The 133,585-nt window shown below is 44.4% G+C and overlaps 1 protein-coding gene across 1 annotated transcript; it reads left to right on the forward strand.

Moving 5' to 3' along the window:
• Positions 1-51,285: 51,285 nt before the first annotated feature.
• On the forward strand, positions 51,286-120,612 carry LOC144792162 (retinoic acid receptor responder protein 1-like). Its single transcript, XM_078667055.1, has 6 exons — positions 51,286-51,643; positions 94,925-94,987; positions 98,090-98,264; positions 110,264-110,400; positions 118,789-118,851; positions 118,941-120,612. Exons 1-6 carry the CDS (start codon positions 51,422-51,424, stop codon positions 119,094-119,096), a joined length of 816 nt encoding a protein of 271 aa, XP_078523181.1. The 5' UTR covers positions 51,286-51,421; the 3' UTR covers positions 119,097-120,612.
• Positions 120,613-133,585: the final 12,973 nt, after the last annotated feature.

Here is a 133,585-nt window from a genome sequence, read left to right on the forward strand (position 1 = left end):
ACTACGCTCACGAGGGTATCCGTTTACGCCCCCATCTGATAGAGGTCAATCCTGCACGCCGCCAGTTAGCCAAACTCTGTCTCAACTCCTTATGGGGAAAATTTGCACAGCGCACAAACCTTTCAAATACTACCTTAATATCAGATCCTGATGAACTGTTCAAGTACCTGTTTGCCCCATGCTACGAGGTGTCCCGCTGCGACTTTATCGATGACAATACCGCGGCTTTGTGTTGGAAATACGCTCAAGAGTACCCCACATCGAGTAACAACATAAACATTTTCATAGCCTGCTTCACGACAGCCCACGCTCGTCTAGAGCTTTACGGGGTTATGGATAAGCTCCAGGATCACTGCTTGTATCACGATACAGATTCTGTGATTTTTCTGAGCAAGCCGGGGGATGAAGACCCTCCTCTGGGAGATTACCTGGGTAATCTAACCAGTGAGCTAGATAAGGATGAGTTTATAAAAGAATTCACTTCCTCAGGGCCTAAAACATACAGTTACCATACCAACAAGAACAAGGCGTGTATGAAGGTCAAAGGGATAACATTAAATGTCAGCAACACCCTAAAAATCAATTTTGATAGTTTGAAGAATCTGGTGCATGAATACGCTACAGCAGACGATTCTGAGAATGCTAAAACCATAGTCGTGAACCAGCCCTGCATAGTCAGATCCAAAAAGAAGTGGGAAATCACAACCCAGCCTCTACATAAAACATTGCGAGTTGTTTTTGATAAAAGGGTCCTGACCACCGACTATAAAACACTGCCTTATGGTTATTAGACTCATTAGAGAGACAGCCGCCACAGCATGGACACTAGGTTACAACATCCGTTCTCCTGCGTGTTAGCAGGACCCTCAAACTGCGGCAAAAGCTACTTTATAAAAAAGCTCTTAGAAAATGCCGGCTCTGCTTTATCACAAACCCCTAACAACATTGTGTGGCTTTATTCATGCTGGCAGCCTCTTTATACAGACTTGGGCCGCCGGTTCCCACATATCAAATTTATAGAGGGTATACCGGATAACCTCAACGATGATGAGCTACTACCCCCAACCCTTGTAAATATGATAATTGTTGATGATCTGATGCGTGAAGGTGGTGATCATCCCGAGTTAGAGAGAGCTTTTACCCAATATTCCCATCATCGTAATCTAAGCATCTGCTACATTGTGCCGAACTTGTTTTACAAAGGCAAGAACAGTAGGTCTATAGCTCTCAACGCTTCATACCTTGTTTTATTTAAAAACCCTCGTGACAAACAACAAATATCCGTCATAGCTAAACAGATGTACCCCTGAAACACACACTTCTTCATGGAGGCATTTAACGAAGCTACAGCAAAACCCCACGGGTACCTGTTGGTAGACTTAAAAAATGAAACTCTAGAAGACTATAGACTAAGGGCTGATATTTTTCCCCCAGAGCTACCTGTAGTTTACACCCCAAAGCCCAAGACCAGGACCTATAAAAAGCAGCGCTGATGTCTTTTAGAACCATTTACAGCCCCACCCTTATAACGCACAGTGGTGACCATGTCTGCACACCTACGCCGCAATTTAGCCCTCCTGAAAATGCTTGTTAAAGCCAGTCCCCAACATCGAAAGGCCATCCTGGGCACCGCTTCTGACGATTTAGTGGCGGCCATTTCAGAAATAGCCCTAAACACCCTAAAAGGCAACGTCCCTATATCAAAGCGTCAGTTACAGGTTCTAAAGAAGAAGAAGGGGCTTATCAATAAGCTCAGTAATAAAAAGGCCACACTCATCACCAAGAAGAAACTGGTGAAACAGTCTGGGGGCTTTATAGGTAACTTGCTGGGGATAGCTATACCTGTAATTACAAGCCTCCTCGCGGGTCAGTGATGGATTATGCCACAAAAATGTATCTGGTTCCTAGACGGCAAATGGAACAGCTGGGGTCCACCTCGGACAACGCCTGGGATATCCGTAGAAATGAGACTCTACGCCTGGATACTGAAATTAAAGACATTTTGAGCAGGACTGATCTAAACCCCTACGACAAGGCTAACCTATACACCAGCACTCTCAAAAATTTCTTAAATTACTACGGCCAGTGGAATACCGAGAAAAACAAGCTGACTCTATATACCCCAGACTCTGAACAACCAGCTGCTCAGGCCCCCGATCCGCAGCCCCTACAACCGCCTCCCGATGGTGCGACAGCTTCAGATACCTTTGTTGGAGACCTCCTAAAAAATATAGGTCAAAGGCACAGAGGGGCTGCGCAGATGCTAATGAGTAAACTCGCCGCTTCTAAAGACCTAGCCTCCTGGAATGACCGCGGCGAGTTTCTCTACAAGGGCCAACCGGTTGCAGGGTCGCATATGTACGATCTAGTCAAAGGTCTGACACACCCCAAAATCCTAACGCCTCAAAATGCCCCGAGAGGCTGGGAGCAGTTTCTGAAGGCCGCTGCTGAACTCAATATACCCTCCACGCTTGTTGGTAATAATGAACACCGTCGCCTGCTAGACAATTTGAAGAGTCCCCTACTGCCATCGCCTACAGGTTCTGAAGGCCACAGACTATCCCCTAAATGGTCTACACAGCCGACGACATCTCGGAAAAAAAAGACATTGCCCCAGCCACCCTTCGCATGGATTTTTGAATAAGTGTGTGTGTGTGATTTTTTATTCCTAGATTTCTGCAATAAAGTTTTGTCCACTAAATATTTTGTAATAAACACCTTGTTATAACTTTACAAACCGTCTCAGTCGTCTTTCAAAAAACATTTTATGGTGCATGTATATTGAAATAACGAGTCTGAATGCATGTTTTAAAAAAATATAATGTCTTTTATTTTAAACGTTCAACATTAAGCATACAACTGTTATAAACCCTTACAGTTTTGACAGGGTACATATTCTGTTTTCACAGGTCTGACCGACACCCTGGTGTTTTCTTTTACATACTTCGTAACTATACGGTCATTGTTAACAAGATCCCCCGGATATAGATTTAAGAAATTTCGAAACGAAAGACCCTGTGACATTTTACTGATAAAATAAATACAATGTTCCCCGCATGTGATGGACATGAAATCCTGCACCCTTAGTTTGTTATACTCCACCACAGCTGCAGCTTTTTTCACAAACTTGAATATAGGTGTTGTATAGAGTTTGTGCTCAGGGAACTCTGCTGTACTGTCAAACACTGTAACCTTGTCAACATCTATAAACATGGCCGCCCAATGTGTCCCAGCCTGGTCATGCGGGTCTGTGTTAAAGACTAGGGTGCATGGTCTTTCTGCCCCTATTTCGCCTGGTAGCCCATCGCTAGGGAAAACACCCAAAAAGTATTTCCTAGCGTATTTATGTCTGCTTAAGAAGTCACGTATCTGCACCGTATCCATTTCACAAATGTTTTTAAAGATAGTCAAACAAAATCTGCCTTGCGTGGTTGATCTGAATGATGCTGTCGAATAGAGAGAATACGTCCATGTTCACATTAGTCGCCAGTGGAGCTGCGAATCGTATTTCAGCTTTTAGATTCCCATTTTTGACCAGGTTGTAGTGATCGCCATCTTCCATGTCCGGTGTCAGGTCGAATGCGAACAGCGTGTATCCACGGCCATAGCCTTCTCTTGACACTGCTAAACCGCAGTCCCTTTGATGCTTGCCTGTTATCGAAACCAGTCCTTGATATTCCCTGATGTAATGCCCTGCTGCAAAACTGGGGGTGTAGGGTTTTGCAGGAATCACATTGCCCTCATGGACCAGCGCTGCGTAGTTGATGTTGTAGTGTTTAAAATTGAAGGGGTTTGAGGCATAGGTGCCACTAAAAGCTGTATTGTCCACAAACCCTATGATGATGAGCTTTGGTAGCTGTCCCAGAAATAAATTCTGCTGTTGTGTTAAGCGGGTACCTGCAGGGATGCTGAATACCTTCAGAGCTTCTCTTTCCACAGCGTACTTGGCGTTGGATATTTGCAAAGCTTCGGCGTGCGCTAACCTGACGCTCGGGGAAACTTTCACTCTCTTTACAAACAGACTCGCAGACAGTATGTTCAGCTTGTACTGTTCCGCATCCCCGTTGATGAGGCAGAATGAGTCCTTGTTGCGATTGAGCTTGATCTTAAGATCAATTCCGTTGATGAGCAGTTTATCTTGGAAGAAGAGGTCCGAATGTATGCGCCCCAGGAGGTCAAAGGTACGGCTGGCTGCAGCATGCCCCGCTCTTTTTATAAAGCCCTTATTATCACCATCCAGAGCTGTGATTTCAAACTGTCCGTGTGTATCCCTGTGAAAGAGACCAGCTGAAAGTTGTGTGTCAAGGGCGTCGCTACTGTAATTTAGAATGCTTTCTATGTAGGCTCTGTAGGCGTACATGTTATCGTTCTGAGTCGGTCGCCCAGGGTGATGTCCACTTGATTAAACATGGTAGCTAGAGGGTAAGCGATCTGTGCCACTTTAGCGTCGTTGGCAATGTCGGATCCATCCGCTTTTACGATTTTACACATAAGATGCAGCAGAGTGTTGTTGAGATCCAAATACATATCCGTGGCCCCTGACACATAAAACTCTATAGGTGCCAGCGGTGTCAATGCTGCTAAAGGTGACACCTCCATGAAGAAGCTGTTTTCGATGCTTGTCTGCGTGGGTTTTAGACTAAACAAGTCTAACTCTGATTTGGCGCACTCTCCAGAACCACAATGTACGAGAGCCATGGCTGTGTTTACAAGGCTTTAAAAAATATTTACTTTAGAGCCGGTTCGCTTCTTCGCAGCTTTCTTCCGTCTTGGAGCTCTTCTTTTCTGAGGGCGTTTTGAAGCTGTCCAAATTTTTTTATAGGGGGCTGGGGGACCCCTGCGTCTGGAAACACCCCGTTTCCTTTTGACACTAGCGCGTGACTTATACATCAAACCAGCTCCTTCTTGAGGCTGCTTGTTCATGCGCTCTGCAACCGCCGATGTAACAGACCCCACCACCTCCTGGGCAATGTTCGTGGCAGCCGCCTTAACATGAGGTTTTGCAATTTCATAGCCTCTTCTCAGGAAAGGCATAGCTCTTCTAAACAGACTCCTAAAGAATCCTCCTAATCCAGCCCCGTACATAACGGGTGAACCTTGAAAGTACGGGGGTCCTCCATAACCGGCTTGACTTCTGTAATAGTCTCTGTACATAGACGGATCTCCGTAGATTTTCATAACCACCATGATGGCTGCTTAATACCCTCTGTCGTGTCTAGGCCTTAAATGAAGCTTGACAATAACTTTCCCGTATTTAAAGGCCACCGGCTCAGACTGATCATCGTAGATCATAATTGAAATAGTGTCAAAATGGTTTTTAGAAACTGCGACGTAGTCAGGTTTGTTAAATTGTATGTTGACCATGGTATTATTATCACCCTGTACATGCACCCACCTTAACAACGGCGAGTAACTATCACCTATCCTCTGAGACTCTACAATATCACTGTACACGTAGAGCGTGTAGAACCCACCATTAATATCGGGGCACGTGAGTTCTTGTTCCACAGGGCTTTTCACATGTTGTACTGTCCCTAAAATCCTTTTGTAATTTACCTGAGCAGTTAAACAGGGTGTTTCGATTTATGGATTTATGAAACACCTTCCTTCTCACATTATCTAGCACCAGATGAATATTCGGATGTGGTTCTATACCGGCTATGGATTTGTTGATGGCTTCGATAATGCTTGAAACGTGTGGGTAGTAGCCAGGCGGGAAGGATGTGTATATGCCCGTGGGGTCCTGTTCCCTCTTGATGTGAAACTTGGTTTCGACCGCGGTAAATGTATTCCATGTCCTAGGGTATTGTATTTCTGTTAGGGCTACCTCCCAGTCACCCTTCAGGTCCACAGCCTTAGCCAATTTGACGGTGTAATTAGAAATCTGATTGTTGGGGAACATGTCCTTAGAAGCGTTGGATGGTAAGGTTATATAAAAGGGTGTAGGCTCCATCGTGGCAGCGGCTTTTAGCTTACACACCCTTCAGGGAGCTGGCCAACACCCAACTATTAAATTTCTCAGGCCAGCCGCGCCATTTGACATATGCCTGTCTCTTAGTACCTGTACCTTTCCTTTTCAGAACCTTTTCAACCCTATACACACGGTTTCGATCATAGAGCACATTTTGTAACTCCTCCTTGTAAAAGGATCCCGACACCGTTTCCCCATCATAGTCCTTTAACCTGTAAATATACAGCCCTTCCTTAAGCTCCACACTTTCCACTATAAATATTTCATCACTAAAGGTCTGTTGGTAACCCTTTGTGAAGACTCCTTTCAGTTTTGAAATCCTTACGTGATCACCATTTTTAAAAACAGACTTCTTCACCTTTGTCCCGAAGTTAGGACCATACACATTTCTCCAAGCAGTTAACGAATTACTAGGTGTTACCTCTTCAGGGGCCATTTTGATGGTCCTATGATAACTGGCATTATATACAGCTAAAAAAGCCTGTAGAACATCCACGTATCTGTATGTATTGTTGGCCGTAAAATACCGCCACATCTTAGACTTTAAAGTTCTGTTAAACCTTTCTACAACCGCTGCTTTTACCTCCGTGTGTGTTACAAAATGTTGAACATTGTGCTGCTTTAATAATTTCTGAAAGGACTTGTTTAAGAATTCTTTTCCTGCGTCTGTTTGTAGTTTTTGAGGAATACGCCCCTTATCGAAGATGGCTTTAAAAGAGGCCGTGACGCTAGCTCCACTTTTATTACGCAGCGCCTCTGCGTAAGCGTACTTGGACAACACATCTATGACTGTTAATATATAACAGGCGCCGTCGTTATGTTTTGTTATATCTTGAAGGCTGATTATGTCCGCTTGCCACTGATAATCTATACACGCATTGACGATTGTAGGACGCCTCTTAAAACGTCTTCTGGCTGGTTTATGTAGTGAATACGCCTCCTCTCCTGATAACCATGTCTTCACAGCATCTCTGCTCACCGACTCCTTTTCAGCCACAGCCCTTCTATATAGAGCTGCGCCGCTTCCAAAGCTACCAACCCCTCTTGTATCATAATAAAGTTTTCTTAACAGGCCCTCCGACATGTTAGCAGTCATTACAGTACAGGAAATGAAAGACGCTTGTTTTGTGTAAGAACATTTTATTAAAAATAATGAGTATTACCAAAATCACAGACAAAGGGGTTTCATATCTTTTCACAGTATGCGTAGTAAGTACGGTTTAACACATATACGTTTTTTTTGGGTGTAACATTCTACTACTTTACTTTAAATACACGCTAGCACGTAACAATGCATCAGGTCTTATCTATTATAAAACAACCTTTGTGGTGCAAGGGCCACTACTTTTCTGCTTTTTAGATACAGATTACACATGCGCCTTTCTATAAGTCTTTGTGCCAACTTTTTGTCACAGCTCACACGTGTGCACGGCATACTTCTTAGTTTTGCGCAGGGGTCATTGGCATAGCGTATCTCCTTTACTGTCGCCGTTATAATCTTCACCATGTTCGGGTGGACAAAATTATTTTCATCGCTCATGCCGTGCACCACCCTTAGCAGCTTATACATCTTGTACGGATCAAGCAAACTACATATGTACCGGACTACCCGGTCTCTGTATGATCCGGCTAGACACTCGTGCGCCCCCTTGTTGAGGGTCTCTAATACGATGGCCGAAACACATGCTGTAATAGTCCCTTTTGACGCATGTGTGTACAACCACAGCTACGAAACCTTTAACACTTGATATGGGGGTCTCTGTTGAACCCTGTCGTTGCTTTTTCAGAGGCGTTGTTCTTAGAACCATCTTCACACTCCATAGGAACAGGTGAACTCGAATTTGTGGAACTTCCAGTCTGGTTTGCACAGCATATACAGGACAGATTCAAGCTGCGACCTTTTACAGTCTGCCCCTGGGCCTCAGTTCTTTTCGGCGTTTCATCCTAGGTTCAAAAGATAAATATTGACAACCCATTAGCCGTAGAAAGACAACAAACTTTCATGTAAAGGGTCTACGCCTAACATTTTTAACATTTTTCTTTTTTAACTTACCACCACATTTTCACCGCCCTCTGCAGCGGCTCTGAAATCTTGAGAGTCGGTAATATCCATCGGCGATCCCTCATCTTCCGCGCTTGTATCAGGCTGTTGCACAACTACCTTCGTAGGACTCATAGCCTTATGAACATCCATGGTTTCATAGATGTGCGTGTTAGGAGCTGGTATCTTTTGATTTTCTTGGGGTGTTTTGAAGTAGGCGTATCCCAGCGGTGTTGCTCTCTAGAGGTCCAAAAACAAAAAAAAAGAAATATTAGCGTTTGCTAGTTGTAGAAATAAAAAAAATCCTTATGTAAATGGCTGCTCATAACATTTTGACTCGCCACCACATTTTCACCACCCTCGGCGGCGGCTTTGCCGTCTTGAGAGTTGTTAATATCCTGCGAGGCCCCATCAGCCGCGGTTCTGACATTTTGAGAGGCGATAATAACATCCGAGGCCCCCTCATCTTCCACGGTTGTATCAGGCTTTTGAACAGGAACATTCTCGGGAACAACACCCTCGTGAAAACCCAAGTCTTCATAGACGGGTGTATTAGGCGGAACTATGGATTCTTCCTCATCCTCCAACTCCAAGAGCATGCTTCGCTCAGACGCCAAGTCGCCACTCGAACCCTCGCTAGAGCCGCTGTCGCTCTTAATCGGGGACACCGGGCACCGCCAATTCTTGAGACCGGGGGCGCTAAAGCGCTTAGCAAACCCACAGCCATTAGCAGTAACGTCGCAACCCATATCCTTAGGTTCTTCTGGTTGAGCATTCTCGTCCATGACCAAAGGGCTTATGGTTCTGTAATAGCTACTGACGGGGATCTGTGAGCCACCAAACCAGTGTTTTCTCGCAAATGGGGTGTAGCTCTTCTTTTCTGCCATGGCGACCCTTCACGTAGTCCAGCGGCTGCTTGGTATACCAGGCTCCTGATACAGGCTTATATGTATTCTAAGAAACCACAACCCCTAAAAGAGGCGTACACCTCTACACCAGAACAGGGACACATGGCCTCAGGGCTGTTCCGCCACGCCTATGTCTCCAAAAACAACCCGCCCCTATGACTCATTCGCCCCCTTCCGGGACAGCTGCGCACCCTTGTCAACACTCGTGCCACCTGTTGTTGCCAACAGTTTAAGGCCAGGACTGTTTAAGGCCTGGCCTGTCCATTTTAAAACCAGGCATGTCAAATTTAAGACCAGGGTTTCCCGCCAGAGCTGTCAAATTTCCTGACAGAAGTTTAAGACTAGGGTTTTGCTGCCAGACTTGTCAAAATTTTTAAGACTAACCTGTCAAATCTAAGACTAGGATTTTCCTGCCAGAGCTGTCACTTTTGCGACCAGCTTGAAGTGAAGGTATCACTATGCACTACTGTGGTCCTTTAGGATTGCACTAGTATTCACTGCACTCTCTGCTGCCCCTATAAAACATGTGCATGTCAGTTTCATTGCATCCAAGTAGGGCTGTGAGGGGCAGTCAGAAGCCAGGGTGGTAAATGATGCCCCCCCGCCCCCCCAGCATCCTACACTTAGCATGAGGGCTGGACTGGGTATTTGCACTATGTGGCATCTCCCTGTAGGTTGTAGGAATGGGGGATGTGTTTAGGTTTAGGACTTGCTGCCTGAACAGCCTTGATACTGCCTATGGTGCCAGAGACCTGCCTCCCGAGGGGCCCAGATGCTCCCCTGGCTCAAACCAGCTCCCCATTATGCGTGGCTTCTCTGGGTCGAAATAACAAATAAACTATAAATTTGAGATTTCAGCTAATGTTTATGGAGGTGTTCATAGAAAGTGTATATACTATGACAAAGAGGAGACAAGAGGGGAGGTGTCCATAGAAATTTTCTAACACCTGGAGCCTGCACCTGAGGTAGCACTGTCTCGATGAAGGAGTAGATGCAGAAGCACCAATAGAGGGAAAGGGAAACACAGGCTCCTGCCTGTGCTCACGGCATGCTGAGCAGCCGCTGTACACTTGGCCGCTGTTACCCGGTATACAGTCAAAATATTGAGTAAAAAATATAGAATTGCATTAATATCGAATTAAAAATATAGAATGGACAAAATACCGAATGGACAGAATATAGACAACAAAAATATTTAATGTAATGGACAAAATATCGAATGGACAGAATATAGACAACAAAAATATCGAATTTGAGGTAAGTAAGTTAATATCGATTTACAAAAATATAGAAAGTCAAAATATCGAAGTATATAATATAGATGTTAAATATATCGATTTTTTAATATTATCAAATTTTTTTAAGTGTTTTTTATGTTAGTATATGTGTGAAAAGTGTATATTTATTTAATCATTTATTTTAAGTAATTAATTTTATGGTATTTAATGTTTGCGTAATTTAATTCTGTAGCGGGTTGTGGGTTTATAGGGGAATAGGGTGGGAAGTAATTTAATTATAATTGATTAAATGTTTTAATTTATTTAGTGGTATTTATCTTGAATAAATTGTTAATTAATTTTTAATTGGTAAAAAAAATACTTTATTTGATTTGGTTTAAATCATACAAAGAGCGGGTTGACTGCAAAAAACACATAAACACTTGTGACTTAAAATTCATGTATAAATACTGGTTAATTAGTAAACTTTCCATTTAAAACATTTTGATCAGTAAAACGAAGGGAAGCAAAGGAAAACTGTACAATTGGTGCCTTTTAGTCTAATGGAGTTGTTCTAGCTTGTGGAATCTGATTCTTGTCCTTATATTTGCTTCGAAGTAAATGTCTAAGCATTTTCTGAATCGAGTTCCGTGACTTTCTTTTCTATCGCTTTTGCAGCAAGACTTAAAAGCTTTAATGATTTACATGTCAATTGCACTGTTGACCCTCCTAAACATTTTATTACTGTGGACCTGCATGTCTTTATCTGTTCTTTTTTCAATAACGGCTGCAGCAGTCTTTTCCGTTCTGATGATAGTGCCGGACAAATACAAAGTAGGTGGAGCACTGATTCGTTACATCGTCCGCAAAGGCGACAGTCCGTTGAAGGCCAGGTGCGTTTCCATTTGGGTGTAAGATCACTTTTCACTTGGTTAATTGTTGCCAGGGCTTCCTGGGAAGGTTGTTGACCATGAGTTCGCAGTTGTCTCAATGCTTTTTACATTTTTTTTTTTTTTTTAGCGCTTTAGTGTACCATTCTGACGCGCTGATCCGGGCCGCTTTTTGGTTTTTGGAGCTGTGTATAAACATTCTGTGCAAGCTGTTAACCAAGGACTCCCAAGCCTCTATCCCCAATGGTTTTGCTCCTGTAGTTGTCAGGAAATCTGTACAAGACTCCATGATTTTATTTACAGTGTTTTCATTCCATGTTAACCGTTTTAAATTGTTCAGTTGAGTAAAATGCGTCAGCGCACTTGATGGCAGAGACTTTTTCCTGAAGTCAATTAATGTGAATGATTGGGGATAGTGGTCGCTTTCTACTCTTTCTATTATCTGAAAGTTTGTAGTGCTGGGGAATAAATCTGGGTCAGCCAAAGTGAAGTAAATGGTTGCTCCTGATTTTGCCGTCACTCTTCGACCGTTTAAAGTGTATAATGCTTCTTTGTCCAACAGTAGGAACTAAACAGGGTCTTGGCTCCTCAGCAGTAAGGCTAAACCAAACTTAACTATAAAGCAATACAACTGCCAGTACTGGAAAAAGATTTTTTCTTGTTTATCTAGGCAGACGCTATGAATTAAACATAGCAGTCTGTTCTTATTTTTAAATCCTTATTTATTATCATCATTTTTTGAACTCAGAAAGATTTATCATTTTTTAAGAAAGGCATTTCTGTGCATCAACACATTTAAATATACAAAATATACAACTTTATACAAAATTAACAAACAGAACAATACAAGACAAATTTTTGAATTAAGGAACACAGCCACACAAAACTTTCGCTCTTCAGTCACTCACTTCGTAATCACAAACACATGAGAAAAAAACTTCAACAAAAAAAACAACAATAAACACAATGGTACAGATGAGGTGTAGGTCAATGTCAACACAAAGTATTTACATTTGAAATGATTTTAGGAAACAAGAAATAAATTCCAAATTCACAAAAGTTCAAATATTTGAAATATTTTAAGTTCAGTCTTAATCCAATTTTTGACCATCTATTACTTCGGTTGACCATTGGCCGTGAATGATCGACGCGTTTCGAACTCCCTAACTTTTGGGGTTCTCCTCAGGATCAGTGCGATTTCTTGAGAAACCTCTCAGAAAACGTCTCACAGGACTGGTGTGATTCACGATAAACATAGACTCTCGTAAACTGATGGAGCCGAGCGAAGAAGTTTTGCTTTGGAGACGCCGCACCGCGGAGAGACTTCCAAGTTTCAGTGCATTGACTGCAGCGGTTAAATAACCAAATCCCTATTGAAACACAGTCGGTCCCTGGGTGAATGCGTGTCTGCGCCCACACCGGATAATCTAAATGATTCCAGAAGCGCCGCAAGTTCAATGCTGTATTACGATGTGGAATGAAACCAGATTGATCCGGATGGATCAGGTCACTGATAACTTTTATCAAGCGGTTTGCCAGCAACTTTGCGAGGATCTTGGGCTCCGCATTTAGAAGCGAAATAGGCCTATAAGATGCACAGCGATCCCGCGGCTTCCCTTCCTTGTGAATCACCACAATGGTCGCAAGTCGCTGATCACGGGGGAGGGAGCCGATGTCTCGCGATTCCAGGAACATGTCACGAAGATACGGCGCCATTTTGTCAGGACGCAGCTTGTAAAGCTCGATGGGGAGACCATTAGGGCCCATAGCTTTTCCCGAACAGACAGAACGAATAGCGAGTGCCACCTTGTCAACCGAAAGTGCTGCGTCTATCAGGCCCCTATCTGAATCCGACAGGCAAGGCAACACAATGTCTCGTAACAGCAGATGTGAGTCTTCCTCTGGTCTATCGGAGACTGGGGAATACACATTTCGAAAATGTTCAGCAAAACACTCAACAATCTCAACAGGGGCAGTCACTCGCACTCCATCAGCTCTCTCAATCACAGGAACCACACGACTCGCCCTCTCCTTTCTGTCTAACCAAGCAATCAGTTTCCCAGCCTTGTCTCCCACATCATATAGCCTTCCCTGCTGCTCTCTACTCCTGACTCTAGCAGCGTCCGGCACCAACGCCCTATAATCAAGTTGTTTGAGACTGTGGACATGAACCCTATCATGAGTAATACCCAACTCCAAATCCCCTTCCAACTCAGCTATTTCAGTCTCGAGGCGGGCCACCGCCTCATTTTTGCTTTTCTTGACACCAGCGATTAACGATAGCGCCTGTCCACGGATGACCGTCTTGAAAGCCTCCCACAGTGAAACAGAAGAGGACACAGACCCCACATTCTCAGCAAAATACAGATCCAGAGACTTGACCAACTCTGCCCGGGTTTTGGGGTTACGGAGATACCAAGGATTAATCGGGGCCACTCGACCCTCAGCCCCCATCCTCGTGTCCATCGAAAGCCACAGTGGGGAGTGATCTGAGATACCCCAAGCCAGGTGTCTAACTTCCCTAACTGACGAGGCCTGTGCTGCTGGCATCAAGACATAGTCAAGTCTAGAGTGACTACCATGAGCACCAGAGTGTACGGTGTATTGCGCCTGTCCCGGATGCAGTAGCCTCCAGCAATCTACCAGTCCCAGCGTCTCCAGAAAGCCACTCAGCCAAGACAGTGATCTCGTAAGGTCCCTGGGGGGTAGCGGTCCTCCCTGCCAGAGAAGACAGAATTGAAAGCTCCACCCATCACCAGAACGCCATCTGGAAGTCCCAGAACTACTCTCCCCAAATCAACAGACCAGGAGGGACGTATACAGAAAGCAGTGAAACAGTCTTCCCCTCCCACCTACCAGTGAGTGCAGCATAGCGCCCCCTGTCGTCGAGGATTATGTTGTCTACCTCCAGGGGGAGGAAGTTCTTAACTAGAATACCCACCCCTCTAGAACCAGTAGTGAATCCGGAGTGTGCAGCAAGACGATATCCTCGCCGATTCATAGCATGGCATGTGTTTCCGATCAGATGTGTCTCTTGCAGTAACACTACAGCAGGGGAGAGACATCTCAGTAGTTGCAACACTACCCCACGTTTTATCCTATCCACCAACCCGTTAACATTCCAACACAGTAACTTCAACCCCCTACCCCCATCCCAGAAGTGAATGCAGAACCCACCCCACAGCGAACACAACACCCAGATCCATAAGTAAAACAATACGTTGCCTTGAGAAAAAATAAAACATACCCAAACCCCCCCGCCCCCCGATAAACACCCGATACAACCCCCCCACCCTGCACCCCTGCGTTAGACTCAAAAGCCACCCCAAATTGCAGTGTGCCTGTCGCCCTAACATTAAACTAGACTACAAAAAGAAACCCGGAGGAGGAAAGAGTCCCACTCCCCCGCCACCCCTGGGTCTCCCACCATAAGTAACGCAAGTGTAAAAGTCATCGAACCACAGCTGCAAGTTATGTACAATGTCCGGAAACCAGGAACCACTGCTCATTCTTGCTCCAACGGGCCACCTTCAGCTCCTCCAGGATGTTCCGAGCGATCACGCTGCGTAGGCAATGTATCAAGCCAGTCACTCACTCTCTCAGGGCGGTCAAAGAAAAACGTCCGATCCTCGTATTCAACACGCAACCGAGTTGGGAAGAGCATCGCGTATTTCATACCCATGTCCCTCAGTCGTCGCTTCACCCCCTGAAACTCCATCCTTTGCTTCTGAACGAACTGGGTGAAGTCTGGGTAGAAGCTCACTGTAGTGTTTTCGAAATTCGTGGGGCCGCCCACCCGCGAGGCCTGCAGGATAGCGTCTCTATCTCTGAAGTTGAAAATTCTGGCGATAATAGGCCGCGGAGGGGCACCCTGCTTCGGCTTCCCACCCAGCACTCTATGTGCACGTTCCACCGCAAAGAAGTTGCTCAGGCCTTTGGGGGCGAGATGATTTAGGACGAGGTCCTCCACATGGAGATCTGCAGCTGGTTCTTCCAATTTTTCAGGGACCCCAATAATACGTATATTATTGCGTCTGGCCCGACTTTCAAAATCCTCCAGCCGACGAGCAAAGAGATCATTGGAGGATCGTAGGTTGCGAACCTCCGTCTGTAAATCGGACACATCAGTCGTAAGGCTGGAGGTCTTCAAATCTAAGGATTTGACCTTTTCGTTAGTCTTTGATAAGTCCACCCTGATCAAATTGATGTCGATTGCCACAGTCTCAAGTTTAAGGGCCAGAGCCTCATATTGCTGGCCAATGGAGGTCTTCATACTAGCAATGGCGCCCATGACATCCTGTAGAGTCAAATCATCCGACTCGGCTGAGCCCGTCACCTGCCTCCACTAGAGTCCTACTCGCACCACCAGGGGACCCCTTAGGATAGGTATAGCGATCCATAACATTCGATTGAATAGTACCCCCCCCGGTGAATGGTCTTGGTCTTTCGCTTCTCGCTATCGGGTTTTCCCGCCATAGTGGGTGTTGCGCCCCAGAGGGGCCTTTGAGACCTGGTACAAATGGCTCCACACAATTCACCCAACGAGATCTCCAAAAGCGAATTTCAGCAGGATATCACCACAACCATAAACACTCAGCAGTTGGCACACGGTAAAGTTGCGGGGCCCGGCTGCACCCCGGGGCTAGAGCGGTCCTGAGATAGGAGGAGGCTGAGGGACCAAAAAGGAAGCCGAAAGTCAACTCCAAGGTTGTGAACAGAGCCCCGCAGGCCGTTGTTGTTCAACTACTGCCTGGGCACCATAATGACTCGAGCCCGGGGTAGCTCCATGGAGCGGGCCACAAAAGTTCAAAGTATCGCAGTTGCGGTTCCCGGAGTCCAAATCAATTTCTGAAAGCAGCTATTATATCAGCTGGGTTGCGTCTTCAATAACCCGTCTTCGTAATCAGGATAGAATTCAGGATAGATGCGGGAGGTGGCGAGGGTCCCGGGAGCCCTGTGCTCACGCGGCCATCTCGGATGCGGCGAAGCTCCTCCTGCCGTTAGAGTTTTGATGGTGGCGGCAAATTGTTGCATGTGTCTCCCCTTATGCTTGTGGGCTGGGTGGATGTAGATGTTCATTATTAACAATGTGCAAGTGATGTTAACTTCGAATTTGATGCATTGCATCCAGCTCGAGTCTAAGTCGATGTTTTCTTCTTCCCATCGGATTTCTGTTGCAATGTATATTGATAAACCACCCTTGGCTCTTCCGTGTGTTGACTCCTTTTTAGCTAGATTTAAATGCTCTTTATATCCTACAATCAGCGTATATGCTGTCTGCCAGGTTTCTTGCAGCCACAACCTTGTGGCCTGCTCGTAGGCAGCCACCAACTGGAGGCTCCCTATCCTCCATTGGATAGCCGTGGGCCTCAGCACTCTGCACCTGGCCACCCTAGTGCCGCTAAGGGTGCTTTGAGAGTGCTTCTTCGACCCTGGGGGAACTTTGGTTCTAACTCCAGAATACCAATTCCCACAAATAACTACTTACCTGTAAACTGATAACTTAATTTCCTTCAGTAGGATTGCAGTGACTGTTTTTACTGACATTTTTTTAAGTGTGGAATTGGTTTTGTGTGAGAACTTGAAGAACTGCAAATATCTAAAAACTGCTTTACTTACCTTTTGTCTAGGAAATGTCCCAGTGTGATATCTAGACATATCACCCTGAGTAGAAAAAGTACTCCATAAATAATCTGAAAAGTAATTAAAAGTAATCTAACAGTAGTTTTCACTGTATTGAAAAGATTTACAAACCTGTAACGAAGCTATTTTGATTCAGCTTGCTTGTATTGTTCAACCTGCCTTGAAAATTACCATTTTCACTTACTTGTACTAGGCTTCTAGAAAATAAATATAACTAAATAATACTTTTATATAAACAAATTGGTCTGAGTTCAGTCTTTGAATGTGTGACATCATTTGCTGCCTGAGTGTGTACAACAAATGCTTAGCACTACCCTCTGATAAAGAATTACTGCTCGCCCACACTACCACAAATAGAGAGTAAGCTACTATCTACTATCCTATGCCTACCTTTGGGGTTCCACTGGACTCTCTGCACACTATACCTCATTTTGGTAGAGTATATACAGACCCAGCTTCCTACAACCATTCTGTAGCTTATTGCTGAGTGTGGGTGTTAAACTGGTGCAAATGAGCTGTAACTAATGCACAAGTTTAAAAATGACAAAATCATGAAATAATACTATTGCAAAATGTGCTGCATAATACCGCGCCTTTTCTTGCTTTGTAATTTACTCATCCCTGCCGCATAATTTGGCTCTCTCCTGCCGCATAATTCCAGTGGCCCTGCCTATACACTACACTGCCCCACGATTGCCCTAAAGGGTATATACACTGTATTTTGAGTGATATCTCTTAACCGCTCTTCATTCTGAACCAATTATTATAAACACTGAGTATAGTTTTCTAACGGCAAATAATTTGCTCTTATTCTTCGAGGAAGAAATTCAATTGAGGATTCCTCTTTCCAAGACGCTACCATATATCATCAGTCCGAGCAGTTCCAGTAATTAATGATTGTCTAAAGAGGCTGAGCCAGCAGGCTTGAACTGTGGAAAAATTCCAATAGGATGTGGTATTTAAAGGAGGAGGCCAAACTAGACTTCAATTAAACAAAACACAAACAAACATGCTGAATAGCCACTCAGATGCAATTCAGTACATGAAATGTATTCTGTTGCCAAAATTTTGCATTGGGCATGTGTATGTTTTTAACAACAGCAATCCTATGCCACATATTGGAACCCATTGCCATTCCTCTCTGAGCATCTCGTATCGTGCATTAAGCCGCTTATTTCGGGGGGGTCACAGATTTCACTCAATAAACCGTGGGATATATCTTCCCCAAAAATTGCAGTCTCATGCTGTTTGGTTTGGATTCCAAGTTCCCCATATTTGAATAGGGAATAACATGCATTTTTTTCTTTTACTGAAGTGCACATCTGTAGGATTTTTTCCTTTTTTTATTAGGTAATCCTCGAGAAAATTCTTCCAGTTTATTCCAGAGAAATGTGTGTGCATAAACAGCAGATCCAAAAACTGTATGCATTGAGTTTAAAAAATGTCAAATCAGTTGCAAATGGCATTTGCAGCCAATTTGGCATTTACCGATGAACTTAGATTGACTCTCTAAGGGTCCTTGCAGAGGACATTCCATGCATAGACGTTAGCATATTTTATAAGAACTTCACTGTGCACATCTTAAAATAATCGCTTGCGAGGATCAAATCCCTCAATTGCAAGAGAGAGCGAGCGAGTGCGCTAAAGCTTCTTTAACACACTTTGAAAGATATGTACAAGGAAGTGGCGGAGCGTGTCGTTAGCCTCTTTGGCTTAACGACACGCTCCGCTACTTCTGAAACGCAAGGATGCACCATATTTACAAGAATGTGGTGCAGCCTTGCGTTTACCCCTGCGATGGCGCTAAGTTTAACAAGTTAGCGCCAACGCAGGCACCCTTGCACCAGAGTGCAAGGGTGCGTGCAAGGGAGGATTGTTTATGTGTAGGAAGGTGTCCCTTCCTGCACATAAGCAATCCTAAAATGCCATTTAGTAACATTCATGTGTGCTGCTTCATGCAGCACACATGAAAGTTACAAAATTGCATTTTTTGAAAAGGTTTTTTTATGTACAGGAAGGGACACCTTCCTGTACATAAACAAACCATGGCATTTTGCTTTTTCCATGTGTGCTGCACAAGGCAGAACACATGGAAAAGGCAAAAAAAAAGAAGAAATAATGCATTTCTCCTTGTTGCGTCAACTTAAGACCAGGTTTTTCCTGGTCTTCATTTTGGCGCTGCCTCCTATGTATGGCACCCTTGTACATGGGGGCAGCGTCAAGTACAATGGGTATTGCGGTGGAACGGCCAACACAACACCCACTGCACGCCCCTTTCATGCTAAACATAGCGTGAAAGGGTGCCTAATGTACAAGGCAGGGTTAAGCCACGTTAAGTGGCTTAACGCTGCCTCGTACATAAGGCAAGATGCCTATAACCATGGGAACACCACAAAAAGTGATGTTCCCATGGCTATAGGGGCTTGTACATATGTTCCTTTGTTGAGCCAACTCCAACGAGTAATAGAGCTTACCATGTTTAGCAAACCTTTCTTAGTGAGTATAAATTATTATATAAAAACTAAACACCTCATCTATAATAATTTTCAGAGGGAAATAGCTTTTACAATGCGGCCCTAACCATGCTTGCCATTTCCACGCAAGCTGAACAACGCTTGCCTTTTAGCTACGCATATTTCTTGACCACGCATGCGCATGGTTAAGGCAGTCGCGTTCTAGCTGTCTTAGTGGATGGGCTGGGAGAGGAACCAAAAGCATGTGGTAGGACTGGGACGCTGCTTGTTAATTGGGTTGGGGCCAGGGGGCGATCGGGGTAGGTTAGGGGTGGGGGCTGGTTTTAGTGCTCCGGGCAGGGGGCTGAGGCCGGAGTAGTTTTTAGGGCAGGGGCCAAATTTTAGGGCTCAGGGCAGGGAGGGAGGGGCAGTTTTCAGGGCACGCAGACTATGTGGAGCTGGCAAGCGTTCCCACCCTGCCCCAATCCACTAAACCCTGTTTGGGAAGTGGTCACACCTCCCTGTGACAGGAAGCCTATTGTTCTGCCTTCCTCTGCTCGAGCTTGGCTCAGCAGCAGGAGGGCAGAATCGTAACTCTGGTCAGCAACAGCCATAGTATGCTGCCCGGGACTAGAAGACTAGTGCCGTGAGTGCTGAGGACCTAATGGAGGGCCTTTACAGTGCGGGGAATAAACCTCCCACACGGAGGTATGATTCCAACATGTTTGAAACCAAACACAACAGGGTTCATTACAGCCAGTTTTGAAATGGTCATCGCGTAATGATGCGGTGCCCCTCTATATGCCATAGCTGTCTCACTTACAACCCGGAAGAATGGACTCCGAAGGCTGTAGGTGTGTCCTGCTCATGCAGGGGCACCCTCACGCTTAGAACCAAGGACCCTGCCTTCAGGATTGAAAAGGCCTGCTGTAGAGGTGACTTATAGGTTTTAAGTTTAGTGACCTTAGATATAGGGAAACCTATATCTTTCATATGTGGTACTAGCACCAGCTTACAAAGGCTGCAAAGGCAGGCCTGTAGAGATAGTTTGAATGGTCTCCCTGGGTGACATAATACATGCTTCAGCCTATGGGAGACCTCTGGGGTACCTATGCCCTGGGTACCTTAGCACCATATAGTAGGGACTGATAAGGGTACCCTAGTATTCAATCTGGGATGTACCTAAGTACTTACCATAACAATTTAAGGGAGAAAGCAGAGAGACTGGGATCCTGATTAGCAGGAACCCAGTCAGACTAGTCAAAAACAGCATAGCACCAGGCAAAAAGTGGGGGTAACCATGCAGAAGGATCATACCTTTCTACATAACCCCCCCAAACAAAAGGAGATAAGGCTAACCTTGCCCAGTTGAGTCTTTATTTCCTAAGTGGTGATATAAGAAAGGTCCTGCACTAGCATGGATACTCCCTATATTATGATTCACTGAGAAGTTCCTCCCTTGTAGGGTCTTGGATCCTTGCAAAAGTTTGGGGTGGCTACCTGTCATCTGTTTGAGCCATAGAAGAGGCTGGTGGGGTGTCTGATTAGGGAAGTGAGGCCCTAACATGGTGGGTCACAACTTCCTCGGATCATTGGCCACCATTGAGGCCTTCCTCTCCATGACTGATATGTACCAATCTCTAGGAGTCAACCTCTGGCTGCTTATAGCTTTTGGTTGGTCCTGTCTGGTTGGAACAATGGAGGGCCAGCGAACATTTGGGACAGCCTTGTCCCATGTTTTACTTTGCCCAATAGAGTCCATCTGGGGGATGCCACTGTCTAAGTGTAAGAGGGATGCCTCAGATTGCTGAGGATTAGCCCCCTGGCTAGTACTACTAGGCTGGGGGTCCCTAATCTGTGGACGAGGGGTTTTCTCTTGGCAGTGGGCCATGTGGGGTCCACTGACATCCCTGCCCTCTGCAGCCCTAGGCTGACCAAGGCCTGGTAGGGAGGGGCAGGGTACCTCCAGACTGGGTACCTCCTTGAAAGGTGCCCATGCCCTCAATCGCTCTGCCAGGACAGGCCTGACCTCCTCTGGGGCAGTTTCTTCACAAGGGGAAGGATCAGTTCCCCGAGGTGGCTGCCCCTCATCTAAAATCTGGAGGGAAAAAAACTTTTCTTCCTCTCCTTTACTCTCTGCTGGAGCAGAGTGGGCCATTCTTTTTATGCTCCACTGCTCCTGAATTTTTCTGGGGTTGGACTGGGGCCCTAAGGGTCACACCAACCTTCTCAGGGAGGCCCAACATTTCTAGATGGGCCTTTAGTTCTACTTCAGCCAAGGTTGAAGTTTCCAAATCATTGCCCAAGAGGCAATCTACAGACAAGTTTAGGGACCTAAAACATTTTAGGGCCAGTGACCTCTCCCCAACTGAGATTGACGATTGTCATTGGGTGATCTGTCCTAACACCATCAGTGTCGGTCACCTGGTACATGTATCCAGGTAAAAGCTGAAGTGGGGACACCAGTTTTCCTGTCACCATTGTGACTCTTGTTCCTGTGTCCCTACAGGCTACAGCTTTCTGACCATTGATCAGAGTCTCCTGTCTTTACTTTCCCAAGGTATTGGGACTTATAGTACAAGTGGCAAACCCCATGCCACCATCACAGACTAAGGTGGCCTGTGTAGGGGATCTGGCTAGGCCAGTATCCACCTCAGTACCCCATGAAAACCCAACTAAATGTTTTGGGGTGTGTTACTACCGCCTGGAGGACTACTACTGGGGGCACTAGGGGTGTTGTCGTAGTAGTATCCATATTTCGTGTGGCATTGCTGTTTGCAAACAAATCAATAAGGTTTCTTTCCAGGCTAAGAAGGAGGTCGGGACCCACCCCCAGATGAAGACTTTTGGGGACCTTCAGGGGACTTCTCTTTAGACTTATCCCCACCTATCTCTTGGGTTTTGGAAGTATCTTTCTTCTGGTCACCACCATGGTTCTTCTGCTTAACCCTGGTTCTGACCTATTTGTCTCCATTATTTCCCAATTCTTGGGGAGAGGCCAGATTAGAGTCCACCAGGGGACTGGTGCAATAGCTGGTTCTGACAATTATTAAGGATCTTCTCCCTCATAATCAAATTGTACAATCCTTGGTAGTCCTGTACCTTGCTTCCATGAAGCCAGCCTTGCAAAGCCTTAATAGCACTGTCTACAAAATCTATCCAGTCCTGGGTGTGTGCCTTTTGTGTGTCTCTGAATGTAATCCTATACTGTTCACTGGTTAAGCCAAACCCATCTATGAGAGCACTTTTCAGTACTTTGTCAGCATCCTATTATCTAGAAGTGAGGAGTTTATCTCTACTTTTGTTAGCAAAGGAAAGCCACAAGATAGCTGCCCACTGCTCTTGAGGGACCCTCTGAACTTTACAGGCCCTCTGCAAAGCAGTGATCCATTAATGGATATCATCCCCCTCCTGGTACGGAGGGACTATATTGTTCAGGTTCCTATGGTCAAAAGAAGTTTCTCTGATTCTAGGGACATTGTTGCTGCCACCATGGGACTCTAGTCCCAATTTCTTCCTAGCGTTCTGGATTTCTAGGGACTCTTTGTAAAGGGCCAACTTATCTTGCCTGAGCCTAAGCCTTGCTTTCTCAAGTTCAAGCAGCTGGTACTCCCTGTCAAAAGAGTTGTCCCTCTTACTAGATATAGAGGTCTCTATAGAATGTCCTGAAGCATTGAATTCTCTAGAGGAGGATTTAGACCTCCTTGGTCTACTCCGAACCCTTCCAGGAGGAACAAAGGGAGACCCACTTCTGGGGGCACCCTCTGTGCCATTCGCACTATCCTCTGGATGATCTGAGTTCTCTAGGTGGGAGGCATGAGACTCCTCTTGGTCAGGGTCAGAATATAGGTCAACAAGGGGGTTTCCCCTTGCCCCAGAATCTGTCCCTGGCCCACCTACTCTGTTCTGTGCATCTGACCCACTAGTTTTCTGTAGGTCATCCAACAGTATCACCACTAGGAAGTGTTGAGTATTAGGGCCTTTCACTGTCTTAAGCTTCCTAGAGGAACACAGGGCCCTCAGTTCCTGGAACGTGACCTCACTGTATCTAGAAGGGAGGGCGCCACTGGCATCTCCTTTTGAAGATATACTAGATGTAGTGAGGTGTTGCACCTTCCTAACCTAGGGGGAACTAAACTCTCTGAGGTTGGAGAAAATGTTGTGCTAGAACCTTATATAACCATCCCTAAGTTCAGTAGAATTTACCTAGTCTAAGCTTGTATTATATTTTTCAAATATTAGTGATGGTTTTTCAATTAATCCACACCAAGATTATCTGGTAAAACAATGGAGGCTTGAATCCCAGCTGCTGCACACTGATGTGAGAGGCTGGCTCAGTATATGATGTACACTTATGTAAGTGCAAAAAACACAGTTGATGGACAGAATGTAGAACAATGTCATACATTCACCCCAGTACAAGGATCTGGGCCTAAATCCATCGTTTTTTTGCACTCCACACCACCCTGGGTTAGACACTGGCTATATGCAAATCAGCTCTGACCCTGTGCCTCATGGGAACAGTCCAGTCCAAACTACCAAGCCATGTCTTTCCCAGACCGGAATCAAGCATCCAAGGACCGGTTTCTGGCTATCAGCCTTCATCAGGCTGGATAGCTTGACTCCAGTGGTGTGGAGAGCCTGGGACTCACGTCTGAGCATACCCAGCCCACTTAGGGTGAAAATTGCAAAAAACACAGTTGATGGACAGAATGTAGAACAATGTCATACATTCACCCCAGTACAAGCATCTGGGCCTAAATCCATCGTTTGTTTGCACTCCACACCACCCTGGGTTAGACACTGGCTATATGCAAATCAGCTCTGACCCTGTGCCTCATGGGAACAGTCCAGTCCGAACTACCAAGCCATGTCTTTCCCAGACCGGAATCAAGCATCCAAGGACTGTTCCCATGAGGCACAGGGTCAGACTGATTTGCATATGGCCATGTCTGAACTGGGGTGGCTGAGTGGGCTAAAGAATGGTGATGGATTAAACCCATATCAGTTGACTGGGGGTGAGTGTTTGATTTGCTCAAACTCTCCGTCCATCATCCCCTTTTGTATCACTTTGTTCGCAGGGTATGCTCAGACGTGAGTCCCTTGCTCACTTGGCCACTGGATTCAAGATAGCCTGGCTGACGAGGATTATGAATCCCAAACCGGTTCTTGGATGCTTGATTCCGGTCTGGGAAAGACATGGCTTGCATATAGCCAGTGTCTAACCCAGGGTGGTGTGGAGTGCAGAAAAATGATGGATATAGGCCCAGATCCTTGTACTGGGGTGAATGTATGACATTGTTCTACATTCTATCCATCAACTGTGTTTTTTGCAATTTTCACCCCGAGTGGGCTGGGTATGCTCAGACGTGAGTCCCAGGCTCTCCACACCACTGGAGTCAAGCTATCCAGGCTGATGAAGGCTGATAGCCAGAAACCAGTCCTTGGATGCTTGATTCCGGTCTGGGAAAGACATGGCTTGGTAGTTCGGACTGGACTGTTCCCATGAGGCACAGGGTCAGAGCTGATTTGCATATAGCCAGTGTATAACCCAGGGTGGTGTGGAGTGCAAAAAAACGATGGATTTAGGCCCAAATCCTTGTACTGGGGTGAATGTATGACATTGTTCTACATTCTGTCCATCAACTGTGTTTTTTGTAATTTTCACCCCGAGTGGGCTGGGTATGCTCAGACGTGAGTCCCAGGCTCTCCACACCACTGGAGTCAAGCTATCCAGGCTGATGAAGGCTGATAGCCAGAAACCGGTCCTTGGATGCTTGATTCCGGTCTGGGAAAGACATGGCGTGGTAGTTCGGACTGGACTGTTCCCATGAGGCACAGGGTCAGAGCTGATTTGCATATAGCCAGTGTCTAACGCAGGGTGGATGGATTTAGGCCCAGATCCTTGAACTGGGGTGAATGTATGACATTGTTCTACATTCTGTCCATCAACTGTGTTTTTTGCACTTATGTAAGTGGACACCTTGCACTGATCCAGACAACCCTTATGGTGATTTTAGTGGTCTTGGACAACCCTACAAAGTTCTCTAAGTCGCAGCTGTGGAGAGCAGCCTTCAGGCTTAGTCCAGAAGGAGTGTAATGCAGCTTGTTTGACCAGAACACAATCTTATAGGTATAGATTAAGTGAAAAAGAACCACACAGTGTATTTGTAAAAATAGCTATTTATTATAAGACACTCACTAACACCTACAGATATCTCCTAGTTGAAGATATACACAATGCACACAATATTTTACAATAGAAACAGGTAAGTAGCACAGGATACACTGTGATAACCAGGGGGGGACCAAACCATATACTAAAATAGTAGTATGCGAACCACGACTCGAGTCAAGACAATGGTCAGAGGATGTAGAAGTGCTGGGAACCCAAGGAACCATTCAATGTGAGTATCTAGGAACCCCACGGAGGTCGTGTGTAGTGAAGGAACATGGCCGCATTCTCTGTAGAAAGCAACGTGTAAGTCGCGGTTGCAATTTTAAAGAGGAAGGACCCTTCCCAGTGGACCCTGAAGAAACCCCGTGGAAGATAGAAGGTTCAAGAGCCACCCCACCTGTGGATACCTTAGGAACCAGAATACCTGCCCTAGAGGAGCCGGTTCATAGGTGTGAAGTAGCGTCTGAAACCACCGTAGAACTCAATAGAGGACTACAGGAAAGTGGCGCTGCTGGAGAAGGTGAAAGTGTCCGGTGGAACCCAAAGTTGGATTCAAGTTAAGAAGTACCTGAAAGCAGAGGGGACAGAGTCTATGCCACTTGGAAGTGACCAGGAGGCACGGAAGACAAATGACCACCGATGTTGAATGCTGTAAAAGTGTTGACAGTGACCTTGGAACTGCAGCTGTGTGGACCAGATGATGTTGTGGAAGACCAGGAGCAATACACAAGCTGTCCCACGTTGAATGTCGAGAGTTGAGGGGTCAGTGTCCAACGGGAGCACCAGCAAGCCTTGGCAACTGCAAACAACATGGAAGTAGAAGAAGGTGCAATGTCGGGACCAGCAAGGTCCAGGAGACTCACCACAAGCAGGGGAGTCAGGGCAGGCCCAAGCAATCAGGGGAGCCCAAAAGAATTCAAAAGGGACATCCTAGAGGACCCACAGGCCGGAGGCACTGGGGTCACAGAAGACCTCAAGCAGCTCACCAAAGATGCAGGCCCACTGTGCAAGTGATACGGTGAGAATGAAGATCTTGGTCACTGGAGATGATTGAAGTTGGGGCTACTTGGAGCCCAAAGACATTGGTGGAGGGAAGCCAACAAGCCGTTGCAACTGCAAGTCAACACAGTGCACAGGGGTTTGGTTACTGCGGCTCAGGCGAGGGATACTGGCCTCAAACTTGGTGAGAGGACAGGGCAGGCCTCAAAGAATATGTAGAATTACCAGCTGGCTTGCTGAGCCTTCCAGAGTCCACAGTAGCCCAGGATCAGCAGACCGGTCAGCTTAATTGGGGTGCCTGCAGATGCAGGGACCTGACTCCTTTACTTCAAGGGAGATTCCTTCAGGTATCTTGGACGTCCACAGGGCCTGGACGAGTTCCTGTATGGTGCACAGGCATGGACGTTGCAGCAGACGAGCTGGGCGAATAATATCGAAGAGATCAGGAGCAGTAGGAGTCTTCCCGCTTGCAGCCATGAAACCCAGAGCGAAGTCCAGATAAGTCCAGAGTGCCCAGAAAGTCGAAATTAAAGTGGTGTCTGAATTATTTTGTGTTCCATGACGAATCTAGGGACCCACCCACAGGTAAGCCCTTAAATACCCTAAGGAAAGGGTTGGGATGATCCAGGGGTCCCTCCCTAAGGATGGACAAGGGGGAGAATACTCCCCTGTCCTTTGTCCAGTATCGTACCTGAACAAGAACCAATGGTTCCCTGAACTGATTTGAGCTGGACTATGCATGGAGAACACCAAAAGTACCCTGCTCGCTGACTATGTGGCGCTGGCAAGCGCTTCACCCTGGCCGAATACACTGAACCCTGTCTGGGAGGTGGTCACACCTCCCTATGCAGGATGCCTATTATGCTGCCTTCACCTGCTCAAGCCTGACTCAGCAGCAGGAGGGCAGAACCATGTCTCTGGTCGGCAGTAGCCATAGTTTGCTGTCCAGTTGTAGAAGACTGATACCGGGAGCACTGAGGTCCTAACGGAGGGCCTTTAAAGTGCATGGAATCATACCTCCCACACCGTTTACTATGTGGGGGTATGATTCCAACATGTTTGACACCAAACACACAGGGTTCTTTACAGCTAGTTTCTAGATGATCATTGCATAATGACGCGGTGCCCCTCTATATGTTATATGGCTGTCTCACTTACAACCCGGGAGAATGGACTCTGAAGGCTGTAGGGGTGTCCTGCTCATGCAGGGGCATCCTCATGCTTAGAACCATGCACACTGCCATTCAGGGTAGGGTGGACTTATAGGTTTTAAGTTCAGTGACCCTAGATATAGGGAAACCCATATCTTTCCTAAGTGGTGTTAGTGCCAGCTTACACAGGCTGCAATGGCAGGCCTATAGAGATAGTTTGAATGGTCTCCCATAGGTGGCATAATACATGCTTCATCCTATGGGGGACCTCTGGGGTACTTATGCCCTGGGTACCTTAGTACCATATACTAGGGACTGATAAGGGTACCCCAGTATCCAATCTGGGATGTATCTAAGTACTTACCATAACAATGTAGTGGAGAAAGCAGAGAGACTGGGGTCCTGATTAGCAGGATCCAGTCAGACTAGTCAAAAACAGCATAGCACCAGGCAAAATGTGGGGGTAACAATGCTGAAGGATTCTACCTTCCTACAGTCACTAAAGGTAAAAAAAGAGGGCTCACAGATACCAGCCTGAATTAATAGATATACTCATGGAAATGACTGTGAGACTACCCTCCATTTAAGATGTGCAGTTTTCAATGAATAGTACTCAAGAAGGTCGAGGCAGAAAGAGCCCCATAATACATGAGTTTCAAGGCTCCGGGAAACTGAACACGATGATTCACACAAAAACACCAAACCCACAAATATGCTGAATAAGTAACAAAAAATGTAATCACTCCGAGTCCTATTCCTAGTCTATCTCATCACACTTCATATATTATGAGATGGCTCAGTCTTAAAACAGTCACCTCATTCATTTCAACAGCACTTTGGACCTGGGAGCACACCACTTCCTTTGTACATTTTTACCCTTCTCTGTTCTTTCGTTCCCTAAAGCATAAAACCCTCAACTTGCCTGACCCTCATCCACTAATACGCCAACCTCTGTACATGGTGGAGAACCCGATGGGTTGAGGAAAAGTCGTAGGACTGTGATGAGGAAGTACTTTACTCAGAGTTATGAAGATTACTGTGGCGTAATTAGTCAGTTACGTGCTTACCACACTCTGTTGTCACAGATCTCAAAATATAGTATTATAGCCCACTGCAGGGCTAACTCGGTCATTAAGGCCCCCTACCTCAGATACAGCCCATAGCAGCAGGTGAGGGCCAGTAGGTTCGGGAGACAGCTTTTAAAAATTGAAGTAGAAGGGCTATAAAGCTATTAGAACATTCTAACCAATGAAACTAGAATCATCTACATTAAATGGGTGGAAACATTGGAGTACTGGAGCAGAAGGTATATGCCATTATAGGCCCTCTGTAACTCTTTTGTCTTCAATAGAGCTCCTAACATAACTGTTTTAAAACTGGAGCATGTAGCAAGTTCCCTTGGTAAACACGCTGAAAGTTAGAAAGCAACAAACATGGAACTGAAGGGTGTGTTGAGCATGCCTTTATGTAAAGGCAACAATATATATCCCAGGTAACAAACACTACCATGTGTAAATACTGGGTAAGAGCTCAACTCTAATATGGAACATGAAAGTTTAGGGGGAAAACCAATATGGCAACCCTGCAAATTTCCCTTAACAAAACCACCCTTTCTCGTGTACTCAAAGTCCAGGTGCATCCATGGTTACTCAAGGGATGTTTGAAGTGACCCGGATCCCAGTCAACAAATGAGATTTAGTGGTTGCCAGGATAATCCACCAGCCAGGGGCGGCTCCTCCGCTATGGCGGAGGAGCATTGCCCCACTGCTTTTAAGCAGTGTGAAGAAGAGAAACATAAAATGATAATACATTTAAGTTATTATCATTTTATGCTTCATGACGTGTCCTGCTGCTTTGCAGGCGGGCGGGCGGGTGGGCGGGTGGGCTGGGCTGTTCTGCTCAGGGAGCAAGGCAAGGGAGGAGTAATTTGCCCACTACTAAGTGCACAATGACTGTTTGGTCAGCCCTCTCGGGTCTCCCAAACCAGTCATGCGCACTTCCCTGCTCTCCAGGCAGGCTACATTACAGGGGGGAGCCTGGCTGCAGGCTTCCTGCTCCTGTAGTCGGAGACATGAGAGCAGGAGCAGTGGCGCAGGACCGACCTCTAGTTATGTTTATGTTTTTTTTATTTCGCCCCTCCCCACGCAAGACCACCTGCGAACCCCCCCCCCACTGTGTCCTCTCCTTACGACCCCCCCCCCCCGCCCACGCGAGCCATGCCGGCCTCTGCTACCCCCAGCTGTTTGTCTTGTGGAGGGTGATTTATTTTTTTCATTTTCTGCTGAATTAAAGGCGACAATTAGAGACTCTATTTGCTGCAACTCTTAGTCTTGTCTAGGTAGCCAATCAGAGCTCTTACTGCAACTAGGGAATGGAGACACTATTAAGAATGGAACCTGGAGCCCACCTTCAGAACTACTCTCCAAGATTTTTAAAAAAAACATAACTGTCCTGCAAGGCAATGGTCAGAGACTATCAATGCAATGAGTACACCAGTTGCCTTGCGAGATATAATAATTTAAAGGAAAACTTTAGTCTACAACCAATAAAGAGATGCTGACTCTCAAAGCTCAGGCAGAGCATCTTGTAACACCAGTAAGACCAGGGAAAGGTACCAGGAAAGAAGAGGGGAATAAATGACTGGACAGTGGTTTCTGAAACGACAAAGTATCCCAGCATCCAATGCCACTGCCTCACAAACAAAACATGATGCATCTCACAGGCATTACCTGCTAGTGGGAGGAAGTCATTTGTCAGTCCCCCAGCTTTAGAAGCACCAGATATTTGAGAGGAGTGCAGAAGTGAGAATTGATTGCTTTCTAGTTACAAAGTGAATCAATCTGGGACCAGTGCAAAGCATAGCTTATCCTTGTGTGTGTGTGTGTGTGTGTGTTCTGGGGGGGGACCTGGAACACTGACTAAAGATTACTGTCTCCCTGGTGCCCCCAACCTTGCTGCCATTGCCTCTCAACTCCCCACCCAAAAGAAGAAGATTACAGGGAGCTAGAGGAGACATGTGGGCCACTGAGAGTGTGGCAGGACAGAAGAAAATCAATACATCATCTGCTATCCACCCCAGCAAAACTTGGGGTTCCCCTGGCCCATTTGTGGGTGGAGGAACCACTACATTTCTCAACTGGCTCTGCTGTTAGACATCCTAGGACAGACAGCCATTCTGTCACAGTTTCCAGAGTGACCCTGTTTAAGGCAGGAATCCTTCAGTGATTTTTCCTGCCCAGAACCACCACGTAAGGAATGCAGTTCTGGACAAGAAAAACAAAATGCCACTTATGTGAAGGGAGAAAACTCCCTGTACATCAGGGAAATTGGTATGCTTTTTCAGAAACAAATGCCCTTTTACCAAATAGAAGCCCTCAGGGCATTCCGCAATGATGAAAGTGCATCCGTGGTCTCTGGATGCACTCACAGCAAAGAGATCCTCAACAGGCAAGCACAGATCTGTAAATGTAGTGGGCAGTCGGCTGGATGAGGTGGACACAAGGCTGTCCACCAACTTGCAGGTCACTCAAAAACCTTTAAAGGAATCCCAAAGCCAGGGATTGGAATGAGGTACAGGACAAGGGACATCTTACCTACTGCTATAGATTGCACCACTGTGAACCAAGTCATCCAAGGCAGCTGGATGCAATTATGATCTGCCTCACCGCCCCGTTCAGAGTCTTCAAAAGCACATTTGGTAGAAGTTAAAATGGGGGCAAATGAATGCAGAAGGCCCTTGAGAATGGGGAATGCCACCACACACACCCACATCTACAAAGACACATGTCTATAAGAAGGTCCTTCTTCATATACTGAGGCATAGAGTGCAATGATGCAGAGTAGAGAGGCGTAGAGTGTAGTGGCATGTAGTGCATTGGCATATAGTACAATAGAGTGGCATAGAGTTGAGTTGTGAAGATTAAAGTGCAGTGGCATAGAGTGCAGTGGAGACGAGTAGGGTGGCATTGAGGACAGTGGTGGAGAGGGGGGTCTTGCAGAGTGGAGTGTTGTAGAGTGCAGTGGTGTTGCGTGTATTGGCATAGTGTGCAGTGGCATAGAGTGCAGTGGTGTAGAGTTCAGTGGCAGAGAGTGCAGTGCTGCAGATTAGCCTGTCATGCAGTCCAGTACTGCATATTAGAGTGGTGGTGTAGAGTGCATTGGTGTAAAGTGCAGTGACATTGAGTAAAGTGATAGAGAGCAGTGGTGCAGAATATAGTGCAGTGACATGGAGTGCAGTGACGTAGAGTGTTGCAGAGGGGAAACCACCTTAACATCACGGATTTTACACACGATGCAATCACAGCACGGTCGTTACAACGACTGCGTTGTTACTACACATTTCCATTACTACGCAAGTCATTACATCGATTTGCAGTAGATGGCGCTCTAACATAAGGAATAGTATAGTTTACTATTCCAACACCTTCCCTACTGTTACATTGGCTGGAGTTGGAATAGTAAATTATACATTCCTAATGTTACGGCGCCATCTATTGCAAGTCGATGTAATGACTTGAGTAGTAATGGAATCGCGTAGTAACAATGCGGTCGTTGTAACGACTGCGTTGTGAAATACAGCGTAGAAATAGCCCACGTTGTAAAATGCTATATTAGTTGCAGAGTAGAGTAGAGTGGTGAAGGTACGGCACAGAGCAGAGTGGTATAATGTACAGTAGAGTGGTACAGAGTGCAGTAGCAGAGAGTAGAGTAAAGTGGCATAAAGTGGAGTGGTGCACGGTGGGGTGGAGCGGTGCAGGGTAAAGTGCAGTGGCATAGAGTAGAGTGGCTTAGAGTGCAGTGGTGCAGGGAGTTTAGGGTGGCATATCGTGGATTGGCATAGAGTGCACTGGTGTAAAATGAAGTGGTACAGCATAGAGTGCATTGGCTTAGATTGCTGTGGCATAAAGTACAATGTTGCAGAGTAGAGTGGCATAGAGGGCAGTGGCGTAGAGTGGAGTGGAGTGGTGCAGAGCTACATGAAGTGGGGTTGAGTGCATTGGCATAGAGAAGAGTGGTGCAGAGTAGAGTAAAGAGTTGTAGGGGGATGTGGTGTGGAGTGGTGCCGAGTAGAGTACAGTGATGCAGTGTGGAGAGGCATAGTGTGGAGTGGTGCAGAGTATAGTGCAGTGATATGGAGTGGTGCAGAGTAGAGTGAAGTGGGGTAATATGGAGTATGCATGGTGTGGTCATGCACTGCCATTACAAGCAATACATCTTCAATTGAAATGACCATTACATTTGCACAGGCATATAATTTTACTGATAAAAGCATACAGTGTACAAACAATAATGTGTGGAAATGGCCCCATCTGTGTTGTGATTTGGTTTGATTGTATTAAAATATTTGTTTCCACCACATTTCAGAATTAACAAAGTAGGTGTTTCATTTATACTTTTCTAATTCTGATATATTCTAAAATATCTGCACAGTTTATTTACAGATATTTACATCTTGTAGTGTGCTTGAAAAAACACATCATCTACAGCCTTCCTCCTGCACACGCCCAGTAGCCAGCATGATCCTTACATAAATCTTCTCACTTTAAAGTTGGAGAAAGATCAGTAAACACCAAGCTCTCTCCAAAGACAGAGCCTGATATTTGACCTCTCTGTTTGTATGCACAGCAAGTGTGACAAGATAAGAACAAGTTTTAAAGGCCTGTTTACAGAAAACGAGCACTTGAAAGGATACAGTAAATAAGATTTAGCACACGTAAAAGTTAAACTTAAGCTGGAGAGCCTTAAACAAATAAAGACAGCAAAAGGAAAGCTAGCAAATGTGAGTTTCAAACCACAGAGCCAACGGTCAGCAATGGTTGTAATGGATTAACAGGGAAGTTTTCAAAATGTCCCCAAGATGTCGTTATGTCTGGTAGGCTTAAACTTAAAGAGAGCACCCTTGGGGGCATATGTGCAAAGGAGTGGCGGAGCGTGTCGTTAGCCTCCTTGGCTTAATGACACGCTCTGCCACTTCAGAAACGCAAAGCTGCACCATATTTACAAGAATATGGTGCAGTCCTGGGTTTCCACCTGCGCTGGCGCAACGTTTAGTAGGTTAGCGCCCAGGCAGGTACCCTTGCACCATAGTGCAAGGGTGTCTGCATTGGGGGAAGATTGTTTATGTACAGGAAGACCCCGCTTACCTGCACATAAATAATCTTTACATGCTGCTTTGTAACTTCTAAGTGTGCTGCTTAATGCAGCACACACAGAAGATGCAAAAGAGAATTTTTTTTAATGATTGTTTATGTACAGGAAGGGGGACCTTCCTGTACATAAACAAGCATTGGCCTTTGGCTGTTTTCATGTGTGCTGCACAACACAGCACACATGAAAACAGCAAAAACAAGGACAAATGTAACATTTGTTTACGTTGCACCAGGATAAGACCAGATTTTCCCTGGTCTTAATTCTGGTGCTGCCTCCTATTTATGCCTACCTTGTAAATAGGAGGCAGCGTCCGAATCAATGGGTGTTGCAGTGGAATGCCCACTGCAACTCCCATTGCCCTCCCCTTTCACACTAAGCATAGCGTGAAAGGGGGCCTTATTTACAAGGCAGCATTAAGCCACGTTAAGTGGCCTAACGCTGCCTTTTTGCCCTTATTGCCATGGGAATGCCCTAAAAAGTGAGGTTTCCGTGGCGATAGGGGCTTGTACAAATACCCCTTAATTTTTCCACTGGGATACTCGCAGAGAAGCCCTGCAATATTATCTTTGGGCTCCACATAATATTTGTGCCCATCAATCGATTTAATTCGCCACCTGGTTCACGTACTGTATAATATTCGGACATTTTGCAAATATATGAATTGCTTCTATGCTAGACATTGGTGACTCTGTGAGGCCCTATTTATGTAAACGGTGTGTAATATAAATCCTTTAATACCTTCAAATAGCGAGCTCTCAGGCAAGTAAATATTCGGAATTAGTAGACTGTTTAATTACATAGAAAAGACCATTTGTTGAAATATTATACCTAGTGTTTTTCGACTACTTATTGGCTAATTGGCCATAAATATAATCCTAGCTATTGGATATCAGCTGGAATGAGACTCATCTTTCCTCGCTGTGGTGATTTAATTAGAAATGCCAAAAACTAATTATCAGCCAAATTGAGTCGGGAGATGTAGAAAATAAATCCTCAGATGAAGATTTCTGGGTATGTTATATTGCTTCTGTACCTCATCAAAAGTTTAAAAGGCCCCATCTTTGAATAGCTAACCAGCTTACTTCAAAGTCGCTTTATGTCAATTACCTGCAGATGCAGCATGTGACAATGCAGCAAATGGGGTTTGATTTGAACCTTAGCTTTGTGTTTGCTTTTACAGGTGGGAACTATAATCTAAGTGCCTGCCCTATCTTGTAGTACAAGACCAAAGGCGTAAATATTGGCCATTTACAATATTCTGGGTCACACATTCCTTTCGGAGACTTGTTTTCTTCCGGAAAATCTTGGCAGTGCTGAGAGGCCATTTGATGTTTCCAAAAACAATGGCTAGCCATGGAGTGAAAGTGGCAAGGAGGTGCAGCCAAAGAGAAGGAAATACTATACCCACTTTGTCAAAATGAAACTGAAAATAGCAAATGGTCCTCTGTGGTTTTTTATATTGTCAAATGAAGTGTTGCTAGCTACCCTTGGTCCTCTTGAAATAAGTCTTGGAAAGAAAAAGTGGCTGCCATAAATAAGTTTGGCTATTAGGGAAGAATAATCCTTTTGAATAGATTACAGAAGCCGATGAGTCCCAGATGAAGTCTATCCCATTTTTTTCAAAACCTCAAAAGATTTATTGAATAATGTGTCTTAAACTCAATTTTGCTGGGGAATAACTGAAATAGAAGACATTGACCTTGCTTTTGTCTCTTGGATCCCCGACCCATGGAAAATATACCTCTCCAGCCAGAGAAAAAAAACCATTGATTCTGATAATTCCGATATTGCTAATAATTCCTTTGAATATTGCCGCTCATTGAATAGACTGTGACATCGCCAACATTGCTATGACATATAAAAGTTTTGATATTAATCTGGTGGAAAAAAACTCCCATGGAACAAATAACCCAGCATTTTATGGTTTCCAGAATATACTACCAGGTCATTACGATAAGAATTATATACTGCTGCAATCTTCCATTTGGAGTGAGTTTGACTGTGCCTTCTCTGATCACCTGTTCTAAATCTGATGTTGGCTTTTTCAGAGATCTGTTATATGTCTACAGTATTTAAATAAATGTAATCTTGGTGGTCACTTTAGTTTTCTTTTTAACCAAAATTTGAAAAGTGAGAAGGTGGTGTCTATGTGTGTCTGGTGCCTGCGCCTCTGGGTTTCAAGGAAACACTTGCTTGGGTCGCTCATACTTCATTTGAGGTTTCAGCTTGGATTTCTAGAGAAAAGCTGTCTCAAGGGCATGGTAATTGGTTTTCATTTAACTGTTGTCACGTGCAGTCATCTTTCATCTCTATTCTTCGAGTCGCACTAGCTCGCTGACATAAGATTATCCACAGCATGCATCAAAATCTCACTGCACGGGTCTTGTTTCTGCCTCACCCCCACGCAAATCTGAACCGATCCACGCTCAATCCATTTCAGATCACATCAGATGTGTACCCCCCCCCCCTCACATTGTCCACTTCGTCCACCTCACCACCAATGCTTATCAGATTCCCTGTGGCTCCAGTATCTGTTTTTGCAGTCATTTTTTATACTTACTAGATATAAAAGTTTCAATGAACAGAATCATGTTAAGATTGTGAGTGATTAGCTTTGTGTGTTGCTTTGCTTTTAAATATATTTGACTAGTTTTTGTGTTAACTGTGGCCTCAAGTTAGAACCGCAAGGCTCAATGTAGGATTTATTATTGTGTCAGTGTAGCTACTCATGGCATGTATATCCTGAAGAGTAAGAAGCAGTGTTGACTGTATTAGTCAAGGTTACAGTCTCAATGCTTTTTATCTGAGATATTGCTGCAGCTTGTTGGAGTGAAGAGTGGTTCATTAGAATATTAGTCTTTTTAAGGGCTGGTTTGACAGCCCTTGGGGAGGAAGAGCTTTTTCACATGCTGCGGCTAAAAAGGCGTGGGCTCTCCCTGTTTCCCTTTCGGGTCAACAAGTTCACTCAATTTTCCGTAAGACCCTTAAGACCTGGTTGTTTCCTGTAAAACAAATCTGAGTATGTATGCTGGCTGTGCCTGTAGGCCCATCTGTTCAGAGCACCTTGATGCCCCTGGGCTTAGTCCGCGCTTTTACAAATACTCTTTCATTCATTCATTCATTCATTCAATCTACTTCCTTTGAGTCAGCATCATAGCTATCTGATGCTGTATTACTCAGCATGTGTCTTTTGTCTGTATCTCATTTACACCCAACACAAGTCTAAACTTTACTGATGTCTGTTCAATAGCATTTAGGGATCTGTCTGGATCAGAACATAGGACTGTGTCTTCATTGGTATAGGCTAGTAATTTGAATTCTGTTCTATATTATTTTAAGGAAGGGATAGACGCTAAAATGTTGAATCTGAACTTGTGGCTTTTTCTCGGTCCAGCACGACCAGATACCTGTAATAGGTGCTATTTTTTTAATTGTATATCTCTTGTTCAACTGATTGGATTTTTTTTTGTTTTGGTGTAATTTTGATTATTAGGTTTTGCTCTATTTTTCGAGATTGGTGTAGGATTTTTCTTGTGTTTTCACTTTATTACTGTTTCACTGCTGCATAACTAATTTACATATTGCCTCTAAATGCTGCCTAATAGTTTATCCCAGAGCACCACCACAATCTCACAGTCTTGGTTTGTCAAAACAACAAGTCCAAGTGATAGTTTACCCACACAGAAGACAAGCTGGAATTATGCTGTATAGTCACATGATCCACCTAAATATACACACTCCTCATAGATGGAAAGTGAGGATGGACCAAAAAATAGAAAAGTCTCTAGAATAGGGCGTCCGGTTGCGCCATTATGAAAGTGCCGGAAAACCCTCAAATTAAATTCGTTTGAGGACCACAATCCAGATTCTTCATCCTTGAAAATTAAAAGCATTTGCTACCTCAGACAAAGGACTCTCTTGTGCCTGGACTTTGATTATATTTTGCATAGTTCCAACTTGTCTTCTGTGTGGGCCAACTACCACTTGCACCTGTTGTTTTGACAGACCAAGACTGTGAAATTATGTATTAAGTATTGGGATTATCCTGATACTTTCAACACTAGGTGGGTGGTATAGTGTAACTAATTCCTGTATAGCACACATGTTCCTTCCTGCTTGGTACTTTACTTACCCTTATATGTAATGTGTGACCTTAAATTGTTGATCACCACCACCCAATCTTGATTACTCTAAGTTGAGCCTGACTGCTTTTGTGCCAAGCTACCAGACAGTCAAGCACAGGTTACTTTGGTGACTTTTGTGGTTTACCCTATGCAGACATATGATGGGGAATGCAGAGGTGTAACTTCCTGTGCAGATGGATGATGGGAAATGAAGTCCTCATGCTTGGTTCTTCTTTTTGGCAGGAAACCAGTATTGTCACTTTCTATGCAGATGGATGATGCATATGAATGTTGGGAAATGCACAGACAAAACTTCCTGGGCAGATGTATGATGGGAAATGCAGTGATGTCAATTTCGCTGCAGGAGGATGATGTGGAAAAAAATGTGTTACCAAGTCAACAAAAAAAATGACAATGAGAAATAATTAAACACACTTAACCTTTTAATAATAACAATTTGTAGTATAAAAACTAATACAATTCCACAAAAATATTTTAAAATAACGTTATGTGGAACTATATATTTAAAACTATATAAAATACTTGAAAAATTACATTCTCACCTGCAGTATTCTGTTCTACTGTATATTGACATCAAAGTATCAATCAATATTTGTAAAACAATATTTTGGCGGAATGCTTGTGTACTAGCAGAAATCAATCCTAGTGGCTGATGGACTGTTTTGCCTGATTCTAGTGCCTACCCAAATTTCTTTCTAGAGGTTTATCTCTTCAGATTACATGCTAAGCCTCCTCTCATTATATTCTACAAGCCCTTACGCAATTTGACTTTGACTTAAAACTTTCAATTGTTCCCTCAAATACCCGCTCTTTACCTCCATTGTTGCATGCCTTTCTCCCTTGATCTCTATAAATGTAGTGCTGAAAATTGCCTACCCCTCATTTCATTGGCCACAACCCTCCCTTCTTTGGAACTATATCTCTGCAACCTAAATTTACCTAATCTCCTCTAGCCTATATATTCATCCCACCAAGTATTTGCAAGAATGCACATAAACCCACAAATAATCACAGCAATCTCCTTTTAATATAATCTACCACACCAACCTGCAGCAAGCACATGGAGTGATTTTCTTGGGAGCATAAGACAATCACAGTCAGGGGTGTAACAGGGCCCTGAAGCCCTTTTTGCAGGGTGCCCACCAACCCCCCAGGAGGCTTCAAACCCTTCGGGGGGCATTCAGCCCCAAGACCAATGAATGTCTGTGACATATGCATACCTGCCAACTCACAAAATAACTTCACCATATGGGGGGACCTTGGAGGGGGTGGGCCTCATGCCCAGAGCTATCCAAGAGGCACTCTGCCCCTCACCAAGCCCCCCACTCACTCCCAAAAAGAACAAAATAAAGGGTAATTGACACTGTCCCCGATGTCCTGGGGTGTTTTCACACCTTTTAATGTACATCAGCTGCTTATAGCCTCCGAAAACAAGCTAGAAATCCACTGTTTACAGTGGATTTTCAACTCATTTTCCCTGCCACCATGTGATTTCAACTCCTCATGGCTGACCGTGTGATTGGGTGACCAAACGTCCTGGATTTCCCAGGACAATCCCGGTTTTCAGAGGACTCTCCTGGTGTCCCGACACTTTTCCTAATTTTAAAAATATGTTCCTGTTTTTGGGACAAAGGTCAAGTCATCATGCAAAGTACAATTGAAAAGGTCTGTTTTGCTCTCCTTTCAGAGGCCCATCCGAATTCTGAAACAATTTACGTAATTATTTTTTTTCTGTCAGGCACTACAGAAGCAGGTCTGCTGCCGGCTCCCAGCAGAAAGTGAGGGTTGGGAGGAGGGCAGGGGTCGGGTATGCATGGTGGCGGTACTACCATAGCTAATATTATGTAAATGCAGATTTTATGAATATGTTCCTTTATTTTATATATGTTATGTTATGTTATGTTATTTGGATTTTTTAAGCGCACAGCTGCCCCAGCTAAGGGGCGTCCCGGCGCTATATCTGAAAAGGTAACATAACTAACAACACAGAAAAAGTGAGAAGTGATTAATAAGAACAAGGAAATAAATGAGTTTTGACAGCTTTCCTGAAAGCAAAAAGGTCATCCAAAGAGCGAATGTGGGCAGGAAGTGCGTTCCATAGCTTAGAGGCCAAGACCGTAAACGATCGGCCCCCCAATCTACATTTTTGAAATCGGGGAACAAGTGCCAAATTTTGGCCAGCAGAACGAAGGCTGCGCGAGGGGATGTACGAAAACAGAAGGTGCTGAAGAATGATAGGGGTGTCAGATTTAAGAATTTTGAACGCAAAGCAGAGGGCCTTGAACTCTATGCGCCTAATTACTGGCAGCCAGTGCAGATTGAAGATTGTGCTACGGGCTGAGCAGAAGCGCGGCAGGCCCACCAGGGCCCTAGCTGCCGCATTCTGCACCCGTTGAAGTCGCAGGACTTCCGCCTGGTTGGCGCCCAAGAGCAGTGAGCTCGCGTAATCGAGCCTCGATAGTACGCTAGCTTGGATCACCATCTGGCGGGTGGGGGCATCAAAAAATTTGAGGATAGGCCTCAAGCCACGCAAAATACCGAAGCACATGGGAGCCACCTTCTTAGTGTGGAGCGAGAAGGTTAGTTTGGAATCCAACCAGACACCAAGGTTTTTGAGTTCGGAGACAGGTTTTGGGGAAGGTCCCAGCTCCTTAGGCCACCATCTAGCACCCCACAGATCGGGATGTTTCCCCAGCACCATCACCTCAGTTTTGAGGGCGTTGAGTTGTAAACAGTTGGCCGTAAGCCAGCTAGCAACGGCCCTCAAACCATCCTCAAAGTTCGATGCCAGTTGGTCAGAGTCCCCGTTAAGGGCCACCGCCAACTGGGTGTCATCGGCGTATGATACCATAGTGAGACCCCAACTCTTCGCAACCTCCGCCAAAGGTTGAACGTAGAGGTTGAAGAGAGTGGGGCTCAACGCCGAGCCCTGCGGGACTCCTTGAGTGATGGCATGGGGCTTAGATCTAAACGGTGGCACTACAACCTGAAAGGATCGTTCCGAAAGGAACGATTGAAACCAATCCAGCGCCCTGCCTGAAATACCTGCCTCACCAGGCACACATTTACAAAACTGCTTTTACACAACGTAAAGGCATACATTTACACGACACCTAGCATGTATATTACCTACTGGAAGATGTAGTTTCCATAGGAAGAGAGTTTATTCATTTGCCAATTACTTTGGCGTCGTTTGGTGAATCTTTGTGAAATTTTCCAAGCTAGTCAGACGCTCACTTCAGCTGCTGTCTTGAAAATTTCGGAGTGGTCTGTCAAGCAGGCACTGAGAAAAAGGAGGGGTCCCAAAACGTTTTTTCTCCATATTAATTTCCATAGGAAACTTTAGACAGAGCTACAGCCCGAACTGCTAAATGGAATGACAAGAATTTGGCAGAAAGATAGCTTTTGGTCAAGAAAGCGACCAATTTGCTTTGAAAATAGGTTAAGTAGCTGCTGGAAATGTAAAGAAATTCAAAGTTCCATATCTGGGGCCGAGGTAGATCCGCGACCCCTCCTGATCTCGTGCTGAGATCTAATTGGCTGCCAATACTTCAAACCAGTGTTGGCAGCCATCTTGTGACTCGGTTAAACTGAGTCACAAGAAAAAAAATTTATTAAAAGAAAAGGGAGCAGGTTAGAAACACCCTGACTCTCTAGGCCTCTTGGGGAGTCCCAGAGGGACCACCCAGGGCCCAAAAATCATTAAACAAAAAGCAACGGTTGAGGTTGCGCTGGATACGCGACTCCCCCTGAAAAGAAAAGTACAGTCTCTCGTGCTTCATTTACTACAGGCCCCCAGGTGGGCCAAGTCATGAGGGCATGTTTACATATGTAGGAGAGAGGAACCTGGTGCCCCCTCCTAGAATACCTACAACCCTGGGGACCCCGTACTCCCCAGGGCATTGTTTAAAATATATGTGGGGGTTGCCCTAATGGCAACACCTGTGCCCTGGGGACCGCCACCTCCCCAGGTAAAATGAACTATTTTATAATGATGTGGGGGGCTGCACGGCCTCCCTCGCTGCCCTGGGGACCACCATCTCCCCGGGGCACAAATACATTAATGAAGGGGGTCCCATGCGCACCCCTGGCCACGGGGATCATCACCTCCCCAGGGCAAATTCAAAGAACGAAGGGGGGCCATGCAGCCCCCTCCTGGAGCCCTAGATGGTCCTGGGGACCGCCAACCTCCAGGGCCGGCTCCAGCAATGTCCCGGGGTGCCCAACCCCAGGACATTGCAGTTTGCTGTGGCATGGCTGAAGCACTGCATGCCAAAGCAAACAGTGCTCTGCCTTGTGCCTTGAAAGAAAAAAAAAATGTTCAGAAAAGGCCTAGAGAGGGGGACCGCGCGGCCCCTCTTCCTTTGTTTTTTTTCTTTGTTTTTTTTTTTTTGGGGGGGGGGTTAAAAAATATAAAAGTAAAAAAACAATTTTAAAAAAAGAGCAGGCCTCGTGGGTTGGGGTCCCCAGGGCTGAAAATAGCCAATGAGGGGGGGTGCTCGACCCCCCTCCCATTCAATTACATTAAGAAAGGCTGGGCATTGGGCGATGGGGTCTCAAGGGCTGAAATCAGCCTAGGAAGGGCTTTGCAACCCCTCTCCCCTTGGCTTTTTTTATAGAAAGAAAAGGGGGTAGGTCCCAAGGGATGGGGCCTCCGGGCCCCTCTCTCAAGAAAGCAAATATATATATTATTATTTTTTTAAGAAAAGGCCTAGCCCTAGGGGATGGGGTTCCTGGGGCTGAAATCGGGCTAGGGAGTAGGGCCGTGAGACCCCTCTCTCTTTGTTTTTTTTTTTTTAATCAAATTTAAAAAAAATTCAAAGGGGGAGTCTGGCGCCCCCTCATGGCCCTAAAATGGCCCTTGAGGGGGGCCACTCGTCCCCCATCCATTTGAATAACATAAAAAAAGGCTGGGCCACAGGAGAGGTAATCCCAGTGGCCGAAATCAGCCCAGGAGGGGGGCTGCGTGGCCCCTCTCCCTTTGATTTTTGTTTTTTAAATTTAAAAAAAGGGCAAATCCCTAAGATGGTGTCCTCGGGGCCCAAAACGGTGCTAAAACATAGAAAAATAAAATACATTTTACAAATAGCTGGCAACTCTCCGGAAGCTTTGCCCCCTTTCTCGACCACTCTGCAAACGCGTCTCCTGCTGGCTGCTGGTTGGGGGCTTAAGTCCCCTTGGCTGCTGAGGGTCCTAAGGAGCCAACAAGGCCTACTGTTACCTCCAGTAGGCCCCACACAGTGGGATTCATGAGAGGTGGTCGTAGGGCACAAGCCCTTTCTCCACCACTCTGCAAACGCACCTCTTGGTGCACTGCTGGATTGGGGGGATGAGGTCCCCCTTCCTCCTGAGGGGCTCTGGACTAAGGTGGACTTCTTACCCCAGCCTGGCGCACTCCTGGTTGGGAAAAGAAATCCACTTTAGTCCTGAGGCCCTCAGGAGGCAAGGGGACCTCATCTTCCCACCAGCAGTGTGCCGAGAGGCATGTTTGCAGCGTGGTGGAAAAAGGGGGATTGGCCTCCGACCACCTCTCAGCAATACCACTGTGTGGGACTTAATGGTGGGCACCCTGGGACTTTCCTGGAGCAGGCCCTCAGGGGTGGCAGTCCCCAGGGCCAAGTAGGGCTCATAGAAGGGGGGGACGGTCCTCCTCCTTTGTAAATTAAGCACGGGGAGGTGCTGGTCTCCATGGCCTCCCCCACTTTTTTGTATAATCTATGTGCTCCTGGGAGGTGACAGTCCCCGGGGAAGCAAGGGATGGCCTAGGGCCTCCCATGCATTTTAATAAAATAAAAACCTGTGTGCCCCAGGGAGGTAGTGGTCCCTGGGTCTCTGGTTGGGCTGCGTGGTCCCCCAGCATGTCTCTTGTCTCTAGCCCCGGGGAGGTGGCAGTCCCTGGCTGGGGCTGTAGGGGGCCTCTGTGGGCCCCTTGTGCATCATTATTTCCACATACCCCTGGGGCCTGGCCCACCCAGGAGTCCTATATTAAACGAAGCCCTGGAGTCCGTGCTTCATTTTTTTAGGGGGATTTCAGTGGAAGTCGTGGAACCGAAGCAACTCCTGTCTAGTTTTTTGTTTTTTTAAAGCTTTTTATCCCGGGTGTGGTGGGGTCCCTGTGGGACCCTCCCAATGAGGCTTAGAGGGTCAGGGGGTTTCTACCATGCCCTCTTTTCTTTTTTTGTGTTTTTTCTTGTGACTCAGTTCTACTGAGTCACAAGATGGCTACCAACACTTTTTGGTTTGAAGTGTTGACAGCCAATCAGATCTCAGCATGAGATCGGGAGGGGTCACGGATCCACAGCGTCCCTATATATACAACTGGGAATTTCTCTAAATTTCTCAGAAACTACTGAACGGATTTACACCAAATCACAAAAAAGCACTTCCTTGGACCAACATCTACCTTCCTGCCTAATTTGGTGTACTTCCGTTCAGCAGTTCGTCTGTAGCCGTGTCTGAAGGTTCATTGGGAATTATCATGGGGAAAACGCACTTTTAAGCACCCCCTAGTTGTTGTCCCCTGCCTGATGGATCACCCCGAAATATTCAAGAAAGCAGCTGAAGTGAGCGTCGTATTAGTTTTGAAAATTTCGTGAAGATTCGTCAAGGGGCGCCAACATTGAAACTAGGTCCTAACTATAACTACCTACCGGGACTGCTAATAGGATATATATATATATATATATATATATATATATTTATATATATATATATCCATCCAACAAGAGCAGGTTGGCCCCAAAAGAAGCGAAGCCACATGAAGTCACTCGGCACTCACATTTGGATCCATTTCATTGCTAGCAGACAGCTCACAAATGCAGTCTTTAACGTTAATATCTGCCTGACGCGTTTCAGGAATCTCATCCTTTCCTCAGAGGCAATCATTCAGAAAGGGTTTGGGAGCAGTTTTTATTACGCACTTTCGTTAAGATTTCTAACACCTGCCTCAGTGGGCGTGTCCATTCACAAAGCTTTCTGGGCTTTGTAGTGCTCATACCTTCTTCCCCCAGTGGGGCAGCTTCCAGTCCCTTCAATTTGAACATGTTTAAAATTCCAAGTGGGAAAGCACTGCACAGGGTGCTGCCTGCCCTGTTTTCCAGCAATAACAATGTGCCACGAGACAGCGCCATCCTGCACTGGCGCTGTGCTCCTTCATCCCATGAACTGCAGGCAACCTCTTAGAGCCTGCAAGGACCCGCTTCCAAGCGGTGGGCAACTCTCCATGGCTGGGCCCCAGCCGTAATTAAATCCAACAAGAGCAGGTTGGCCCCAAAAGAAGCAAAGCCACATGAAGTCACTATATATATATGCTAGGTGTTGTGTAATCATATGCCCATGCAAATATATATATGCATTCCCATATTTAAAAGGCAAGGCCACGCAAAAACTGAGACAGAGCGGATATAGTGAGAATAAAGGCTTTAGTCCTACTTTTATGTCTGGACTGTCCCGTGTTTTGCTTCCCAAAATGTGGTCACCCTGCTTTGTGAAGGGAGCCGAATTGTGCGATACACCATGGCACTGTGTGATTTGACATATTAAAGAAGCGGGCCCCTCATCACATTTAGCTATTGGGGGGGGGGTAGGGTGGGGGGTCCCATCATTTTGTGTTAGGACATCGATCCCAACAAGTGCTAACTAGTGGATTAACCACTAATCTTGGGTTGCTGGGTAGCATGCTACTGGTGATAGAGCACTGTAATGTCTCTTCAGTGGTGATCAGTACTATATAAGTCAATAACATCACAATACAATTTTTCTCTGTCAGAGCAGCGCCCCTCTCAAGCTTCCGGTGAGGGGCTTCCTTTATTCAGAGACTGTACTGAGCCTTGTTTACTTGGTTAGCACACTTACACATATGTTTACCACAGCATTGTTAACAAATTTGCCAGAAGCAACGACCATCGGCCACGAGATCAGGTGTACTCGAAGGCACCCAGTGACGTATCAAGGATGCCATTGGCCCCAGGTGCACAACGCCCATAGGGCTAAAAGGGTTTCTGCTACCTCTCATCATGTGTCTTAGCCCGGGCTGCTGCAGCTTGAGCTGCTGTGGACTACGCTGGGCAGTGTCTGGAGTCTTATCTTCGCAATGCCAGAGTTTCTCACTAGTCTTTAGAGATCATTTATATATTTTCATACCTTTGTAAACTGGTCACCAAGGCTTAAGGGTCCATTAGGATGTCGGGCGGATTGCCCCCGCCAGGCTGGTGGTGGCTACCGCCAGCCTGGCGGGGGCAATCTGTCCGACATCCTTCCCTCAATTCCCCCCGCCATATTACAATGGCGGGGGGGACCGCAGTGGACTACAACACTTTTCCGCCCCGGTCGCCTGGCGGCCGGGGCAGAAAATGTTTAATATGGTGGCGGTGTCTATTAGACACCGCCAGCCATATTACAATGGGCATTGTTAGATGCCTTTCCGCGGCGACGCTGCCGCCATGGAAAGGCATGCGGTCTTCACTCTGGGGGCCCCCTGCGGGGTTGCACAGGGGGGGTACCTGTGGTACCCCCCTTCATTGTCATTTGCAAAGCGGCAGGCACCGCGCGGTGCCTGCCGCTTTGCAAATGAAAATGTGAAAGTGCATTTTCAGCATTGTGGCGGGCAGTGCAGAGAGCTCCTCCCGGCACAATGCTGAAAATACAGGATGTGCCCGCCACTGTGGCGGGCACATCCTTATGGCACCCCCGGGACCCCCGCCCTTATGGCGGGCGATCCCGATTTACGATAGGATGACGGGCGGGCAAAGTCCACCCGTCATCCTAATGGACCCCTTAGTTTTTTTTCTGGTTCCAGTTCCCCCTGGGCCTCACCCTACCTATTCCTTACGTTTGTTTTTTAAATTTACTGCCATAAGTGAGAATGCAGTTCTTAAAAGCAGGCTCCCAGACCGGTCCCTATCGGGCTCTCCATTTTCACACTCAGAATGGAAAAAAAAGTCTTAACTCTGCTGCAGTTCACTGTTTGGATGTAACTTTTATTTTTTTGCAGTTCTGTATTGTTAAACTTGAAGCGGCAGATTTACAATAACTGGCGCACCCCTGAATATCAGCAGGGATGCGCCAGTTATTGTGCGCCATGCCTCCGCCACCATAGATGTGCCACATTTACAATGCGGCACACCATGGGGCAAAAACTGCACAGATGCGTAACGCATCTGTGCTGTAAAGGGAACGCATTGCTGGAGTTGCGTTGCAAGCGCGACGCAGCTCCAGCAATGCTCTGGGGGCCCCATTCTTACAATGCTGCGTCAATCCTTATGCCTGCGTCACGTTGTAAATACCCCGCAGCATGACGCATCTTTTGCGCCGACGCTGCGTCACAAAAGTGACGCAACGGCGGTGTAAAAGAGGCGCAAGGGGCTTGTAAATCTGCCCGGAAGTGCTTTACATGAGCACCAACAAGGACATCTTCATTTTTTTTTGGTAGGCACAGATGATTAAGTGATTTGCCCAGAAACATAGGATGTTGAGCTGACGCTGAGACTCAAACCTGCTTCCTCAGCTCCAAACTTGGCAGCTCTAGCCATTACGCCACAACCTCTTGTGCAAAAACGAAAGGATTTTCAACATTATATACAACAAAGCCATAGTTGTATGTATGCATGTAGTATATTTAGCTTATGACAAAGCCAATAGTCCTGGCATGTTGTAGGTGTAATGTTACTTATGTAGAGACAATAACAGAAGCAGCAAAATACCAGTCGGGCGGCACATTATGCTGAGCACAGATTTTTCAACTAGAAAGACTCAAAAAACCCTGTAGCGTGGTATCTAAGAAGGCAGATCCCTCTCTGAGCCCAAAGTCTGTTTTCTAAATGCTTTTTAAAGTTTTTTATACATATATGACACACACTTAGATTGTAACCTATAATTGGAGGAATGCTATCAATGATATATGCAAAAATACGTAATATGATTTTTGTTTAATAAACCCATCTTTTTTATATAATTTGTAATTTGATAGAAGAGTTTTTTGAGAAACTGTATGCTGTACTGTGATACTGTAGGTAATGGTGAGATATAAGCTTTTTTAGAAAAAGGCACTCTCAGGGTAACAGATAATACCGTTAGGAACGAATACCATATTAGACTTTGGACTCAGAGAGGGTTCTGTCCTCTTAGATACCACGCTACAGGGATTTTTGAGTCTTTCTAATTTATATGTATACCCCGTCCCTGTATAAAACATAGGGGTATCGCCCTCCTTTTTTAACCTTTGAGCACAGATTTTTAGCATAAATGTTTTATGCCACGCCCTTAATTATATTGGCCACGCTCCTTTTCGAGATCCCCCAGTTTTTCCATCCCACTTAAAGCCCTGCATAATAGCAATAGTTTCATTTATATCTGAAACCCTATGCCGCCGTCAATAACATGCTGAGTTACTTCAAGTGTCTGGGAATGCAACCTGCATTCAGACAACTCACTCCTCATTCGCACCCTTCACTTTCACACTCACACTGCAATACAGCGATCACAATGCACTCATACTGATCGCCATGCACTCACACCATTCACCTACTCACCCTGCACTCACAGTGATCACTTTGCACTCACAATGCTCTTGCGCTGTTCACCCTGTACCTCACCCTGAAGTCACACAAGCACACTGCTCACCCTGCACTCATTTGACACTTCACTCACCTGTCCCCCTAAATGCTCAATCTGCAATCTCATTAAAACAAGCCCATCACTTACCGTGCATTCATTCGTCCCACTCTGCACTTGCATCCGTACCCAAATTCATACGGTCACCTCACTCATCCTGCTGTGACTCCTCTTACCCTTCTTTCACACTGTCGCATTACTCACCGTGCTCTCACATGGGCACTCCTGCGACCCACATAGCGCAGATGGTTAATGTGCCTGCAACACAGAACTTGTACCATGCTGATCTCAGAACTGAGTGTGAGTAAACCGGTTTTGGTTCATAACGCAAACACTGCATCAGGACTCGTTTCACAGCGTACTCAATTAAGCGTTCGATCGCATAATGATTCTTTAAACACTGGTGCATCCGGACAAGCCACATCACTCAGGACGTTTCACCAGTCCTTATCATAAGTTTTGCATTGCACTTTTTTACGGAAATTTGAGAACACTATTTGGTGTATGATAGTTTGACCAACCGGGTCCGAAGTTTAACCAGCGGAGAGTTGACTGAATTTAGGACCTAAAGAGACATACAGACCTGAAGAAGTCGAGGTGTACCCCTCTAACGACTAAACATGTGTTGGCTGGGCGTTGTTTGATTAAAGACAAAGAAAAGACAAACAAGACATTACTCCTCTTTTGTTTGGTTACGGTTACTGTTCTGCAGACTTTCACTTCATATTAGAGCAGGTTCATAGGATAAGAATTGTGACTTGTTTGGCATTTGGGTCCAACGTTTGGCGGGTCTAGGGTGTTTTCCCTCACCTGCTGCACCGCACAGATTAAAACAGTAAGTTAACACTGATGCTAACTTGATAGGTGCCAATTCTCCTACACAATGACACTCCCCTATCGCCAGTACTTGTGCTGTTCATCCTGTACCTCCCCCTGCAGTCACACAAGCACACTTCTCACCCTGCACTCATGTGACACTTCACTCACCTGTCCCCCTAACTTCTCAATCTGCAATCTCATTCAAACAAGCCCATCACTAACCATGCATTAATTCATCCCACTCTGCACTTACATCTGCATGGTGGTACAAAAGGGGGTGGTGATGGACGGAGCATCTGAACCAATCAAAAACTCACACCCAGTCAACAGATCTGGGTTTAATTATTCACCGTTCTTTAGCCCACTCTGCCACCCCAGTTCAGACATGGCCATATACAAATCAGTCTGACCTTGTGCTTCATGGGAACAGTCCAGCTAGAACTGCCAAGCCATGCCTTCCCTGGACCGGAAACAAGCTTCGGAGGACCGGTTTCTGGCATTTAAGCCGTCTTCAGCCCGGCTTGCTTGAATCCAATGGGAAGGGTATGCCCAGACGTGGGTCCCGTGCTTACTACGCCACTGGAGTCAAGCTATCCTGGCTGAAGATGGCTGAGAGCCAGAAACCGGTCCTAGGATGCTTGATTCCAGTCCAGGGAAGACATGGCTTGGCAGTTCGGTCTAGACTGTTCCCATGAGGCACAGGGTCAAGACTGATTTGCATATGGCCATGTCTGAACTGGGGTGGCTTGGTGAGCAAAATAACGATGGATTCAACTCAGATCTGTGACTTGGGGTGAATGTTTTGCCATTGTGCAACATTCCGTCCATCATCTTGTGTGTTTTGCCTTACACATCTGCACCCAAATTCATATGGTCATCTCACCCTGCAGTCACTCCTCTTACCCTACTCTCACACAGTCGCATCACTCACCGTCCACTTAAATGGGCACTCCTACCACCCACACAGTGCCCTACGCCTACAAAGAACGTGTACCATGCAGATCACAGAACTGAGTGTTAGTAAAAGATGAGTAGTGCTATAAAAAAAATGAAATGTTTGTCAGAAAGGTGCTATAGAGAGATGAGGTGCATTGTTGCTGAGTGGTAGTGAGGGAATTCATGGAGAAGGAGGAAATGGGGGAAGGGGTGCCAAAAAAGACTGTAGCACCCTGTGCGATCAGTGCTGCTAGGGCTAGCCCTGGCTGGGAGTGTTAGCCCCCCCCCCAAATTCGGGTTTAGTTGTGCCCCTGATTGGCCCCAGTGACAACAAAGAATATGAGCACCTCTGCCCCCCGCTGAGTGGTGGAAGACATAGCTGGGGAGCAGTGACTGAGCCTCACTCCCCCTGGGGCGCCGGTGCCACTGCACCTGCTGCACCGACTTTGATCTACGCTCCTTGAAATGGTCTTGGGCAGGGTTTAAAGTGGGATAAAAAATTGGGGGGAGGGGGGTCTCTCATAGGGGTATGGACATTGCAATTAAGGGCATGGCCTAAAAACACATAAGCTAAAAATATGTCCTTAACTTAGTGTGCCACCCGACTGTTATTTTGCTGCATCTATCATTGCATCCAGATATGTAATATGACAAGTACCATTACACCTACAACAAGCCAGGACTGTTGGCTTTCTCAATGGTTGTTAAGCACCTAGGATAAATAATCACCAACTAAGGCTTCGTTGAATATGACAATGAAAATGCTTCACTTCTGACATGATGAGACTGTGAAAGAACTATAACAAGTCTCTTTGAAGTAACATCAAATGCGGTGAAGAGCAGCTGCAAAGTTTAGATTTGTTTTTTCACCCTGAAGGTGAGGGCTAGAGAGCCCGATAGGGATCCGTCTGGGCACCGCTTTTTAGAACTGTCGGTGCTGAGCCCCGGCAGGACCCGGCCCACTTAAAGCCCTGTTCTCGGGATGCTATAGTTTATACATGGTCTGCAAAGGACGAGTAACGTTACATGTAGAAGGTGCTACGTCAAAGTGCAAAGCCCCGCGGCATGCGTGGAGTAAGCGAGGAGATGCCAATGGGTGGGCGAAGAGGGCCGTTTCTTGGTCGTGACAGCCACCTCGGGAGGCGGGCCGGAGGAGGGCCGGAGAGCCGTGTGTGCGCTCTGTTGCATAAGAGCAGCGGACTCTCGCAGGGCTCCCGAGGAGTCTGTCTGAGGAGTTCGGTCGCCGGCAGCAGCTCACGGACGTCTCTCTTCTGGTACCTTGGCACAGCGACCCTCCCTCCGCCCAACCATGCAGGGGTACCTCTGCCTCTCCGCCCTCTGCGGGCTCCTGTCCCTGTGCGCCGCCGGGTTACTGCCGTTCCCCTTCAAGTCGGACTCAGTCCTGGACATCCCCACGTCCCACAGACATGCCCGGCAGACGGCCAGGGTGGCCGTCCACTATCTAAACTATCTCGCCGCTTCGCCCAACAACTTGGTGATCCTGAGGGAGGTGACCAAGGCCACAGTGAAGGTAAGCTGTGCACCTGCTGACCCGAGGGGGCGGGGGGCTCCCTAGGGCTACGGTGAAGCCAAGATATTCGTGTCTCATATGAGCCAGAGGATGGGGAACTGAGAAAAGTGTCTGGCGGTGCCCCTTGTCCCAGGGCCTCTTCTGGAGACCCCCCCCCCCCCCCCCCCCGCCCAGGGCTCTGCTTCTGGCGGCTTTCCATCTGCACTGGTCCATTTAGAGAGCAATTCTCTCATCCAATCTTCATTTTCGGCGAGTATCCAAGCTCTGAAAGTACTTTCTGGCGTCCCTCCTACGTCATATTTCTTCTGCTGTTTTCTTCTCACTTCAAGGAAATTTTAATGTATTTATTTTCTCTTCTCACGGGTCTACTTTCCTGAGCATATATCCACTTTTGGAAACCTTTCCCTCTAGTGGCATGTGTGCTGAAGGACGCATTTCTCACAAGTCCACTTCATGGAGCCTTTCCCCGGTCACAAGTCCCAGCCATGGCCCCTTTCCCTGCGCGCAGGAAAGCGTTCGCCAGGCTTTCCCCGGGCACGTATCCACTTTAAAGCGCCTTTCTCCGTTCCCAGTGTGCTTTATGACAAATTATGCAGTGTTTAATTTGAGGGGTGCCTCCCACTGCTCAGCGTTGGCACTTAATTTTCAGAACCTGCTCTAATGACAGTTCCGAACTTCCGACAAAGCCTGTCTAATTTTGAGATGAGCACAAATAAAGTGTTGAATACGTCTGTATACAGTGGAGAAAAAATATATGAAAAATACTTGCAGCTCACACCATTAGAACACCTTTGAGTGGCCTGGAATAGTCTGAATCGTCATACTGATGGGAGAGCGTGGTTAGTTGAGTTGGTACTGTCATTTGCAGTGTTGGCTAGAGGAATGGGTGGTGCAGGCTGCAGTTGCCTCCCGAGAAGATCACTGGCTCTTATGTTTTTACAAATTAAGCACTGAAATTATGAGACACTGCTGAGAGGTCTGTTTTAAGAAGCACTAGGCTGATCAGTTCCTCGGTAGAGAACCTTTCCGACTCCCATTTGAGGGGCATTTCCCGCGTTGACAAGTCTGTTTTTTTTTGTCTATGCAAATATCTGCTTCAGAAAGCTTTCACCACCTGCATGCCTAGCTACGGGAGCCTTCACTACACTTAGGTCAACTTTAAGGAGACTTTCCCTGTTCACAAGTCCGCTTTAGACAGCCCCTTGCTCACACGTGTGCATCATGGAGCTTTTTCCCGCGTGTAAGTTTGATTTAGTGATCATTTTATTTGCCCACAAGCAGTGCTTGAAATGGAAAAAATAGAAGTTCAGTTACTCTGAACCAGAGTACCTGCTTGTTTCCTGAGAAGTGCTGGTATTCTCCAATTAAAGGTATTGCATTTCTATTGAAAAGTGCTGGTACTCTCCCTCTCAAAATAAAAAAAGTGCCAGTACCCTGTACCGGACAGTACCGGCTCATTTAAAGCACTGCTCACAAGATCTCTACGGAAGCCTTTCCAAGCTCACGCCTTCAGAGTGACTTTGATGACCAACAGCGCCCAGAAGTGGGGGCATTTAAAGTGTAGGAGCGACCAGCCACCTAACATTCTAAAGTATCCGCAGCACAAGGAAAGTGCGGAAGGACATTTAGCCAGACACGCAGCCGGGCACATTCAGGGAGCTTGGAATCTCTCTCATAGAGGTCACTATGAATGTGTGTAGCAACGCACTCGTGATTCGTGACGCAAATACAGTTCAAATGTCTCGCTGACCAACCTTGGTGTGCAAAGATAGGAAGCAAAGCTAAGAAAGGGGCACAGATCATACAATGCATGTCTTCTAATGCCTAAATACAGTTTTGAAAATGAGTCCCGTGTATGTATTGGTTTTATGACACATCTTAGGCATCTAAAGCGTGACAGAAAACGCACAGAAAACGTAGGCCCTGCTAAAGAAGTTGACTGAGGCCTACTTCTGCTTTACATGTATGAGTAAACTAAACTTGTGTAACTTGCATATGATCGGGTTTAAAGCGAACATTTCATTCCATATTTTTTTCATGCAGTTTCTTTCCTCCTATCAGTATTCTTACCCTGTACACGTCAACCCTTCATTGACACACAATACGAGATTTTTAGATTGTTTTTCGCTCTTGACACTAATTTTCACTCAATTTCCGACAGGCCATTTTCTGTGTAAATCTTTTGTTCCACAATCTATCTCACATGCATTACACGTTGTGTGTCTGTGAGTGCCCCGAAGACTGTGTCTTTGTGCTGTTCACACACCATATGTGGGTGCTTTTATTGCACAAAATTCAGAAGGGTACATAGAGAAGTGTAGCTGGATAGCGTGTGAATGATGGGGAAGTTTTTCACCAAGGTGTTATGAGTGACATCAAATAGGCAACGAGAGCAAAGTTCGTGTCCTCTGTCATGCCAGTAACCCCAAAGTGAAAAAACATCACAGTTACTCATATTTTCACCAATCTATAGTTTTTTGTTCTACATGACCCTCCCAAATCATCTGACCCTGCGCCCAACATATAGGCCGGGGAGTGGAGCATTGAGGTAGCTATATGTAATATGTAAAAATAAAAACGTAAAAACTGGGCCTCTTTACTCTGCACACTGCACAACCCTCGAGATACCCCCTCCTACCCCAAATAAAAAAAATACCTCGCCTCCTCGTACCTCCCACCCTCTGAAAATGCATCTTCTTTCCAAATCCAGATATAAAAATATACCTGGCCCCCTACCACCCATCCATATCACCCTCTGCATATACCTACCAAACAAGAAAAATATACCTGGCCCCCTACCACCCATCCATATCACCCTCTGCATATACCTACCAAACAAGAAAAATATACCTGGCCCCCTGCCACCCATCCATACCACCCTCTGCATAAACCCCCCAAACAAGAAAATTATACCTGGCCCCTGCCACCCATTCATACCACCCTCTGCATATACCCCCAAACAAGAAAAATATACCGTGCCCCTTGCCACTCATCCATACCCCCCTCTGCATATACCCCCAAACAAGAACAATATACCTGGCCTCTTGACACCCATCCAAGTCCCACTCTGCATTTAACCCCATACAAAAAAATATACCTGGCTCTTCTGGTACCCACCCATACCACCCTCTGCATAGACCCCACCAAAATAAGAGAAATATACCTGGCCTCCTGACACCCATGCATACCAACCTCTGCATATACCCCCCCCCCCCCAAACAAGAAAAATATTCCTGGTCTCCTGCCACCCATCCATACCACCCTCTGCATATACCCCCAAACAAGAAAATATACCTGGCCTCTTGCCACCCATCCATACCACCCTCTGCATATACCCCCACCCCAAACAAGAAAAATATACCTGGTCTCCTGCCACCCATCCATACCACCCTCTGCATATACCCCCAAACAAGAAAATATACCTGGCCTCCTGCCACCCATGCATACCACCCTCTGCATATACCCCCACCCCAAACAAGAAAAATATACCTGGCCTCATGCCACCCATCCATGCCACCCATCCATACCACCCTCTGCATTTACCCCCAAACAAGAAAAATATACCTGGCCTCTTGCCACCCATCCATACCACCCTCTGCATATACACCCCAAAGAAGAACAAGCATTGGCATAGCCAATAGGTCTCGCCTTTGGTGCCTTATGTGTTTAGCCAGAACTTTTGGCTATGTTGTAGAGCATTTTGGCTGCTGTGCATCATGTTGAAAAGTTATAATAAAAAGTGTTAAGCGTTTTTGTTACCTTTAAACAAACTAAGATGACATTATATACAACTGAACAACCTGATTAAAAAAGATTTTAACATGAAAAATGTCTTCCAGTTTTTTTGTACTTGCACTGCTGGCAACTTCTTCCTGCCTGTTCTCATGCTTGTTTGTTATTAATTTTTTTTGTTAAGGGGGAGCGGGACATAAATAACGGGGGAGTGGAGTTTGGAAAACAGTAATTTAATTAGAACACGAGCAGCAGACGCTAGGGGAGAATCAACAGATGCCAGATTCCCAGGGCAGACTGATGTGGTGCTTAGTTGATGTTTAGGTGATGCTTAGGTGGTTCGCTGATGCAAAATGGTGGTGGTGAGTGATGTTTGGTGCTCAGGTGGTGCCAGTATATGGTGTGAATTGGAGGTACGTTGTGGATTGTGGAGTTGAAATATGTTGTTTGGTGTGCAATTATGTGGTATGTATTGGAAATGGGTGGAGTTGAACTGTGTGGCCTGGAACTGTGGTGTTGAGTGAAATTATGCTTAGTGAAATTGTGTCATGGTGTGGAGTGCATTTATGTTGATTGGTGGTATGTGGCATAGAGTGCATTTATGTGGAGTGTATTTATGTTGCATTGAGTAGAGTGTAATTATGTGGTGTGTAATTATGTGGCACTGAGTGGTATAATGTGGAGTGTATTTCCGTTGCATTGAATATAGTCTAATTGTGATGTATGATTATGTGGTACTGAGTGGTATTATGTGGAGTGTATTTATGTTGCATTCTGTAGAGTGTAATTACGTGGTGTGTAATCATGTGGTACTGAGTGGTATTATGTGGAGTGTATTTATATTGCATTGAGTCGAGTGTTATTATGTGGCGTGTAATTAAGTGGTACTGAGTGATATTGTGTGGAGTGTATGTTGCATTCAGTAGAGTGTAATTATGTGGCTTGTAATTATGTAGCACTGAGTGGTATTATTTGGAGTGTATGTTGCATTGAGTGCAGTGTAATTATGTAGCATATAAATATGTGGCACTGCCTGGTATTATGTGGAGTGTATTTATGTTGCATTGAGTACAGCTTTTACTTCAGTGTTAAGTGCTACAAAGTGCTGGAAAAGTCCAGTCTTCATCAATTTTAGCATATTTACTGATTACTGTATTACTATCTATAATTCACATCTCAACAAAACATTATAATGGATGTTAAATAGAACCTGCTGAAAACAGTGGAGGGGCACGTTCAGAGGACTCTTCACAAGAATCTAAAAATATACAGTGATATCATCAAAAGCAAAAAAGGAAGTGTGTGCACAGACTTTACAAGCAACCAGAACACTCCATATGCTCTTTCTGCCAGCAACACATAGTGCAAGTCTTAACAAAGCAGGGGGTCTCCGTCAGTTCTTATAGCCCTTAACTGAGTCTGTTTATAAACATTCTTAATGTTTACAGATAAACTAAAGAAATAAGGAGATTGTGAGGGAGAAGATTCAATTTCATTCCAGTTCAGCAATCAAGATACTTCCAGTGCACACTTGACGCGCTAAAGGTAGCAATAGAAAGCAGAGAAGGCTAACCCCAGGGTGCGGTACATTGATAGCGACTGAAACACAGCGGAACAAGGTATTGCTAAATCTGTGTCTCTTCTATAGACAAGGGGCACAATGTAGAGGGCAATATGGAATGGAACGAAATCCTCAAATTAACTCCATGACTCGAAGTCCACACCATTTATATGCGATTGGTTGAAAAAGCTTTATTCGAGTTATACACTCATAAAAGCACAAACATACAATTTAAAATTCATACATTTAAAATACATTATAATTAAAATTCATATTTCATACACATGAGATACATTTTAGACAGTTGTGCAAGCTTTGACAAAAATAGTTTTTTTAAAATTAATGTGAAATTTAGTGCATATTGAGAGATAGAGCCCTCCTCCTAATAGACCATGCCCACCCCAAGTATTTTGCTGTTCCCAGCACTATAGGCATTTCGGTGGAGGTACAAATAATCCTCAACCCCTCGACCCCACTTAATTAATACCCCAAGGTTTCTACAAACTGGGGCTAGCCATTCTCTCCTAGGGTTTGCATAGGCCTCACACAGAAATAAGAAGTGTGTAATGCTTTCATTTAGGGCACCACATACCGGGCAACACGAGCTATTGGTACTCCTCCATCTGCCCGTCAATGACCTCAATGGGAGAGAACCTGACCGTAGCTGGAAAAATAACTTCCTATCTATCGGGACAGTTATACTGTCCCAATACTGTTCTAGTACAGGTCTCATTTTTATTTCCATAAATCTACCCCCCATTGTTTCTGCATGTGTACTCCTCCAGAGCTTTTGTTCTATATAATCCCAATATATGGCCTTAATTATGTTTTTGCTTGGGAATACTTCCCCAGCCGGATTTTCCCAAAGGTTAGAGAGACCGAGCTCAACAAGAACCACCCTGAGCGTCTTCAACCATGATATTTTGTGGAATATATCTGATTTAACTAGGGCTAAAAACCCATCAGCATAGTGTCGGATCTCTGGGGTCGTCCACAGTCGTCTCCAATAAAGGATAGGCCTTAATCGGGCGCGGTCACTAACCAGTCTCCTCCCTAAATCCAAGCCAAGTGGTATTAATGGTGTGCTCTGGGGGAGGCTCGTTATTCCCCTCAAGAACCTATTCTCTGATATTTGTAGGGCGGGGAGCCTCTCAAAACCCCATACTTCTGCCCCATACAAGGCTGCACCCAGGGCTTTAGCACCATAGACCATGAGGACCGGTTTTACAGGCCGAATTTTTGATTTCACTTGTTCTGCCCGGAGCGCCCCTGAAATCTGCTGGTGTCTCAGTACCGCCTTCTCAATATGTCGTGACCAGCCTGGCTTGCTTGAAATCTCTACCCCTAGGTAAGTAAAAACATTTACTACCTCAAGCTCGATATTATTCAGAGATACCCTTGGTTGGGATCGGCGCCTTTGACCAAAAACCATCAACTTTGTTTTGCTAGGATTAACTTCGAGACCATGTTCCCCGCAAAACATATCAAATATATTCAGGGCGCGCTGGAGTCCTGCTGGGGTTTTGGATACAATAAGGGTATCGTCAGTGAACATCAGGATAGGGACCCTGATGCCCGCTAGCGATGGTGCATCCACACTTGCATCCAACATCTTATTCACGATACCATTGATAAACAGGGAGAAGAGCAGGGGTGCCATTGCACATCCCTGCCGTACACCCCGTCCAACAGGAAAATTAACGGTACATTCCCCATTACTCCCCCACTGGACTTTGGCAAAGTTGCTTTCGTGAAGACGCATTATAAGAGTAAGCAACTCAAGTGGGACCCCTGTTTTTTTCAGGACTGCCCAAAGCTTACTCCTTGGCACCAGGTCGAAGGCAGCCCTCAAGTCTACAAATGCGACATAAAGGCTGCCCTCGCCCAGGAGTACAGTCCCCCACCGCAACATAGTAAATCGAAATATTTGATCAACCGTGCTGGTTGCCCGCCTAAAGCCTGCCTGATAGGGGGAGAGGGCATTGTTCTCGTCTACCCAATCCATAAGTTTATTGACCACCATCTTCCCAACCACTTTTTGGATAGTGGCAATCAAACTTATCGGCCTGTAATTGGCCGGGAGTGACCGATCACCCTTCTTATATATCGGTATAATTATTGCCCCCTTCCATATTTCTGGGATTTCAGCCCCTTTAGCTAGAGCATTCCCCAGTGAGGTCACATACCTAGCCCACCGTACCTTGTCGTGCTTAAAAATATCTGAGGGAATCCCATCTAAGCCTGGTGCTTTCCCCCCTTGTAGGGTTGAAATTACCAGTTCTGCTTCTTTGTTTGAAAACAGGTTTCCCTTGCAAAATACCACTGGAATAGGTTCTATTGCCACAATATCCCTGTTTTCTGCATACTGGGGTTTAAAATACTCAACCCATGATGCCGCATTAACATTGTTATCTGGGCTATTAGGGGTACCACCTCGGCCCCACTTCACAATTTGCCAAAAAAGTCTAGAATTTCTTGACCCGGAAGCTTCAAGCAACTCTTCCCAATATTCCTCATCCCACTTTTTCTTGGCCTTGCGGATACTAACATTGTAGTGTTTCCTTGCTATACTAATCAAACCCTTGTCTCTGCTTTTAAGTGCCCTACCCAATTCCAATCTGGCTGACCTGCACTGTTTGTTGAACCACCTCGCCATTTTAACTGGGGCTTTTCTATTTACCTTATCTAATCTAGTAAAATGGGGTTTTATAAGAGAAAAGAACGTATCGTGTATAGCTGTTATTAAGGAGGAACCAGGTGTTACGGGATTTATTATCTCCATGGCTGCAATTGCTTTATCCACCTCTGAGTCTATGTAATCCATGGAAGCCACATTTGCCAACACATTTGGCCATTTAACTCTTCGTGTATCATTGGCCATAACCGGTACAACTTCGCTACGCGGCTCTGGATTGTCAGGCGTGACCCTCCACCAGGAATGGGTGACACAAAGGGGATTATGATCACTTTCTAATCTACCCTCAATTTCCATATCACCCACCCCACACCATAAATTAAGGCTACAAATGACATAGTCTATTCTACTTTTACTATGACCATTGTCAAATGTACAATTGCCTCCCTGGTCGCTCTTTGTCCTTCCATTGAGGGCCCTCAAGCCATATTCCAAACATAACGCATTCAATAGCAATATATCTTTTGTCCACCGCTTAACTGGTACAAGATTCAGGTTTGGGACACCCCATTGGACATCTTCCTCCTGCCCTAGTGGATGTTCAGTATTTTCCAACGGCTCGAAGGTCCTATTAAAGTCGCCAGCCATAACCACTCTATTTCCCAGGGACTGCGATTCTAGAAAGGAGGATAGAGCCTCTAGGGTAGGGGAATTCCCAGTACTCATACCCCTAGCATAGATATTGTATATGTCTATCACACCCCCCTTGTCTGGTGATATTCTGAGTAGTTGTATATCCTTGCAACCCAGGTCAAGCACTTTTATTTTAACTTGTAAAGTTTGCTTGATCCAAACTGTTAAGCCTCCCATAGGTCTGCCCCTTGGGCCTCTACTCGCTGGTATACAAAAATTTAAATAGCCTGGGAGGAAAATTGGGTCGCAAGCCCATGTCTCCTGGAATAAACACATTTCAAACCCGTTGACAAAATCTATCCAATTTTGTGACAACAATCTAGTACACAGCCCTGCAATATTCCACGAAAGGAACCTCCCCGTGGTATTGCTATTATAGCTCCCCACATTGATGGCTGGCATAGACGCGCGTGGTTGGTCAAGCTCTCGCAGTTGCATTCCTCTTCTATAACAGTGTCCACACAATTACCAACCCTGCCCTCAATGACACCCGTATCTAATAAAAGCCTTGATTCACCCACCATATTTCCCATACATATCATGCTATCCCTTCTCACATTTCCATATTCCCTATTGATGGTCGCTCCATTTGGACTTGATGTTACATCCCTTGTTATTGCCAGTGATTTCTCTGGGTTATTCTCCCTAGCCACAATACCCACATTTACAATTGGATCTGCCGGTCTCCGTCAACATCCCCACCTCAAATTTCCCAACCCATCATGAGGATTGCACGGTTGCCCATAACAGACATTTAGTTGTGGGATAGGAACTTGGAAAGGGTTGATCTCTGCCAAAGGAAAGAAACTGAATCTCCCTGGCTCGTGATTCCCACCAAAAAGAGCGTCCACAGGTCTTGGATAAAAAAAAGTGAGGTCCACAATACCAATCCCACCACTGCTAGTACTCCAACCAGGTCTCGTGATCAGTCCTACCACCCTCGGATCTTGGAAGTTAATTATGATACATTCACCCCCCAGTTGTTTCAGGGTACTGCCTATCCAGTTAACCCTTCTAGCCCCGATGATCAATCCATCCACTTCCCCAGGTAGAGGTCTGTTAACCCTTAACCAATGCATAACCTTATTTTTAACATTTCATAGGTTTCTCTTTGCCCTAGAAGTAAGGGAGGAACATTGGTAAGGATAGCCACATAGGGATAGGAGTCAGGGGTAAGTTGTATCGGGGGTATCCTAGTCGGAAGTTTTGTCACATAGGGTATTGGTTGGCTTTGTTCCTGGACAACAGAGCATGGTGGGGCAACATTCTTTGGTACCATGGGAGCCTTATTTCCCACTAGTATATTACTTCCATCACTTGCAAGGCCACCTCTATTTGGCACTTTTGGAGCATGGGACTTATATGTTCCAACACTATTTTTACCTAGATTTTTATCATTGCTTGCCAAAGGACCATGGCTGGTTGTCGAAGTACTTTGCAGGGGTAAAGTATTAGTAATGACAGGGGTGGCATTCTTTGGCAAATCTTTTCTACCTTTGACTACAGTGCTCTGGGGCTTGGTCTTCCCACAATTACTATTAGTTAGAGCAGTTGATTGGTCATTGGTAGTCTTACTACTTTGACCTTTTCCCTGAGAGCTACTCGCAATACTCGCAGTAGGAGGTTGTAAAACAACCGGCGGGACACCCACATCTCGCTCAACTGGTTGTTGGGTGTTCATATTTCCTCCCGTTTTGAGGCAAGACTTAATTAGAGATTTGGTAGAAAAAAAATTATCTAAGCTCGCCTGCTCTAGATGGTTCAATTGTTCAGCTAGCTTTTTAAGTCTATCCTCAAAGGGGTTTAAGAGGGACCGTATTAATTTCTCCACTTCTAGAAGGAATTGTGGCTTGGGTGTTGGTGTCCCAGGGGATGCTATGACAATGGGATCTGGACCTGATGGTAATGGTATCCCAGAGGATACGATTGTTACGGGATCCAAGCCTAATGAAACAACTTCTCCCTCGCCCGCCGGTAGCCCAATAGGGTTATCCCCAGTAATATGACGGCTCAGTTTCATATGTTTTTTGGGGGGTTTTAGGAACTGGCCTTTCTTTGCAATAACACCCCTTTTCCTTTTTGTGCAAGGTTTAGGTTTTATAGCATGTGCTAGAACACTGGGTTGAGTTGTAAAATGTTGCCCAGTGGGTGAGTTGGTTGAAACACCGGGGGACTTTGCAGGCAAAGTAGTGGTTACTATTTCTAAAGGAAAGGTATCCAATGACTCATTTACTGGGAGTAAAAGATTTGAAATGTTGTGTACAGCAGGGAGCAAGATAGATGATAAAGGGGTTACCAATGAGGGGAAACTTTGGCTTTTACGTTTTTCAAGAGGGGTTTTCAACAATTCTATGGACAACCTACGCCCCACACATCTTTCTGCCAAGGCAATTTCCCTGTCGATGTCCTGGGGCAGCCGTTTAAAATAGGTATCTAGGGGGCCCATAACAGCTGCTTCCGCTTCACCCACCAACGGCAGCAAAGTGGATGTGTTTACAGAACAGGCCATGTAGATAACCCCTAGGCACCACTATATATAACGACAAGTAAAATTAATGTCGCAACTATATTAACTTGCTTACAGTACCAGTGCGGCAAATATCAATGGGATGGCCCAGCCCGGCCTCCCTCGGCCCCGGACGGCCACAGACGGTCCCGCCCTTGTCCCGGGCTTCTCCCGGCTGCTCCCGCGCAGCGGGATTGGCTATAACTAAAATAGGGGCTCTGGGTAAATAGGAGGTGCGGTCAGGGAGAGCGGCCCAGCTGGTGTAACTCCGGGCTAGCAGCGCTCCTGGGTAATGTAGTCCCAGTGCAGCGCTACACTCGCTCGCAGCCCTGATAACACCACACGCCTCCCGGTATGATGGCAAAGTCCTTCAGATGACAGCGAGTTGCCCCCCCATGAAGCGGGACCCGCGAAGCGGGTTCCGCAAGAGGTAGCAGGAAACTGGAACAGCACAAATCCAAACGTGGTCAGAGTCAGCAAAGCGTCCCCATTTATATGCTTCGCTCCACCTACGCCCACCTTACATCCATCTCTCCAATTACCCCAATCCTGCTGGCATCAATGCGACCTTCAGTCACATCATAGACCATATAATTTTGACCCCTGGGAAAATGTTTGCGAGTACCAGTGTTTAAATCACCACTAAAAACAGATTGTCACACCCAAATGGGCCAAAAGACGAGGCCTATTGTATTTGCCAATGCTCGTTTATATACCTGTTCGTATCACACATGCTGTTTATAAGCTCTGTAAGTAACAACTTGCTATTACATCATCTAATTGTAATCAGATGTAATGGCAGTCGCTCCCCATTGGGTGCTAGGGACACAGACGGCCTGTCATGAGGCTCCAGTCCAAACTCAAGCAAAAGTGCAACTCCGGGGGATAGTACCGTAAAGTGGGACAGAGGGCATTCCCCACTCTGACTGCAGTGCTTAGAAAACCCTTCAAGGAGCAAGATGTTTTTCGCCAGAGATAAGAAAGTGTGCTGGGACACAGACGACCTGCCATGAGGATCCAAGCTCGAGCAAAAGTGCAATTCCAGGGGATAGTACCGTAAAGTGGGACAGAGGGCATTCCCCACTCTGATTGCAGCGTTTAGAAAACACTTCAAGGAGCAAGACTTTTTTTCGCCAGAGATACGAAAGTAGTATATTTGGAAGCATGTTACATGCTGGTTTAGAGTCCACTCTACACACACACGCCTGCCATGCCAACACCCTGCTGCTAGGGAGGAGAGGGACACGGTTTCCAATTTTACCGGGATGTGTTTCCATTGCCCTAAGTATTTAAATAGAGGTTTGCTGGCTGCCAGAAGCATTTCACACATGAATGAACTGCACAGAATTCAAAGATTGAAATATAGTGTAAGATGTCTGCCCAGGGTTCTTTGGCGCTAGCAACAAAATATCCCGGTTTACAGTGGTCATCGATGACCCTGTGTACCGTGCCTTCTCCCCAGCAGGAACATAACATTCGTGTTTTCCTGGCACACGCGTGGATTCAAAATAAACAATTGCCCTGTACATCACGTTTGGAGATCTATCAAGCTGGCGTATGTGGGCTTTTTAAATACCTCATTAGGCAGCCTGCACAGCTTGTTGATGCGGCTGTCTGGCCAGTGGGATTGTTGCTGACTTCTGCTTAAAAGCAGGATGTGCTGTTTGGTGGTAAACACGTTTTAGAACAGATTTGGTAAACAGTGCAGCTCGCGCGTCTCGCGCACATTGGCATGTCTGGTGGAGGCGGATGCTGCTGCACAAGTCCAGTAAGTCGCTGCTTTGTCATTCCGTTTTCAGGTCTATCGTCTTCCCCTTAAAGCACGAAAGGTGAATTCAGGAGCACCTGTTCATTAAGGACTGTACCCCCCCCTTCTTAGAATCTTACTCAAATACCACTTTCAACTCGTTACCCGTTGGGTTTAATTTTCCACAGCACAGTTTGGGGAAGTCCTAGGCCGGTAGCCCCTTGAAGTGGTTCGCAGCCTCCATAAAACACAATCTCACCTGAGGTCATTGGGTATTTTACATATTGCATCTCATTACTTATTATGTCCCACTATTACTTATTAAATACTTAAACACAAGTGGAGCCTTAATCGCGCTGAAAGTGAAAAAAAATAGCCAGGGCCGGCACAAGCTCTATCAGGTCAATAGCGGGAGATTAAAAAAAAGCACTCACACGAGCATGTGTTTTGAGTTTAAAGCCCTTACTAAAAGCCTCGCAGGGCAGCGCATGCATGCTGGCTCAGGCGAGACCTAAAAATATACCTGGCCTTCCATCCATCCAACCCACCCTCTGCATATACCCCCCAAACAAAAAGATATACCTGGCCTCTTGCCACCCATCCATACCACCCTCTTCATATACCCCCAAACAAGAAAAATATACCTGGCCTCCTGCCACCCATCCATACCACCCTCTGCATATACCCCTCAAACAAGAAAAATATACCTGGTCTCCTGCCACCCATCCATACCACCCTCTGCATATAGCCCCAAACAAGAAAAATATACCTGGCCTCTTGCCACCCATCCATACCACCCTCTGTTTATACCCCACCCTCAAACAAAAAAATATACTTGGCCTCCTGCCACCCATCCATACCACCCTCTGCATATGCCCCCAAACAAGAAAAATATACCTGGCCTCCTGCCACCCATGCATACCACCCCCTGCATATACCCCCACCCCAAACAAGAAATATATACCTGGTCTCCTGCCACCCATTCATACCACCCTCTGTATATACCCCTTTCCAAACAATAAAAGTATACCTGGCCTCCTGGTACCCATCCATACCACCCTCTGCATATACCCCCAAACAAGAAAACTATATCTGGTCTCCTGCCACTTATCCATACCTCCCTCTGCATATACCCCCCAAACAAGAATAATATACCTGGCCTCTTGCCACCCATCCATAACACACTCTGCATGTACCCCCCCCCCCCAACAAGAAAAATATACATGGCCTCCAGCCATCCATCCATACCATCCTTTTCATATACCCCCAAACAAGAAAAATAGACCTGGCCTCTTGCCACCCATCCATACCACCCTCTGCATATACCCCCAAACAAGAAAAATATACCTGGCCTCTTGCCACCCATCCATACCACCCTCTGTATATACCCCCTTCCAAACAATAAAAGTATACCTGGCCTCCTGGCACCCATCCTTACCACTGTCTGCATATACCCCCAAACAAGAAAACTATATCTGGTCTCCTGCCACTCATCCATACCACCCTCTGCATATACCCCCAAACAAGAAAAATATACCTGGCCTCTTGCCACCCATCGGTAAACATCGTTTACAACGATGTTTTCACAACGCGGTACCTTTACACCGCGGCTGTGACAACGCAAGTCGTTGCCACGACTTGCGCTGGAGGGCGCTCAAGGTCTAAAAATAGTTAATTTACTATCCTAACACCTTCCCTAGGGTCCACGGGGACTGGTGTTAGAATAGTAAATTAAACTATTCGAAATCCGCGCCCCCCCAACGCAAGTCGTGGTAATGACTTGCGTTGTCACGGCCGCGTTGTAAAGGTATGCATTGTGACGGTACGCGTTGTACCGTCATATATCCCACCCATCCATACCACCCTCTATATATACCCCACCCTCAAACAAGAAAAATATACCTGGCCTCCTGCCACCCATCCATACCACCCTCTGTATATACCCCCCAAAAATCAAAAGATTCTTAGCTTCCAGCCACCCATCCATACCACCCTCTGCATATACCCCCAGCCACCAACCTCTTCCATCTTCTGCAAACCCAACCCAGAATGGCAAATTTGAAGGGAAAAAAAGCAGAGCTCTATCACCACCTTGACAAACGGCTTGGTAATAAAATTGTTGGTAGTAAATTTACAAATCTTTTAGTGAATTTGGATACAAGAATAGTCTTCGGAAGCTGCAAAAGTAACAGATTTCCACAAATACTCCCAATCGTAGGTAGTTACTGATGCTTAAATGTAATGTGGTACATTTATGAATGTGTAAAAGCTTAGCAAATATGTTTATGTCTTTACTAATGTTGCTTGTTGTGGATAGATATTTACTCCTACCCTTGAGAGGAAAACATTTCTGACCTTATTATGTGTAAGAACAGTTCAGTAAACACTATAATAATGCCACAAGGTCACCGGTTTGCAGGTGGACACCACGGGCCATATTATCAAGAAAGGGCGATACATTATCGCCGCTTTTATCGGCAGGAAACTGCTGCTAAAGCGGCGATAATGGGCTTGGTAATATGCCCTTGTGAATTCCCATAGAAGCCCAGGTTAACACCAGAACCTGGGCTTCTACGGGAATTCACAAGGGCATATTATCAAGCCCATTATCGCCGCTTTAGCGGCAGTTTCCTGCCGATAAAAGTGGCGATAATGCCTCGCCCTTTCTTGATAATATGGCCCCAAATTCTGATGGCCTTTCCACCCTGGAGTATACAAAGAAGTGATGGATGGAATGCTTGGATTAATCTCAGTCACTGTTATTACTGTGGGCTGGTTGTATGACAGAGGCACACATGGCTAAACCACGTATGCCTCTACAATGCATCCCAAACTACGAATGCACCTGAACAACGCATTCCTTTACCACGCATGCCTTTACCACACAATTCCGTTGTAAAGGCATAAAGGCATGATTGTTAAAGGGATGTTTAGTAAATCTCACACCTCAGCCCCTTCACCCTGAGCCCTAAAACCCGCCCCGCCCTATAAACAACCCAATAAGCCCTATAAACTATCCCCACCCCTAAAACTGACCCTGCTCCTATGGGAACAGTCCAGCCCAAATAAGGGGAAAACTGGTCTTGCGTTGCTTGTTTCCGGTTCAGGTAGGACCTAGCCTGGGAGTTCAGACAGGACTGTTCCCATTGGAGCAGAGTCAAGACCGATATGCTGATTTTATTTTGGTGAAATTCTGAAGGCCCAAACATTGCAACCATGCTAATAGCCATGCACGTGCAACAGTACTCATTCCGTTGTGGTTGCTGGACCATCCACAGGTCATGTTGCCTAAATGGCCAAATAAACCAAAAAAAAAACAAATATGCAAAGGAAGCACACCATAAGTGTTCCTATTGTTATGCATTAGTCTACTTCAACAATATCATTCACTTTGGGGCAATCCCTCTTGTAAGAATTCAAATCGATAACCAGTAAAAAGTCTACTCCGCATTTAACAAATCGTAGACTTTATTGAAAAATCAGCCCAGTTAATGCGTTTCTTTCTGTCATTAGAACTTCATCAGGGCTATGCCTGTTAAACTCATGCTGTGGGACTTCTCCAAACACGTGAATCAAGTTTGTGGCTGATTCCTCATTTCTTTCTTTTACCATCCACTCAAGTATTGGGAAATCTTGAAGTCCACCAAGCGTGTGTCGTCAATTGCAGCTCTTACCACTATTTGAGACTACTGTTTGTAATTGTACTGCAAGATAAAATTTCCCTATCCAATTAGAGTAAACCTTCTGGCATCACCGCAATGTCTGTAACTGCATTCTACCAGCATGCTTGATGGATTGGATGGGAACATTTTCAGGAGGGATTCCTCCAAAGAGAATGATATTGTGGAAAGAGACCCCAAGGGCTGGGCCCTCTCCCACTTGTATCCAGGGTAAAGAACAGTTAAGCTGCAGATCCACAAAAACTGCAAATACCCTACTTTCCCAAGGTCCCAAGTAAGCATTTGCAATTGGGTTTTCTCTAGACCCTGCTGGTGTGCTCTAGGTGAATGAGTGCTCAACCCCAAGTGTGCTCAGAAGGTTATGGTCCACTGGCTGATATTAGACTGTACTCCCTTTACCCTTAAACCTGCAAAACTGGACACTTGGAAACTTAATGAGAACTTTTCCTCCAGAGAACCTTCGGAGACTGGAACCGAAGCCAAAGCCATAGCCACCAATGTTGGATTGCCCGTTGGACTCCACAGGCAGGTTTCCCTCACTGAAAGAATTTCGACTTCTAGAACAGTTTCTATGTCTGAACGTAGAGGAACTTTACTGACGTCATCATTGAATAGCATCCAACCTCCAACAAGACCTTCCTGGGCACAAAATCCAGACTTTGCTCGCACTGAGTTTTCTGGCCATTAACAATAAGCATGCCAAGCTTACAGCCGGCATCAAGGTTCCCACTGAGGACCTGCAATTTACCTGGCTGCCATTGTCAATTCAATTCAATTCAATTCATAAACTTTATTCGATTCACGTAAGAATCATAAAAGTCAATTAATACATTTCAGAACATACTTTAAAATTCATTTAGAAGCAGTTTTTAAATTTGTACAGTAAATTAATAACATACATTGATTAATAGGGATAGTTATGGCCCATTGCTTATTCGATCAGGTTCAAATAATCATGAAAAATAAAGCAACAGTATACATGAGCAACAAAACTGATACTGGGAGCCAAAATTAGCTATTCCGTTTTCTGATCATGAGTGACACACGCTGCCATTGTCAAGCCCTCAATCGGATCCATCTTGCAGCCCAAACCAGCTGCCGACCCATTCATGAGAACTTTTCTCCAGAAAATCTTTTAAGTCAGAAGGTAAACGTTCGACTGGGACAAACCTGGTCGCTCTATCTAACCGCTAGGCCTCAATTTTTTAATTGGACCTGGTCTAGCGTGAGTAGATAACCGCCACTGGCACGTTGCACTATTAGGTGCTCTTTTGACTTAAAAGTTCTAAAAATCATATCTCCGGTTTCTTGCAGCAGATTGTTGGTGTTTTATTGTCTTTGTTTATTAAATTTTACTCTAATTATATACATTGGGTTGAGGGAGGTGACCTAGTGCTGCTGTATCCATATATTGGTGGTCTAAGATTTGTGAGACAACTATAGCTGTTTCTGCCAGAATCAAGAAAGAGAGTAATAGAGGTTACTGATTTATTATTTTTAATGTCATGTCATGAAGGCTGATAGCCAGAAACCGGTCCTTGGATGCTTGATTCCGGTCTGGGAAAGACATGGCTTGGTAGTTCGGACTGGACTGTTCCCATGAGGCACTGGGTCAGAGCTGATTTGCATATAGCCAGTGTCTCACCCAGGGTGGTGTGGAGTGCAAAAAAACGATGGATTTAGGCCCAGATCCTTGTACTGGGGTGAATGTATGACATTGTTCTACATTCTGTCCATCAACTGTGTTTTTTGCAATTTTCACCCCGAGTGTGCTGGGGATGCTCAGACGTGAGTCCCAGGCTCTCCACACCACTGGAGTCAAACTATCCAGGCTGAATGAAGGCTGATAGCCAGAAACCTGTCCTTGGATGCTTGATTCCGGTCTGGGAAAGACATGGCTTGGTAGTTCGGACTGGACTGTTCCCATGAGGCACAGGGTCAGAGCTGATTTGCATATAGCCAGTGTCTAACCCAGGGTGGTGTGGAGTGCAAAAAAACGATGGATTTAGGCCCAGATCCTTGTACTGGGGTGAATGTATGACATTGTTCTACATTCTGTCCATCAACTGTGTTTTTTGCAATTTTCACCTCATGTCTGAAAATATGACATGGAGGTTTTCATCTGTCACATTTTCATGCTTCAGTGCTCTGATGTCTCGAATGCCATGACCACAACTCTCTGATCCAGAGAGACTTAAAAACTGGCTATCAGTGGAAGATAGAATAATATTTAACATTTGTGGACAAACACAAAAAAGTGATTCATCTGAGTCCCCTCCTCTTATCTGGTCATACTGCTTACGACTCATGGTAGACAGAAGGGCCTTAGGAGCACATACTCACTCTGGTTGTAAAATCCTAATTTTAAAACCTGCACGATGTGAAGCACTCTTGTCAGGGGCTGCAACTAACGTTTGGAAATTTGCCTCCACAAATATGAAGTGAATAGCAACTATTTAACCATTAACTATTTAACTATTTAATTCTGGGTGATTTTAATTTTCCCCTAGAAGATCAGGAGAACAAAGATACTGCGCAGCTCATTGATGATTTACAAATCTTGGGACTGCAGCAACTAGTGAAGGGCCCAACACATCAAGCCGGACATACGCTGGATGGTTTGTTTACTAACAACCCCGACATCATGATGGTGGATGTTCTGCCATTAGCATGGACTGATCACAAAGCTATCATCTTCACCATAAAATCACGGACCCCCAATCCCCCTCAATGTAGACCAAGAAATAGGATAGGAATTAGGCCATGGAAAAACGCAGATATTCCGCGGTTCATGGATATTCTGACCTCCTCCCCACTTACAGGTTCCAATAGTCCGGATGTATTAACAGCCTAGTTCCAAGACTGGATCCAGAATGCGGCTAATCAGGTGGCCCCGGAGAAATTTATTTTCTCTAACAGAACCTCCCCTTCTGCAAAATGGTTTACGGAGGAGCTTAGGCTACATAGACAACATTGTAGGAACTTGGAGAGGCGGTGGCGCAAGCAGTATTGCCCTGTAGCAAAGCAATCTTATAAAGATGCTCTGGCAATTTATAAAAAGGCCATCACTACGCAAAAAAAGGCTTTCTTCTCCACTCAAATTGAGACTTCTCACAATTCAGCGAGAGAGCTGTTTTCGGTGGTAAACACTTTGTCCAACCCCCCATCAGGACCTGGGATTGAACCCTCACAAACCTTATGTGACTCTTTGGCTACGTTCTTCTCCACTAAGGTTGCGGATATTTACTCTTCCTTTACCGTAAACACTAGAGGAGAGAACAGGGAGACAAGTCATCAAGCTCATAGTGGATATGCCATCTTCCCCTCCTTTCAGCCAGTCACTATTGACAAGGTTAGCAGGCTCATTGCCATCACCAAGGCAGGCTCTCCGCTCGACCCATGTCCCCCGATGGTGATGAACGCCATAAATGAGGCAATCTCTTCCCCTCTCACGGATATATGCAATGCTATATTCCAAACTGGCATATATCCAGTTGGCTGGAAGAATGCGGTTATAAAACCTCTGCTAAAAAAACCATCTCTGGACCCTGCAGTCTCAGCCAATTACAGACCAATTGCGGGTCTTCCTTTCCCAGCAAAAGTCTGTGAAGCCCTAATGAACCACCAGCTCTCGGAGTTCGTCGACTCTCATAATCTCTTAGACGATACTCAGTTTGGGTTCAGAAAGGGCCATGGGACCGAGACTGCACTTATAAAGGCATCTGATGAAATTAGATCCATCATGGACCAAGGAGGAGCAGCAGTCCTTATACTCTTGGACCTGTCCGCGGCCTTTGACACGGTCGATCATGCAATCTTGATCGACCGTGTCACAGCCCTAGGGATTGTCGATATGGCAAGAGATCTTATCTCATCTTTTTTGAACAATCGCACGCAGACAGTAAGGTTGGGCAACTTTTACTCTCCTGTTTCCGCAACCCCATGTGGGGTCCCCCAGGGCTCCTCGCTAAGTCCGACGCTGTTTAATATCTATGTAGCGGACTTAGCGAGGATAATAAAAAATCATGGGTTGCGTCTGACGTCCTACGCAGACGACACCCAATTAGTCCTGGCAGTGCATAAAGATGGTCCAGTGGTGGCAGCAAAATTTCAAGAAGCAATGCTGGTCGTTTGCGCCTGGATGTCAACAAATTGTCTGAAACTTAATTCAGATAAGACCGAGGTCATGACCTTTGGCAACCTATCCCCTGAATGGTCACCCATCTGGTGGCCCAGCCAGATGGGCCCCCCGCCTGTTCCTGTTGCCAAGGTCAGAAACCTGGGAGTCATTTTTGACAGTAAACTGGTTTTCAATCATCACGTAAATAAGGTAGTGTCATCTGCCTTTTATGTTTTGAAGAAAATAAGGAAACTCATGCCCTATCTCCCAGTATCAGCAGGGAAAACCCTTATCACAACTTTGGTATTTTCGAAAATGGACTATGGGAATGCCCTCTTTCTGAATACTCAAAAACAAGTCCTACTGAAGCTTCAGTCTATACAGAACGCGGCAGCCAGAATTTTGCTTGGTATCCCCCGACGCCATCCGACAACCATAGCAATTCGACAGCTTCATTGGCTAAAAGTGGAAAACCGCATCAAATTCAAGGCATTATGTATTGCCTACAAAGCTATACATAATACAGGACCTAGGTTTCTACGAGAGGCTTTCCAATTGTACACCCCAAAAAGACAGCTCAGATCCGCAAATATATACATGCTCCCAGTCCCTCGAACTAAAACAGTGACTTGGGGAGATAGGCGTTTCATGGTAGCTGCACCCAAGCTATGGAACACCATCCCTCTCAGCATTAAAACCGCCCCCAACTTGGTAGGCTTCCGTAAGCTTCTTAAGACATGGTTATTTGACCAGTAAGCCGGTGTGTATTTGGTCCTTATCTGATTAACCACATGCGCCGAGACACCCAAGGGTAATTGTTGCGCAAAAAAAAAATCTCAAATAAATAAATAAATAAATAAATAAACTCCTAGCAGTAAGGAAACTAATAAAAGTGCTCGTTTCCATCTCCACCCAGACTACTCTGACCTTCTGAAGATCTCCAGGAACTCAGTATCTACTATAGAGTCTGTTGTTGTTTATTGCTGTTCAAAAAATGATCACTCCTAGTTTGCCGCAAAGCTGTTGTAATGTACTGCTGGTTTAATTATTACTGGTGGTATTACTGTTAATGCATTTATAAGTTGTGGCCTCGTTTTGTTGTAATTATTGGAAGTACTGTTTTGAATGTGGCTGTCGAGGATTGGAAATGTTACCTGTTTATTGTGGTTTTTTAAAAAAAAACGTATTTGATCTTACCTATTTTATTGTGTTTTCTGTACTTTTATGGATACCTCTGGTATAAGAATAACGTTTTTTAATTGAATCGAATCCTAATGCATTTATAAATTATGGCCTTATGATGTCTGATGCGTGTGTTAGCCTGTTCTGGTGCCACTGTCAAATCCTGGTTAACTAGCGTTCTTGAGTTGATGATTTGCATATACAAGTAAAGGCGGTGTTGGATCTACCTTTTGCGCAGAGGGATCTTTTACATTGCACAATAAAGTAAAGTTTCGACTTTATTTTGACTACGCCTGATGGTCTTCACCTGGCTTTACGAAACCACAAAAGCACACTAACTTCTCTTATGTGCAGTCATGTTTTAGAAAATTATGAGCATTAATATAGAATGAAATTAAATACTTATAAATCGATATTAAGGGCAAAGTTAGATGGCTATGCTTACATGGAAGTGAGTTAAAGGCAGAAGGATAAACTTGCAAATAAACAATACCCACTGAAAAGTAAACACACTTTTAGGTCGTGGCTGCAGGTGATCTTTCAACTTATGTCTAGATTTCTATAACAGGATAGTGCTTTGATTGGTCTACTTGGTTAATTGAAAGGAATGGAAATATATTTTATAAAACGAAGAGAGATTAGTTTAAGGAGCTCTTAGTGATTCATTTGTAAAACAAATAAGTGCCATGGCCCTCGTCAGGAGGCCACTGTAGCTTGCACCACGCATTGCCCCTGACAGTGCTGCCAATGACAGTATTTACAAAACTACCAACCCAACACTCCTACGAGTATGAAACTTCAGACTATTCCAGGCCCCCAAGGCCATAAGTATGGCCGTTAAGAATGACTTGGGCGGCAGGTAATAGTCATTTGTAATGTAAATCAAATTAAGAATTGACTGTTGTTGTGATCATCTCAGACAGCCCCAACTTGTGGCAGACTCTCCCAAGCGCTGGTGTTGACAATTAAGTGCTGGTGTTGAGCACCGGAAACCACCGGCTCAAATTAAGAACTGCTTAGTGCCGAATGTGAAGTCAGCAGCAAACATTCACAAAGCCAATCGGACTTTCTTTAATGCAGGATGATGTGAGAACGCTTACAAAGCCTTGCATATTAAAGGCAAACCCACTGTCTTTGCCATTTCCCAAAAATCCAAGGGCTCGTTTTGTGTCAGTTATTTGCCATTTCCCACTATCTTTCCACAGATGGGTGGTTTACCTTGCTGTCTATAAACAATGCAGGTGTTTTGTTTTACACATCGTCACTTTTACGCCGCCGGTGCGTCACTTTTTGTGACGCGCCAGCAGCGTAAATAATGTGCCTTGTTGCACCATATTTACAAAATGACGCATCTAGGTAGATGCCTCACTTTGTAAACCCCTGCGCCACATTATACCTGCACCAGGTATAATGTATGCAGGGGGGGCGTTCTCCCGCAAAAAGCCTCGTAGAAGTGACGCAGTGAAATCTATGAGATTTCACTGCGTCACTTCTAGGACGTCGTTGCGTCAAAATCTTGCGCCTGCCTCACAGCAGGCGTAAGACTGACGCAAGCCCTTTCACATGGGGCTTGCCCCATGTGAAAGGATGCATTGCTGGAGTTGCGTCACTTTTGTGACACACTCCAGCAATGCGTCACTTTTGCACTTACAGATACGTCAGAAATACTGACGTATCTGTAACTCCTTGCGACATGATGCGTCATACTGTAAATATGACGCATCAGGTATGTCGCAAGGAGTGCGCACTGAGAAGTGACGCATCGCTGCTTTCATGCAGCGATGCGTCACTTTTCATAAATGAGGCCCCAAGAATGTAAGGGTGAGCTTGGAAAGGACTGTGGGTACGTAGTTATCACGCACAGTTGCACGTATGCCTCTGGCATGATATCTGTATACCCATAGTGCTTTGTAAACTCACCCAGACATTCAAGGCAGTAGCCAGCAAATTAAAATTCCCACATTTTGATCCATTCCTCGAATGCCATTGGGTGACCAAAGAGAGTAAGCCCTGCACACTCTAGATGAGGGCCCTTAATAACCCCTTCCGTTCATCTTTAAGCCTTTCATGTGCACATCCATCTATCCATCTTTTCATAGTTTCATCCATCCTTTCAACATTCCATCCATCTACCCTTTCATCATTAGTTTTCCATCCATCCATCCTTCCGCTCACACTTCCAAACATTCATACATACTTTTACCCACCCACCCATCCATTCATCCAGCCATTCTGCTTCATCCATCCACCAATTCACCCTCCTTTTATCAATCCAGCAAGCCGTCCTTCTGCATCTCAGTCCAGGAGACCATTCATCAATTCATCCATTCATCCAGACTTTTATCATTCCAGCCACTTTATTTCTCTCACTCATGCAAATATTGATTTATCCTTACATCCATCAGTCCATTCACCCTTGCATCCATCCTTTCATCGTTTTAACCCTTCCTTCTCAAGACAGTTTCTTCCTTATTTTAATATGCCCTTCATTTCACTCTTCCTTCCAGCCCTCTCTCTCTTTCTTTCCCTCTCTTTTCCTTTTCATGTCTTTGCTGTAATTACTTTACCTTGCTTGACCTAGGTTATTGGGTACTGTGTAGGTACAATAAGGTCAAAAATAAAATAAAAGCATGAAATCTGGCTCCAAAAAGTTGGAAAATTAGCATTTCAACGTGTTACCTCCTGACGGACCTGTTTGATTAAGGGGGCATCTCACTAAGCTGTAAAAATGTTCTCAACCCGCACAAAAAACACACAGTGTAACTTGTAAATATATATATGTTTTAAGTAATGGTGTAACTTTTCAAACATTACAAAGCCAAATGTTAAGGTTTCAGGTTGTCATTAAGGCGTGGTCTTTACAGGGCGGGATGTTGTGGCCTCAGTCAGAAAATCAGTTTGAGGAGGTATGCCTACACCATGTCCTTAAACAAGCACTTGCAATGCAATTGCTCTCACATTTACGATAGTTTGAGCTATTGGCATTGTAAATGATAGCACCTTTTATTTATGTGTTGTTTTTAAAACAGATAAATAAAAGGAATTGTCCTTTACAATGCAAATAACTTAAACTCTCGGAAATGCGAGACCTGTTGCATTGCAAATGCGTTTGCGCTATAACATTTTAAAAAAATGTTAGGAGAGAGCGTGTCCTGCCTGCAACAGCAGGCAGGACAAAGCTATTTGAGAAAATAGTGCTTGGAGGCTGTAATTAAAGTTTACCGATTAACTACACACGTAACAGGGGGTGTCCCCATGGGAGGATACAAAATGAGACAAGGCAGTACTAAGGAGGGACAATTAAGCCTATTGACCAATGAACAGCCACAGTTTACAGTGGACAATGAAACAAGCCAAGAAAAAATATGGGCGTAGATTGGGTGAAGCTTCAGGTCCCTACCTGAATACAGAATGCCTTGCAGTGCAGCACATGCTCTGGCCAGGCTCGACCTAAAAGACGTATGTTTTCTGGAGCATGAATGAGAGTTTATTTTACAAGTATGAACTGTTAATAAAAAAAGGAACTTCCGCAGAATGGGGTTATAGTAGGTGTTATATCGTTAAATAGTGTTGCCTCCCAAGCCCCTACTGGCTTGTAATCACGAGTGCACGCACACGTGAACGCATATCCTATTGCAATGATTGTTTCATGCATGAGGATATCATATCTGGAGATGCCGGTGGCAAGAGGAGAAGAGAAGAGGAAGGGGTGTGGCAGGAAGGAAGGAGTGAAAGATAATTCAGGAGGAGAAATAAGGAGAAAAGAAGTGAAAGGAATGGCAAGAGAAGAGTGAAGACACAGGTGTGCAGATGAGACCTAAGGGGCAGGGAGGAGAGAGCAAGGGCAGCTAAAATTTGCAAGTGAAGAGGAGGAGGGAGTGCGGGGTGGGGGGGGGCAAAGACCGGCAAGAGGAAATGAGAAGGGGGAAGGAAAAGTTGCCACTCTAAAGTCTTGCAAGTTTCAAGACTTCAGAGCAGCTATCTCGAGGTCCAGGGTCGGACTGGTGGTATGGGCATCGGGTGTTTCCCCTGGCAGCTGTAAGGGTAGGGACTGTTTTCTTTTTTTTACTGGGGGTCAGTTTGGCAGCGGTGTTGCAATATCACGCCCCAGTAACAAAAGCAGTAAGCAGGCATAATTCACTTGCTTCCGTTTCCAGACTCCCAAAGCCGGCCAGTGCTTCACATTTTGCCCCACTCCATAAAGAAACTCCCGTTGTAGCGGTCAGGCTAGCTCACTATGCTGGGGATGGTCCGAGAAAATTGCCAGGGCTGCTTTGGGTTCCCAGTTGGGCCCTGTTGAGGTCAGGTTTTCCTCCTGCAAAGGAAGAATGCAATGGGGCAGCCAAGTTAAGGACAGGCTCACATTTGAGTCCTGACAAAGATTTCTGTGAAAAAAGGTGTACTTTATTTAAACAATGCTGGATGTCTGATGACTGAGTACACATTTTAGCTATACAAGCATTCATCATGCATTGCAATGCAAGCTCTCCTTAAGAACATAGGGCCATATGTATCAACACATTTCCCCATAGACGCAGAATGTGCAAAACTCTTTGATACATCTGCCCCATAATGATTCAGTAATAGCATTAGAAGAATAGAAACTTCTATTTGTGCAGGGGGCAGAATTGCAAGCTGGGTGGTATTTCCTGCACTCAGTAATTACCAAGTGTACTTTGTGAAGAAGCAGTCACTGTGGGCCAGATTTACCGAAGGATTGGAGGGTGACACAAGCCAACACAATCCTTAAGTCAGATTTACAAAGCCACACAAAGCCATCCTGCTTGGCTTGGTAAATCTAGGCAAAATCAAGGCAGCACAAGTCTCTGCTTTGCGTTACCCTGTGCTGGACAGGAATGACATGGGTGGATCATGGGAGTTCCCATGCATCAACCCATGCTTTTTTGCTCATTCCAAGATTTACTACGACAAGTAAACCTGGGAATGCGTCAAAATTGAACGCTTCCCCGACAGAAGCGCAATGAGGAGAAATAGCCTTATTTCGCCTAGTTTCTTTCCTGTCACTAAGTACTTTAAAAAAGGAAAATGCCTCCAAGGATTGTTTTTGTTGGTGTCCCTTCCTGCACAAAAACAATTCATCCTACAACGCAGGCACCCTTGCACCATGGCGCAGAGGTGCCTGCGTTGGTGCTTGCTAGCAGGGCTGGACTGGTGACAGAAATCGGCCCTGGCAAGCTGCTCAGCTGGGCCTCCCTGGGGTGAGGGAGAGTGCAGCCGAGCAGTTTGCGATGGCCGGTTTCGGCCGATTTTGTGACCAGGGGCCAATATTGCTGTTTCCCGGTAACAAAAGCGGCCCCCCAAGGGCCCAAAACCAGCCCCATCCTAGCGGCCTACCGGGGAAATGCCCAGTGCCCGCTATGGCCAGTCCAGCCCTGCTTGCCAGCACAGACAGAGAGCAGGATGTATATGTTAGTAAATGTGGCACATTCCTGCTCTTTCCATTTAACGCAGCTCAGAAAGTTGTCTTGCTGCGTTGCGTCAAATATTGGCAAATCTGGCCCTGTGTGTTTTGGATATTACACAATCACTTGCGACTTGAAGCTCTCCAGCCTTTGGTGCGGATCCAGTTCCTGCATTTTAATCTATCATTCATAAACGACTCATTGGATGGCAGCTTCTTTCATTCCACTCATTATGTTGCAATGCTGAGAATGCAGCTTCCTGTGCTGGTCTTTGTTTTCCACTGAATGCTGTGGCTGGTCAAAAGGGCAAGAATTATTTTAACTCCAGGAGATTGGGCAGCTCAGTTTTCAGGATAATATGTACCCAAAGATCAAATTCCCTAAATATTTCAATGTTTGTGAAATTGGAAATCTCTCAAACTTTTAAAAGGCTCTGGAGCATGTTTACAGAAATGTGCTGCCTTTTACAAAATATACTTTATCATATTCGTAGTATGCCACTCGCCTCATTAACTGTTAAAAATAAATACTAATTAATGGAAATAGCTTTGAGCAGACGGGTATCTTTATATTTACCTTTTACCATTACTTTGACTATCTGTACTACTTATTACACTTTAATTTTCCTTAATTGCATCCTTTTTCTCTCTGTTTTTCCTCTATTTCCCCCGGTGCACATGTAAAAAGTCTTAACACCTTTGGGTAGCTTTAAGCAATAGAAATAAAATAAAACAAAAAGGCAGTCTAGCAGCTTGAGAATCATATTGACTCCCCTAAATAAATAACAGTGGCACTAAAATTGCTTACTTCAGAATGTTGCTATTAATATATAGTGATACAGTTTGAGAAGAATAGGCTATCATATTCAGGCAAAATGATGCAATCTAAGAAAAATTGAAAGCGCTCACTAAGATTATATTAGTTTACTCGGGACCCACCCGCAAAAACTAAATAGCTGCCCTACTGAAATTTAGACTGGATATTTTCGAAAAGGCGATGCTTGCGGCATGATCAGGGAATACCTGGCACTGAGGCAGGGCCAGAAGAAGGCTTCAGACACTGGACGCCACTTCCTGTCTGGGCAGGAAGTGAGCAAAACAAAAAGGCGGTATAAGTTGTAAGATGTACCTGTGTGAGGGACAGAATGTGAACACGAAACTATAGCAGGCTAGGCGCGGATGGGTAAGGGGCAATATGATGGGAGATAACCAGGACTTAATTCGAACTATTGGTTGCAGGTGGGTGTCACTAGCACTCAGTTTTGGGAACCAGCATTTACTTTTTCTTTAACACACTTTGATCTACAGCAAGAGAGAGAAAACCACAAACGGGGGAAAGAATGGGGAAGATAAAGATGGAAAAGCTGGGACAAAGGGAGACAGCAAGGATAAAGAAGAACAAACTAAAGTGAGGTAGATACAGGGAGGGTGTGGTGGTGAATAATGAAGAGTAATCAAGACTACAAAGCTTTTGTATTATGCACCCCGAGCTTCGTTAGCGCTGGTTGCGGGCTTCTTAGCAAATCTATCGGCCAAGAACTAAGCGGCATCTTTACAAAGAAATGTTTGAGCATGGAGCTGCACCAAATTTGTTAGCACAGCGCTCCGACATTTTGAAAATGCAGAGATGCTATGTATTCACAAGAATACGGCTCACCCTTGTGTTTCCCCTAGTGCAGGTGTAAAAAAAGCTGCTTAAGACCAGCGCAGGCACCCTGCCACCATGTTGCAAAGGTGCCTGTGCTGCAGGAATGATTGTTTATGTGCAAGAAGATTATCTATAATGGCGATTTACTCTTTTCATGTGTGCTGCAGAATGCGGCGTACATGGAAAGAGCAAAAAACGAGGAGAAATTAATAATTGCTCCTCATAACGCCATTCTAAGGTCCGGTATTCCATGACGTTCATTTTTTACGCTGCCTCAGCCCTCTACATCTGGGACAGCGTTAAAAAGCAAAGGGTGCTGCTGTGTAACGCCCAGAGCAACACCAATTGCTCACCCCTTTGCCGCAGAGGACTGTGGCGGAAAGGGGCATATTTACAAGGTGGTTTTAAGCCACGCTAAGTGGCTTGGCAACACCTTGTAAATATATAAAATGGCGCTACGCCACGGGAGCATCGAAAAAAGTGACGCTCCGGTGGTGATAGGAACTTGTAAATATGCCCCTTACTGTTATACAAATCAAACACTAGAATAACCTAGTCGAGAGAACGAATAAAGTAGTTGTATTATTTATAGACATTGTTTTATGTCTCCTTCATGGCCCTACAAGACTGATGCATTAATGCCAGTCAGCCCTAACAAGTTGAAATGGGACTTTAATGTCCACATGATTATTTTTTTGGGGAAAATGGCTCGTATATGGCAGTGCCTGGCGAGCTAATGTTCAGAGTACCTTCTAAGATGTCTGATATTTTAAGTAGCTGTTTGATTTCCATTATGATGCACATAACTCTATTATTAGGTTTCTCAGAGATGGATATCAGATTGCATGACGTCTGACTTCAGTTGTAGAAAAAGTATAGACTATCGAAAGGGTTAGAGTTACTCAAATTTTCTGTCTATATCTGGATTACTTTTATGGGTTTCACATTGCTGTTAATGTAAGGAATAACTCTGTTGTCCTTAATTTTTTCAGGACCGCTGTTATTCCATTGTTTCATTCATTTTTTTTTATTAATAAACGAATCATATAACTTTGCATATCAAATTTAAAAAAAAGAACAATCATATTAACACATCATTACACACTTTAGGGTGAGTGGTATCTTTTTGCAGCCCACATCTATTAGCCTGGCATTCCTACTGAATGAGAAAGTTCCATCCGCATTTCCTGACAGTGGTAACTGATGTAATCAGAAAGAAGATGGATTCTTCAAGATAGATTATTCAAGTTACTTTATTTAAGATAAGTTGTTATAAGATAAAGCGATAACCCCATCAGGAGCAGCTGTCCTGCTCCTCAGCCCTCACCCAACTGACATTCACAAACCACCAACATTCCATCCATCCAACATTCCACATCACATGCATTCTAGCTGAGCAGCAGGAGGACTCAAGATACAACAGTAACATTCTGTGACAAGGTATCTTTCCAGATACCCAGGGGCACACATTTACTGCATTTATAATAATTCATAAAAATAATTTATGAGAATGGGATGTAGTGCTACACGAGGACTGTTTTACATGCTCTTACATGCCTTTGCGAATCCGCCTGCAACATCCAACTTCTTATTAGTAAAAGTGCAAAGCGGGGACACTATTTTCTGTTTTTACTAATTGAATATGTATATTCCCCCAATATTCCCACTTTATACACATTTTATATGTTTTGTAGTCAAATATCAAGGGCATTTATGAGTATGTATGAGAGTACTACTGAAGTCTTCACTGCAAAACATGTTTGTGAATAGGGCACATTTAAAAAAAAAGTTTTGGGATGAATGCATACCTTGCAATGGGTAGCCTACAGAGTACTATACACCTTTGGAATGGGATATACAAAGTTTGAGACATAGCAAAAACAGATCAAACACAAATCGTAGTCCCCTTATGCAAACTGCATTCATCGCTTGATTCCAAACATATTCAATCCTTTAAAATTACAAGTTACTCCCTCCAAAACCAACCCAAAACCAAAGGCAAAAAGTGGATTTTTAGTTCCCTCGTGAAGGAGAAAATAGAGGCAGCTAAACTACAGGAGAAATGCAGCATCTTTCAGAAATATTCAGCAGTTATCAGAGGATGTGAAAACGTTTTATGCCTTAAGGTTGTCACTTGCAGGAACTCTTTATTCACATTGAACTGGGAGCCACCGTCTACAAAAGACAACTTCTGTGCAAAACTTGGCGGTTACTCCAAAACAAACACATAGTATGTAAAGTATCCTGGCTAAAATTACACTTGAAAAAACTTAGGAAGCCTGTAGAACCAGTTACCAATATCTGAGACATGATCCCATATTCTTGCAAATGTACTAAATTGTGTAGCCATAAGACCAATAATAGTTTAATGATTGCATCGACTGTCGCCAGGGCCTATTCAGAGCCACACTAAAGAGGTGACACATGAGTGAAGTGTTGACATTGGAGCTGGGAGGTCGTGGGGAACAAACTTATATTTGCTTTCTGTTGATAATAGGAATACTGGTAAAAATGAAACATTAGCCCCTAGGAAGAGGTTTGAAATAATGGTACTCACATAGTTGATCTGGGTTGTGTGTAAATTAATTTGATTACAATTTTCTATGCCTTATTATTAATCAACAAGGTAACACTGAAGTCACAAATAAGATTCAGTTCATGAACATTCCTAGGAAGAAGAGATGTAAGTTGTAGCACTTGTATTTTTACAAGTAAAAGTAAATAGTAGGTGAAAAGATGTTTGTATAGCTGTATATTCAGTTATGGCTCCCTACGGGCAAATTCAAATGACAGGGCTGTAATTTAGCCATCACTATATTAATCAGAAAATCTTACTCGATGGTGACTTATATCACTTCTAGAATGGTGGCACGTAGTCTATAAACAGTTACATAACATTATAGAGGCACAAAGATTGAGGCGCTGGTGTACCAATAAAGAGGAACTTGAGTCTCATAGTCATAGGTTGGGTCTAGAGAGACGGCAGGGACCCAACCTAAATTATTTTTGTGATGTTCACAATCTGTGTTTCATGGTTTGTTTAACTGTTATGCACTCCTCTACAGGGGAATGAATGAGAGCTAGGAGTACTAAGTGGTTTTATAATAGGAGGCAGGGCCTTAGAGCCAATAGTGTACTTCTTCTTCTTTATTGAGACCATGTTTAACAGTGTCTAGTTCCAGGATCCAAAATCTCTCTCTTCCTCCATGTGAGAGTTCACAATTGTCACCCCTGCTTGCTTTTGGGATGTGGTCAGTTGTGAAGAACACAAAGTTTCTGATGTTCACGCTGTTTATTAAAAAGTTCAGCGAAGGGAATCTTGCTATCATTGTAATACATTTTGCAGTAGAGTTCCTGTACCTTGATTTGAAGGCTCTTAACCGCATGCGCGCTAGAGGTTTTACCGCTGCGCGCTGTGTTTTGCAAATTACCGCGTTACATGACGAGCTGAGCTCGTCATCAGCGCACGGCAGGTTACGCTCATGACGAGCTGAGCTCGTCATCAGCCCGGAAGGGGTTAATGTGCTTCCTATGTATGCTTGATGGCACTAAACAGTATTAAGGAGATGGCATGGGTACTGTTACATGAGACAGCCATTGATTAAATCTATATGCCTTGTTCCCATTTTAAGTAAACTCCATTTTCTTACATTCACTAAATTTACATACTGAGCAGTAGTGGCACTACTGTACCCTCCATCACTCAACTCTACGCCACTTCACTCTACTCTGAAACAATCTACTCTGTTCCACTGCACTCTATGTCACTCTACGCCACTCCACTCTACTCAATACCAGTGCACTCTACCCCACTCTACAATGCACCACTCCACTCTTTCCCACTGCACTCTTAGTCAATGCACTCTACACCACTCCAGTCTAGGCCACTTCACTCTGCACCACTCTATGCCACTCTACTCTGCAACATGTCACTCTATTCCAAGGCACTTTACCCCACTACTATGCCACTCAACTGTACCCTGCATGATTCCACTCTATACCACTTCCGTCTACTCTGAAACAACCTGCTCTATGGCACTGCACTCTATGCAACTCTACTCCATGCCACTCAACTCTACACCACTGCACCCTATGCTGCACCACTTCATGCATTGCACTCTATGCTTCACCACTCTAATCTAAACCACTGCATTCTACAGCACTTTACTTAAAACCAATGCACCCTACACCACTGCATCTATGCCAGCTACTTTGCACCACTGCACTTTATGCCACTATACTCTACAACATTCTACTGAATGCAACTGCACTTACTGGCACTGCACGCTACATCACTCTACACCATTTGGCACTATGCCACTGCACTCTATGCCACTCTATTCTACTCTACAGCACTGTACTCTACCTTACTGTTCTGCTCTGCACCACTATACACCAGTGCACTATTCTTCACTGCACTCCAATCTGCCCCACTCTAAACCAATGCACTATGTGGCACTCTACTCTGCATCACCCACTCTATGCCACTTAACTCTATGTCACTGTACTCTGCAACACTGCTCTCTCTGCAACTGAATTCTTCGCCGCTTTACTCTGCATCGCTCCACTCACCAATGTACCCTACTCCAATCCACTCAAAGTAACTTTAATCTACTCTGCACGAGTGCATACAACACTCTACTCTATACCACTGAACTCTGCCCCACTTCACTCTACTCTGAAACAATCTACTCTACGTCACTGCAGTCTATTTCACCCTATTCCCCTCAGCGCCACTCGGCTCTACCTGACTCCACACTACGTCACTCTGTTCTACAGTTCTGCACTTTACACCAATGCTCTCTACACCACTTTACTCAAAACCAATACTCTCCACGCTACTACACTCTATGCCAATCTACTCTGCTACAATTCACTGTACGCCACTATACTCTACTCTACTCTATGCCACACCATTGCCCTCTGTCACTTTACTCTGCAACACTCTATGGCACTGCATTCTACACCAATGAACTCTACGCCCTTCTACTCTACACCACTGCACTCTGCGACACTCTACTCTGCAGCACTAAACTCTCTGCCACTGAACTCTCTGCTACTCTACTCTATGCATCTCTTCTATGCACCACTTTACACTATGCTGCTGCACTCTACTCTGCACAATTCATTGCAACTCTACTACGCTCTGAGCCAATGCACTCTACGCCACTGCAATCTACTGTGCACCTCTGCACTCTATGAAACTATACTCTACACTACTTGACTCTACGCATCTCTACTCTATTCTGCACTGCTCTTCTCTATGCCAGTGTCCTTTACCCCACTATACTATGCTCCACTGTTCTCTTCACCCATGCTCTCTTAGCCACTGCACTCTGCATCACTCCAGTCTAGGCCACTCTACTCTGCATCACTCCACTCTATGCCAATGCACTGTACGTCAATAGACTCAAAGTCACTTTAATCTACTCTGCACCACTACACTCTACAACCCTCTCCTCTATACCACAGCACTCTACACCACTTTACGCTACTCTTAAACAATCTACTCTATGCCACTTCAGTCTATGCCACTCTATTCCACTCAGCGTCACTCCGCTCTATGCCACTCCACAATACGTCACTCTATTCTACACTCCTGTCCTCTACACCACTTTGCTCAAAACCAATACACTCCATGCCACTGCACTGTATGCCAATCTACTCTGCAACACTTCACTGCACGCCACTGTAATCACTGTGTACCACTATGATCTATGCCACTGCAATCAACACTGCACCGCTCTACACCACGCCGCTGGGCTCTATGCCATTACTCTATGCCACTGCATTCTACCCTGCACCACTATGCTCTACCCTGAACCACTCCACTCCACTCTTCTCTGAAACAAACTACTCTATCTTGTTGCACTCTATTCCACTGCACTTCACGCGTCTCTACTCCACGCTATGCTGAGTCACTCTACGACTTCGCAATCTACGCTATGCCACTGTATCCTGTACTAATGCACTCTACACTAATGCATTCTACATTACTTTATTCAAAACCAATGCACCCTGTGCCACTGTACCTACGCCAACTACTTTGTGCCACTGCACTTTATGCCTATAAAGAGCCTATAATCTACACTATTCTACTCTATGTCACTGCACTCTGAGCTACAGCATGGTATGTCACTCTACACCATTGCACTCAAAGTCACTGCACTCTACGCCACTGCACTAAAGGTCACTCTATTGTACTCTGCACCATTTTACTCTTCTTCACTGCTCTCTACACCACTCTATTCTGCACCTCTTTATGCCCCAGCACTCTATGCCACTGCACTCTATGCCCCTACACTCTATGGCCCAGCACTCTATGCTCCTGAGCCACTCTACTCTACGTCACTCTGCTGCACTTTACGCCACTGCACTCTATGACACTACACTCTATGCCACTACACTCTACATCACTCTCCTCTATGCCACTGCACTCTACACTTTACTCTACACCACTCTACTGTACACTTCTGCTCTCTACCCTACACTACTTCAGTCTACCTTGGACCACTTCACTCTATGCTACTTCACTCCAGGCCTCTCTACTATGCTCCCCTCTACAACACCACTCTCCACGATACTCCACTCTATGATGCTCTACTCCATTAAACAGTGCTCCACTGTACACTGAGTCACTCCACAGCACTCTACTCCACTCTATGCCATTCTAAGACTCCACTCCACTCTACCATGCTCTACGCAACTCCCTCAATGCCACTCCTTGCCACTGTTTTTTTTTAACTGTGGATTATTTAATCTTTTAAGTATGTATTTTTGGTGTCTCGTTCTTTCTCATTTATGGTTTATCATGTTCATAAACCAAATGAAGATTAAACTGAATTTAAATATTAATATTTTCTTTTTTAAATGTTTTATTGAGAAAGTAAAAAAGAAAGACACATACAACAACAATTCATAATAATAATAATATACATTTCACCATATGAAATTAGACATTCTTTTAACATGGATGTCTCATTTTATCCTAGGCTAGTGAGCCCATATAGACATACTACTCCATAGCCCCCAGAAGGCCTTAAGTTGATAAAAACTGATTATATTCTAACAACTGTCCACAATAACACCAAAACTGTCCAACCTTTGGAGGCTCATGACTAATGCATTGCATGGCAATACATTGCTGAGCAGTAACAATAGCAACCATGCAAAGTCTGATATGTACTTGTGGAATATTATTGATGATACCATACATGATAGTACAAGTAGTCAGACTAAGAGGCATATTTACCACAATGTCACTCAGAGCAACACAGCAAACCACCTTGCTGTGTTACAGGAAAAGGGCAGTAATGTATCCTACTTAAAATAATATGGCGCTTTCCTGTCTTTTTTTAGCGCTGGCACAGAATGTGCTGCCTAGTCCCAACACAGGCACCCTTGTACCATGATGTATTGATGTACCATGATGCATTGTAGGCAGATTGAATTTGTGCAGGCAGGGACACCCTTCTGCACAAAAGCAATCCCTTGAGGCATTTTCCTCTTTCTATGTGTACTGCAAATTGCATCACATACAGAAGGAGGAATAAACAAGGAGAAATAAATATATTTATCCTTGTTACACTTAACCTGGGGAGGCTTATCTTTTTGACACATTCCCGGTCTACCAGTAATGGTAAATCTGAGAATGTGCCTAAATCCATGAGTGTTGCCTGGGAACACCCATGCACCACCCATGGGATGCCTCCCTGGGCAACGCTGAGATTTGCGATGGGTTACGTTACTCTAGATTTATCAAGCCACTCAGGTCTACTATGCATGGGGGCTTTGCATGGCCCTTTTAAATCAAAGAAATGAGTTGTGTCGCTCTTGCTCCCTGCTGCGTGGCGCAAAGGTGAAGCAAATCATTGGCAAATATAAAGACGTCACTATCAGGGATACATACTTAAAATTACTAAAAGGCTGCCGACCAGTCTCCGAAGTGTTCATTACAGCATCAAAAAACAATACTTTTTCGTTTGTTAATTGCTTTCGAAATATAAAGTGCAACATTAAGGCATATCCTGGAGTCGTCCAGCTCAAGTTAATATTTTAAGGCAACGATATGCTTTGTGAAAGTAAAGTGATTTTTAATAGTAACACCTACAATTGGTATAAAAGACACAGAACAGTATAAAGTGCATGGTGCTTTGTTTGATTCGGCCGTCACAAGGACATGAGATTGTGTCAGGTGGGCAAGTTTTCATATAGGGAAAGGCAACTAAATAGTGGAGAATTCCGAATCTAAATCTTGTTAATAAAAAACGATGCAATAAATTTAAAATATGGGTTGAATAACTTTAATAGCCCTACTTCAATGCAAGTGAGAAATAAAGTGCAACAGTTGGGTTCCCTCCCTCTCTTCTCATCCTGGCTTCCCTTTTGTAATACATAAAAATATCTTGAATAGACCATTTGGAGAGTGCTAATCTTGATTGGGGAATAGGCAGGTTTGGCTCTTGAATAACTCAATACAGATGGAATTAATGTAGCCAGGGGATGCACAGTTCTTTCTCCAGAGACAAACAATCTTCTATAATTGACTTAGTAAAACGAGTTTCTTCTTTGGTCCAGATAGCATGCCAGAGCAACAAAAGGTGGAATGCGGTTATATCGGCTAGGTACTGCAGCCCATCCTCGCTATGTACTACCTCTGTAGAGGCGAACGCAGGGAGGCATAACAGGCAAGGCCGGACTGAGAACCACAACCGACCCTGGCAAATTGCTCGGCCGCCCCCCCCACCCCTCCCCACTCGGGGGGGTTGGAGGTGCCGCTGAGCTCCTTGCCGGGGCCGTTTTTCGGCCGATTTTGGTAGAGGGCCGATTTTGCAACTATGCTACAAAAACGGCCCTGTAACAAAAAGGGCCCCCAGGGGCCCAAAACCGGACCCAACCCATGTGGCGCACCTGATAATAGGCCTTTCAAGGAAACTCATTTCCTCAGTCTGGAGGGCCTTGCTCTTATAGTGACCCCCATACCCCGCCCCACATATTCTAATTTTGTTTGGTAAACGCAGCCGAGAAATCTTTAAAGGCATTAGTTTACAAGCAATTGTCTATTACTAGTATTTCAAGCCGACCTCTAGAACAAAGTGATTGCAGCACTTCCAATTATACAAAGGCATGTACTATAGTTTACGTAGATTCCTGTATATTCTGTAACTTTCAATTTGCTGCTTTAAATACCCCATGTCTTAGTTTAACAGATCAAAATAGAGTATCTTGTTTTACTTCTGAATGAAACCTTTTTGACCATCTAGTTGATAAAAGATTAAAGCCATCATTCAGTCTTGCATGAAATATTTGATATAAGGCCCCATGGTTCAATCCTAGTCTATCCACCATTTCTATTAATACATGCCTATTCAGATCAAGATATTTGTTTTATGTAAACAAATCTCTGATTTGAAGGTAATTTAAAAGCATAAGCGTGGCTGTTCTTATTTTGCTCGTAAATCACTGAACACACAAACGATATACTTATTATACAATTTTCCGATTGTGTCGACACCCTTACAAATTCATAAACTGCACATTGTTTTTCGAAATACATCTGTAAGGTAAGATTCACCCCAAAGTGGAGTATGCCATGTCAGAGGTGATATCATACATACCTTGTTCCAGGCTTGCCAAATCTTTAAACCGGCCTACAGTATCTTGAACTTAATTAACCCTTTTGAAAAAGTTAAGATCTATACGTCTAATAAGGCTACCAGGTTTATTTTTGCCTAAGCCGATATGATAAATAGCGGGCACTCCATTATCAAAATTATCACAATTAATTAAAATTGCCACCCTCATCATCAGGGCAGCACAAAAAACAAAAGCAAAAATCTGGTTGCATCCAACCTCTTTTAGACAGTGGCAATTTCCGAAACCTGATGGCTTGCCTAGGGTTTTTATAATTTCAGATTAAATTTACTATGGCCATTTCCAAGCTTCAAAATTATTACCTTGGGATTAACAAAGTACTAGAACGAAACAAACAAAGAAACTTGGGGAGGACTGTTATTTTATTTATATTGCAGTGGCTAATCCAACTGATAGGTATGCGTTGCCAATTTATCATCATTGAATGAAATTAAATGAAAAGATCATTTGTATATCACGATAGCTACCCTGAGGCGTCCTAGCTCTACGGACAAACACGTGTGGATGAACAATAGGGACCTAGTCTGATTTGTTAAACAGAAAGGCTTTTAGCTGTTTGCGGAAAGATAGTAGATTGGGCTCTGATCGCAGGTGGAGGGGAAGGGAGTTCCAGAGTTTGGCCGAGATGTAGGAGAACGAACTGCCCCCACATCAGGCTCTCTTGATCCTGGGTACTGTAACGAGGAAGGAAGAAGCTGATCTGATCTGTCTATTGGGGTGGTATGGGGTGATCAGAGGATGATTAATGATGGGGCCCGTTTTCCAGAAGGCTCGGTGAGCGATACACAGGCCCTTGAATTCAATTCTTTCCCTGACTGGGAGCCAATGAAGATTCTTAAGTTCGGTTTTGACAGTGAGGCGACGAGGGATCTGTAGGAGGGTTCGTGCTGCACAGTTCTGGATGACCTGGAGCTTGCATAGGGTGGCCTGGGGGCCCCTAGGTAAAGAGCATTCCCAAAGTCCAGGTGTGACAGAATGAGACCCTGGATCATAGTCTGCCTAGCCTTGAAGGGTAGTAAGGGAAGGATTTTCCGGATGAGCCTAAGTATACCGAAGCAGGTGGCTGAAAGTTTAGCTGCTTGGTAGTTAAAATTAAATGACTTATCCAACCCGATGCCCAGGCTCTTAATTGTGTCCTTGGGTATTGGGGCAGGTCCAAGACAAGTAGGCCACAGGGAGTCCATAGTGGGATTAGGGGAGTTACCTAGGAGCATCAGCTTGGTCTTGTCTCTGTTTAGCTTGAGACAAGACAATGTCATCCATGAGGTAACTGCTTCTAGGCAATCTCTTAGGTTATTGAGCTTGGTGTGAAGTTGGTTTAGGGCCACCACTAGCTGAGTATCGCCCGCATATCATTGTTATGCATTCCTTGAATAAACCATTAAAGTTCCTTTTCACTGCCAACCCTATATCACCATTGTATATCACTGTTGTATATCACTATATTACTCTTGTATTACTAATAGCTTACTCTGGAGTTCCAGGCATACCGCTGTCCTGCTATTGGAATTTAGGATTAAGCAATGAGTACTACAAGTGTAAATCGGAGTTGGTCATAGCAATATCTTTGAGAGTTGGGCCACTTGAACATTGGGCTGCTAACTAAGCTATGTTCCTTTGACGACATTCTATTCTTTATTCACAATATCATTTTGATCTTACCTACTATTTAAGATTTCCATTGAATGAAGTGTCCGTCTGATGCTAGTTATGGCAGTTGTTAGATTATTACACCAACTATGGACTAGGGAGCAAGAGGGGAGGTAGCTGGCCTCCATCTTTAATAAAGGGCACCCGATGCTTGGGCCAAGGCATTTGAATATCTTTGAGGTGGCTGAGCTCATTTCTGCATGATCACAGATGGGCAGTTTGATCACAGTTTCTGTGCTCAACCACAGGTTGCAAGGAGGTGGTCTCTAAAAATGCATACTTCCACTGATGCACTCCTTTGTACTGTACTTTGGGCCTCATTTACAAACCCATTGCGCTGCCGATGTGTCACTTTTTTTGACACACCGGCAACGCAATAGGCTTGTCCATATTTACAAGGCCACGTAAAGTCATCCTGCATGACTTTTCATGGCCTTGTAAATATGGGGCCCTTTCATGCTTTACTCTGTGTGAAAGGGGCATTCCATGAGTGTTGCTGTGGGTGTTCCTATGCAACATCCATGGGCACATTCTCAGAATTGCAATTTTTTATAAAAGTGGGAATGCACCAGAATTCTATGCCTCCCTAGGGAGGCATAGAAGTGGCGCAACGAGGAGAAACACTTTTATTTCTCCTTGTTTCTTCCTCTTTCCATGCGTGCTGCATTCTGTAGCATGCATAAAAAGAGCAAAATGTCATCAATGATTAGTTTTTATGCACGATGGTGTCCCTTCCTGCACAAAAACAATCATCCCCACAACACAGGCACCCTTGCAACATGACACAATGTCGTCTGCGTTGGCGCACAGCTGCTGTTTTTGCGCCGGCGTAGAGAAGATGGACAGGAATGCTCTGTATCTTGTGGATGAGGTGCATTCCTGCCCTTTTATTTTGATGCACAGCAGCGCAGCAGGAAGGCTTCCTTCGCAGCTGTGTGTCAATATGTAGTAAATGAGGCCCTTTGTGTTAATGTGTTATTCTTTATTCTGTGGGACTAATTACATATCATTCGACAGGGGTAGTGCAGTCAGTCGCAGACAGCATAACTCACGGGTGAGGTGGCGGGGGGTCATGCGGTGAAGTTTAATTTTAATAAAAATAGCTTAACTTAGCCGGACCGATCCGGTCCCACGTTGTCTCTGCTCCTCGCAGCTGCAAGAAGCAAGTAGCCTCCCTCCCCTCCCCAAAGCCAATCACAACGCTCCAATGGCAGTGTTGTGATTGGCTGAGAAGCTGACCGCACAGGTGTCTATGGGGAGGCCATTTTCTCAGTGTAGGCTGCACGCAGCCTACGTGAAGAAAATGTCAGAGTGTGCATGACTGGTTTGGTCGGCCCCAGAGGGCTGACCAAACAGTTAGGGCTCGAAACATTGGGCAAGCCACTCCTCCCCTGCCCTGTTGCAAAACTGCCCATCCCCCCCCCCCCCCCAAATCAAACCATTCTTCTTTCTCGCACTGCGAGAAGCAATAACATAAAATGGTATTTATATATTTATACTATTTAATGTTACTGCTTCTCGCACTGCGAGAAAGCAGTGGGGCGACGGTCCTACACCCACATGGAGGAGCCGTCCCTGAGTGCAGTTTTGCAATAACCAACCAACGCAAAAAATATCATTTGTGTTCGGATTGGTTGATCAAAAGAGGCTTTTACACCACTCAATCATGCGAAATGTTGTTGCAAAACTAATATGCACCGGTGCAAAGTTCTGGCCCATGGTGATAATGGATTTCAAGCCTTTTTATGAGCCTTGGTTTGTGAGATGACCAGAATAAAATAGTCACATCCTTTTTTGAGTTCACTGGAACGTGTATTAATGTGTATAAAAATTGGCAAAAGGCATGTATTTCAGATTACCGTAATCGGACTCTGGGAAATTGTGAAATCCCCCACAATAAGTCACGGGTACTGGTGGTGGCCCATCCCTTTTGGACGGACAGGATTTAAATTTGAAGCCACAGTGACACGCATTTATCAGCACATGCAGGCATGTATTCACATTAAGAAACTGAGTGAGTGAATGAACCTTTGAGGTTCCAGTTAAACGTTATTTGCTGATCTTCAGATTTCAGTGGAAACAGAGGAAAATTCAACTTCTCCTATTCGCTCCAGGAAACTGTTTTTGCAGATCTGAAACTGTCATGCAGACACAGTAAAAAAAAATACACGACTGGTTTCTGAATCAGCTAAAGTTCAAAAGGGAAAAATAAACTTATTTTAAAAGGGTGCCTGAGCTCTTCCAACACAAGTAACTGTGGCTGATTTCCAAATTTCCAGGGAACATGGCCCCGAGTTATCTGCCAAAACAGTGCACCATTGTCCGTAAACCTCGATTTCCAGACCATGCTGAACTTCGTTTCATGACCTCTCCCATTATTCCAAGGCAGAAACAAATGAACATTAGAAAAATAAAGATTAGTTTCACAGAATGGCTGTGCCAAAGCCTTGTGCAACTTCCTCAATGCATCATGCTTGAGCAACTACCGCTGGTTAATTTGACGCTAACCATACCTCGGAATGTTTAAACATCTTGCCAAGTTGGGAAAAACACACATAAACACATTTTTTTGCAAAGCAGCAGAGAATGAAACTGTTTAAACATCTGTGCCTACTTTTGGAGTTCGAGTGAACTAATTTAGTGTGGTTGAACACAGTCAATCAAACAATTGTGCAAGCAAATCCACTGGGTATTTATTCCTTTGTCATGAAATACTCTGATAAACAGATAAAGGTGAGATGCAGCCACTTTTTTATATCCCAAAATAGATGTGTTCAGCATCAGTGTCCAGAGAGCTGAAAGTCTGGCACGACAAGGCATTATTGCCTTACATTTATATCTCAACGTGCTTCAGAATTGTACTTTTGATTCAAAAATTGTGTGATGGGCCTTTTCTTTCTTCCTTACACAATGTAAGATGACAAGAATATATTTACAACCTTTAAACTGAAAGAAATTCGCATAATATTAGAGCTTTATTATTTTTAGAAGTTCATCTTCTTTGCCAGAAATCTTAACATATTATGTTTACACTGTGTCTCTCTGTTTCAGGGTGTTTCAGGAATTGGCCACAAGTACTACATTGAGTTTACAACAGATGATTTTAAAACCGGTGTAAGTATGAACATAAATTTGCGGCCGAAGGGTAATGTATTCACCAGTTATTATTTCTTTTAAAAGAGCAGCACAACCAAGCATATCCAGAATAAGAAATTCTCTTCCCCAGGTTCTTTTCTACCTCATTGAAAGTTTTATTTTTTACATATGTCATTCTTCTTGCTACTTGTATATGTTATTTGAGGGGAAAAGTGGGGATCTTTTTTTCTAAATCAGAGATGACTGAAGGAAACGCTTGTTTTTAAGCTACTTTTTGCATTTTATTTTTGTTTTTTTTCTTAACTGATTTCTTTTAGGCAGGGTTCATGGAACTTTCACAGAGAGCTGGGACTCCCAACCAGACACAGGAATTACAGGGCGGTGGGTTGAGTTGTCTCTTTATGGGCAAAGCTGGAGGGGTAGGAGTTTATTTTAATTTTGTATAGGTAGTGGGTACCTGTCTCCATGTTGTAGTCATTCCTCAGTGTAATGGATAAGTTGGTAATGGTAACTACTGGTTGTTGCATAGCTGTCCCTGGTTATCAGAAACTCATTGGTCATTTCTGTAAGAGCATACATTTGTAGAGGCATTTTCCACCTCAAACTTTTCTGACTGTAATTATATCAAAGGTAGGAATATCCATTGGATGATGTAGCACAGCACTTGGAAAACCTGCCTTCAAGAGAGGCAATGTCTAAAGTTGTATGAATAGAATTCACAGACTGGGAATATCTGCTATATATGACTTTGGTCTAATTTAAAAATGATTTGCTTTGCTTACTTTAGAGGCAGATATAGGAATTATTCAGATACATAATGGCAAATAGATTGAAACAGGAACCACTGTGCAACTGAAACATATTAGTTCAATGGGATGATCTTATTCTGTTATTATGTGACTTTAAACATGAATATTTAGATACATGTACTCAGGTTTGCTGAAAAAACTTTATAGAATGTATGCCTATTTTCTATGCAATTCCTTGATAGAAATTGTATAGATGAAGGTAAATTGTAGAAACCTCATAGTACCCAGTTTCTCCCCTTGTGTATAAATTGTAAGAATAAACCTGTTTTTCTGGGATGCAACTAGGGGGTCTTAGTGTGACATTATAGTCTATGAAATTGTTATATATGGATATCACAGAGATCCATTAGCATGAATCCCAGATTCTAAATACATTTTATGGCTGCTATGATGTTGCATCAGTGGTGGAATTGCTCACTTCCCTAGTGCTTCAAACAAAGAAGTGCTACCGAGGCTGATGGTCTCACGCGCCTCAAATAGGCCTCCAGACACCCAAGAGGGGCGGAGAATGCAGGCAGACCCGCCTTCTTCCCTGTCAGACACAGGATGCAACAGACCTGCGCTGAGAGGGAATTCAAAGCATCACTGAGAGAGTCTGTCCATGCAGTGTGAGCTATCTACTGCAATGGCGAATAGAGAGTACGGGTTTGGGTCAAGGCGAAAGCTGCAGAGTGTGCTGTGGGGGAGTGGCTTAAGACCAGGCATTTATTTTTAAATGGTGAAAGGCGAGGGAAAGAAAGAGGGTGGAGCAGGAGGGTTGCACAACTCCAGGTATTCTTTAAAAAAAAATATTGGCACCGGTGGAGGAGGGAGATATCCGAATGGTAGGACACAATTTAAAAAAACTAAAATTAAATGGTGAATTTGGCAAAGGGAGGGTGTGTTTTTTAAAAATATTAAAATGGGCAAGGGAGAGGATGTGGCTTAAGGGTTAGAGCAGCTGACTTTGAAGATGGGGAACCAGGTTCGAGCCGGCGGGAGGCTCAAGCATCCTGTGATTCTGGGAAAATCACGTAATCTCCCCGTGCCTTGAAATGAATGTGTCCGTCTGTAATGCAACTGGTGCTCATGTAAAGTACTCGGATACTTCTGGTCAAATTAGCGCTATATAAAACTGCAACAACAAAAAAAGATGTGGTAGGGACGTGGAAGCCAGGTATGGTCTCTGAGGCTGGGGAAGAATAAGGTATTTAAAAGGGGCTGAATGGGTGGGTGGTAGAAGAACAGCAATTTTAAAGTAATCTTAGGCAGCCGTGGCCCGTGCAGGTAAGAGCGGTGGTGCTGTGGGGCCGGGTTGGGGAGGATTCGACAGTCAAACAGGAGGGAAAATTAAATAAATAATTACATTTATGATTTCCCTCGTTATCATCTGTCGCAATCCGCCCCCACAGCTCCACCATTCTTACCTGCACGGGCCGCGGCTGATCTTAGGGGAGGGAGGCGAACAAGGGAAGGATCCCCACATTCATACTGTTTCCGCCCCTAGTGGATTCTAATGATTAGCTGCACAGTGGAAGAGGTTTCCGGGACTATGCATAAAATAAAATTATAGTTAGGTAGTTTTAAATAATGGTTATCTTTTCCACCTCAGGGTTTCAAGTGACTGAAGCCACCTCAAGCCCTGAATGGAAACCATCCTCTTTATTGGCCGCTAACAAAATTTCCGGCGTATAAGACGACTGGGCGTATAAGACGACCCCCTACTTTTCCTGTTAAAATATAGCATTTGGGCTATACTTGCCTTGATGTAAGATGACCCTCGGCGTATAAGACGACCTCTGACTTTTGAGCAGATTTTCATGGGTTACAAAGTCGTCTTATACGCCAGAAAATACGGTATATTACCATTAGTATGACCTCAGGAAAAACAAAGCTCTCTCTAAAATCATCCAAAGGCAGAATAGAATAAATTATATGCACAAAACCTGATTTTTCACTTTAGCAAATATTGTGGATCATGACAAAATTAAATTTTACTTAGGGCTATGGTCCCCATAGCAAAACAGCTAGCGTTGTATGCTTCTCAGTCTCATGAAAATAGCTTTGGTTCTTGGAAGGGTGGAAGACAGCACGACCACTAACAGCATTAGTGCTGCTGGAGGGTGGGCACTTACTCGTCTCAGCTTGCGTCTTTCGCCTTCATTGGAATCTTCAGTACGTGAAGAAGGGCCTGTTTGTACAAACAGTGCTGAAACGCTGAACCTGAAATCTAAACCATTGTTTGCTTTGACACAGTTGACCGGAATCTTGCATTCATCAGTACAGTGACTAACTAAACAATTTACGTTGCTACGTTTTTTTTGTTTTCCAGCGAAAGGTTGGAACGTGCTTTGGCACTGTGTTCTTCCAGTCTCACAAACAGCGCCCAGCTGTAAGTGTAAACTGTACAAACAACAAAAGCCAGAAACAAGTTAATGAAGATGATTACAATTTGTACAAAGAAATTAAAGATCAGAGCAAGCCAATCACTGCAAATGAAATTCCAGGTACTGAACTAGTATTGCATATCAGTAGCCTTTATTCTGTTCCTTAATTCTGTTGTGAGAATCATACTTGCACTAAAAAAAAATCCTAACTTCTATATGGGCAATGTAAAAATGTTTGTATCGATTTTGCTGTTTTGGTGTGAATTTTTATTCATATTATGAGCGTTCTCTTAGGCAATAGGAATGAGTCATGTAAAAGGAGCCAAAAAGGTGGTGTGTAAGCTATTGTTATGTTATATTTATGAATCTTGTAGAGCGCTTGCATACCATGGGGCGCCTTGGCGTTAGCTGAGGAATGTACAAGGAGGGAGTAGAAGAAAAAAGATCAAAAAGAAAAAAGACAAGTTTTAAAAGATTTCCTGAAGGCAAGCAGATTGGGAATGGCTTTAATGTATAAGGGAAGGGCATTCCAGGCTTTAATTGCCCCAAAGACCAATCCTCTGCCTCTCCAAGTAGATATGGTACATAACCAAGAAAGGCATTCCTCAGGAATGCCGGGTTTGTTCATGAAGTGCTTTGTAAACAAGACAAAGTGCTTTAAAGATGATTCAGGATCTAATCGGAAGCCAATGAAGAGATTCGATCGCTTGGGAAACCGAGTGATGTTGCGGAATCTTGAGAGCCAGACGTGATGCAGCAATCTACAGAGTCTGTAATTTATTAAGAGCCTGCTGCTGTACATTCAGGTACAGGCCATTGCAGTAGTTGATTTTCAATAGAACTAAGGAGGTGACTACTGGTTTTTGTAGCTGAGAGGGAAGGAAACGTAGAACCGTCTTTATAGTTTTGAGAATGAAGAAAGCAGAAGATGTGACTGCATTAACTTGGTTGTGATACGACAAACGAAATACGACTATCGTAGTAGTAGATATATTTGTTCAAACAATAGCAGAGCAAAAGCTATTGCTGTATACCATTACCTGCCTCACTGTCGACAACTTCCTACTTTATGAATGACCTCCAGACCTGGGTAGATGATCCTTCCATCCCCTACATAAAGAGATGGATCAAAGTCATGGATTACATTGGCTGCAAATCTTGCACATCCCCCACATATGAAGTTGACTTTTAACTAGATTTATTCTCGTTTTCAATAATTATTTATAAGTATTATGGACTAGCAGATGCTGTCATCATCAACCTAGAGCCAGATCTACTTTACAATGCCTGGCAAACCCCAACAGGTCCCCCTTTCCAAAAGGTTACAGAGGGACAGATCCTGGTAAAGGAACCTCAACAACGTGCCTTTGTGAGTGCCCCTATTACAAATCTTTCACCAGCTGCCAATATGCAGGATGGAAGTGAAATTTGTTCACAAAGAATTTAGAGGGTTGGCCCCCTGTCAAACAACAAAGGCCTGGGTTAGCATAACATATGCAAATGCCTGGTTCAAAGATGACTTCAAGCATTAACAATACAAAGAAGTGTTCTACATTTGTGCTTGATGGAATTAAGGTCCATGACAAACTGAATTCCTTGCTATGTCGCAACAAAGGCTGCAAGTCTTATGACCAAAACAAATTATTTAAATTGAAATAAAGGTCAATAAACTATGATGTTGAAATCTCCCTTGTAAGACATGTTTGGATTTCACAGTGTGTATATTTTGATCAACTCATTCTTGCATAAGCTACTGAGAAGACAGATGCAGTATTTGAATTTGCTGTTTATCCGAAAGCCCATCATCATAGACCATTTGTATTCCTCTGTGGTAAAAGGCTAGCATTTCATCCACCTTTGCCGCTGAAGATTTCTCTGCTTTATGGTAGACACAATAATAGTCAGTGAAATTTGACTGTCAGTGCCTACTGCTAGATTATTCAACTTATCCTTGACCTAAATCAAATCCTCAAAGCAGAGTGGCAGGGGTTCAGTGTAGGCACACTAGTGGATATTTTGCATGAAATAGGATAACCTCTGTTCAGGATCATTTAATTGCTGATTTCCATTAACATAAAATATTGTATACAGCATAGTATCACGGACTGCCAGACTCGCGAGGGTACGGCGGTGGTGGTCTTCTTACTGCCCTATTATGACCAAGGCAGTTGTGCCACCCTGGGACCACCGCGATCGCCAGGGATCTGAGATCCCTGGCAGTAGGGCAGCAGTCATGAGGCCACCATATCCTTGGTGGGCTGCTGCGTCCCCGCAAAATATATTATGAGTTTCCTAACCGCCACATTTTTCATTGCAGTGCAACCGCTATGAAAAGTGGTGCGGTGAGGAAAAAAGGGAGCCCTAGACGGTCCCTTGTGCCCCTGCACCATGGGGTGCATGCAGGGGGGGCACATGTTGTACCCCCCTGTGTGCATAAACCCCAGTACCTTCACGGTTTGGACTGCAGCAGGGGCGTAACACAGGCCCCCGCAGCCCCCGCGTTGCGGGGGGGCCACATGCTCCAGGGGCCCCATCGCTCCAGAGCCCCAGCCCCAGGCCCAGCCCCTTCACTCAGCAGAGGAAATTAATGGTGCGAAAGACACAGGAGGCCCCGAAGCCCCGGGCCGTGTTGCAGGGGGGGCATACTCCAGGGGCCCCCTCACTAATAAAATGGTGATGCACTGCACGCCCGGCCTCCTAAATAATTAAACCGTCCGCCGTTTAAATGGTAAGTTCGTTATTAATTATGGCGTGCGCAGATGGCTCCGCGCCTGCGCAAGCCGCGATTGCGCGTCTTCAGGGTGGGGGAGGCGCTGTCTCTGCAGCAGCAGTTACGAGGACGGCAGCACTGCCCACCGCAGCAGCAGGTGAGAAAAGCGGCCAACGCCGGTGCATGCACGAGTCTGAAAGGGACCGTGGGCGCAGCAGCTGTGGTGAGTTGTGTGCAGCCAGAGTTCCTGCTGCTACGCCCGCTAGAGCTGCACAGCCCCATGGATAGAACGAAGTGGCCACGAGACTACGCTTTGGTGCTAGTCTTTGATATTAAATGCAAGAGAGGAAGCGAGTTCCAGGTCACAGGGGCAGGCGTAGCTAGAGCTTGTGGCGCCCGGGGCTAGCCTTCAAATTGCCGCCCCCTGGCGGGGGGTGCTGGGGAAAAAGGACGGCGAGCACCTGAAAGAGGTCCGAGAGACACGTAGTATCACCGCTAATAGTTACCTGGATCATGCAAGTTACATGCACATACATGACACAGTCCAGGGCTAGACAGCCCCCGTCCACAAAATAGTGCCGCCTGGGGCGGACCGCCCCCACCGCACCCCCCTAGCTACGTCCTTTTGTATTTGCTGATTCCAGGTAAGTAATGTTAGGTAACTTTATTTCCAATTATGATTTATTTAATACGGATGAAAATAATTCCCCTACAGCAGTTTCATTACCTACTTTTTTTGGGGCATGGCTGCGCCTTGATGGTTGATTACATCTTTATGTCGCATGGCCTCTTGAACCAATTTTGTATGTATGACCATTATGGATGAAACTATATGGACCACAATCTGGTCACTTTGTCATTGTTGTCCCCCACCCCACCTCTAGTTAGCAAACATGCTCTATATATTTACCAGCCTGTTGTACAAAATAATAGGCAGCTACTAGCATGGCACCGATTTAACGCACACTTGTTCTTGAAAACATTGATAAAATTACATTTGATTACCATTATGACGTCTTTCAGAGACAGTCAGTCCAGCACAAGCATTGGAGTCCTTTATTAATGTATGTGTTTGCATTAATTGCGATGTCAAAACCTGGAGTAAGTACACCTGCACGAGCTCCACTGTGGTATGATGCTTCTTGTTCTGATGCCAACAGGGGACTGTCTGCAGCATTGGCTAAGAATCGGAGAATAGGTCTTACCTGGCACAAAGTTGTATATTGCCAATTTGAAAAGTAGAAGAAAAGTAAACTAAAAAAAAAGAAACTAAAAATAAAATAGAAGGAGGGAACTCCAAATTATGCGCTGGGACTGGCTGATGCCACGTTTGACAATCATAATCTAAAATATTTTTGGGAGAAGGTCAATTTGATTAAAATCAGAAATAGCATTGCAACGCTCATAAGCACCCATATTCAGGGCTCACATTGAGTATCTCATTTTCAGTCGATCTACCGCTAAAACAATCTTATCTGTGTTTCATTACACTACATGTAGTCCAGATGCAGACCATAAAGATCAACTTGATATTGATGACGTTTCATTTGCTATTCATTAGAGCCCATCTGGCGTTCCTTGAGATATTTTTAGATGTAGTTTGGACATTTTGGCTCTGCTGTAACAAATATTTGTAATAATTGTGGCACTGCTAATTTTCTTCCATCTTCGTCAATATCTATTATACTCCCATTTCTTTAAATAAAAAAAAAGCAACAGAATCGAACTACACAGCTATATGCCCATCTCATTTATTGCTTCTTCAATTAAGTTTTTATGCAGAGTGTTTTTTAATAGCAAGAAAAAGGTTCTCACCGTTTGAGTCCAGCTCCAGCTCGTGTCTTGATTGCCCTCGCGCTCCTTTCACACACACTCTAAATGGTCGGAGGTCCCCAGCTTTGACCTCGCGGTCGCGATTTTGAAGTTCTGTTTCCTGCAGTGATCCCACCCCCTCAGGGCAATGATTCAGACTGCAGGCAGTGCGTCCACGTGAACGTGCGTTGCTGCTGCGCCGCGCTTTCCCTTTATACGGCGGCCGCGCTGCACTGGCCTGTTGCGGCTGCCTTTATAATTTATTTGGGTACACTGACTGACAGTAGTGTCAGTCAGTGTCCCCAAATAAATTATAGAGGCCAGTGCAGCGCGGCCGCAGCCCTCACAATAGGGCCGCCTGGGGCGGACCGCCCCCACCGCACCCCCCTAGCTACGCGGGTGGGGGCCTCGGTGCGTTAGTCCTGGATGTTAAAGTAAGGAGTGCAGAGCTCCCGGTCGCTAGAGACATGCAGGGTCAGGTCAGACCTCGGTGCTTTGAGCGGTGCCACAAAGGCCTACAGGCAGGCCGGGCCAGTCGACGACATTGAAGGTACGGGGAGGGCTGCACTGAGCTCCGGGTCACAAGTGGCAGGCTGGGACTATCCTGGATATTAACGCAGGGAGAGCGCGAGCACCTGGTGACTAGAGCCAGGCTGGCTCGGTAGGTTGGTTTAGAGGACCACAGAGTCCAGGTTACGGGTACAGTTTTGTCCCGGTTATTACTAGTACGGGTAGAGCCAACCTCAGGGTTACCGGGGACAGGCCATTCCAGGCCCAGATATCAAAGGCCAAGCATTTTAGAGCTCTGTCATTAGATTCAGACTGGCCTGGGGTGGAAGAGCCTGGGGATTACAGGCCTCTGGCTTACTGCAGACCTGGCTGTGGTGCCTGTGTGAGCTCTGTAAGTGCACTTAGTAAGCATTAGAGGCAGCGCGGCCCATCCAGGTCTGGTCATTAAAGACACATTTTCAGCATACACCTGCACAGAAAGTCCCTCCCCCACCTGCTACAACTGCAAAAGGCAGTTTTCCCCATGGCCATCATTAGGCAGAATGCAGGATGAAGAAAGCTTTCCTTCGCATTTCACGGGGTCTGGGGAAGGGGAGGGGAGCAGCGAACCCCGCATATGGAAGGTGGGTACACAGACACTCGGTCCCAGCCAACCCACTCTAACAGCATTAACCATGGAGCACCTACATAGCACACACCGCAACCTACTCAGTGTAGTGCTGCGCACTAGCCCACCTTCAAAAGATATGGGTTGGCGCTAGTGGGTTACAAAGTGTCAAACATGGATGTACCCAACGTATGAGTCAATTTATGGTTGGCTTGTGATATAGCACACTATGATGTTTTTCTCAGCTTCAGTGCACATCTCAGAAGACAGAGGAGGGCAGAAGGAGCAAAAGAGAAAGGATAAACTTTAAGATTGAGAGCGTGGGGTAAGGACGTGATGGTTTTTGGAAGAGTAAGATAAGGACAGCCTGTGTTAAGAGGGGCAGGGAGAGAGGAGGATATTAAAAAAAGCGCAGAACCGTTTTATTCCATCCGTCTTCCAAAAATGACGCACGTTGGCATTCTTGGGAATTGTATAGGCATGAACATCTGTCCGCCATTTCGAGTCATGCATTTGCAAGCACACATAACAAAAGTATACCAAAAAGGCGTGAGAAGTGGGAAAAGAGGAGCGCGGGTGGCGGTCAAGTTGAAGGCATAGGAGAAGGAAACAGAATCGTTTCAAAGCATAAGTAGGCAATGTGTGTGAAAGAAGATAAGGGGTAGATGGTTACAGTAGACAATACATCTTGGTTATGCTTTTGCTGGGTTGTGTTGGTGCTTAATAGACATTTTAGCCCAGGACGAGACATTCAGACGCGGGAAGAGGTTCGTAGAGAAATCTTAGGATGGCAGAGAATAGTAGCAGTGAAAATGAATACCTATAGGATGGGGTTTTGGTCATATGACGTCATATTGCAGTTTGATGGTGTGGGTGAGCGGCAGGAGGGTCAGGGGGTCTGTGAGCTGGCGATTCAGAGCATATTCTCATGGAGCAATGCGAGTCTGTTTGAAGCAGGTACACAGCCCCAAACCTGAAGAATGCCTCTTCTAGCCAGTTCCGAGGGAGTTTGAATCACTGGTCTAGCGATATGCACGTCTCCGCAGTAGGCGCAATAACCCACCGAGCTATTTCCGTATATTGGTTGAAAAAAGCGCTTTAGTACCAGTGATGTATTTCCACCTGACAGATATAGCATGGCAAACATACATGCTAAAATAATAATATGCTGTTAAGTTCTGGCAGAACAGCTCAGCTATCTGGCAATCTAGTGTTCCTAATTCTTTAAAAAAAATCTGGGGGCTGATAACACAAGACTTTGTGCTGACGCAAAGTGTGGTAAAGTTGTGGAAGGGTATTTACTTTCCAGAGCCAATGATGCTTCCCTTCTGAGTGGGAATTGCTCTTTGTGCTGCTTTGTACAATTTCGCGTGATGGTGACGTTACTTGGAGCTATCAGTGCAGCCATCCATAGTTTTTGATGCAAAGGCCGTCTACCATGATAGTCAGACTGGGTTTTGCATAAAAAACGATCACTTCCTTGCACAAAGTTAGAATTTTTTTTTCATTTCTCTAACCATTTCACACATGGCGCTGCTGCATAGGACAGCGCACATCCGATGTGGGGAATGTTATAGAAATTGCCTAGGCATGGGCTTTTGTAGTGGAAGGGTATAGCTATAGTCAGGGCCACTGGATTTATGCAGCATTGGGGGGCCAAATTATGGGGCAGGGTTAAGTAAATTATGCCGCAAGAAAAGGCAAATTATGTGGTACATTTTGTGATAGTATTACTTCTTTATTTTGTCAATTTTTAACTTGTTATCACTGTCTGGGCTTTAGTTGCACCTCTTTAGTACCAGTTTAACACCCAAATATAGGCAATATTAAACGGAAAGGTGACCATTCCACCTTTGCAAAGGGACTTCGACGGTGCTACAACACGTGTTGCTGCGTTTTTACTAACTTTTGAACAATTAGAGTTAGAAACTATTTTTGTTGCTAAAATCTGCAGATTATACAGCAGATGATGGATTTGGTAGCAAATGCGGCAAATCTATAATTATGCAAAAAACGCAGCAACTGCACAATCGCATAATTCCACAAACTTTCACCCACAAACACACACACAACATACATTTAAAAGCATTTTTTATTTACCTCCATTGCCATGGAGGGTCATATTCGAGCTAATTCTACTTCATTTATATTATTCGCGATTAGTGCAATATAAAATTGACACAAAACAAAGAAAGCGGAGTGCCAACCAGCCAATCTCTATAAGGATTAGTTGCCCCTCTGTTCCTGGCACTATGTAGCCACCTTTGGGGTCAGGGGTCGCAAAGGCAGTGCCAGGGGTCGCAAGGGGCTAGCCAGGTGTCGCAGAAGCTACCCCTGGCAAGCTGTAAGATATGTCCATGCTTTTCAGTCCAAGAGGAGTCAAAGCAACGCACACAACTCCCTGCTCCTTCTAAGAACAATACATTGAGGTCGACAGTTCACCTTGCTTGAGAGGCCAGTCCGGAGCACTCAGCCAGTCCCTCTTCTCTGGTCATTCAGCGGAGGTCAGCTGTTTTAGGGGCTACAATGAAGACAGGACCTTACCTACAGTCGTAGATCACACAGTAGGCGCTTCCGCAGAGGGATGCGCCCTGTGTTTTTTAGTGGCTACACTAGTGACGTACTGAGGTGCATAGAGTCATTCTCCAGTAGACGGGACAGTCGCCTCTGGACCTCTCAGCCCTGTCCGGGGCCAGGGCCGGTAGGACATTGTGTCCTCATTTGCAGGTTCCGCCGTTGTTTTGTGAAGCTGCTTTTGGATGAAGATATTTCCTGTGGTGTCAAGTGTGGGGTCCTTCTGTGAACTGTTCCTGGCCCCCCTCTATGGGCCTCACGAGGATTGTCTGGTGACGTCTTGTCCTTCATTGGTGATCTGGCATAAATTGACGAGGTGATAATTTCTCTTCTCACGGCATTGGTACAGCTGGATTCTTTTTAGCAGTAATTCGACTGATGATTGAGGCACAGTGCTCCCCTTTATTACTAGGCTGTAAAATATGTTATATGAAGAATGGTTTAGGTTGAGGAACTTGTGTCCGAAAGGAAGATCTGGAATGACATCTTTTACTGCTACTTAGAAGGCTGTAGTTATTGCCTCAGAAGAGTCAGTTAGCAGAACTTAGTCAGTCTTTAATTAATCTGCACAGTGGGTCATCTTCAGTAGAAGATGAAGGCTGCGGTGGTCCTATTTTGTGTGCGCTGTGAGGACTTGTGTAAAACACGCTGGCGCTGTAAGATGACCCTTGAAACACTGGTGAGAAATGTACGCTGATTATCCTCTCCCTTTAAGTAAACTTCAAGACTTTGAAACTGCCAGATCTTGGATTTTTGTATTGACAACACATTGTGGAGTAAGAAGGAAGAATTTGTAGCATGGTTCCATGAATTAACGATTTTTTGACTACACCCATTCTCCAGAGAGGTGAAATGGTAATCATCTTTGTTGAGAGTGTGAAAGATGTGGTGGCCATCTTACTTGAGAAGGAAAAGGCTCTGCCTTTGGCCACCAAGGGAGACCCAATCAGATCTGGGACTGTGGTAAAATGCGAAGGTTCTCAGTGTTGCAGTGAAAATGAGGTCCCAATATATTCTCAGTATTCTGAGAGAGGGGCCTACAGAAACTAACATAGCTCCTGTGACTGTCTCCTGGCAAAGAAAACTCAGTTTCACATTTCGATTAAGTCCATAAAGTTTTTATTGGAAAAAGTAATTATCTCTGTATGTCAGAGATTACTGACAGAGGATGCAACATACATCAACAACAGTCGCACATGGCAATCTGAAACCTTGGCAGCTATGCCCCCAGCAGCCCCCATTTTCCAGTCTCTGGGGGCCCCATCAGCGCTGTAGCGCACACAGGCAGCACTACACTCTCTCGCCAGCATTGTTTGCTGCAGTGAGTTGCCTCATAACAGTCCTACCTCATAAATTAAATAGTGTGTGCCGCGTGCGATGAGTGCAGGTGACCTGAGTTTCCAGGCCTAGCAGCAAGGGGGTTGAAGGCAGCTCCCTCGAGGCCAGAGACCATTTGCATATTTACATACCTTTGTAAACTGGTTACCTGAGGCTTAGTTTTGTTCTGGTTCCAGTACCCCTTGATCCCCCACTCTGCGTATTCCTTACATTTGAAATTTACATTTACAACTATAGTGTGGAAGTATTTCATCAAAAGGAATATAAAGTAGGGTTGCCAAAAGAAAAATGCCAGTCTATTTCTCTTGACGTTTTCACTATACTGAGTTATATCTTGTGTACTTCTCATGTATATTGTCAGTAGAGTTTTTATGGAATTGCAGGTTTGGGTTTGTCTTTCAAAGTTTCAAGTTATTGTCCATTAATGTCAATTCTATTTCAGATTCTTCATAGTTGTTCTTTGTTCTTCAGTCATAGTGTTCCTGAGACAATAGGATCGCTCCCTGGCATTGTTCTGATTGCTGCCTCAGTTAAATAATCTGCTTTTGACAGTAGTGTTACAGATGGCATAGCTTGTATGTTAAGAGTGTTTCCCACTTTCTCATTAGAATGTAGAGAGACAATATAGAAGTATTTCATTGTTGAAGGTTTCAAATCAAAATATACTAGATTTCTGCGTGGTAGGGCAAAGTGGTAGGTGGTGGGCCAGGCCGCCTGGGGGGGCCCCCTCCATGTGCTTTGCAGGGGGGCCCCCTCAAGTTTTGTTACGCCACTGGACTGCAGCAGACCATCTTTCTTAAGCACTGCTGTGGGTACGCCAAAGAACAACCCCTCAGACAGGTGAAAACTCCTAACCTGGAGGGCGGTTCAAATATGGGTGTGGCGGGAGTGGGGAGGTCCGCTCTCGCATCGCCAAACTCATAATAAGGCTCATAAGACTTTAAATGCTACTCTAGGTTTAGAGTTCGAATTGGACTAAACCAGACAGACCAGATAAATGTTAAAGAGGATGGAACTTATGGGTGACTTTTGTGATACTACACAGACAACCTTCTAGGAGATGAGGAAAGGCTCTATGTGCTTTCTTTGAAGACGTCACCTGGGGGTTTTAAGGTGTAACGTCACATGATTAATAGGATGGTCCCTTTAAACAAATGTAATGGTCTTTTGACTGTCAGAACGACCATCTCAGATATTGCAAAACCAATAATTGGTCTACCCTATTAAAGTGTGCAGACAAGTCATACAGTATCACCCACCAGTCATCGGTACAAAAATAGGCCTGTTAATCCCCTTCCCCACTTCAGACACCCTTAGCTGGGAAAAGCCTCAAATCGCAGACCTCAATCTGTGTGGGCAATATGATATCAAACTGGCAAAAACAATACACCAAATGTGCTACATAGAATCCCTTAACATAACGTTTCACAAAGTTGTATAATGAAATAATGTCATTTTCGGAAATCCAGTCAAAACAACAGCGTTTTACATTTTAGTTCTTGTTACAGGTACAGACTCAAAACAAAGATACTTTCTCCTCCACTGCCTGAGCCAAGAGTTTCTCTGATTAAGTTCCACCACCCAATTAAATATTGACCAATTATTTTATCATCTCTCGCACGACTTGTCTTGGTTAAATTCACTTTACATCCAAAACTGGTTAAGAGTTAAAATGTATGCATTAGCAAGGAGCGTGAAATCTGATTCCTCTTTAGGGCATGTTAATTTTCTCAACATCTTTCTAACAAATTAACAGCCTTATTTATCAACGGGCCGTTTTGCGAGCCCCTAATAGCGATTCATAGCGAATCGCTATTAAGGACTCGCAAAACGGTATTCATGTAGGAATTGCTAAATAAATAGCGATTCCTACACATTCCTTATTTGCGAGTAGCAAATTGCTAATCGCAAATAAGGAATAACTCCCCATTCATTCCTATGGGCCAAAAGGCCCATAGGAATGAATGGGGAGTATTCCTTATTTGCGATTAGCAATTTGCTACTCGCAAATAAGATAGCGATTTAAAGGTTGCCAGGGGTGTCCAAAGGACACCCTGTAGTACCCCTTAAATGCAAATTGAAACTGGTGTTGCGCACACACATGTCCAAAGGACATGTGTGTGTGCAACATGCAACTTAGAAAAATGCTTTTAAAAGCATTTTTCTAAGTTTTTGCTATTTACCAAGAGGTCTGACCTCTCGGTAAATAGCGGCCCGAAATTGCGAATTAGCAATTTAAAAATGGTTGATGAATTGCATTTAAGGAATCTCAAATAGAGATTCCTTAAATGTAATTCCTCGCAATTTAGCGAATTAGCAATTACCGATTTTTGCATTTGGGATGATGAATCCCAAATGCAAAAATTGCGCTCTCAATGGGCCAGATTCTCAGAATCTGGCCCTTTGCGAGCGCAATTCGGCTTGATGAATCAGGCTGTAAGCATCTCGAAGGTTTTTGCACGTGACATCAATAAAGTACAATTTGTACCTGCTCGAAATTGAAAACACGCTACAAAGGACGAAATGAGAATCGCCTTACCAATGCTTCTTTTATTTCCTCCCCTTCAGACAGTTTTGGGCACGTTGATCCTTCCCATGAGCCTCTGCGGGACTTGGCCCTTGCTGGAAGCAGTTTGGTGATGTGGGAAAAGTCAACTGAGAATCGGCATTACAATATGGCTCAAATAAAGAGTGTTAAGCAATGGGTAAGAAACGGAGGCTTAGAATTATTTTTTGCTACACATATATTTTTGATGGGTTAATATCTGACATGAAATCACCAGATATGAGAGAAAGTGTTATGCTAAAAAACAAGTTTGTTGAACCCCTGTTTTGTTTGGTTGTGATGAATAATAAAATTTTCATTTTGCAGAAATAATCATCTGACTTGTTGCAGCGTTCATTCATTCCTGAATCAATGGTACACGTCATATCAATAGCAGACATATCATTGGGTGAATTAGACCTGTGGGAGTGTTAAACATAATCTGAACGCTTTTGCTCAGGAACCCAACCTAACGCCCAAAAAGAGAAATGGCTTTCAGAATGTGAGCTGAGCCATGCATGCCGTATCCCCACAAGCGGAACCATGCTTGCCTTAACTACGCATATGCTTTAATTACGCATGTGCGTAGTTAAGGCAGTTTGCGGTCTAGATGTACAGATGGGCAGGGAGAGAAACAGGAATGGCCCCGGGACGTGGTCGGGCAAGTGCGGCTGGGTTTTGGAGGATGGGGGTGTAGTTTTCAGGGCTGGATTTAGGGCTCTGGGTAGCGTAGATTTTAGGGCTGGGAGCCGGGTTTTAGGGCTCAGGGTGGGGGTAGGCAGTAGTTTTCAGGGATGGGGTCAGCTTTTAAGGCTCAGGGTGGGGGGCCTGGTTCGGGTTAGTTTATAGAGCTTGGGGCCGGGATTTAGGGCAGTTTTTACAACATGGGGACCGTGATATAGGGCTCAGGGGTGGGTGGGGGAGAGACAGTTTTTAGTGCTAGGGCAGTTTTAGGGCTCAAGATCGGGGGCTGGGATCGGGGTAGGTTTTAAGACGTGGGGGCAAGTTTTAGGGCTCATGGTGGGATGTCATGTCGACCTGGGGATACCACTCTGAGGAATCCCCAGGTCGACAGATCTCTTTAGTCTGCTTGGAAGTGTGAAGGAAGTTCTTAAAATTAATACTCTTTTGCCAAATTTAAAAAATCAATACATTTTTAGTCTAATTTCCACTGACTCCAAGGAAAAGTTTAAGATTTTATTACAAAGCCAAAAATAACTGAACATGCAAGCACCTCAGCAAGAGGTTCAAGAAATAAACTGGCACTAATACAAACATAATCCTACGCAAGAGTCTAAGACGACTCAAAATAAAAAGCAAAGTCAATTCTAGAAGCATCAGGCATGCAATCACTGTGCCCACTGGAACTCTCGACTGCATCTGTTCCAATGAAAGAAAAGGATTAGTCTGTCCCTACACTAACTCTAAAAATGACATCCCTACTTAACATACCTTCAAGGCAAGAGAAAAGGTGTCAGCTGTGAAGGCTCCCTAAGAAGAACATTCGCTTTTTCCCGGCAAGTAGCCTAAACTACTGAGCTCGTTCTAAGATGCTACTTAATTTCTCCTGCCTAGTCCAAACTAAGACCCATGTCTAACTGCACATCCAATTGGACTGCCTTAGACAGGACCCAGTCTAAACCTAACTGACCCTAACCCTAGCGTCACTAAGACCGAACTAACTCTCCACCCTCGGGGCACTTTCCCTAATACAAAATCCCCAAAATAAACGGCACGCCCATGACACTCCTTCTTCAGCAGATACAGCCTCTCGTACTTTTCCAGTGTCGAACCTTCTTCTTCCAAAAACTGCTGCTGTGTCCTAGGATCCCAGGCACCTTCTCCACCAAATGTTGCAAGTGCAGCTGCCAGCACATTCCCTTCCTCTTCACTCCTACCAATCTAACTTCTAAACAATGGCTCATTCTACCTAACGAGCTAAATGGCCTTGCACCTGCAAAAGAAATGCATGAGAACGATCCCTCTACAGACTCTAAGTTACAATTCGAAATTAAACTGCAACATAAGCTTTTCTCAAGGAACATATCCCAGCCCAACATTTCTAGTCATGCTAAGAAAACCACAATTAGGCCTCTGCTTGCGTTTCTTCTCTCAGGTCTTTACTTTTTTAATGCATTTCTGATACAGCAACATAGGCATTTCATTAATAAATCCTAAAATTACTCTCTATGTTAACAAACATTACTCTCACGTTAAAGCATTACATTTCTCTTCAAGCAACCTACACGTGCAACTTTAATATGACACGTTTAATCTCGAGGCACATTACATACACAGCAATTAATCCTAAAGTACTTAAAACATTATTTCTCTCGGTTAAGCACTACATTAATCAATAAATGACATGAGCATGATTCTATATACTGCAACACTCTCGATTAGTCCTACAGTTCTAAAACCAAACATTAATAAGGTCCTCTAAATATGCGGGTGCTGACTATGGGTGGTTATGATGCACCCCTACATTTTCAAACAACATGGCGCTCTATCAGTGGAGGGAGGGTCCTGTTTAAGGGCTCATCAATTTTCAGGGCTAGGAGAAGTTTTAGGACAAATGCTTCTTAACCACGCATTCCTTTACTAATCATGCCTTTACAACAAAATTGCATGGTAAAGGTATGCGTGGGAAAGGAATGTGTGATTAAGGCGCATTCATTGTTAGGACTTCGTTGTTGAGGCATGCGCGGTTTCTATGATATTGCACATCAAGACTGTTAAGAACTGATTCACAAAGGGCCTCCACACTTGTGGAGGAGGCCCCATAGTTGTGGTGTGGGGCCACACAGTCGTGGCGGGGTCCCTGCAGTAGTGGCGGGACCTCCGCATTGCAGTTTCTCATTGCGGAGGTCCCCCCACGAGTGTGGGCCTCCTGCCATGACTGCTGGGCCTTCACCACGAGTGCGGAGACCCTTTGCCAACCTGGCGCACAATGCCTAAATTGTGCCAATGGTTGCAGGTGGTAGGCACCTGCAGTCATTTTTTGGGACTGGGGCTCATTTTTCATCATTAGACTATGACCTGGAGCAGGAAATAGAAAACTTAAAACAGAGAAATATGGAGTAAGAGGGCGATAGAACAAGGGGGAAATAAATAATATTTTATTTCCTGTATTAATCCTTCCTACTAATATACAATTAACAGAGGTATTGTAGGCTAAGTAGGGAGCTTACAAGGTGACTGCACGACATATTGCCTTTATGACTGGCAGAATGGACTTCAATATCAATCAAACTCATTGAGTAAAAGGATATTGAGCCTATTGAGCAGTGAACATTGTCTAACTTGTGCTAGACCGCCACCCAGATCTACCCTAAGCCTTGAAACATTAGCTTTAGGCAAATTCAGTTACGCTGGGATCTACCCATCTTCCACTCAGTCCTCATACCTTGTGTGAACGGGCAACATCCATCAGGGGGGAACCCTCCATTAAGCTTGAAGTCGGACATGTCTCAAACCTGCGAAATCAGTGTATCAGAAGCTCAAAGAGAGCGAGCCATGATCTGCACATTTATCACCTTAGAGAGGGTCATAACCGTGCCTTCCCAAGAAGAAGAGACCGTTCCACTCCATATGTATAAAGTCCGCATTGCCGGATTGTGTTAGCTTTATACTAGTTCTGCATTGTGGATCCCTGAAGTTGTGTAATAATTTCCAGAGTACACATCTTTTAAAACGATTATCAAAAGCCTAGAGCCTAGCGATATGTCCTTGATAAATCCCAGAAATGTTTTCCAGGTCTCTAGGTCAGCATTCCAGGCTTATCTCTCACAGCCTAGTAAATCCGCCACTCACCCCCTCACTATGATAGAGGTTTGGGGAATTCAACAGTTTGGAAAATTTGTTGAACCACAGTAGAAGCAGCCAAAGGTTGCGTTTAGAAATGACTTAAGCTCATTAAATGTGTCACTGATCCTGTGATATTCATAGACCTCATAAGTGGAGGGTGCCATTTTTTCAATCATTCTGACTTTGGTCATGAAAACGTCATTTAGCTAAAACATTTTACAGACGGGTGTATTTCGGAGCTGTTCCAGAAACGTTGAATATGTCAGACATGAACCCAATACTGGTTGGGTGCCAGGAAGAGTCCAGATATATCTGACCAATGATTTGGCAAAGGAGGAATTGCGAGCCGCTGCCTAATCAATCTCAACATGTAGCAGGGTTCAGCAGCTATGAACCAGTACAAGTGCCTGTCATGGACACAGAGTGCACACTGCATATAAAACAAAAACTAGTCAGCATGCCTGGACTCATATAAACAGCCCACGCGGCAGACGGACAAGGCACTAGTGTAGCATATCAAATGCTTGAATTGAGATGAAAGCTCAGTTGAGAACTCCATGAACAGTAGCATAGGTATTGCTGTTACTTTAATAGTGAACACCTTCTTGAATAAGAACAGTGGGGGTTTAAGCCATCTCTCCACCATTGCCTCAACATCATGTAGGGTACAGATTTGGTTCTCTTCAAATATCGCTCTGACATAAGTCTAAACAATGATTCCTAGATATTTTATCCCGTTTGGACACCAGCAAAAACAAGAAACCTGGTCAGCCCAGCCTTAGTTCGGAGGGGGAAGAACTTGGACTTACTCTTGATGACATGCAGTCTAGACAGTTTCCTAAACATTGCTATACCAGGGATAATCCATGGAGTTTGAGCATCAGAGTTCCTCATGTAAAGAACATATCTTCTGTATTTGTAATAAGCTCCTATCGGAATGGTATGGCCGTGGTCTAAGATTGTTTGTCTTTATCCCAAGGGCCCTCCTACACGGAAGGGTTCTAATTTGTCGGCACTCCCGCCTTATGGGAAACATTCATAACCTGCAACAAAGCAAGTAGGATATCCCCAATGCTCATTTTCCTGAGAACCACCCACAGACACCATAACCTTGAAAGTCAACATTCTCTATATCCAGGTACACTGCAACCACAGTGAGATCATGGTATACATGGCCTCTCATGTAAAAAGTTGATGAAGGTAGGGATGCTTGAACATGCCAGGGACAAAACCAGATTGATCTCAATGACAAAGGGGCAGATTTACGTTAACTGGCGCATCCCCAGGGTTGCGCCAGTTAATGTGCGCCACTGTGCGCCGCAGCTCCGCCACCCATGGTGCGGCGCATTTACAATGCGGCGCACCATGGTGCAAGGCAGGGAAGATGCGTGACGCATCTTTCGGCGTACGGGCGGCGCATTGCTGGAGCCATGTCGCAAGTGCGACATGACTCCTGCAATGCACAGGGGCCACCCCTACATTGCATGGTGCATCACCCTTACGCCTGCTTCAAGCAGGCGTAAGGAATTGACGTAGAAAGTGACTCAGTGAAATCTTGTAGATTTCACTGAGTCACTTTCCAGGGGCGTTCCTGCGACGGAACGCCCCCCCTGCACCGGAACGCCTACATGAAACCTGAAGCAGGTTTCATGTGGCGCAGGGCCTTACACCGTGACGCATCTCCATAGATGCGTCACGTTGTAAATGCCTCGTAGGGATGCGCCACGTTTACGCCGCCTTGCGTGACGCAACAGCGGCGTAAACGTGGCGCAAGGGCCTCATAAATCTGCCCCTTAGTGTTCTAATATAAAGGAGCAAATTAGTATCCAATATCCCTGCAAGTATCTTATCAGAATTTAAGGATGATGATGGCTTTTAAAAGCTGCATCTGCCCCATATAACATTTTTCAAAAGCAAGATGTTAGCTGCCCCTAGAAAATGATCTGACAAAACACGTAAGCAAGAACTGCTGCAATTGATTGCAGAAGGACATGTAAAAGTCATTTGCTGGTCTGCTGGTGGCCACCTCTTAGTACAGAGGTTTTGACAACATTCAGGGTAATAGGCAACACCCATGTAATGTCATTCAGAGAGGGAAGACTTATCGATTCAGGAATTCTTCTGGCTGACAGACAGAGGTTCATCTCTGAAAGTATATAGGTCCTTATAAAATGTATATGATTGAGTTTCTACTTGTACATGATTCAAAGATATTTTATGTATACAATATAAACTTTAGGTAATGCTCCACACACTGATTTGAATGATTGGCTTTTGTATATTCTGCTAGTTGTTGCGACCTGATCAACTAAGTTTGATATGTTGTGTTATGGTGGGGGAGGGTGTGGTTATTCCCCACTGATGATTTTTGGGTTTCAGTGTAGAGGTAGTATGCATGTGCATTCTTGTCTGTTGTTGGTTAGGTTGCTCTGTGGAGGCTCATGTTTAGGATGGGATCATCTCACCCTGGCATTGTCCTTAGGCTATCAGCCCCTATTTAATTCTAGCAGTGGTTGAGGTCCTGCAGAAGTATTGTGTGAAGGTGACGTCTTCATGTGTTCTACATGCTTTACGTCTTCCGCGGCTGCTGCAGGTAAGAATGGTGAGGCAGTGGGGCTGGGTAGGGGGGATTTTGAGACACGACCATGAGGGAAAAAGAAATAAATATTTATTTATTTTCCCTCGTGGTTGTCTCTCGAAATCCCCCCACCCCCCACCCCCCACCCCCTCCCCCCACCTGGCCTCACCACTCTTAACTGCAGCAGCCGTGGCTGCTTCCTGTAACATTTTCTGGGGATGCTAGGCTGCTTGTAGATGTTTGTTATTGGAGCCAAGCTTGTGGAATCCCATTTAGGGGAAACTTTGTGTATCACCACAATCCTACATTTTTCAATATGAATGATTGTGGTACCACAATCCTAAGCCTTTTCAATATGACTAACAATTACCATGTAAACAATTTTTCATAGTTAATGCCTGTCATATCATAAAATGTTTCCTCGAGATGTTTTTTCCCTTTTTCTTTCTTGACAGATTTTTTTAACTACTTCTTCCCCCTCCTCCTTCTTTTCTTTTTTGGATTTACCAAACAGAATATAGAACCACCTTCTGATCATTCTACCCTGGGTCCACAATAGCCATTTCCTTCACATCACTGCTCGTCCTTTTTGCTTATCAGAATGGGGTGAACCAGCATCCTTCTTCACTCCACCTCCTTGCTTTCTCATCCAAAACTGTATTCACTTGTTGCTCTTTTGGCATTTATTAATATTGTTTCTTTTTATTATTTTCCCTTACACTCAACCATTCTTATGTACTCCTTGCCCCTGCGCACCCTTTCCCAACCCTACTTACATTTTTCTTGCTTTATTTCCTCTCTCTGGCCTCATACCACTCTTGATGTTTGGGCCCAATATGTTTTACATTAAGTATGAGAAAAAGCCACTGCAACTGGTGTTTTTTCTGATTTACCCTAAAACGCATGCCCTTATAATTTTTTTCTTTTTAGGAAATGTGAAAACTTTTCAAGAGTTTTTCATTAACATTATCCCAAACCTGCGATTCGATATCACGATTATACATTGTGACCAAAATGCCTTGATTATCATTAAATGTACCTTTCACCATGATGGTTCTGCATTTTGATGTATCACCAGAGTGAGTTAAATCCAGAGGATTGTTGCATCATTATGTTGGTGGGTTTCATGGAAGACAACCATTATGCTCTACAGCGAGAGACAGATCAGAGTTCATTAAAACAACCATCATTTGAAATCGTTAAGGCTGCCAGCCAGCACAGGACCCTAGTTGTTTACATTTGACTTTCAGGTGTGTTTCTCTGGTTTCTGGTTCTGTTTTTCCTGCCTACAATGTTGGTGTTGGTCTGGACAATTTTAAGGCCATGATCTACTCATGATTAGGGGTGGGCGAAGAGTTCCACTCCGTTGGCCGAGTTCACTGAGTTTTGACTACTCCGCGCTCTGTGCAGAGTTCCGAAAACTCTGTGTAGTGACATGGAGTTTTTTGTCTTGAGCAGCTCACCAACGTTAAGTTGGTCAGCGATTGCGAGTAAAAATCACGCCAATGAGATTTCGCCACACCCTCGGTCGCATCAGGTTGTGACCGCTCGTGTTGAGAAATCTGTTCGTGTTGAGGAAGCTGCTGCTTAAATAGAATGTCTACTCAAGCGGCAGAAATCAGCAGCACCCTCTGGCGCGATGCATAGTACCGTTCGTGCTGATTTTACAGCGTGGGACAAGCACCCGGCGCATAAAATCAGTTCCAGCAAAGCAATTTAACATACTCTGCCACTGGCGAAAATCCGCGGAGCACGGTGGAGTTTTTCCAGCACTTTTTTGCGTTCTGCGGAGTAAAACTCCGCGAACTCCGCGAACTCCACCCAGGCCTACTCATGCTGGACACTGAGTAAAACAATGTCCTTAGTGTTTAAGTCCCATTGGAACTGCTCACAAACATCTTTACACTTCACTTCTATTTATTCCATAGAAAACTGTAGTTGAGGATTACAACATAGTTTTGTCTTGGGGAAAGAAGGCATGACAACAACAATTGTGGCAAAGATGAATCTGAATAGTGTTATCAGGACTGTACTGTCGGTGCACAAATGCTAAAGGTTCCACATTTTCTTTACATGCACTACTGGTGTCTTTGGAATGCCTCACAAAGTAGAAATGTCATAAATTATCGAAATTATTATTTAACAAATTGCTATTTCCCCTAGGCGAGAAGAGATGACTTCATTGACTTTGATTACAATATCCTCCTTCACGAAATTCCAACAGAGGTGAGATAATAGTTTGAATCCTAATGTTACCTTTGCAGACTCTTGCTGTTACAAATGGGAGAGCAACTTTTTTTATTTTGTTTTCAAAGGAAATAGTTCCATGCCACATTCGTGTGATGTGGTACCCCGGTGTGCCTCTGAAGGTGAAGTACGAGTGTTTCCCAGTGTTGCACAGTGAAGGTTCTGAAGAAGGAAGCACGGGGTCACAATCAGAAGAAGGATCAGCTTTTTATGGAAATTTTTAGTCACAATTTTTGGGTTTGGGGCAATTGGGAGACTAATATATATATATGCTAAATAACAGAGGACTGATTATATATCAACAGAATAGCAAATCGGCATTGCTGCAGTTCCTGGAGATATATCATAATGCAATGATCAATCCAGATGTTTGACTATGCAAAAAAATTATATTTATGTAATATTTGGTAAATATTTGGAATTTGAATACGAAAGGTAAAGGCTGAATATACGAAGACCTTTCAACACAAAGTTGAATTACAAAGCAGTAAAAGTGCATGCCAATTTCACAAGAAGGTATGTAGAAAATCTTTCTAGCATGTTAATATCTCATTGCACTCCTGAACTAAGAATGCCTTATTGTAACAGAAATGGAAAGTAAAGAGACCGTCATCAATAACTGCTTAACAAGAGATACTTTGTCTCACTTTTAAAAAAAGATGAATGTGCTACAACACATTTTTGTGAATAAATATAAACTATGTGATCCATGTTGGTTACTCTTAGTACAATCGTAGGATAAAATGTTTCCCAAAAAGCCAATCCAATATATTTTCAAGCTCCAACTTTATTTCTTGGAAGCAGATAACATATGGTGGCTTGAGCTGTGGTGAACATACACTATTGTGAATCAACTATAAACATAGGTCTTCTTATAAGACGACCTGAGCTCTGTTTAGAGTTACAGCCTCCACTCCATTCTATGCTTCGATGACCCATTCTCAAGTTGAGGTATCACAATGCCCGCCATTGGCTCTACGCATTTTAAAATATGAGAATAACCCGTTGGATGGTGCTGAGAAAGGAATGAAGATCGGCAGTCTTTTATTTCTACTTGGCGTCACTCAAACAACCATACCAATGTTCCATGGCTCCAAAGGGGTTCCTCAGCAGGTTTCTATCCTTGTTCGTCAGGGTCTATATTATGCTAGAATAGTGCCACTTATTTAATTGACTCAATCTATTCTTCCCTGCCTTTCTCTGCTTCTTGTTCTATAACACCCCCCCCCACACACACACACACACGCACACTTCTGGTTGTATGTCAGAGTGTTGTATAAAGAAATATTGCTCAACATAAATATCATGTCCTGAATATCGTTTACAAATATATTTTCCCCACAGTTGTAGATTTTCTATCACTAACTCCAGTGGGGCGCCATCTTTGTAGAGGATAATTATGTCATTCTGATAAAGGGTTTCTGATCCCACACTCCGCCTCTATCATTGTCAGTCTATGGATATATGTGTATGTTATGTCTTCAGTCCAGACTGTTTTATTTGGTACTATGTGCACCCACAATTGTTCATCCTTAGACTTCCAGAGCAAGAATTTGTGAGTCAGGAAGTGTATTTCTCCTTGGACTATGTCCACCAACACTGAAATATGTCATGGATCATTGAAAACTGCCTACTTTATTCCATCACGTCATACAACCTTTACTGTGTTTTATGTGTCCATTATACCGCACTGAGAACCAGTCAGCACTTTGTAAAGCCAATAAATTATAATTCAATCAACTCCGTTGATCTCCGTGATGTCATATTATTGGTGGATTACATAAAAATAAGCTCTGTGTTGCCTTTTGTACAAGGATGGTGAGTAGGGTTTCATTTGAAGTGTCTCTCCAAAAAATGTTAGGCAAGGTTTTACTAGTTAAAATGTCAGTGTAATGCACATAAACATTACTGAGTGTGCCTAACAAACTTTCCAGTGTCTTTAATGTGGATTGCTTCTTCATCATACTAAGGAGGAGTCGTTCGAGCTGTAAATGTTGGGAAATAGTACAAATTTCGACTCACATTTCCATTCTCAACTGTAACCAAGACACAACGATCAATAAAATGCAGAGGCAATGCTGCACTCTTTAAAAGAAAAGTGGTATTCGTCCAAGAGAAGGAGCTGGTGTCAATGGGAATGCTAATGTCTGAGGCAATGGAGTAAATAGGGGTTGTTAAGAGCTACAATTGTTGTGTAATGATCCTGTTCAGTAGATGCCACTCTTCTTCTACTTGAGGTTATGCAGTGTTGGATTTTGGTCCCTGGTTTATTTGCAGCACCCTCACATTTACTTAGTTATTTATGTGTCAGTCATGCCCTGTGCTGCTCTTTATTTAGAATTCATATATTACAGGTACTTTTAGAGCAGACCAAACTATATGTACAACAGAGAACTGCTACCAGAAATCCGAACTGGATATGTACATTTGTGACCCAGGTGGTTTTCAACAAAGCCAGAACTTGTTTCAGCTTTTTGTAGCAGCATAAAGACTGATTGACACTTGGAGAAGACACAGCACATTTGGAACATTAAGAGAGGCAATAAAGGATGAGGGGAGTGATTCGACATGGATCCTTTGCTTCAGTGACAAGATAATCTTCAGACTAATGAACTGCCTTGAGTTCCATAGAGTTTAAAATAGCAAATACTAATTTGGAATGTGTGTAGTTTGTGAGATAAGGGTTGTTTTTAGGACCCCCCCCAATGTTTTCATGAAAAAGCAATAAAGTATGGGTAATGATGTTGCATGGCTTGTACTTTTCCCAAGTAAAACTGCACATTTATTAGACAACTTAAACATCAAGATTTTGCCAGACTGATTATGTGCACACCCTCAGGGTAGGTTGGTCTAAGTCCTGCCAGCCCACAGTGTACCATCTGTACCCCCAAACCTAACAGGTAACAGTTGGACAATGGAACCTCAGAACATGACAATTCTGACTCCCCAGGGAATCATGGTAACAGATCTAGAACCTTTGGCTTGGACTCTCATGCATACCCAAAGAAATACACAACGTGCAGTTTCAATATTTATTGAAGCATTGTGGTTCTTGAGTAAAATATGTATGCTGCAAGAAAAATAGAAGGAAACAGAATAGCGTAATTAGCATTAAGAGAATAGTGAAAAAGATTAACAATTCCATCATTGTGCTAAAGCAGTGAATGCATGATGGCATATAAGTACTGTGTATATGTACTCTTACCTGGCGCTCCTTAACCTAGTCTTTCCTAGGGTAGGTGATTTGCTAAATCCCTGCTGGGTGATCGAACGTCTGCTTACCTGGAGGTAAGTGTCATCATGCTGTCCTTCTTGGTGTAGAGCTGGACAACCCTTGTGTTGGTAAAAGGGATTCAGCTGAGCTGAAACTCCCGCATGCAGTGAGCTCGCAGTGTCAGCTGAGTGCTCCTTTCCTCTAAGCAAGGAAGTGGTTCTGTATATATAATAAACTGCACCAAAGTTTGGCAAAAAACTTTGCATTCGCTGACAGAGTACAGTTTGCTGGCATCACCCAGCCGCATGCACAGTAACACTGCAATTAATATGTAATAAGACTGCGGCAGAAGCTTTCATGCTAAGTTATAGCAATTCTACAAGTGTGAAGCCAAAGAACATTACTTGCTCTCCAGTGTTCGGAATGTTTCACTAAACATTCTTTCAAAATGCCAGTGTTTCCAAAAGCATAGGAACTGTGTGCTCATTTTACATGTGCATATATGGGTCACGTTGTCAGAGCTGGCAGACAGCTGTGGTGCACCTGTTTCTACTGTGCGTTTTCAACACTAGCTGTGCTGCGTGTACTGTTTCTCTCTATCCTACCTTAAAATACTGATTATGCTCTCCTTTTGTGCTTCCTCTTATCTTATTTTAGCCAGTTCCCTTTCTTTTATTGTTTATTTCTTTCTTATGTCTCAGACTTCAAGCCTGCTATTAGTGAGTACTTAACCCCTTCCGCGCTCATGACGAGCTCAGCTCGTCATGAACGTAACCAGCCATGCGCTCATGACGAGCTGAGCTCGTCATGTAACGCGGTAATTTCAAAACCACCGCGTACAGCGGGAAAACCGCTAGCACGCATGCGGTTAAAGAGAATTTCTCCTATTTCCTGCAAGTGAACGCTGAAAGAAAAAAGAGGCAATCGTCACCGCTACCAGTCTAATAAGCTTTTGTCCCTTTGATTCTAGTAGTCATGGGTCGACATACAACATGCAAAAGAAAGCCAAAAACATTAATTGTAGCTATGAAATGATGAATAATATTTGTGTGAGAAATCAAAGTTGCTTTGCAATTTCAGAACAGGTCAAACACCGTTTAACACTGTTTATGTTTATTTAATAAACACAAATATCAACCAACTCAAAAAATAAGCTTCTATTACCTAGACAGCTTTAGCTCATATGTCCTTAAAAAGGGATACAGTATTTATGTAAGGCAATTGTGTGTTTTAGCCAAAACACCCTTAAAATGTTTTCCTATGATATCAGTGCAGTGAGTGACACCCGTCAAGATGGCCATTATTGTCATCACGGTGGTGCGGGTCGCGTTCAGAGAGTCAGGCCTGTCTGCCTTCTATGTCCATACCCTAGCCCCGGGATGCTCAACTGGCCCTTCCTCCTACCTTCAATGAAAGTTGAACTAGTCTGGAGTGGGACTCTTGGGGCTCAGAGCCGTCTCTGAGGAGTGACTGTGCCTCAGTGGGAGCTTGGGCCGGCCGAAGATGTCGTTGTGCGGGCCATACCAGGCAGGTGAGTCCAATCATGGATCATGATGCTGCAGCTAATAAATTAATAGAGCGATGAAGGGGAGTTGCACTGTGGACTGCATGAACTGACTGCCAGTGAGGGCACCTGCCATAGATAGATCGTACTTGATCAGCAGTTCTTGGCTGTAGGGGCGGCACTGTGAAAGGTCGTGGCGTGATGACACATAATGTGTGCACATATGAACAAACTGAATTACATCTTGTGTCTTCAACAGTAGCTGTTATTATTCACATGGATCTTGTTTGGGTATAGTATGACACGTGGAGCTGCACACAGATATCTGAATAAGCCACCTCACCAGCTCAACATGAACAGGAGATTGGTAGCTGTTGAGTTCCCACCGCACTGGCTAATTCCCTTTTCAAACACATCCGCAATAGAATAGTATAAGGTGACTACTCCACCCACTTGCGGAACTCTGCAGAATTTAGCAGAGTTGTTTGCTAACTGTGGAGAATCTTATCCTGCATGGTCACACACGGGAATATATGTCAAAAGTCACCGTGTTGAAAAGAGAAACTTAAGAAACTCAAGCATGTAAGATGGTGGTAAGATGGTGGGGTTGCTAGCTAGGCCTATCCAGACCATGTGACAATAGTATCACATCCAGCATTAGAGATGGTAAGCAAAAGAATGTGACCTATAAGACTCTAGTCAATTTACTTGAGATATTTTGGACAAGAAGATGATAAAATCCAGGATTGTCAACAAGGTTTCTCTTGGAGTATATGTAGTACATCATTCAGCATCTGCTGGATTGCTTTCACTGTAATGTTTGAATAGTGATCTGTATAACTATTAAAGATATTATGCGGTTTCACTTAAAAGGTGCTCAGACAAGAAAGAGAAAAAGAGTTGTAAATCCGATGGAACCCTCTAATCAAATAATATTGCACGGTGTGTCGACCAGGTGAATCCAAGGTATACTGGGGCAGATGTTGTGCTGCGTAACACTAAGGGTAGAGAACAGTGTAGAGACATATTTACTTAATTTTACCAACTGCTGTCCTCTTGCCTTGTGGAGGTGCAATACAAGCTTCGTAGTGCCACACACACACCTTTGCAACATAGTGCTACTGGCAGAAAGGACACAGAGTCAGATGCACAAAAGGATTTTGTAGTTACATACCTTGCAATTTACAAAATTGTGATGTCTGTCAGAGCAAAATCCCATTCTGTAATGTACAAAACCCATTTTTCAAGTTAGTAAACTTTTTTAGACTTGTAAAATGTGTTCTCCTGCATATACTGACTTAGGATGAGGCATTCCTTCCACATTGCGCTTCAGCACCTAAGTATCAATCTTTGTTACTGGAATTGCGATTGCAAATTATCAACCAGTTACTGACTCCTCAAGAACGTGCTAGCTGATTCACAAAGGGGAAGGTGTCCCTATGGGATCCCTTTTACATTGGGAATCAGGGTGGCAGCCTCAGGGGGAGCACACAGTGGCCCAGAGAACCAGTACCTGATGCTCTTGCCATTTTCAAAAAAGAAAATCCTTTGGTGAAAAACAGCATTGGTTCTTTTAAGGACTTGAGGCTGCTTAAAAAAGTTTTTCGTTTTGGAATGCTATCATAAGAATGGTGATCTGCTGCACAAAGTTGTAGGCCATCACCCAAGTTTTTGTGGCCAATTGCAGGTGGTCACAAATTGCACTCTAGAGAACATTAATTTGACAGGTTTTTCTACACACCCCCTATGTTGTTTTTGTAAACTGATCTATCAGTATATAGAATCCGTCTCAAAATTAGATTTCATTCACAAAAAGCCGGTGCCTAATTTGCAACTACTTCAGAGAATGGGATCATTGTATGTGAGGCCCATAATTACAAGGAATGGACTGTTTGAATATAGATAGATGATTACCAGAGGGCCGATATTTTTTTCCACTCCTCATAAAGCACATGGGCCACATAGATTCTCCAAGTCTGAAACTTGTGGGGTTCCTGTGATTTTATGCAAAAGACATAAATAATAGAATCACTATTGTAACCCTTAACAATCTGTGCATTATGCAAATAGTCCAATGTAAGAAATTTGATTACTCGTTGGGGGGTTGAAACCCATTTCAAGCAGCAACCACAATTCTTCTCAGGGGGAAATCGCAAGCAAACTGTAAATTAACCTATGCAACCCTCAGTAGCTTGCCACAGAGCAGTCGGGCTTAACTCAGAGGCCATGTTTAAACTATTTGTACAGCACTTCAAACAGTAGCACAGTGAACACACACCACAAAAGGATTCCACAACAGATTTAGACAAAAGAGTACATTTTAATAAATAAAACAAGACCAAAACGACAAAAATCCAATGAGTAGAACCAGAGATAAGCAGGATTAATGATTTTAGTAAAAATAGCACCAAAAGGCATGAAGCGCCAATGGTGGCTACCTGGTCTCAAAGGACCCGGACAGAGTCGCAAGTTCAGGCTGACCGCGATGAAGCGTGGGTCAGCTACACTGACCCAGTCAGACCCACCGAACAAAGTACTTTCAATCCTAGTTTGCAGAGGTTTGGGAGGGACCACTTTGAAGATGTGTTGCACAGCCAAAGCAATGCATGATTCTGAGGTGCGGCAGGAATGTGGTGCCAGATCCTGCATCATCGTCGAGGATCCTGTTAGTGAGGGCTTGTGATGCAAAGTCCGGCGTTGAAGATGTGACATGCAGTCGGGGCGATGCATTTGTTCTGATGAGCTGCATGGCTGCAATGCAGAGTCCGGTGCCATTGTCGAGGCTGCTGTCGATGAGGGATGCGAGGGCCTGCGCAGAGGATGCGTTGCACAATGTTGGTTCGATGAGGTGATGGCTGCGATGCAGGTCTTTCTGATATAACCCATCCACACAGCAGAGGCAATGCATTGGTTCTGCTTGGGGTTGCACCGTGAAGCAGAGAAAATGCGTCTGTTCTGCTGGATCCACAAAGGCAGGCAGAGCACTTAGGCCCACTTCCAACAATCCAGGACTAGGGTGGGACCACTTGGCAGAGTAGGCTCACAGATGGCAGAGCCCAGGTGCTGGGTTCAAGGAAGTTGGAGCCTTCTGTCCCTGAGGTTCTAGTCAGGAGGCCAGCCAAATAAACCTTGGTGTCACTCTGGAGTTCTGGGTCGAAGAGATGTAGGTCCAGTCCTTCTCACCCAGGCAAGAGGATAGCAGGGTAGTATAGCAGGGCAGCAATCCTTTAGAGCAGCAGTCCAGCACAGTGGCAGTCCTTTCCGCAGCACAGCTGTCCTTCCTAGCAGATTATCCACTAGTCCAGAAGTGTACTGAAGAGTTGATGTCTGAGGTCTTGTATTTATATCCACTTGTGCTTTTTTAGTGAGGGAAAAGCTTCTAGAGTTTTTCTTTGAAGTCCCCAGGCATCCCGCCTTCCCTGTCCTGGCTCCAGACTAACTTCAGGGAGTATCCAACCTTTTGTGTGGAGGCAAGACACAGCCTATTCAAATGTAGGTAGGGCTGTGCTCAGCTCCACCTTCCCATCCTGCCAGTGATGGCCCATCCAGGCACACCTAAGCTTTCTATTGCGTATGGCTGTCTAAGAGAAATACACAAAGTCTAACTGTCAGCTATACCCAGCCATGCAACCCAGAGACAGGCTACAGGCCTTGAAAGGCTAAGGCAGGACAATGCCAACTTTCTAAAAGTGACATTTTATAAATTGTAATTTAAAATCTGACTTCACCATAAGTTGGGATTTTTCATAAAAATGTCAAAAACACCAAACATGAACTGGTTACCTACTCCCATTTGGATATTACAGCTTATTAAATGTAATAAGGTAGCTCCAATATTATCCTATGGGAGAGGTAGTCCTTGCATTAGTGAAAAACAACTATAAGAGTAGGCACTTAAATATGTTTCGGGCCTGCCACTGCAGCCTGTGTGCGCAGTTTGAAACTGACATTTCGACATAGAAAATAATCTTTTTACCTGGCCCAACCCTTCCTTTTTAATACATATCAGTCAGAGTTTTTACTACCAGGACATATAAAACTCAAAAGTACATGTCCAACTTTTTAAATACACAGCACCCTGCCCTCTATAGCCTAGCTCTGTGCACAACCTGCTATGGCCCTCCCCATTCCACAGTGGGGGTTGGCTACAGGGCCTGCCACCCAAACCTCTAGTACGCACAGCCTTTGCTGGTGGTCAGCTGTGCTTAGGCTCAGGCTATGTCTTGCAGCCATGCCCCTTACCAACCTGCGGAAGTCTTATTGGAGATAAACTCATTTTTTGGGGGGGGGTCATAAAATAAACAGAATTTTGCAGATGTTTTGGATATTTTTTGCTGTTTTTTCACTTTTCTTCAACAATTGTTTAGGGTACCAGCCATTACAGGTGAGTCTTCCAGTAATCTGCAATACAGCAGAATGCAAACACAGAGGTAGGGGTTAGTCTACACTTCTTCAAGCACCTCTTCTGGCACAGTTAGCGGGGCCTCTGCTCAAGCCCTCTTCCTCTGCCACAAGGTGTAATCCCTTTCACTCTTCGATTCAAATGTTGCCACATGGTTAATATTCTAAATGAATAGTAGACCCATCTAAGATTGATGTCGAGAATGCCAGTAACTTTGCATACATTAAAAAAACATTTAATCAGACTGTTTTTTGCCTCCATCACCCAGGCAGTGAACTCCTTCCTCCTCTTCCTCCCCATCTGCTGCAGATAATCGTGGTAGGTCGCCCTCTCCTGGCTGTGCCATATCAGCAAGTGCGGCTGTCTCCTGCTTATACACCATCTCTTATTCTCAGCAAATGGGGCTTCTGCCAAATATATATATATATATATATATATATATATATATATATATATATATATATATATATACACACACACGCAGATCAGATTAAGAATTTTTTTTTCCAAATTTCAACTTACTTGCACTGCAATGTCTCCTGTGAAGTAGAACTCACGATGTAAGCATATCTACTTTGTAGTGACTCTTAATGCAGGCGTTGTGTTGTAATTGTCATGAGTTTGTTGTGTATGAATTGTAGAGAATCAGCACCTGGTTGAGTGCTTGATGGATCCTACTAGTTTATGCACACATATGCTATTCCTAACCTCAGAGCAAAATGCAAATCCAATCTCTACGTGGACCAAGTTCTTTCACTCATCTACTGTAAATTAATGATCTAGAACAACAGCACCGTGAAAACCTAGACTCACCTTTAGCTCATTAATTCATTAATTACCCCTACTGTCCACTTTATAGCCACCACAACCCACCACTACCTCCAGCACCTCCAGCACATCCAACCATTAACCCCACCACATGCCACCACTACCTACAGATGATCCCACCAGAATACTCTACTACACTCACCTATTCCAATGTATCCATCAATGTATTCCGTAGGAGCGATACGACTTGTAGTGGAAATTTGTGCTAACATCCATCTTGAGTATTCCAAGTCAGCCTGCCTAAACAGCACAATTCCCAACTAAAACTGGCCCAGAACACTAGATCTAGGCTGGTGTTTGGATAGAAATCTAGATAATAGACCTCCCTGCCCCTGAAGTAATTCCATTGGCTTTCCATAAACTTCCAATTAATGACACACAGGACTTTTTGCCATAGCCACATCCATCTCGAAAATAGAAAATATATTAACAAAACTTTTATAGACTATATCCCTGCTCTTATCCAACCGCGTCCCTCTCCAGCGCCATTAAATATGCACAGCCTATGGTGATGGTAAAGTAGGGGTCCTAATGGGCATCGGCACAGAGAACAACTCACCTTGCTGTCAGGAAAAACTTCAAACACACTTTCTTACCCCCATATCTGTTACCAAAAGTTTTGCAAAATAAATGTAGAATGCTGAACTTCATATCTTTTAATCAGACATTTAATGTATTTACTCAGCCAATCATTCATTAATACAGTTAAGAAATAATGAATAAATGTTCACTACTTCTCTGTCTTCTTAAACCTGGCTTAGAAGACTGTTACAGAAACACATGTTCTTCATTATAAACCAACTGGATCTGTGCTAACCATATCTGCCTTGGTATGTTTTTTGCAGGATTTCCACATTCCCAGTCTGTTAAAAATCAGGCATTTCCTCTGTAGCTAATGGATAAAACAACAGTTTTCTGATTCATGCTTCTCTGGAAATAAATACGCCCTATGATGTCATCCAGAGGTTTCCAAACTGATCCTTTGTATCTTAAAGCTTTGTTTCTGATTTGGTTGCTGGATCATTATCGTTAGTAGGACTGAAAGTCCTTTTTAAGAGAGAACATCACTACAAAACTAAAGTAATGTTTGGAAATGTAGCTTCGAAATCACATAAAAAATTTACAAATGTGTCTTAGTTTACATCACTCCTAATTTACTGCCGCAGAGCTCCCAAGAGAAATCAATTATAGGAGGATTTGTCAAATATTTTGTGTCCATCTGAAAATAATCACAGGGATGAAGAAGTATGCGTGAGCAGAGCTAAAAAAACAGAAAGAACAAAGATGACTTCTGGCGGCGGAAGTGTCCCACCTAGTCCATATTATCCCATAGGGTTTTTGAGGAGGATGGGGGTTCTTCTTTTTAGAAATATTTAAAAAAGGGAGCAAACTGGTGCTTTAGACTGACCAATGCTCACTCAAATTGGTTTAAAAGTGTAGGTTCTAGAGTGGAACTCGGGATACATTATAACACTTTGACTGTTTGCTATATAGGTAAGAACACCCGATTTGCGTTGGAGGTTCGAATTCCCCAAGAAAACATTGGACTGGCTTTGGAGGGGTGTTGCTGGCCTCGAAGGGGTCGCTGACCTCAGGGAGAGCGCTGTGTTTCGTAATTACCTATGACTGGAGAGATGAGGGGCACTTTTGCCCGGTGGTAGTGAGCGAATAGGAGGATGCGGTCATGGAATGTGGAGCCGCCAAAAATGATCGTCGCATTGGTGCCACCAGTGCTAAAGTCGGCCCTCCACTGAACAAATTGTGTCAAAATGATTTGTTAACACATTGGATCATATTCACAAGCCCCTATCGCCACCACAACGTCACTTTCAGTGACGTTTGTGTGGCGATAGGGGCCTCGCCTTATTCACAAGGCAGCGTTAAAGCCACGTTAAGGCTTAAAGCTGCCTTGTGAATAAGGCCCCCTTTCACGCTGTGTTTAGTGGACACGGCTCCATTTTCTTGACTCGGACCAAGCAACGTACAGGTCTCTGTATTATCCTGAACGAGATTTTACCCTTACTTGGGACACTCTCGACACGGGACCAGATTGCCATTTCAACGTGCGTCCCTGACGTTTTGGTATATATATCTTCTGTACAACCTTTACTGCCCTGACGAAGCCCGTTCTGTGGGCGAAACGCGTTGGCTGTTGTTGATCCTGTGCATACTGAACACATCTGGAAAATAAAAGAAAACTGTCAACACAAGAACTATCTCATCGACCTAAATTTGTACAGTTGATCTGTCTTTTATATGTTGCCTCTCATCCACAAATTGTTGTTTCTATTTTATGAGCAGCAGATCATTTGAGGTGGGCAATATAGTTGAATAAGATTGTGACTAAATCTGGTTGTGCGGTTTCCTTGAACCCAACTGCTGCATCTACCTTCCTGTACATACACAAACCTTTTTTTTCAAATGCTATTTTGTAACTTACACGTGTGCTGCATAAGCGTTTTAGGTTTGTTTATGTCAGGAAGGGACATCTTCATGTACATAAGCAAACCTCCCTGCTTGCAGGCACCCTTGCCCTCTGGTGCAAGGGTGCCTGCGTTGACGCTCGCCATTGCAGGGGGAAATGCAAGCCTGCACCATATCCTTGCATTTACGAAGTGGCGAAGAGAGGCTTTAGCGAGCTGTTCCTATTCCAGTATTTATCTGGAGAGAAGAAGGGCACTGCTCTTTACGACGTTCCGCTGTCTCATCGATTTATATTGATATATGTATTCGTTATTTGTATCCTCTGAAAATTTTTCATTATAAATTTACATCTTGAAAAATCTACATCCGTGTTAAATCATCTGTGGCAGATTCGTTCAAATTGGAATAAGCCAATGCAATTTTGAATAACTCAATGTGAGCTACTGGATAGAGCTTACGACCATTGTTTGCCTATTAGATATTAAATTGTACGAAAGTAAGAAAATCCCTTGTAGGCACATTTACCTGCTAATACACTGATTGCCCAAGCCTCCAAGGGTTTATTGGGTCTCCCACTTTTTCTTGTACTTTTAAATAGTGCCAACTTACGCCACAGTCAGGGCTTTAAGTGGACCGGGTCTCACTGGTGCTGGGCACTGGCAGTTTTTTAAAGGAGGCCTCGAAACGGGTCTCTATTGGGCTCTGTTTTGTGCCCTGGCACAGGCGGTCCGTTTTTTCTGGACTGCAGTGACCGCAGGCACATGGATGTGCGCATACTCACACTGCTCACTTCTTACTAGTGGAGATGTTATGGCATTACGTCATGCCAGGTGAGCGTTGTAGGGGAAGGGAAATCCTTTAAAGAGAGCCAGTTTCTCTCTGGATTTCCCTTCGCTTTTTGAAACGCAGGAGCAGCAACATTGTCGTGGTGTCACCAGGGCTTTAAGTAATAGCTTTTTCAATAATATACAATCCATAGTTGCTGCTTATTTATCTTATGCAGCTAACAACCATTGGCAAAGCTAATAGTCCTGACTTGTAGGTATGATGTTACTTGTATCATCTATCTGGATGCAATGACAGAAAAAGCAAAATACAAGTCGAGCGGCACACTATACTAAGCACAGATTTTTTAGCTTTCGTGTATTTGAGTCACGTCCTTAATTACATTGGCCACACCCCTTTGAGAGACCCCCCCCCCAGTTTTTCATCCCACTTAAAGCCCTGGTCACAGTACTGGTATTGAACCTTGAATTTTTATTATTTTTTCATCCCACAGCAAAATTGTGTTAGGTTAGCTTCTTTTCAACCACATGCATTTTCCATGCTGCATCAGGAATATAGCGCTGCAGAGGAAAATATTCCTTGCTGTTGCTAAGTACATATTATTATTCTATATGAAGATATGGCTTGCATACCACCTGCACCTCATATAAAATCGAAATAGTTATTAATTGCATAACGTTACTGTGCATGTCGCGTTTTGTAATGTACATTTTGATGTCCACAACCATCATTCCCAAATGAAAATTAGCTTAACAGTAGTATTAGTTTGTCTGGATGAGGAGTAGTAGGATGTACCTCAGCCATCTTTATTATATTTAGTAAGAAAAAGCTGTATCACATGGCAATGTGCTGCTGTTATGTAGTGCTGAGAGGTGGCTTTACACAGCTTCTATGCACTTTAATTTGTTTTATTAAAGAAACCGGTGAATGGTGTCGTTTTCCCACGAGCAAACTGTAGTTAATCAATGTGGGGTTTAGGGTTACAAGTGAAGTCTCTTGGCTCCACGGGCGAAGCAGGGTGGTTCTTAGACATTGCCCTTTCTTGACAACCAATGCCGCCCCAGGGGTGCCATGATGAGCTGGACACATAAGCTGTGACGCTATGGTTGTAAGAAATCGATGCTGATAAGTGGGAGGGCCTTGTGTGTCGTCCAAGCTCACTGGCTCTGCAGCAGTAGCCGAGGATCACAGCTTTCCTCAAATCCCAGGTCGCAGTGCTGTGACTTGTGAAGATGGGCAAACCTCCCTGCTGTGTTGCAGCGCCAGTGCCATGTATGGTGGGAAAACTAAGTGGGTGCTCTCAGGCACATGGCTCACCTGATGGGTAAGTTGTGAGTGTACAAAGTAGGCTGACTAGTCGACATCTAGAAGACAGGCATTCAAACATGTGTTCAAACAAACAACGGATAGCAGTAGGAATCGGCAGTTGCACTACCCTAATATATACACGACAGTCAAAGCAAAACCTTATTTGCCATTGTTGCCCACCTCTTAGGTCCACTGCTAGAGAACCCTAATAATACAGACGAAATAGAGAACAGAGAGGCAACAATAT

Source organism: Lissotriton helveticus, chromosome 11 (genome assembly GCF_964261635.1).
Source record: "Lissotriton helveticus chromosome 11, aLisHel1.1, whole genome shotgun sequence".
Lineage (NCBI taxonomy): Eukaryota > Metazoa > Chordata > Amphibia > Caudata > Salamandridae > Lissotriton > Lissotriton helveticus.

Coding starts and splice junctions, on each gene's coding strand:
- LOC144792162 (XM_078667055.1), top strand. CDS start 51,422: ATGCAGGGGTACCTCTGCCTCTCCGCCCTCTGCGGGCTCCTGTCCCTG. Junction 51,644..94,924: donor TGACCAAGGCCACAGTGAAG/GTAAGCTGTGCA, acceptor TCTCTGTTTCAG/GGTGTTTCAGGAATTGGCCA. Junction 94,988..98,089: donor CAGATGATTTTAAAACCGGT/GTAAGTATGAAC, acceptor TTTGTTTTCCAG/CGAAAGGTTGGAACGTGCTT.